The sequence below is a fragment of the Misgurnus anguillicaudatus genome, chromosome 22, assembly GCF_027580225.2.
Source record: "Misgurnus anguillicaudatus chromosome 22, ASM2758022v2, whole genome shotgun sequence".
NCBI classification, from domain to species: Eukaryota; Metazoa; Chordata; class Actinopteri; order Cypriniformes; family Cobitidae; genus Misgurnus; species Misgurnus anguillicaudatus.
In genome coordinates this window covers 46,549,704-46,664,460 of record NC_073358.2, presented here as the reverse complement: position 1 = coordinate 46,664,460, position 114,757 = coordinate 46,549,704, and the positions used below count along the sequence as shown (strand labels likewise).

The window sequence follows — 114,757 nt, the reverse complement described above, 5'->3', positions numbered from 1 at the left end:
TTTTTCTGTGCTTAAAAACTTCATTACAAAGATTTATTTATTGCATTTGGAATATTACACAGCTCGTTAAAATGTATGATTCTTTTCCTAACAATTTGTCAACACTAATAACACACGGAAACCTGGATACTGCAAATCATTTGACGGGAACATTTTAATATTAGGTAAAAAGTAATATAAATATTTATTTTAATAACATAGATGACATGATATTTACAATTGATTAAACCAAATAGCGTGTTTGTGACATTTGAATGTCTTGTCTTTTCTTAAAACCGAATATTAATGGGTTTTCCTCGCAGAAGGTCTGCATTCATTAAAAATAAGATAATCAAATATTTCAAATATTTAACCTTTTAAGCGTCACCCCACCCTATTGAGTTAAATCTACACTCTTGGAGCTTTCAAACAATATGCAGTTTGTCATGATTAGATAAGAATTCATATGCAAACATTGAAATAAATGTAGTCGTCCTGCTGGTGGGACAGTGACATTTAGCAGGAAATACATTTTTTGAGGCACACTATCTTCATAAATGAATCAATTCCTCTCCCTACATAATTTATTTTATAAAACACTATTCTGGAGGCTTAGACCTTTCCAACGATATATAGTTTGTATTGATAGATTAAAATTCACATCAACAATATTAATGCAAACTTAGGTGTCCCGTATTCGGGACGGCGACGCTTAACAGTTTAAAGGCGCAGTCCACCCAAAACATGGGACTTTGTATAGTAGGAATAAAAAGTATATGGTCAAATCAATGGGGACCATTTTGAAGTGAACTTTAATGTTCCTTACCTTACTTATGAGGTAAATAACGGTATAATAAGCAGGATAATGTATAGGCAGCTGGTTGTTATTGTGAAAAAAAATCCCCTTCAGTGTGAAACAATCAAACTGTCGGGGCTTATTTCTGCGATAACAATCAGATGCCTACGTATCTACGTAAGTAGTGTGAGGGACATTTTTTAACAGGGGGCTTAACTGAGTAGACTAAATTTATGACGAGATTAATCTGGTCTCAACTTGTCAATGATGTATTCAGAGCAGTTTTAGACAGTGCGTAATGTAAAACTCTGTGGGATTCTATATAGCTTTCGCGATCCTTTCCCCAGGTGTCAGAAATATTTTGAAGATGAAATTCTTGTGTAGCGATATGTCGGAGCTTGTGAAGAGCATCCATTTCATCATTTGTGTTTTGCAGTCATGCATTTCTTTTTTAGGAATGTCTAAGCATGATATCATAAACTATTTGTAATAAAAATACTTAAAAATAACCTGTAGTTGGTAAATCCCTATACTAGAAAATCTAGCTAAGACCAGCATAAGCTTCTTTAAAGTGGCACTAGCTGGTTTAAGCTGATCCTCCCAACCTGGCAAAGCTGGTGGGTCATCTGGTCTTCCAGCTTGCTACACCAGCTAAAACCAATTCAGATGTTCCAGATCGATTCGATTTCGATTCACAAGCTATCGATTCGATTTCGATGCTCGGTTAAATTTTCGATTCCGGTTCTCTGGTAGGTTTTTATACTCGATTCAACTCAATGAATATAGATTTAATACAAATACGGGGTTTTTTTTGCCCAGCCCTAGTCTTCAGAGACACGAGTAAGGTGGTTCCGCTAAGTGAAATATTGTGGTTATTAATAACTAAGACCAGCACAAGCTAGTAGCTGGTTTAAGCTGGTCCTCCCAGCCTGGCAAAGCTGGTGGGCAGCTGGTCTTCCAGCCTGACCAGCTTAAAAAGTGACCAAAACACAGCTAGACTAGCTTGCTGGTCTTAGCTGGATTTTACAGTAGGGTTATTGTGACATTTAAAACATGCTGTCCATTAAAATATGTATAGATTTTGATTGATTAAATTGTTATACTCTTAATCATGAACTTACAAGGTGACATATTTGTTCAAATATATGTATTATTATTTGTGAAGAGAACATATGAATTCAGCCACTGCGTCACATGAAGCAGATTTTTTGTTTGTTTCAGGAACTGAGGAGGCGGGAAAACACACGACCAAATTTGTGAACAGGCAAATATGAACAAATCAAATAACAAAATAGCATACTATTGCGAGTAAATTTTCAACAAACGTGTTAAAATCCGAATTTAACTAACGTACACTTAAATTACTTTTCTTATGACACTGCATCATCATCTTGATCCGGATTGTCTGTGTGCTCTTCTTTGTATAATAAAGCATCAAGGCAGATTAACCAGACTCTATCGGATTAATTGTGTATTTACCTCGGCTCGGACAGACGTTTTCTCAGTTTTACTTCTGTTCTGGAGATTGATCAAACGTGCTTTTCCATCACACTGCAGTGCGTTTTACTGCAACAGCGCTGCGCAGATCCCTTATCTTACGACATGAAAGTATCGCGAGAGAGTTTCGAGACCTAATTGCTCTCTCGCAGACCTTCACGTAGATCATTCTGCGTAGCGCTGCACGTATAGGCACGTGCCACCAACTGGGCAAAGCTGTGAATTACATTTACAAATTGGGAATTCCAAAATTTGGTAGTCTGTCAAAATGACGGATGATGGCTTTCAGATTTTTCCGTCACTTGCTAAAAATATTCTGGCAAAAGGACGCGACCTGATTTGTACCCTGTTATCATAGGGCAGGATGACACAATTTATATGTTAAGTAAGAATAGTACTACGTGAAATCTATTTTTTATATGTTAAAAATAAGACGAATAAATGGGCAGACAGATATGTGTACATTATGCAATTGATTATGCTTTTTATTATTCAACCCAACCTTCACGTTGCGAAACTGGGCTACTCGTACACTTTACTTTACTATACGGTTGGCTGATTTTTTCCTTCATTTTCTAAGGAAAACTATTTGTCAAGGGTTATTGCACTAATACGCGTCATGACGTATGGCTTGTGCTGGGGTTTTAAAGCGCAGCTGAAGTATTGGACTTTCAAAAAGCGCGCAGAAGACAACCGGAGAAGGTACATGCATGCGCATGCTTACATCTCTACTCGTTGACGTTTTCAGATTTAATGCCTTACAATGTACTGCAGAATTTTGAGAAGGATTCGGTCGTCTTACATAGCATGCAATTTCCAGTTGCATAGTAATTCGTTTTGCACGCACGCATTTGTGTGCGCAGTCAACAGTGCAGTCTGTGTGTGTTTTATCTAAGTTTTTATGACGAACAACATCTTAAGCTGGTGTGTTTGGATCTGTCTTGGCTCTTTACTTTTTTAGATGTGCCGTCAGAGAGGAAGAAATCCCTACATACCTGCGTATCTGGAAACACAGGGCAAATATGTGCGTCTTCAAAGTACAAAAGATTCAGTGCAGATGGTGCTGGAGAACTGGCAGAGAGGCGACACTGATGAACCAAAAGGTAAAAACCTGCGCCGTTAATGCAATACTTAAATATTGAAATGCTTTCCATTTCAATTGTTAAATTATGATCACGGGTTGAGAGTATGATTATGATCGAGGCTAACGTCTCATGATGTAATGATGCGATTATAAGAATTAAAGTTTGATTGCACTCATTTATTTCAATCAATTTCAATTTATTTATCAATAAAAACGCTAACAATTATTCTTCCTTTTTTCTCTGCTCAGTCACTGTGTATGATTGTGTGTTGGATAGTCGGAAATGCATGGCTTTCTCCTTTGAGTTGGAGAATAAGAAATATTTTCCTGTTGTCACTGGTGATGAGATTAGCTTCGAGGTAATGCCATTGTTTTTCTTTGGATGGGCTATATCCACATAATATATATCATCTAAAAGTGAATTATAGGCATTTTTCATGAGTGTATTGTGGCTTTCTGTAGCAATCTGTAATATCTGAATTGTCAAAAGTTAGTGTCTTTAAAAAAAAGTATAATTTATTTCATTCAGCCTGAAATGATTTTTAATCAAAGACCAGCTAAAGCTTAGTGTTACCAGCTTAGTCTGCTGTTAGATTATTTTTATTTTGTATTGTCTGCAGTAACTTAAATCTTTCTCATATACACATTTTATTAAAGGAACAGTTAAAGCACAAGGAGAAAAGGTTCCTCTTTCAATGGGCTGAGAAAACAGGACAGTGTTTGGAGTCAGTAGCTGAACCCAACAAGTACCTGTCTGTTAAAGGCAGCAAAATTACCATCCAGTCATATCCGACAGAATTTACGATCCATTGCATGGAGAAAGGTACTTTTATGGAATTTTTCCATTTTGGTTTGTAAATTGAATTATTAAAGCACAATTGTAGTATATCCATAATTAGGGATGCACCGATATAATTTTTTTGGACCGATACTGATTTAAACAGACAACTTCTGGCCGATGCCGATACCGATTTTAAACACTTGTATACAATACTATACAGTTGGTCTATTAGCTAGTTTATTTCTCCATCAAATTATTTTTACTGAACATGGATTGGATCTAATTAACATTCAACTGACCAACATAATAAGAGAGGCACAAATTAAGCTAAAACAAATATAATAAGACAGCATGACAACCTTCAAAGGTGGTTTTTGCTATTCAGCATTAATTTTATTAACAAACTTTAATTAATTTTTTACATATAATCGATTTCTTTATGCAGTTAATTAATAAACAATCGGTATCGGCCTCTCTCGTGCTATTGCCGATATGCCGATGGTTTCAAATTTATCAAAAATCGGCCGATAAATATCGGCGGCCGATACATCGGTGCATCACTATCTATAATTAATGTCTCTCTTTTCATTAACCTGTTATCCTGAACTAAACTTAACTGAAATGTCATAACCAAACTAAAATAGATACAGTTCATGAAGCCTTTGCACTATGCATAAGTTTGGTCTCATTTGAAAGTAGACACTAGTAGGAAGTTTATTTGGAAGTCAAAATGAATTACTGCAATTACTACACTTAAATGCATTAATTATTGCAATCTTTAGTGTCAGTCATTTGAATGGATAGTTCAAAAACAAAATTGTTATTAGTATTTACATGCACTCATGTTGTTTGAAACTTCATGTCTTTCTTTGTTCTAGAGAATACTTGTTCTACAAGTGTTGTTTGGGGTACTATGGGAGTATATGGTGACTAAAGCAAACACCATCCACTCCCATTGTAACCTGAAAACCCTTCAAGCTTTCAAATAACTCAAAAGTGTTAAATAAATAACCCACTTGACTTGTGTGGTATATTTTAAGTGTCCTAAAGACATCAACTCCTCTACTTTCTAGTTGTGGATATCACTGTTGTTTCAGTTAAACATAATCTAAAAGTAAACATCGTACTGCTTAAACAACAGATTAGACACAGAGGATGTGCACTGAAAGAGAGACACAGTCAAGACAATTATATTTTAATTTGTTTTCACCTAACTCTTCTGTATGGCTTCAGGACATTTAAAATATTCAGCACAAATATTTTTGGTTTAACACCTGGGGGTCCTTTCGAAGCATAAAGAGGTGGTCACCATGCACCCCCATAGTAACCAGAAAACCCCAAATAACACTTTTGGGTTCTAAATAACAAAGACACTGGGGGATTAAACAATACGAGGGTGAGCAAATAATGACAAAGTTTTTGTTTTTGGGTGAACATCCTTTTAAGCACCATTTTAGTATTGTAATAGTGAATGGTGCAATTTGCATGCTGATTTGATACATGTAACAGCTCATGCCGTCTGTAATGAATGTATAAAATCAAATGAAAAGACTGCAGTCTGTGTTGGCAGTGTATTCACTAGGTTTTAAAAAAAAACTTTTTGGACTGATCTGTTTGAATCTTGCTTGATTACAGAATGCAGAAGGTTATGCATGACACCAATCAAAGCATATCCGAATACCAGAAACAGCGTGTGCATTTGTTGCAAAGGCAGATCAACTCGAAGGACAGTTGTGACGAAAATGATCTGCAAAAGTGAAAGCTCCCTTAAAAGTAAGATAAATCTGTGCTGTTTATATCTTATATTGAGTGCACACACAGATTGCATAATCACTTTATAGTTGCAAATATCAAGTATATATGACTTTAATAGGTCAGTGAATGAACAACTGGAAAAATGCACTTTAAAGGGAATCTCTCTCTTTTTCAGGGAAAACAAGATCATCCAGCAAGTACATTTCGGTTAAGAGACACAACTTAAAAGAAATGCCATTCTTTTTGGGCCAACCTGGATGTTAAGAAAGTCTGAATGCAAAATGATGTTAGAAGTATTTGATGATCTGTGGTTTTATGACATCATTAATATTGTATTACTTAAGTGAATCAGAAAGTATATGACCCAAGTTTAACCTGTTGACTAACAACACTGCATTGCCTGTATCACCTACTTTAGTCACTTTTTATGGAGCTATTTCACCTTTTGGAAATCCTTTTTTGATGAGGCTGTTGGTTGGTGCATTTCCAGTATTTCACAAACAACTATAATTGTGTAACATGAAATACATAGTTTGAAATCTGCTGATTGGATCATCTGGTCAAGTTCAAATACACACATTTTTGCTAGCTCATTTAACAAACTACAGTATATTTACATTAACACAACATGTAAATGCTTACCGTAATGCTTCTAACATCAGTTTTCATTGTTGTGTTTTCATACTCTATTGTTGTATAATAAACCTGTGTGAACCCCGATGTGAACCCTCGTCAGGAGAAAGAGCTGCGGCCTGAGATGCATTATTATTGTACAGAAGTTGTCATTTATGCATGTATTTATCTATTAATGTATTTAAAATATTCAATATTTTATTACACTTATTTATGTTTAAAAGAATAACACAATAAAAATGTTGTAGCCTTGTAATTCACATTTATTTTACTTATTTTCATACTTGATATATACATTTTACTAATACTACTGCCAGATCAGTTGTTTCTGGCTGAATTTATTTACCAGGTTCAAATTAAAATATGTGACACTAGGTCATAACATTTTTTTTATTGCGAGTTATACATATAATCTACAGCTTTCCATTGATATATGGTTTGTTATAGGACAATATTTGGCCGAGATACACCAATATCGGTTAGGGTTTGTAGGACGAACCCAAACGCAGAAAGCAGGTGGATATACACAACAGACTTTTATTATAACAAAACAGAAAACAAAAACTCACGAGAGGGCAAAACAACATTAACAAGATACTTATACAGTGGATAAAAACACTAAACCGGACAAGATCTTAACAACACTTAACAGTAAACAGGATAACGCTAAACAATGAACTAGACAAAACACTAAATATATATATATAACACTTGACTGGACTAGACTTGATTTGACAACGTACTCACAGGAACTTGGAACAATACACAAGCACGGGAAAATGAATACAAGAGGATTAAATAGTGGAGCAAATCAAGGGGGGAACAGGTGATATAAATCAAACAATAATGAGGAGAGGATGACAAGGGAGCGGGGGAAAAGTGACAAGACATGAGAAAAACATGGTCTAATACAATAATACTAAGACCACGCTTTCCCACATAAAACATTGTACTGTCAGAACCCTGCCATACTGGACTAAATATTGAAAGAAGACAAGGTTCCAGCAGGATCCTGACAGTACCCTCCCCTCAAAGAGAGACACAAGACAAGACATACTGCATACAGGACAAAAACCATGAAAACATTACAAAAATCAAGAGAGGCAGACAAGCAATAACAACGAAAGGGTTGGGGTGTGACAACAAAAACATCATACAAGGGTGGGGGGCCGGGAGAACAAAAAAGTTCACATGAGGAAGTCCAGGTAGGGTGGAGCTGGGTGGGCAAGGGGTCTTGGGTCCCGAGGGGGAGGTAGAGGGCTTGGAACGAGGAGTCTGGGCAGGCTTGGGGGTCTTGGTAGGTGAGACAGGTCCAGAAGGGGCCGACTGAGGCAGGGAGGACAGGAGGCACAATGGGGAACAAGGCAGGGTCTCTGGGCAGGAAAGGGGCAGACACAGAAGCCAAGACAGTGGGCGCTGCGTCCGGCTGCGCCGAGGGCAGCGGCAGCTGGGCTGGCTGCGTTGCCTTCCTTCTCCTCTTCTTATGAGGACATGCTGCAGAGAGTGGGGAAGGTGGCACGACCAACTCAGAGGAGGACCCCCCAGACTAAAACTCCCAGGAGATCCTCCTCTCTCGCTTCCCTCGAAGGGACATAGGTGGGAAGGAGCTCTCTGGGGCTGGAGGGGAACGTTCTGGGTCGCCGGGCACCAACACTCCCATGATACGTCCCTCCGGGATAGATGAGAGGGGCACAGGCTCGACGGCTCGAGTCCATAAACGAGAGGATCATACCAAATAGGGCCGACCCGGTTCACACTCCAGGACGAAACCCCGACCTCTCCTCGCCCGACGACGGTTCATATCTGCTGGGTTCCTTGTTGGCTTGTGTATCTGTTAGGGTTTGTAGGACGAACCCAAACGCAGACAGCAGGTAGATATACACAAAAGACTTTTATTATAACAAAACAGAAAACTAAAACCCACGAGGGGGCAAAACAACATAAACAAGATACTTATACAGTGGATAAAAACACTAAACAGTAGTGATGTTACCAGTGACACCGAAGCTCCGAGGCGTGTGTCAAAAAAATGAACCGATTTTCATTGAAGCTTTGTATCGAAGCTTGATTCGTTCTGGCAAAATCACATGACCAAGGACGTCCGAAGCTTCGTTGCACACACACCCACGTGACTGCTTCGTTATCTGACTCAAAGGTTTAAAATGGTTTGACGCGTGGCGCGCCCTCGTGGGTTGTATTGGAGTATTGCGTAAGACGGATTCGATTACTGTATAGCGAGTTTAGGAGAGCTTATTGTTGCGAGTTGTTAATGGAGCTTGTTACAAAAAGATCACGGTCTGAAATGTGGGAACACTTTAATTTGATTTCGCCCAATAAGGTGTATATATGATTTTGTTGCGAATCTTATAATTATAACTTAACTCTCACTCATCATTGGCCAATTATACAATTCAATGTCGTGTCGTAAATTTTGTCATGTATATATATTTATTTTTTAATAGTTATAAGATGAAAAATATAGGACATGCCAGAAAAGCCTTTTATGCACCACTTAATATCATGAGCTTTATTTAAATGGTTTACAGTGTAATTAAACTTACCCCCTTGTGATTTTCTAGTGATCATGAAGACCTTGATTAGCTTGCTCAGGTGTGTTTGATCAGGGTTGGAGCTAAACTCTGCAGTGCTCTGGCCCTCCAGGGTTTGGGGAACCCTGGTTTACACCTTTTACTTTTAAGACAAGGTCTATCATTAATCTGTTTTTACACATTTTCGTGCAAAGCTTGACAGTGCCAGATCCTCTGTCCAAGATGTAACCAACAGCCAAGGTAAAAGTCTACTTTTCATTTTATTCAATTGTTTTATTTTTTAATTATTAGAATGTACATTTGTATTACCAAAGTATTTGCAGCTGGGCTGCATGCAAATAGTACAAAAAGTTAAATTTAAACAAAGTACATTGTGCATTATTAAAAGTAAAATAGTATTTAATAAAAAACAAAATGAATAAAACAATAAGCTCTCTCGTTCTCTCTCTCTGTTGTAGGAAACAAAAAAGACAGGATTGATGAGGCTCTTGTGAACATGATTGTCCAAGATGTCCAAGAGACCATTGTGGAGGATGTTGGCTTCAGAAATTGTGTCAGCCTCTTGGATCCTTCATACATGCTCCCATCAAGGCAAACACTGAAGACAATGGTGGAGAAAAGGTTTACAGAGGAAAAAGAGAAGGCTAAACAAGACGTGCTTAGGGCTACAGCTGTTACCTTAACTTCGGATATGTGGACATCAATTCACATGGATTCTTACTTGCCATTTCATTGATGATAGAGATCAGCTTGCAATGGTGTTGCTGGGAGTAGGAAAATTTCCTGCTTCACATACAGCAGCAAACATTGCTGCAGTGAAGACATCTCTCATTGAGGAATGGGGGATTCAATCTAAAATTAGATGTCACTGATGCAGCTGCTAATATGATAGCATGTGCCAACAATTTACAGCTAAGGCATAGCATTTGCATAGCTCATGCTCTAAACCTTGTGGTTAAAAAAGCTATTGACTTCCCAGCAGAGGCGGACAGAGTACACACCTTCATTACTTGAGTAAGAGTACAGTTACCCTTAGCTAAATTTTACTCAAGTACAAGTAAAAGTACTGCAGTCAGATGTCTACTCAAGTAAAAGTAAAAAGTACTTGTTTTTAAAAGTACTTGAGTATCAAGAGTACATTTTTAAATTTTGCATTACTACTGCAACAGTGCACATTGAACCACGTGAGATGATTGACAGCTGTACAGCAAATGATAGAGCTCTGAGGTCAAATCTGACACGAATCAGGAAGAGGAGACACACATCTCACTCCGTTCGCTCTTTGAGCTCTTCAGATCGCATAATTCAGTGGAAAATGAATAGAAATCTTATTCTGTAAGACTAAATATTTTACTAACATGTGATAATTAATCATTATTTATCCAAATATGTGCACCATTGTACTAATAGCCCTGGCGGATTCTGTATATTTTATGTATTTGAATACAAATAAACCGGAGAAGACGAGAATAAATGTTTAATGATTTCTATTAAAAAAAACTAACGTTTCAGGTGAATTATTTTGCACTCCTGGCATAAATTAAGAAATTAATGTCACTGCAAATCAGTTTAATCACAAACAGTGGTCAAATGTCGTAGCTGGAGTCTTAAACCTGTCTTGTGATGCTGAGTTTGTCCAGATCAAGTAAGAGTGTGATGTTTTGAAGAGTAATGAATTTTGAACAACAATAATCCGGGATCACCAGTGACCCCCGCCGCTCTCAAGGGGTAGAATTTTTGTAAGCGGTGATGAAGTTTTGTTTTGGTAAACACAGCAAACACTTAAAGCGAAAACTATCATTAACTTGTTTAGAAAATTAAAATAGTCTGGCGAGGTGGAGCCACGGGTTGTCACATTCCCAGGATGGACCTGCTGTGTCTTCATCCATTGTTTCGTCCATGGTTTCTCCTCTTATCTAAATCTGACTATTGGGACTTTGGCGGAAAGCTGAAGGTGATAGCTGATAGGCTGTCCCAATCAGTGGCGCCTGCACAACCCAATCACGTTTGAGAAAAGGGTTTCTGAGATGTTTCTTTTTTCCTTTTTTTTTTTTAGAAGAAGTAACGGGTACTCACGGTTATGGATAGAAATGTAGTGGAGTAAAGAGTACAATATTTGCCTCTCAAATGTACTTGAGTAAAGTCATGAGTACTCCCCAAAAATAATACTCGAGTAAAGATCCCTCAAAATTGTACTTAAGTACTGTACTCAAGTAAATGTACTCCGTTACTGTCCGGCTCTGCTTCCCAGGGCTTCAAGACATCAGGAGCAAGCCAAGGAAGATTGTTGCTTATTTTAGATCCAGCACTGTTGCAAAGGAGCAACTTGCCAATTTCCAACAACAGATGGGCGAACCTGCTCATAAATTACAGTAAGAGGTAGACACACGCTGGAACAGCACATTTGACATGCTCTCCAGACTTTATGAACAGCGTGAACCAGTTGGTGCTGCACTGGTGTCCCTTAGGACAGATTTGGCTCCTCTATCCTCAGCAGAGTACCACACAATGTGGGAGTGCCTTGGTGTACTGTCTCCACTAAAGGATGCAACTGCAGAACTTTCTGCAGAAAAATCTGTGTCTGGCTCCAAGGTCATTCCCCTCATTCGCATGTTGAGGCATGCAATAGCTACAAAGCAGCAAGTGGTGACTGATGAGAAGGCAGCACAGCTCTGCAACAACCTCAACACACTTATGACTGAGAGGTTGGCTCATTATGAAACTCCTGGATCCAAGATTTAAAACCATTGGGTTTTGCAATCCATCCAATGCTCAGAATGCCATCAAAAGGCTTACAGCTGAGTGTGCAACAAAGGTAAGGGAAACAGCATCTGACCCCATACCAGAGCAAGGGGAATCCTCTACAGCAGCTGCAGACACTTCAGGTAGGACTCGAAGTCTATAATGGCCCCATTGTATTTTACTGTACATAACAAATCTTTTGAATTTTTCAACTTTTCAGGGACAGGACTGTGGGATCTTCTTGACCTACGGGTAATGGAAACAAGAAAGGTGAAGAGTGCAACTGCCAATGCCACCACTGAGGTTCAGCGCTACCTGAGTGAACCCAACATACCCGCTCTGAAAATCCACTTCAGTTTTGGCAACAGCACAAGCACATTTACCCCCCATTTATACATGCTGGCCCTGAGCTTTTTGTGTTCTCCTGCCTCTTCTGTGCCCTGTGAACGGGTATTTTCTTAAGCTGGCGAAGTGCTCAGCAAGAAAAGAAATAGGCTCAGCCCCAGCACTGTGGAGAAAATCCTGTTTCTAAATAAAAATCAATCCACATAAATTACACATAAATCACAATTAATTTCCCCAAGCTTCTACCAACATGCATTTTCATCCCACTATGTATGCAGTTCTTTAAGCAATATCACTCTCATTTTCATTTGTAATTTACACTTTAAGCATCACTAATTTAAGACCACTTACAATGTCCATTTCACGAACTCACACCTACAAATAAGACAGTAGGCTTGTTCGACTTCATGCGGCGCCGTAAGAACCTTCAGCCGGATGACGTCAAAGTACCGCGAGAGCGATTTGCGAACTCATACGGAGGAATCTCCTTTAAATCGCTCTCGCTGTACTTTGACGTCATCCGGCTGAAGGTTCTTACGGCGCCGCATGAAGTCGAACAAGCTTAGTGTGTCTATATAGTCATGCTGAACAGGTGAACACCTGATTGCTGATTGTTAATAAAACATAATTAAGCACAAAGCATCCATAAGCTGTGCCCATCTAGCCTACAGCACACAAGTCTGTAAGGCAGTTTTATTATTGTGTAAAAGGGTGTCTGCACTTATGTACCTTCAACATTCATGAGTGTGATTTTTTTCCTAAAAACATTAAAAATGTCACATTCACCATACACAAAAAGTTATCTTTATTAAATTTATGTTTGGGGTTACCATGCAAATGCAAAGAAACATGCCTTGGCCATGTATTTAAATATTGATTCATTTATTTATTAATTTTCCTTAATTTGTCAATTAATTCTTGCTTCTAAATTTAATACGTTGTTTGGTTGTGGAACATTCAATGATACAGCACTTTCACCAGCAGAGGTCCTCGTCGAGCTCTGATTTGTAAAGCTTCGAGTACTGAACCTTTTTTCGATACAATTGGGTTGAAAGCTTCACTTCGCCATCACTACTAAACAGGACAAGAACTTAACAACACTTAACAGTAAACAGGATAACACTAAACAATGAACTAGACAAAACACTAAAATATATACAACACTTGACTGGACTAGACTAGACTAGACTAGACTTGATTTGATTTGATTTTTAAACAACGTACTCACAGGAACTTGGAACAATAAACAAGCATGGGACAATGAATACAAGAGGATTAAATAGGGGAGCAAATCAATAATGAGGAGAGGATGACAAGGGAGCGGGGTAAAAGTGACGAGACACGGGAAAAACGTGGTCTAATACAATAATACTAAGACCACGCTTTCCCACATAAAACATTGTACTGTCAGAACCCTGCCATACTGGACTATATATTAAAACAAGACAAGGTTCCAGCAGGATCCTGACAGTATGAAAATCTGGAATCTGAGGGTACAACAAAAATCTAAATACTGAGAAAATTGCCTTTAAATTTGTCCAAATGAAGTCCTCAGTTTTTCTCAGTGATCACAGAAATAAAAGTTTTTATATATTTATGGTAAAAATATACATGATCTTACATAACAACCAAATCATTTTTGGCATAACAGAAAAATAAATCATTTTGGCCTCTGCAACGTATTTTTAGCTACCCGTGCTTGATAATGTTTTTGTGGTCCAATGTCACATGGGCTTTGGACATTCTGATTCGACTGTTATTGATTAAGGACCCTACTAAAATGTCCAACATAAACATCTGTGACTAAATTCCTTATTTATTTTGTATGCAAATGCAAGTGTGAAAAACTTGCATGGCAGATTTATTCTTTTCTCAATTTAATTTTTAAACCTTTGAGATTGTGTCCATGTGTGATGTAAAGAATAGAGGTTGTGGATGTGCATTTCGGGGGTTTTTCTTTATATAGCAAAACATACATGCCTGTTATTTTGCAATCTCTCTCTCTCTCTCTCTCTCTCTATATATATATATATATATATATATATATATATATATATATATATATATATAGAGAGAGAGAGAGAGAGAGAGAGAGAGAGAGAGAGAGAGAGAGAGAGAGAGAGAGAGAGAGAGAATATATATATATATAAAACAAGACATATATATATATATACACTGTCAAAAATAAAGGTACAAAGCTGTCACTGGGGCAGTAAAAAAGGTCCTAATATGTACCATTTAGGTACAAATATGTACCTTTTTGAAAGGGTACTGTCCCAGTGACAACTTTTGGACCTTTATTTCTGAGAGTGTATATATATATATATATATATAGAGAGAGAGAGAGAGAGAGAGAGAGAGAGAGAGAGAGAGAGAGAGAGAGAAAGAGAGCTTGATGCTGTCTCTCAAAATATGTGGGGTAATGAGTGTAAAGTTAGGTTAAAGTTTGAAGACATCATTAACACATATGATGATCCAGTAAGGCCAAACGCAGGATTTTGCTTCATGAGGTAAGGCAATGGCTATTTATTATTATCGGCGTGGCAGGTGGCACCTTGGAGGTTTTGGGGGAAAAATGTAATTTGGTTTTGCATTTTAAGTTTGATTCTGTAGGGACAGACCGACCCAGCCAACACTGGTGATATGTGGCCCCCACATGGGTCCCATCTAGGCAGCATGGATTACATTTGGGTATGGACTTCACATGGGCAATATATGTGGGTCCCATGTGGATTTCCCTTTGTGGGCCCCATATAGGTTTGCCCATGTGGGATAATAACGTGGGGCCCTCATGGCACCTATGTGGGTAAAATAATTTGATGCTGGTTGATTGTCACTTTTAAACAAAGAGCAAATAATATAACAGATATGATTTGATAAGTATAACATTTTTAAAATAAAAATGCATTATTATTGACATTTAATTGTCGCAAGAACACAGTTTCTACCGGAGCAGCAGGAGTCTAAAACATGTTACACTGGTACTTTATTTTTCAAGTTGTGTTTTTAGAAAATGTAATACTACGGTGCAAGTTCACGGACTGCACAGCGATAAATCAAAGCAAATGTGCAAGGACCTTTAATGAGTTTGGCTGTGGATGCTTTGGAAGTTCTTCATAAAACTGTTGAGCAAAAATTAATTGATGATCAGATTAAAGACCATCTCCAGAACAGTGATCAATATTTGAAGAGTTTGGTTCCAAAACGCAATAAATCCATTTTGACAAATTTCGGTAAAAACGTGTTTTCTATACCAAGAAAATGACAAGATGAAAACCACTATTTTCTGTTACAAACTTTCACATAGCATCTTTAGGTTATAAAAACATTAAAAAAATCAAATCCATAACTTAATTTTCAAAGAGTTATTATAAATGCAATAAATCCATGACAGTTTTTTTTCAAAATGCTAGAAATCTATTCAATCAATATATAAATGTGCATTCATCTTTGCCATTTTATATTCATTTAGTTGAACAGTGGTACACACTGATTAAAAAAATAAACATTAAAGGCATTAATAAAAACACTTTGTCATATTAAGAACACTGTCATTGCTGCGGTTATACTTGACGTCGTCGCTTAGCATTTTTCACAGCGATCTGCTGTAAAATGTTTTGGTCCTGCACGATTTTCGTTGACTTTGAGTAAAATAATGGAAAGTTTTTCATAAGATCCCCTGGGGTCAATGTGTTAGCATGATGCTGTCGGGAGAACAAGCAACCGTCTCCCGAGTGCCTCTCGCATAAATTATTAGATGTTGATGGCTTACGTTTCTTTCCCATCACAGAAAAACACCACAGGTTTATCAATGCAATTAACGTATTATTTTGTTTTGTTGTTGATCACGAAGTACAAAGTAGATGAGGAAAACTAGGACTCCATGTACTCAGCACGCCGCCATTGTTTGTTTACATTGCGTGAATGGTGCGCTGTAATTTCTGGAGCAGATTTATTGCCCTCTGTAGAAAAAAGGGAGTGGCGTTTATCGCATTTTGGGAAAAAAGGGAGAAAAGATGACAGAATAACACGGCGGATATTGGATTTTGCGTAAAATTAAGAATTTACTTTTAACTACTGACCTGATATAATACTGATTTTGGCAGTAACTCATTTTTTTCAAAAAATAACGTTTATCGCGTTTTGGAACCAAACTCTTCATTTGTGTTGTTTTTGAGTCTGAAGTATTTTAAGAGTTTGACTTCTTTCAATGCTTATTTTAAGTGTTATGTTGACATTGAAAGTGTTATGATTTTGATACATTGAACCTTTACAGCTTTTATTTGATTTCTCATATTGCACCTCCTTCATGTTTTGTAATGTAGATGAATGAACTGTTGAATATTTATGCTGAAAACTGATATTTACAGAACTGAAATTATGTTGCTTTTATCAGTTTAAAATTTTAAACAAATATATTATATTAAGTAAATTACAATTAAGCATTAAAAGTTTAATTGTTTCATAAGAAGGGACCAGTCCAGTACCCATTAAAAACCCATACTGGGCCCTAACGTGGGCTTCATGGGGGCATTATGGGCTCTATAAGTGTGTTGCCCAGCTGGGCCCCACATAAACCCGGCTCATTTTCTATATCAAATTCATGTGGGCTAACCCAGGTGGGGCCATAGTGAGACCCATTGACACATCCATATAGGGTCCACATAGGCCTCACCTTGCAATGTTGGCTGGGGCGTGTTTACGTCTTAAAGTAAGAGCACTCGTGAATTGTTTTTAAAGTGCAGCACAAAATGCGAAGATGCCTGAAAGAAAACTGCAATTTCTGAACTGGTCCACTATTGGGCGTTTAAATCGCAGCGCTGCAAAGGACTTTGTGTCACGATCGGTTTTAACAAAAGAGAGAACCCAAACGCAGACACAACTAAAATACAAAACTGGAGATTTATTAAACACAAAAACCCACGTGGGGGTAAAACAGATAAATAAACACGGATGATAAACACGAAACAGGAACAAAACACTGGAACCAAATAAACACAGGATCAGGAGTCAGAAACACGGATGACATGAAACTCTGACTGAAGACAATGAACGCGCACACGACAGACAACCAGAGGGCATTATAATACGGTAGGTGTGTTCGACATCGGCTGTGGCTGGATGTAACCGATCGGCGAGATTAGCCGCGTGCAGGCGGGGAGAAGCTGAAAACGGAGACGTGAAGTCGGACGCGCTGTGCTTCCCGTAGTTTGCAGCATTTACGTCAGGCATGGCTGATCACGTGCCGTTTGCTTGCTTTGTCGCATTAAACATGATTTGTAAGATGTAAACTACATAAAAAGTGAATCATGCTGTTTTGAATGTCCGTGTATGAGCATGAGTGGAACTGAAGAGGCTTACAGCATCTGTTTTTACAAGAATAAAGTTCAACATAAGCATATATTATTAAATACCAATGTTGTGGGGTCTACGTTTTTTTATCCATTTTATTTTGATGAAGATGACACAATATAACATCGCGACTACATGAAAAGAGCTTTAACTGTTATAAAAATACAGATTTGTGAGCATTTGTGGAACTGAGGGCGTGAAAATACACACGAAACACACGTGATTGTTGTCATGTGGTGAATCCGACCAATCTTGAAACAGCTGTGTCGTCATTACAGCCCGTGCAGCTCCTCTTCGGGAACTGCGCTGACTAACTCAGGCGGCTGATCTCGAACCGCTCTCGCGGTACTTAAAAACCATATGACACAGTCACGTGCCTGCAGCGCCAGCTTAAGTCGGACAGAAATACTAACCGGAATGCACTGCTTCAAGTCAGCCGCCGATCGGTCTGCGCAGCGCCGCATGAAGTCGAACACACCTAAAGACACGACATCAATGGGGAACAGGTGAACATAATTAATTACGTAAGACACGAGTACATAAGGGAGTAGGGTGAAAGTGACAAGACACTGGGAACACGTGACACAAATACATAATATGAAAACGCGTGTTCCCACACAGAACACAATGCTGCCGTGGTCTTGCCCTCTGAAATAAGACCTGAATCTACACCAAGGTCTGGCAAGACCGTGACAGCGACAAGACACTGGGAACACGTGGAAGCCACACATATAATATGACTCCACATGTCCCCCACACAGAACATAGTACTGTCATGGTCTTGCCAGATACACTCAGACCTGAGTCTAGTACAAAAGATCTGGCAAGCCCATGACATAATCAACAAATTCCTGCGGTTTTGCGGTTTATTGACAAGACAACGAGTTAAATAACATGCATGATATTTATCTTCAATACAAAACACGTGCAAATTACTTAAGAAACATGTAAAGTGAATATTTCCTTCCACATTTCTTCAATTTCAACAACAACTTGAACAATTAATATTATCAGTTAAAACATTTTTTTTAACGTATTGTGCGTGTCCACACGTGCCTACAGACATTTCGCCACTTTTCTATCCTTAACCCTTGTGCATCCTTGAGGACATTTCTGTCTTTTTCAGTTTGGTTTTTTTGATAACTTTGCCTGCGTTAATGCTAACTGCATAAAATTTGCCACAGGTGTGCATTTTTATTGGAATTTTAATATTTCACCTTCATTTCCTTTAAAAAATCTATTTTCTATAGGTACACAAAATACTTCCTCTCAGGACCTTTTGGACAAAAATGTCCCCATTGAAACCCATTAAAGCTGCAATTTTTAATCCCGGTGCCATTCAACTATAAAATGATGCAATCTTTGTTAACAGGCTTTCATTCTGTTGGCAAGGCTTCAAAATGTAAATTTTTGCTATTTTTTACCAGATGGTGCCATTTTTTTAGGTTTGGCATATAAAGCAAATTATCGCTTTATTGTTGTTTTCTGCTTATGCATATTATAGAGCCAATTAGATATATTATGAAGCTATAATTGTGTGGGTGTGTTGGTATGGATGTCAGAGTGTGGTTTGTATGTGTGTACTGAAAATGTTATGTGTGTGTGTGTGTACCTGGTAATTATCACGTTGTGGTGACCAATTGTCCCCACAAAGATAGGAATACCAGTATTTTTGTGACCTTGTGGGGACATTTTGAGGTTCCCATGAGAAAACAAGCTTATAAATCAAACAGAATGATGTTTGATATGAAGTAGTAGAAAGGTTTCTGTGATGGTTGGGGTTAGGGAATGGGGTAGGTTAGGGGAATATACAGTTTGTATGGTATAAAATGCATTACGTCTTTGAAATGTCCCCACAAAACATGGAAACCAGAATGTGCGCGCGCGTGCGTGCGTGCGTGCGTGCGTGCGTGTGTGTGTGTGTGTGTGTGTGTGTGTGTGTGTGTGTGTGCGTGCGTGTGTGTGCGTGTGCGTGTGCGTGTGTGCGTGTGTGAACAGTTTGAATGAAAAAAAAATATTGTACTGGAAATCACAAGACTACAACCGCTGCAAAGGAGGTGTCGTTTTTTACATAAAAAAACAAAAGTAGCATTGTGTAAAAAAACCATCAATTAAAGGGTTAAAATTCTGAAAATTAATGAATGTTTGGTCATTGTTATTAGAGATGATGTTGGTTAAAAAAAATGGCATCAGTGAAAGTGTAAAAAAATATTAATCTATAATATTTTTATGACACTTTTTGGACATGGACATTTTTGTCCCCTGTGAACCTATGTGTAACTTTTTTTAATTGATGCACAAGGGTTAATTTGTGAATAGCCTGTAAATGACGCAAATTATTGCTGCCCTGACGGTCTGGTAAAATAACCATTTGTATGAGAAATCATTTGTACTGCATATGTGTCTGTGCTTGAGTATGGGAAGCTGTACGGAGACGCGCGTGCGCTCAAGATGACGCGGTCCGTCTGTCTCGCGTGCTTGGCCAGACCGCCTCTGTCCTCGACCCAGAGAAAGAAGACGCAAAACAAAACTTTTTGAAATGCGTCCTGTTTTAGAAATGGCCACTGTTGTAGGCTAGATGAAAAAGAGACAATCTAACCTCTTTGGATATTAATTCTCGGACTGATCGCGTGCTCTTTATGTTGCGTGAAAATTTGATAATATATGAAACCTGATTCTGTTGTTGATCTGTTGCGGCGTTTGCACGTTCAAATTAGATAAAAATTTAACCCATGTTGAGAAAGAATAGTCCTACGTGAAATATATTTTACATGTTAAAAATAAGATGAATGAATGAGCAGACAGATGTGTAATAATGCAATCAAATATGTTTACTCAATCATCACATTGCGAAAGTGCTCGTACACTTGACTACACCTGGCTGATTTTTTCCTTCATTTTTAAAGGAAAGCTATTTGTCAAGAGTTATGCAATAATACGCGTCATGACGTATGGGTTGTACTGGGTTTTTAAAGCGCAGCTGAAATATTGGACTTTAAAAAAGCGCACAGAAGACAACCGGAGGTACATGCATGCGCATGCTTACATCTCTATTAGTTAAAGTTTGCAGATTTAATGCTTTACAGAATTTTGACAAGGATAAGGTCGTCCTGCATGGCATATTTCCTTGCATAGTAATCTATTTCGTTTAGCACGCGCGCATTTGTGTGCTCTGACCTCGCAAAAACGCAGTCTGTGCATGCGTTACTTAAGTTTTATCTTAAACTGGTGTGTTTGAATATGTCTTGGCTGCTTACCTTTTTAGATGTTTTGTCTGGAAAATAGAAAACCCGACGGAAGCGCGTCTTTGGAAACGCGTGGCAAATATGTTTGTCTTCAAAGCGAAGGAACTTCAGTGCAGATGGTGCTGGAGAACTGGCAGAGGGGCGACACTGATAAACCCAAAGGGAAAAACTTGCGCCGTTAATGCAATACTTTAAATATTTAAATTCTCTCCATTTCAATTGTTAATTATGATCACGGTTTGAGAGTATGATTATGATCAAGGCTAAAGTCTCATGAAGTCATGATGCGATTAAGAGAATTAAAGTTTGATTGCACTCATTTATTTCAATCTTCGACATGATCTTACTCAGCCAATGTTAAAGATATCAAGTTATATTTTCACTGAATTTACTTCTTTACATTATACAAGATGAGTTTATAAAGAAAACAGTAAATCACAAAAAAGTATTGTAGCTGGGCTTTCACAGATAGACAGACAGATTATTTATTATAGTTAACTGTAGTAAACTGAGGTATAGTTTTTACTATAGTGAGATTCAAAAGCACTAATATTTACTATTGTTTGCTTGAGTAAAGACTATAGAAAGGTCTCTAGAATGTATGAAATGTTATAATAATCTCTAATGTTTTTATTCAAAGTGATGATGATAAAGTTTTTCCCACTGAAATGTTTTTATCAATAAAAACACTAACAATTATTCTTCCTTTTTTCTCTGCTCAGTCACTGTGTATAATCGTGTGTTTGGTATTCGGAAATGCATGGCTTTCTCCTTTGAGTTGAAGAATAAGAAATATTTCCCCGTTGTCATTGGTGACAAGATTAGCTTCGAGGTAATGCCATTGTCTTTCTTTGGATGGGCTATATCCACATGATATATATATATATATATATATATAATCTAAAAGTGAATTATAGGCATTTTCCATGAGTGTATTGTGGCTTTCAATAGCAATTTCTAACAATAATATCTGAATTTTCAAAAGTTTGTGTCAAAGTTCTTTAAAAATTTGTTTTTATTTATTTATAATCCATTTCAATCAGCCTGAAATGGTTTTTAATCCAAGACCAGCTAAAATCAGAAAATTAGCTTAGTCTGCTGTTAGATATATATTTTTTTGTATTGTGTGCAATAGCTTAAATCTTTCTCATATACACATTTTATTGAAGGAAAAGTTAAAGTACGAGGAGAAAAGGTTCTTCTTTCAATGGGTTGAGAAAACAGGAGAATCGAAGCGTTTGGAGTCAGTAGCTGAACCCAACAAGTACCTGTCTGTTATAGACAACAAAGTTACCATCCAATCAAATCCGACATATTTTAGGATTCGTAGCAAGGATAAAGGTACTTTTATGGCATTGTCCAAATTTACTTTGTAAATTGAATTATTAAAACACAAAATAATATAGTATTTTATATATATATATATATATATATATATATATAATGTTAGCCTGAACTAAACTTGTTAGTTTATGTCATAGACAAACTAAAATAGATACAGTTCATGAAGCCTTTGCACTACACTTCAAAAAGTGCTGGGTTGTTTTTAACCCATGGTTGGATCCAGATCACACTGCTGGGTTAAAAATGACCCAACTGCTGCATTGTAACATAACTGTTGGGTTATTGTCAATCATCCATTAGTTGAAACAACTCAGAAGTTGGGTCGTTTTAACCCAGCAGTGTGTTCTGTTTGATAGTGACCCGACCCTGGAGTGTAAATGCATACGCCTCATTTGAAAGCAGACACTTGGAAGTTTATTTGGAAGTCAAATTTATTACAGTTAAATGCATTAACTACTGCAATCTTAAAATTGCAAGACAGTCATTTGAAGTGATAGTGTACCCCAAAATACAAATGTTGTAATTATTTACTTGCATTTGTTGCTAAGAAAGATCAACTAGAAGTACATGTAAGGCGAAAATGATCTGCAAAGATAAATCTGTGCTGTTTATGCCTTATATTGAGTGCACACACAGATTGCATAATCATTTTATAGTTGCAAATATCAAGTATATACTTTAAATATTAATTTTAAAAGATCTGTATTTAAAAAAAAATTACATTTAAAACAAACTAGTGGGCAATTTACATATGACTTTAATAGGTCAGTGGATGAACAACTGGAAAAATGCACTTTAAATGGAATCCCTCTCTCTTTCAGGGAAAACAAGATCATCCAGCAAGAGACGCAACTTGAATTGTACAAAAAAATGCCACCTGGATGTTAAGAAAGTCTGAATGCAAAATGATGTTAAAAGTATTTGACTATCTGTGGTTTTATGACATCATCAAAATTAAAGTGAATCAGAAAGTATATGACCCAAGTTTTACTTGTTGACAACACCAAGGACAGGAATATAAACCATATGAGATTTTACTGCATTGCCTGTATCACCTACTTTAGTCACTTTTTATGGAGCTATTTCACCTTTTGGAAATCCTTTTTTGATGAGGCTGTTGGTTGGTGCATTTCCAGTATTTCACAAACAACTATAATTGTGTAACATGAAATACATAATTGGAGATCTGCTGATCGGATTGTCTGGTCAAGTTCAAATATACACATTTTTGCTAGCTCATTTAACAAACTACAGTGTTGGAGAAAATGTCATTCTTATTACATTTTCGAATGTTTTATGTTACCATTTATCAATGTATAATCCTTGGTTTAGATTTATGAATATATAATCATTTGCTTAGAATCTTATTAATCTGACTAGCTACTTAAATACTGCCAAGGTAAAATAGTGCGTAAAATGTTATTTTGTTATCATGACCTTTGGTTACTGCATCATCAAGCTGCATCATCAAGCTACTATCTGTCAATCCTATTTTTCTAGCAAAATGTGTGATGTTGTTACAATTGTGAAAGTCTGTGAGGTTCGACCTTCGGAATGAACGGAGAGAACCAGTGATTTAAATATATTTATGGTAGGAAATTAACAAAATATCTTCTTGGAACATGATCTTACATAATAACCAAATCATTTTTGGCATAAAAGAAAAAGAAATCATTTTGACCCCTGCAATGTATTTTTGGCTACCCGTGCTTGAGAATGTTTTTGTGGTTCAATGTCACATATGGGCTTTGGACATTCTGATTCGATTGTTATTGATTAAGGACCCCATAACATAAACATCTGTGACCTTATTTCATTATTTATTTATTAAGTGTGAAAAAACTTGCATGGCAGATTTACTGATTTCTCAATTTAATTTTTAAACCTTTGAGATTGTGTGCATGTGTGATGCAAAGAATAGAGGTTATGGATGTGCATTTTGGGCTTTACTTTATATAGCAAAACATATATGGCAACACAACCCCTAAATATAGCGCTGCAGTACACAAAGTAGAAAATATCTGTTCATGAGTCACAGCCCTCTGATGCCCTCCAGTGTTCATCATCATCACCACCACCAGTGCATGTTAACCTGCTCTCTCAATCTAAGATAGGCTCAGCTAAACGACTTAAACTGATGATAAAGGCCTTGTTTTGTATGCATACATTGTATACTTTTACCCAAGCTTGTAGTTTTAAAAACCTTAGAAAAATAGCATCATGTGATCTGATAAAAAAAGGTGTTATTCAATTTTATATAATATTTTGGTCTGTTTGATGCATTGACATAATTTCCAATGAAGCAGTTAGCGTGGGAATGTTTAGTGGCATTTACACATTTGGCAGGTTTTTTTCAAAGCAACTTGCAGTGCATTTAATATGCATCCCTTTAATCATTTCGTATCTTGACTGAGGATTGAACCATGACCTTTATGTTGCTATTGCAATGGTCTACCATTCATTCATTTTGCATGTAAATGTAAAATTAATTATTGTTACAGAGCACAATAGTTTAAAGATAAAAAAATATTAAAAGCAAAAAAATTCACATTGAACAAACCCCATTTGGTTTGAAAGGGAATTTCAAAGTGTTTCAAAAAAGTAAAAAAAAATGCCAGTACTAAATTGCATTCAAATACCATAACAACCACACAACAGTGGTCGTGGATTTGTGCAAAAGTGTTTAACTGCTTTGTCTAAAATCTAAACAGTGCAATGTGAGTGGATGTCTCTCAGTATTTTGGATTAAGAGTGAATGCTCAGTAAAAACCTCTGAGTATCTGAATGGATGACAATTCAACTGACAGCTGCTTGTACATTCTCTCAACGCTGCGGTTGCTCAACGGGATGTCAGAGAATGAGAAATAATCCCATAAATCAGAAAAGCTCTGGCAGGCATACAGTAGCATTGCATAAGCTTGAACGGTCTGTTCTCCTACATGCCATTAGTGACAGAGTGAAGCTTAGCTCATATAAGTGAATGTGTGTTTGAGTCATACAGTGAGTGTATAATTTCAGACTAGGTCACCGGGTTTACATGCTGCTACAACTACAAAACTATAACTACCTATAACAGTATTGAGAGCCATTTAAGAATCTTAGTGGGCATCAATAGTGTTGTAGTCAAGACCACCTAAACCGAGACCAAGTCATGACCAAGACCAAGACAGGCCGAGACCGAGACAAGACCAAGAGTTTAAAGGGTCGAGACCAAGTCAAGACCAAGACAGGTCGAGACCAAGTCAAGACCAAGACTTTAAAGGGTCAAGACCAAGTCAAGACAAAGACAGGTCAAGACCAAGTCAAGACCAAGACCAGTGCAAGTCACTACCATCAGTTGTGGTCTTGACCGGTCTTGAAATAAAATTCCGAGTCCTCTATGTTTGAGACCGAGATGAGACAGAGTAAATATGCGGTCAATTCCAAGACGAGACCAAGACCTTTAAAAAGTGGTCTCGAGAACTACAACACTAATATACAATGAATCCATGCACAGAGAAAGCATAGGTTTCCTTCACTATATATTTCCATGTGCAGTAGATTCTCAAAAATTAAGGTATGAACGCTGTCACTGTGCCGGTACTCTTTCAAAAAGTACAACTTTGGACCTAAACAGTGTGTATTAGTACCAAATGTATACATACTATCTGTACTAAAATAATGGTACATATTTGGACCCTCTGAATGCCTTTATTAACCGCCTGGAGTCATGGGGAAAACGTCTGTGAAGGATGGATGCACTTTTTTGGGCTTGGTCCCTGTTTATACTGTTATAGAGCTTTGAAGAGCAAGGACATTTTTTAATATATATCTAATTGTTTTCATGTTTTCAAGGATTGTTTGAGGGCGAGTAGCTCCCATTAAACTCCCCATATCCTTGTGTAGGAGCAATAGTAGCAGTAATGTCTGCCCTATAGCAAGCACCACTAATAAGAGGCAATTTTAATGTTTCTTGAGCTGAACCATTTCCAGCTAAAGTCACCATAGAAATTGCAATTGCCTCAAGGCAAAAAAAAAAGAATATTTGACATGAACCAAACTGCGAATTTGCAAGCTTCTGTTGCGAATAATTTTATTCTCGCTATCTAGGGCATATTCCCATAAATGAATGAATGAAGAAATTGTAATGCAAAAGTCAAGAATCTCATTTAGTGCCAAGGTCCTTAGCATTGTTTCAGGTTGAGGATTAAATCCTATAAAAGGTCAGTAATTCACATTTTGTAAAGAATAAATATTTATTTGTGGCCCAAACTTAATTTTTAACAAAATTCTTAACAAAATAAAAAAAAGTTTCAAACCAGGAGGACATAAAGTTTTCAAACACTCATTTTCTCAGCAAAGAAATTCTATTTATTGTTCAAAGGGAGTTTGTGGAGAATTACAGCAGAACACACTTGACTGAACAGCTGCCTTATTCACATAACACAGTACAGACAAGAATGAGATCAAAACTCATACGGATATTAAAAAACAACCCACTATGGCTCCAGAGTGGTGTGTATGGCTAACTCATTTGGTTAAGAAGGCCTGTAAATATATCATCAAGAATCTGAAATCACTCCTTGTCAAATAAAAAAAATGTATAATAACCCTCTCACAACAATAAAACAAACACAGGGTGTCGCAAACGTTAACACACATTTTGAGAGATCTAAAGTTTACAGGCAGATTGCAATAAGACTGTTGAAGGAGGTCAGAAATGTAACACCTATAACAAAATAGGGAGACTACTGAAAAACAAAAAGTGTTATGATGCCATTTGGGCTGGTTAGAAACTGAGTTCATTGTCAAGTTCATTTTGTATCTTTAATAATTTTGTTATTTCTCTATTCTCTTCTAACCACAAGGACTATAGGAAATCTATGGAAAATCAGTAAGAAACATTTTCCTATGTAATTGCATCCGAGTTTTATTCATTTAAATAGCCTGTTCAGGAAGCATTTATAATTGATTCTATGTCTATATAAATATATTTCTGTATATATATATTTCTGTATATTGTTTTTAAAAATAAATCTATTTAAACCCAGCTGGGTATTGTTTTAAATTTGATCTTCTTCCCAGTTAAGTCATCAAAGCACTCCACATGCTCAATTTGAAATCTTTCAATTTGACAATCAGATATGAACCTAGGGATCAAATGTGGATGTACAATTAGACAATCTGGCATCAAACCCAGTATTAAATGGTAAATTTACCAATATATGAGCGAAGTTTCAGCTTCATTTGTGCTCACCCAATCTACTTTTCAACCAGCAACTTACATTCATCCCTATGTTCAATCAGAGTGATTTGCTTTATCCTGGCAAGAAACAGGAGAAAAACAAAATAAAAGTCACACCCCACATGAACCTCAATACTTGAGTGGTGGAGTACTGTTTCATAGCACCATTTTGACTGCATTTACATTGTTGCTTGAACTGTATTCTGTGTCCACAAGGTTAACTCCTACAACCTGCAAATTTTAAGCTTTTTAAACTTTGTTAAATCTACATACACACACAAATATATAGTTTTTTTTTTCAGAGAACACTTCCTGAATGAGCGAACTATGAGATTCTCTCTAGCCAAGGTCATTCAGATGATGCTGGTTGGCTCTCCTTCATAAACATCAAAAACACCTAGTTATCTATCATCATATTATTATGATACACTAACCCTAAATGTCTCGGGTGACTCATCTGTGAACATTCTCTTATAGTTAAATCGGAGAGGATTATTTTCTTGTAACAGTGAAACTTTAAAAATAACAAGATCTAGAGCATCCAATATCCATTTATCTAGCCAAACATCATTTAAACTGTTTTAAACGGGATTCTGTTACATATACATGACAGTGTTTCTCAGTCAAACATCTTTATTCGCCATAGTTTAAGCAATAAAGTTTCGTTTCATGCACGTAAATTCTTTCCTCTCTCTATCTGTCGCACGCTTCTCACATGTCGGGGTTGCCCGGGCAACGGAACACCCGTCCGGGTCATCAGTCGTCGTCAATGTCGTCCCCCTCCGACTCCTCTCCCCCTCTTCTCTCATACACCTTATCTCTGTGCCGATCCTGGATCTCTTTCATCTCCTCGGCGTAACGGCAAAAAGCTCCGCCGAACTTGCTCCACGCTTTGAAGGGTATCGTGATAGAGTTTCTGTAACTGGGCTTCACCTCGCTCACCCGCAGAAACACCCCGTACTTGTTGGAGCCAACGTCGAAGAAGAACCGCTTAGAGTCCACCTGGATCGACGTGCCCTCGGGAAGCTCGCCGTAACCCCCGGCGCAACCGCCCCCGACCAGCTCCTCGTCGTCTCCGCCGTAGTCATCGATCAACTTGGCCAAGGCGTCGCGGAACTCGATGAGACCCTGAGCAGGAAGGGCAATGGTTTGCCCGGATTGCATGCCACCCCCGGGCACGCCTCCCGCGCCGCCAAAACCACCGGGCCCGCGGTTGACGGTCTGACGGATCCGAAGGAATCGCCCCCGCTGGTTCTCCTTCAAATCGAGGTAGTATTTGCGGTTTTCCCTCACGAGGAATTCGCTCTTCAGGGCCCGTCTAGGCCCACCGTCCTCTCCACCCGACGACTGCGCGATTTGCTCCGGGGTGCTGGGCCCGAGCTGGGCGTAGTGCTCAATAAAATCCCCCAGGTAGTCCCGAAACTCCGCAGCAACTGACATGGAAAGTGTCAGGCGACTTTTGGAGCCCCCTGCGCCGACCTCAGCGATCTTGATGAACCTGCCCTTCGAGTTTTGCTTCACGTCCAAGTAGAAGCGTTTGTTTTGGATGTCGAGACGCTTGGACGCCAGCTCATGGGTCTCTTGATCCCTCTGGAAAGGCTGAAACCCGCCACCTCCAACCACTCCTCCGCTGCTGCCACCGCGCTCACTCCCACTATCCCCATCCGCCATCTTCACCATCACCCAGAGCTGCGTTATTTTTTCCCACCCGTATTTCGACAGGTCCCGCCTTCTGCACTTTAAACGTTGTATGATTGGGTCGTTTTGTTTGCGTCACGGCCTTGACGACGTTTTGCGATTGGTCGTTGGAAAAATCGTAATTTTTTAATTGGACCACTCATTGTCTGTTACGCGAGTAAACACAGAATCCGTACTCGCGTTGGATCACTTCTACTGTCTGTCAAAATTTAAACCCCGCCTTACTGTTTTGACAGTACCATGGTCGATTGGTGTAAAATGTTGTCGATAATGTACTTCAGAAACAACCACTTTTTTTTGCAGATAACACTTGACACGTACAGTACATAACGAGTCATACGTCAGTCCCTATTGTATTTCAACGTTTTTTACTGTTTCCAATCTACAAATACAAATAACTCTTAATTTCATTTTTACAAAAAGGTTTTAGTGTAAAAATGATATTTTGTTGACGTGTTTCTTTAAATATGTATAGCATAAAAATAAATAAGCAACGTTATATGTTTCGTTTATAAGCAGATGATTTATGCCCTCAATAAACTACAAGAATATGCATTTGAACTTTACTGTTACAATTACTATGATAGGAAAAAAAATCCAGCCAGCTGCATGAAGTAAATGTGCTACACCATCTTTTGTGATGAAAGATTATTTGACATTTTTAAGCATTTTGCTGTTTATACCTTTCGGTTGAGATTTGCATTATGTGACAATTCTGATGGGAACTGTATTATATTCTTAACTATGAAACATAAGCATTAAACGTAATTTTAAACAGGAATAATAAAAATAGTTATACTTTTTAAAATAGTGTATGATTTATATATGACATTATCTTTCATTTATCGATGAAAACAAATCCAACCCTTATGATTTTGCATTAATATATATATATATATATATATATATATATATTTTTGAAGTCTTGCTAATTACAATGAAAGTTTATTATTTAATTTCCACTTTTCTGTAAATCAAGAAATTTTAGTAGTTGTAAATGTGAAGTCCCGCCTACGTGTTATACGTCCAAACATCACTCATTGATGGGGGATGGGAGAAGAAACTGCAAACCGATATCCTATTGGTCCATGTAAAAATCGATCCAACAACGACCATTCTGATTGGTTAATTCTGTCGCTTGGTATGCCCCGATCTTTCCCTGCTAAAGGGGGTTTATTGTTCCTCCGAGTCAAGTGGCGATATAGATTTTAGCTGGACCTCCTTAGACCTCATTCAAAAATAATACGTTGCTGAAATGGTAAGTTATATCCTTAAAATTTTTCTTATAACTCTTTAATGTGAGTCAACGGTCCGGTCCGTTTGTTGCGTGGTTCATTTTTCGTCTCTTAATTTCATTGGTAGCTCAGAGCTAACATTGGCTGGATTTAGCGCTGCTAACCACCGCGTGTTTGTTTAGTTACTATTTCATGAACCACGACGCCAGCCGTTTCCCCTTTAGCAGAGTTGTGATATTCATCTAACTCTCTGATATTTTATAAAACGTTTGTTTGTATTTGTTGCAATGATTGTAAAAAATATGCTAGCAGGTTAGCTAAGCTGGCTAAACCGTACGTGGAAGCCGCAGTATGGAGCTCGCGCTGATCGGTTCATTTGAAGTTCATTCATTTTCTTTTTGTTTATAGATCACACTGTTTTGCGAATTGTATTATGTTCATTGTTGTCTGTTTATTTCGCAATTGCATTTTTTTTACACAAAGATGTGTGGATTTGTTGTGAATATTTGGCCAGTGGTCTAGTGATCACGTGATCGGGGCAGGGGGTTTTGGAGGGCTTTACTTCCAGACTTTTAATTGATCCGTTGACCATTAATTAGACGTTAGGTGGTTTTGCGTCAAGTTGATAGAAAATGTTTATACATAAAAAATGGTGGCAAGATTTACTATAAATCTCCTAATTTATTCTATCTCATTCATAGAGCTTTGTAGACTTGTTATAGTTAGTTTGCATATGAATAATCTATTAACTGTGTTAATGAGTTGCACATTTAGAAATTGTTGAAAATTTTTCTTACCGACAATACATTTATATTGTGATGTAAATATTATTTTTTATTTATTGCAAATGTCTCTGTGGATTTAAAGTGTAACTAAATATTTCATCATAAATGTATGCTGCCATTGATGCAAAACAGTTACTTGTTGCTTTCCATATGTCTGTTTACATGTATACAGTCTGAGTTTATGTATTGTCTTACAGGCAGGAGGTAAGGCAGGTAAGGATAGTGGCAAGGCTAAGGCAAAAGCAGTGTCTCGCTCCCAAAGGGCTGGACTTCAGGTAAGTTTTGGTATCTTATATCTTACTTCACTGGAAGTGCTGTTTTGAAATGGTTAAATTTCCCAAATATCCATTTGTTAGGTGTACTTGAGTAAAATGGGTGGAGAAGAATTTGTTGGTTCCCCGTTATTACCGACTGTGTTTTGGCATCAGACTCATAAAACTGGTTTTCTGCACATGCTTCAGATAATATTTAACAGAGCTTCTTTTTCTAAACTATTAATACATTTTGTTTCATTTGTTTTTTGATCTGGTGCATACATTGGGAAAGTATAAAAATATCTCTGGCTGTTTTTAGTTCCCGGTGGGTCGTATCCACAGGCACTTGAAGACCCGCACTACAAGCCATGGTCGTGTGGGTGCGACAGCAGCCGTCTACAGCGCAGCCATCCTTGAATATCTCACAGCTGAAGTACGTTTTTACATTTTCCTCACCTGTCAGGATCCTTGCTGTGAATGTAACCACAAATACGCCAGAAGCGATGAAACCAATGTGATTATATTGGGTTTTCTAGGTTTTGGAGTTGGCAGGAAATGCCTCAAAAGATCTAAAGGTGAAGCGTATCACTCCTCGTCATTTACAGTTGGCCATTCGTGGAGACGAGGAGTTGGACTCCCTCATCAAGGCAACCATTGCTGGTGGTGGTGTGTTGGAGTTTTAGATCTTATTATGATATATATTACTTATTACTATATAGTCTATGTGTTAAGCACAGGTTTGTTGTCGTCTTGCAGGTGTGATTCCTCACATCCATAAGTCTCTGATCGGTAAGAAGGGTCAGCAGAAGACTGTGTAGTTCCCATCGGAGTGACTATGGGGACATGGACTCAAGGACTTGCATTTGGAAAGCGTGACCAGATCGGCTTGTGTTCATCCATTCATCCATTCTCATTTTTTTTAAGTTAATATTAATGTTATACTAGCTAACCATGAGTGATTTGTTAGTTTTGTGTTAATGTTATATCGCCAAAACTAGAATGGCAAATAAATCCCCTCAACCCAAATGTCAGGTATTTTAGAGAGAGACAAGCAGGAAGTGTCTGAAATTTCCTGCCGTGACTGTGGAGTTGTTTCTTAAATTGGCCAGAGCTATGAAGCTGTTTTATACTGAAATGGAAATAAAACATTTTATACAAAACAAGATTAGCTTGTTCTCATTTTATTGTTTGTGTCTTCTCTCTCTTTTTTTTTTTTAAATAAAATGTGAATTAGTCAGCTAAATAATATTTGTGCCATTTATTATTGTAAGGTTGCAGTTTTTTCCCAACCCTGTTAACCAAAATTTTAAACATGTCCAAATGTATTTAATAGATTAAAGAGATTTAACAAATGGAGTCAACCTTTAAATTGTGTAAATATTGTGAAAATTAAGAGATATCCCACCGTACTGTATAAAATGATAAAGGCACAAAATATGTTTCTTTGTGGTAATAAAATTTGTCGATTTGGCTTTGTGTAGAGTGACATTTTAAGAATGTATGAATGTAATTAGCCTTTTAGGCAACACGTAAACATTTAAATAGTTAATATAAAGAGTCATTTATAATATAAATAGTTATATAAATGGTTACCAAACAATCATGATAAACCATTCGTTTGCTGAGTAATATAGTTTTTTGGTCTAACTGAACGCAGTTTCAGCAAAGTAACAGTTTGGCGCGTTTTTAATTTGCGTTTACGTGTGCGCGCATGCTGCTAATCCAGTCAGAATAATTAGGAGTGAAAACTATGCGTTTGATTGTAGTTTTTAAATGTTAAACGAACAGCAGATGTCGTGATGAGAAAAGTGACACCAATTAACAAGCTTTTTGATGATAAGGTAAGATGAGATCTGGTTGACAGTGTGAGTCTAAATAAATCCACTGCACGAAAACCGATCAATAGCTGCATAGGTGATTCAAAAGTTTAACACTACTTGGTCAGAAAAGACTATGGTGACGTTTTCTAACATTAGTTTAAAATGTTTGTTTTATTCTGACAAGGTTTTAAAGTACAGAAGTGCATTGCATTTAGGGCAGTTTCTTAACCAGAGGGCCAGGGCCCACTAGGGGGCCCTCATGACTTAAAATAAAACAAACAAGCATTAAAATATCTAAAAATCTAAGTATTTCCAGTTATGAGCAGATGTATAGAAGCTCAATTTCAACAAATATGATAATTTTGATTCCGTCAGCCAATACATTTTTATAATTACATTTAGGGTTAGCTTTAGCATAGTTTTTCCCCAAAACATCTTGTTGACAAAATCACAGTGATCCTTATTGGTATTAGTTAAGATGGAGCAGGTCTTAAATCACTTTGCCACCCCAAAGTGCATTATGAAACAGTAAAAGTGGTAGAATTCCCATTCACAGATAAACAGAACAATGTCTATGGAAAGCTAAAGTAATTTCTTTGTGATATACATTACTACATAAATTCATCCTACATAATGTAAAAAACATTCTGTGAAATTATAACCTTGATATCTATTGACTGAGTAAGACCATGACAAAGATTCAAATATAATTAAATTATTGTTTAAAATCAAATTTTGATGCTCCATAATCTGATAATAAAAGTCAGAACCTGCTTGTGGGCCTGTAAAAACTTTTCTGTTCTGGACTTAATATGTACTATACACAAAATAAAGGTGCCAAAATAGGTTATTTGTGGTGATGCCATAGACGTACTATTTTGGTTCCCCAAAGAACATTTCATGTCAAAGCTTCTTAAAAGACTAATTTCTTTCTTACCTTTTTATAATCTGTTGAATGCCTTATGTTAGGAGTTTTCAAATTTATGATAGCAGGGACCCCCAAATATGATGAACCTTCACCAAAGAACCCTTTCCTAAAATTCATATATCCATATTTTGTATAAAGGAACATTGAAACTGTGTTAGTTAGATAAATAATAATTGTGGTATAACTTAAATAATATTTATTTAAATATTCATAGAACTGGTGGATATCCAAGCTCTTAATTTTTTTATTTGATTTATCCATTTCTCCTCTTACTTCAGTAATTATTAGCATCACAAACATGAAAATATATTTATGAAAGATTATGGTCACAACCGGACAGTTTTAGGACTGATTAGCAATATAGAAAGCAGCAGTAACCCGGTGCACCTTGGCCCTCACTGTGGTTTGTCTGGTGGTTCTGAGCACGCCACATAGGTATTTGTGTGTTTGTTATTGTTCACTGTTCTTCTGTGTCATGCTGTAGTGGTTATGCAGTCAATGTATGTAGGTGTGTGTATGCACGAAAGTGTGCTAGTTCACACAGTTTTTATGTGGGAATTATTAGAGCTCTGAAATGCAGGATTTGGATAAGGATACATCTGCAATGCAGAAGCCTATATATAGCTGAGAGAGAGGTGGTGAGAGAGAGAGAGAGAGTCTAGAGGCAGCCTAATATGTTTGAAGTTGTCAAGATGTATAATTTTCATTATAAAATGATTTGATAAATTTTTATGTCCAGAGCTACAGCTATGCACTCTTAATCTTCTTTTCAAACAAAAGCAATTTTTATAATGTCAAGCTATGTAATTTTTGATGTGGCTTTATTACAGAAGAAAAGAAAGGACAAATATGCTATGAAAACTATTATTGTGGTCAGATGGCTTTCCAAAAACAAACATGCTTTGAAATATTTAACAAGATAAGCAAGAGGGTAGGGTAGTATTGTAAGTATCATTGGCTAGACGTCTTTTCTCTATGGAAAATATTCTTATTAGATATTTCATATTGCAAGTGTCTTATTAAAAATAAATTATAAAAGATAAAAATAGTCAATACCTCTGATGTTAAGAGATTTTAATCATGTTGTGCACCGCTGTGTTCTGCACATACAGTGGTTTGTGTTAGGATTACTTTAGCTTTAAAAACATATTTATTTTTCATTACTTTGCATTTAAAAGCATAATGATAAGATAATAATCACTCTTCATGTTTTTGTAATCAGAGGGAAAGTACTGCTCAAAGTAAGATAAATATTTCAGCAGATTTTTAACAAGGATAAGCTGATCATATTTGGTCTAATGTGTGCATAAGTGATTATTTAGGAGGAAGCAGATGTGATTGATTCCTGGTTATGGCTTCATTTTGAACTTGCTCTGGATTTACTTTGCCAAAAAGGGGAGATGTGCTACCACCAATATTAATGTTTGATATCTGCTTTAACACTTCAGGACATGCAGTAATGAAACTATAAATTTCAGTGAAGCCAAGGTTTTCTTTTTAGCAAGTAAACATATTGAAACTCTGATGATGTTTGCATTAAACATGTAATGAGTGTAACAAAATGGCCTGGTTCTGCATTTTTTAAATTCAATAAGATCATTTTATTTATTTATTTTATGTCAATCTTAAAAGCGTCCAGGCTTGTTAAAATATCACATAGAAATATTTTGTTTTGTTTTTTATGTATCTGGTCATACATTTTGAAGTCTTTTGCATTTGTGAAAGAGTTTATATGTGACATATAGCAATTGAGATTAACTTAGACGAACAACATAAGATTCTGCATAGCCTGTGAATGGTGTGCATTGCAAGGAAACAAAGATCTCACAGTGTGATACGTTTGGTTGATAAATGTCTTTATTTGGCTTTAGGATAATATCAGCTACACAGATAAAATGTTAGCACTCTTGAACCATCAGTGAAGAGAGACGCAGAAAATGTGAGAACTCTTTTAAGCAGTCACGATTAAGGCAAATACGTACATTTTTACACACATCAAGCAAATCTATCCCACCCCTCATATTGTCAAGCTTCAAGTGAAACAAGCCATGCAAACTCCTCTTGATTCATTCATTTCATGCTTTGGAACCAACAGAACAAATTATGGATGACTGCTGCATTATTACATCTGTTTGTCACATTTATTTTAAATTTCACTCTCTTTCCATATTGCTATATTGGATAAGTTCACATCAAGTCTGAGGCCAACATGTTACCTTTCCAAAATACCTTAAAATCTTCACATTTAGTAGCAAACTGACTGTTAATGTCACTCTCAATACAGTCTATTGTTAGTCACTTTAAGCATTTTTACATTTTCAAAAAAGTTTTTATGTATAGCTAGATAACTAATTAGGGTTTAATGAGAGTCCAGTGTCTTATTTAAAGGGATAGTTCACCCCAAAATAAAAATTCTTCATTTACTCACCCTCGTGTTGTTACAAACCTATATTAAAGGAGTAGTCCACTTCAAAGACGGGGCCCACCGACCCACCATAGTATTATTTTCCTACTATACAAAGTCAATGGACCCCATCTCCAAAGCGGACCACTCCTTCAATTTCTGTGTTCTGCTGAACACAAAAGAAAGATATTTTGAGCAATGTTTGTAAACAAACCGTTTTTGAGCACCATTGACTTCCATAGTAATATTATGTAAGTCAATGGTGCTTCTGTTTCCTGCTTCATTACAAATATCTTCCTTTGTATTCAGCAAAAAAATTATTCAGGTTTGTAACAACATGAGGGTGAGCAAATGATGACAGAATTTATATTTTTAGATGAACTATCCCTTTAACAAACAACACATATGTTGCCATATATTGACTTAAGTAATTTAGTTAATTAAAATAATGTGATAATGAAGTATGACAATCATTTTAGGTTTGGAGACAGAAGATTAAGTCAGTAATAGTGGTTTCACATCAAAATTGGGTTTAAAGTGCCATATGGCCAAATCAAAAGGTTTTAGATGAGTTAAAAACAATTCATGACAGAAACACTTAACAAAAACACTTAAGATTACTAAACACTACATGAATATTGCAAAGCTACTGGACCTGGATATCATCATGTGCCCAGACTTCAATAAGGGGAGCATTATTTTAAAATGGTCAAATCATAATGGTATTTCTTTGTAATCTGACTAATCCATTCATGCAAAAAAATCCTAATACTTTCTAATTCCTCTAGCTAATTTTACATGTTTATAAGGTATACATGATATTAGTAAGGTAAGTATTTATGAAGCGCTGATTGTTGTTGGTTTATTAGGATTGTTTATTATCACATTTTAGAAGCATTTCGGGTGTCAATCCAAATGTTTTTTTCACAGCTTTCAATAAATAGTATTCGTAAAATGCTACTTTGCCACCTATCATTATTCAGTATAGCAGGCCTGCATTGTGTAAGGTCATTGGCGGTTATTCAGCAGTTTGCATGGATTCTCGTGTCATGCGTGTTGCTTTTTGAAGGGCTATATTGTGGCGCTAACAGCCCTTCGCTTTAGCTGTAGGTGTGATTTTCTGTGACCCTTCTGTCCTATCTATGGCCTGCCTGTCACCTGCAGCAAAGGAAGAGAGCCTGACCCGTCACTACCAGCTGCTCGCAGCCAAAATTAGCATTTGCAGACAAACACACACGTACACGTATACAAATAAACTCAAGAAAGACCCAAAACACTGAATGTACAGAGGCTTTCTAATCTAAATATAGGACAAGACATATACAAAGAGAAGTTGGCAAACATGAAGAGGGGCCCCGTCATGAATAAATCAATCAAGAGGAGGTCTTTGGAGGGGAAAGAGGGATTATTAGCAGCAAGTGTCTCTAAAGCGTCAGACTTTCTAAATGCTTAATCGCCAAAGTTTGATTCCACACTATACTGAAGCACAATGCGCTCCCCTCTCCCAAAGCTAAACCAAAAATAAATTGGTGACCTCACGCCGCGAAGTTTGCCGTGCTGTGCAATTCAGGAAAACGGGAACAACAAATAGATGAACTTTAAAATGGATAGAGGATAGATGGACAGTCGGAAACTGTAACATGACATCATGCGAAGCGTTAAAGCGTTTCATAGTTTGGCTCCAACTCTAATCGAACACACCTGCTTGTAAATTTCAAGTAACCCCCAAGACCTTGATAAGCTGGTTATGGTGTGTTTTTATAGGGTTGGACAGTGCAGTCGTCTTTCCCTTACACGTGACTCAATGAACAGCACTGAGATGCGCTAACATGCTCACTGGAAAAATAGGAGACATAAGTGTCCCTGTGCTTGGCTAGTGACGTACATTCAGGGCTTACGTGAAGCTATACAGTATTGTGATATTTACTTCTTTCAAATTCCAAACTCACTTTTGTTTGAATCAAATAGCACCAAGAGATTGGAACCAGCTAACTTGGTCCGTTTTGTACTTGATACCTGCGCATTTGGCATCACTTTTCTTTGTGTTCTCCTGCACTAAAGATAATAATGGCACATGAACACAAGGAAATTGTATAGAATGAACTTTGTTTTATTTTTTAAGACAGGCTGTCGTCATTTATTTTTGTACCGTCCTTACTGACCAATTGCTTTCCTGCAGAGTAGACTGTCTACCGCTGTCTGGTGATGCTCAGCATGACGCCATAGCAACTGCAATCATCAGCATCAAGTGAAATGAAAGTGAGAATGAAGGGATGTTTGTTTGGTGATAATGTGTTCATAAGTGTGTGCGTGCGTGTTTGTGGCAAAAGGACAGAGAGGTCAAGATGAAACAGACGAATGTGTGACTTAAGTGCATGAAGTGAACGGAGTACACAGCTTTACTTGCTCTTGGCAGGAGCGGACTTTTCGCCTTTATCGTCCCCCTTCTCCCCCTTACTATCTCCCTTATTGCTGTCACTCTTGCTTTCACTCTTCTTCTCTGCTTCTTTTTCTTTCTTCTTCTCAGTTTCCTTTGGCTCCTTCTGATCTTTCTTTTCTTCTTTCTCTTTCTTTTTATCCTCCTTTTCTTTCTCTTCCTCCTGCTCCTCCTCCTCTTCTTCTTCTTCACCTCCTTCCTGTTCATCTGCTTCCTCCTCTGCTTCCTCTCCTGCTTCTTCCTCTGCCTCTTCCTCCTCTCCTTCCTCCTCCTCTTCTTCTGCAGGTTTTGCTCCGCCCTTCCTGTAGGTGCTCATGACGTAAGTGCGGCTGGACGGATAAGAGAAGGCGGACTGCATCATGGCTCCGCCCACAGTGCTTAGACGACATTCTTCACCCTCAAGTAGCTTCCTGTGAGGAAAAACCAAAAAGAATCTGGTTAAACTCAAGCCTGTCTCCAACTAAATAATTGTGAAATAAAAATGATTCTGACCTGTAGGCTGCGATCTCAATGTCCAGTGCCATCTTGACATTCAGCAGGTCTTGGTATTCACGCAGGTGGCGAGACATCTCTCCTTTAGTGCTACGCAAAGCAGATTCCAGCTGCTGAATGGTGTCCTGCAGTAAAGCATTTTGCATTTACTAAAAACATCATTATGAATACAATTTTATGTCATTAAACTAGTACCAATAGCAGTGAAGCACTCTTTCACTAATCTCAGAGTATTGCAGATCCGCCGTTTGCTCAGACTCAGATCAATTTTAACTTCGATGTTACCAATCAATTAACGTGATGTATGGCAAAAAACATGAGTGGACAAGAATAAAAAAAGAGCAATTCGCGAGTCATGCCACCCCAGATAACTTACTGTGCCACGGCTTGGTGCCAAAGGTTTAATTACATTTTTTAGCAAAAAATAATAATAATATGGTCACATTTGCACATGGTCACTTTTGGGGACATAGTAGCCTACCTATTCCAATTGGTCTGGTGCTTTAACATGTGATTGATTTGATTTGTTGTCATTACCTCAAGATGCGCTTACCCTACTATGCGCAAACTAGGCAGCGTTTGATGCTTATCAAAGTTAATAGTTAAACTAATCAAAAATAGTTTTAGCAACTATCAGACTGGGCAACACAAACTGATATTAAACAAGACTACACTGTATGTATTACTTCTTTAATACATCCTCCAGCTCCACGGATGGACGAGTTGAGCAGCTGAATTCGTACGAAGTGATTTGTACAAAAATACTATAAACATATAAAAAACCAATAACGAAACCCCACCCCTAATCCCAACGTCACAGGGGCAAAAGCAAATCGTACAAAAACGTACGAATGTGGTTGTACGAAATAATACGAATTTATGGTCGGTCACATAGACTTTTAATTCCACAGATTGACGAGTTGACCAGCTATGAATTCTTACAAAGTGATTTTTACAAAAACACTATTATATATTTAAAAAATAAATAAATAACGAACCCCCACCCCTAACCCCAGCGTCACAGCTGGGCAAAAGCAAATCGTACAAACGCCCTGTCCCAAATGGCACACTCCGGACTTGTGGTCCTCCTCAGAGTCCACACTTTGATGACATCACGTAGTCCAGACTTTAGGGACCCTTGATGCGAGTCCACGTGGGTGCACCGGAGTCGTATTTTGGGACAGACTCGAGCATCACACCGGAAATAGGTAGAGAAGTTGCCCGTCAGTGTGAATTCCTCCCTTCCGTCGTCTGATTGGTCTGATTGCCCTTTCGCAAGGACTTCTGGGTTGGCAAAGTGCGCGAAGCCTGCTGCAGTGCGGGCTTCGCTGAAGACCGCATCAAGGGGGCAAAGGAGGCGCTGATGAGCACACTTCAAAGCGTAAAAATGACAGATGGGACACCCTACGGACTCGTGGACTAAGCGAGAACGTGCAATTTAAGGCCACGAGACTGAAAGTCCACATGAAGTGCGCCATTTGGGACAGGGCCAAAAACGTATTTGGTCGTACGAAATAATACGAATTTATGGGCGTTCACATAGACGTTTAGTTCCATTTACTTCCGTTCATACGTATGCGATAGACCGGAAACGCAAGCTCGTTATTTAGCTGCCTACAAAGTTCTGATGAACTCTCTGACCTGCGAATTCGTGTCACCACATTTAATCAAAAACCTTGTTTTGGAGGAAGAAGATAGACTCAAACCAAATGTTCGTACAATTCCAGTTTTATATTGTTTATATATAAAATGCATGCATATAAAAGCACTCACCTGCAGCTCGCCTATCTCGTTGCTGTGGCGGTCCTCCATCTCGGCCAGCTGCCTCTCTAAAGACTCGTTGTGCGCCTTCAAGGACTCGATCTCCAGGGTGCGGGACTGGAGCTGTCGGCGGTAGTCGGACAGCTCATCCTTGGTCTGCTTCAGGGCATCATTGTTGCGCGCCGCCGCTTCTGTCACGGTGACGAACTTGGAGCGGTACCACTCCTCGGCCTGCAACTGGTTCCGAGAGGACAGAGATTCGTACTGGGCACGGATGTCCTTTAGAGCCACCGCGAGGTCTGGTTTACTGACGTCCATCTCAACAGAGACCTGTGAAGGTGCAACACGGTTTAATACTTGAACATATTTCATATTTGCTGATCTACTCAATGCGCAATTGTTGTGCAAATGCAAGTGCAGTAACTTTTCTTTCTGGTGCTGTTTATTATGCATGGTAAAATAAAGAAGTGTTTGTCCATATGAATAAGATAAGTGGAATGAAGTTTCAATTCAGATTAATCTATATATGATATTTGAGTGTGGCCATAAATAGTATTTGTGTGTAAGACAGTCTGGTATTGATCTGGTGGACAAACCTTAATTTTGTGGTCTTTTAATTAGGCTATTGATTTAATAAATAATTAACATCTATTAAATTGTCAGTTACACTTAATAGAAGTGTATGAATAAAATATTTTGGTGTCACTTTATTGGCATATTTAAATGCCTAGAAGATATTTTATTATTTTAAATGTCCAAGTGGCATATTTGTTATTTAAATATACTGATAATAAACTGCCCCTTACTTTTGTAAGTACACAGTCAATAAACTGCTATTCATTAAAGGGGCCATATCATGAAAATCTGACTTTTTCCATGTTTAAGTGCTATACTTGGTCCCTCAGTGCTTCTATCAACCTAAAAAATGTGAACCCAGTAACTTAGTTTTGGTAAACCAATCTCTGCAAGTTAGTATGTGAAAAAAATAGGTCTTTGAAATTTGGTTCCCCTTGTGATGTCACAAGGGGATAATTCCGCCCCTTAATATGCACTATCCAACCGCGGCACTGTTATTTAGTGCAGAGATCAGCTAATTTGCATTTTAAGGACACACCCAAAGATTTTACATTTTTGCTCACACCTACAAAGTGGCAAATTTAACAAATGATCTAGATATTTTGAGCTAAAACTTCACATATACTCAAGGGGCACCAAAGATTTATTTGACATCTAAAAAAAGTCTTATGAAATGTCCCCTTTAAATAGTAATGTTATTGAAAATGCAGTTTATAACTAATATATGAAGTACTACTAACGTTGGCCATTACTGTTTAATGTCTTTGAGCCTTGAGGCTGTAGAACTGAGGACAGACTCAGGGGTTTAATTTAAGAGGAAAGATGACGCTGCTTTTTCGCCTGGACCACCTGATCGTATATGCATGGAGATGCAGCAACAATTCATCAGCCACCACCACATTAACACCCAGAGAACAGTAAACCATAAGTGATGAGCATCAGCTTACATTAGTTATCAACTTCAGTGATTCCCATCAATTTAGGATACACAACCTTCTTTAAACAATTTCTATTAACATACTATGAAAATTCATTTATTGCAATCATATTAAAGTTTCAATTAAAGTTTTTGTGAAGTGCTATCAAGAAATATATGGAGGGAAGATTTCTGATGAGTTGGAGAGTCTGGGTGTAGTGGGATCCTCTAAATGATGCAAAAATCACAAAATAATTTATTGCAGGAGCTGAAAGTATATCAATGTTATCAAGGGGCCCTAAAGTGTGGTTTAGTGTGGGTGGGGGCAGTGAAAAAATCCAATACTTGTTAAACAATTACTTATCAATTACTTTTACAAGTGATTCATTGATTTTATCAGTATTTATAAAGTGGGACTGCTGCTGAAAATGATGTCACTTCTATCCAGGCTCCCTAAAGAGTCCTTTAAAATGTTTTCTAGAAGTATCCTGAGCTGAATGGCTTACAAGATGCTATTTCAAGGACGATACGATGCCACACCCAAAATCCTGCGGTACCGGATCACTGTTACGCGTACTTTAAATATCCCAAATCTCTTTCATCTGTCTCTATTATATCTCTTTCTCGCGAAAGTTGATACATTGTTGTCCGGTTAAATACATCACGATATATTATTGTTGTAAAAAGACCAAGCAAGATAGCCCAGTGGGTCAGGTATGGAGTTTTAAAAGCACTGATTTGGATTTGGACTGAGTTATCGTGGCGCAGTGCGGGTGCTGCTCGCGGAGTTATTACAGGCGCGTGCGTCTGGGGCTGCAGTGCTGTAAATTCACGCGCACCGCCCAGAATGACTATGCACTGTCATGACATGCACGTCTGCCTTGTGAATAATTAATTAAACACGTAGCATGACTATATATTAATTATGCCAGTCTCGTCTTTGTCATTATATTTTTATAACAGGCTAATTTTTTTGCAAAAAAAGTGAAACTGCGCAATTTTTACTTAAACCTGCTTTTCTTAACTTATGTTAAAATGACTTTACATCCATATCAGCTTTGAGTTGTTTCAAGCCATGGTTGAGTCAAATATGGAAATTTCTAGGTTAATTTAACCCAATAACAGTTGGGTTTGTTTATATTTACCCAACCTTGCATGCGTTAAAACAACATAAACTTTATTATTAAAGAAGCAAATTTGGTGACATATTTACGTTTATGCATTTGGCAGATGCGAACCCATAACCTTTGCGCTGCTAACTCAAAGCTCTACCCATTGAGCTAGAAACCCAACTCATCTAACTTTGTACCTGCGTGGCCTGAATCGACGCTTGCAGTTCCTGCAGCTCCTCCTCGTGCACTTTCCTGAGGAACGCGATCTCATCCAGCAGGGACTCGACTTTCTTCTCCAGCTCGAGACGGGACAGGGTGGCGTCATCCACGTCCTTGCGGTAACCCTTCAGGCTGTTCTCGGCCTCCTCCCGGAGCCGGGTCTCCTCGTCCAGCTTCTCCCTGAGACGCTCCAGCGCATCGTTCATCTGCACGCAGTCCAGGTGCATCTGGTTCTTCTCGTGCGTCAAGTCCTCGACGCGAGCGCGCAGCTCGCGGACCTCCTGCTCGTAGAGGTCGTGCAGACGCGACGGCTCGTTGTGGCGCTGGCGCAGCAGGGCGACCTCAGCCTCCAAAACTTTGTTGTGCTGCTCGAGGTTGTGCACCTTCTCGATGAACGTCACGAAGCGGTCGTTGAGGCCTTGCAGCTGCTCCTTCTCGTTGGTGCGGATGATCTTCAACTCGTTGGTGATGGCCGTGGTCTGCGTCAGATCCAGGTTCTCCGGGGTGTATTGGAAACCCCCGCGGCCGGATGCGAGTTTCGTGCGGTAACTTGAGGATGTCACCACGGATGGTGGAGAGGCGTAGGTCCGTGGATGCTGGGATCCGGAGCGGTACCCATGCACCGTCACCCGGGACGGGCTGCTGGTGCTGCCCACGGTGACGCGCCGGGGCGCATCTCCAAAAATCTTCCTGTACGAGCTGCTCGAGTACATGTCGCCGGAGTAGCTCATGCTGAAATGTTTCCTTTAAACAACACGGACTGTGTGAGTGAAGTGTGTGGATGTTGGAAAGAAAGAGAGACAGACGAAGACAGAAATAGAGAGAGAGAGAGACAGGGGTGAAACGCGAGTGCCAGTCCGGTTGTCACTGAAGCATCTTTTATACGCGGTGAGCATCAGCATCATCTGACGCAGGGGCGGTGGTGGAGAGGGGGAACCTGCAACCCTGAGCAAAAAGACAAAGTCCCAAGAGAGAGCTCATTCATTCTCCTTCGTGCCCTGTCCTGTGCTTTTCTGACCACTCATCCTTTATCTTTTTCATGGGACATAAGATGATATAGAAATTGATTAAAGGTCATACAATGTGAAAACTGGCACGTTTATATAATATTTAGTAACTATGGATACTTCAGATTTGTTTGATAGATAGATAGATAGATAGATAGATAGATAGATAGATAGATAGATAGATAGATAGATAGATAGATAGATAGATAGATAGATAGATCGATGACAAAGCAGCTAAATATAACCATACAATACAAAAATAAAAATATTTATGCTATATTATTATATAATATTATATTTACATATATATAAAACGTTGTTCTCAAGACATTAATTTGTAAATGCATAACAAAAAAACAACACTTTTCCTTAATGTTAACATTATTGCATACTATTTTTTGATATAAACAGCAGACAGATACTTTAAAATTGTGTCAATCACAACAGATTTGTGACTAAACCAATCATATGTTTTGTCTGTTTAATGCATAGAGTTACCGCATGTTTGCATGTCTGCATGGGATTGAAGCATGTTGCAGTAAGAGGGAGTGTCTAAGTCTGGGTGTGTGTGTTGTAATGCGGATGGCAGCCTGTACCTCTGCAGCGTCTGCAGACTGAGGTCTTGTTCGAATGACCCTCCTTGATGCAGAACCCTGTGTGGGCTCCAAACCAAAACCATGCCTTGGCAGTTTGTAATCATCCTGTATACACATGTTTTTCACACAATCACAAACGCCTACAAATAAGTAATGCTTAATGGGAAAAAATACATACAAGCTGTGTGAAAGCTAGTGCTTTTATTAAAGCTGTGTCCCATGCATGTTTTTCTGATGAGTCATCAGTATTGGTCTTCATGGAAAGGTGTGCTGGGGTTTGTATTTTGAATGCAGGACTGTCGCATCATCCTTGGGTCGAGGCCAGGGACAGGAGCCACACCTCAGTATGGGCTTTAGCATGATCACACCAGTAAACCCCTGGAGAGATACTGCAGGCCTCATTGCATTTAATCAGCATTTTGTCAGACCTGAGGCAGAGGATTATAAAGACCTGAGACTTAGCTTTTTCTCAGTTTGAGGCAGACGGGGATGAAGACCACTGCAGTGAAGCAGATATTGGCACAATGTGGAATGAAAACAGGCAAGACAGAGAGGAGAGACCGAATTAAGGAGAAGATTCATGGCTGGACCTGTGGGCAGTGTGATGCTCAGGGTAGGTTAGAAATAGTTCGATAGATGCTGAAAGAGACTGGTAGATGCAGACAGGCAGGTATGGAGACAGACAGAGAAAAAAAACAGACAATATTTTCCCTTTGTTTGCTTCACTTTTATTTATTTACTAAATGGTCTACTGAACGTAATTTTAACTTGCAATAATCAGCAATAAATCTTTGTTGAGTCATGACTGTTATTAGATATGGATAGACGGATGGGCAGACAGATAGACAGATTTGTTTGTTATTTATTAGTTTGTCTTTTATATTGATAGATATATAGACATACAGACAGATTTGTTTGTCTTTTAAATAAATAGACAGACAGACAAACTGACCGATTTGTCTTGTATTTATTTGTTTATCTTTTATATAGACAGCAAAGATCTGGCCATCCATCCATATTTAAATACCGTCATGACTCAGCAAAGATTTGTCTCTGTCTGTCTGAGTCATGATTGTATTTAGATATGGAAGGATGGGCAGACATACAGACAGATTTTTTGTCTTTTATTTATTTGTCTTTTATTTATTTATTTGTCTTTTATATAGTCAGACATACAGACAGCGAGACATGTTTGTCTTTATTTATTTGTTATATTTAGATAGATAGATAGATAGATAGATAGACAGACAGACAGACAGACAGACAGACAATCTAAAGATCAAAAACAAACAAATAAATAAAAAACAAACATGTCTGTCTGCCTGTCTGTCTTTCTCTGCGACAGACAGAAAGACAGAGAGAGAGAGAGAGAGAGATTTGTTTGTCTTTTTATTCATTAGATAGACAGACAGACAGACAAACATACAGATAGACAGAGAAAGAGAGAGATTTGTTTGTCTTTTTTATTTATTAGATGATAGATAGATAGATAGATAGATAGATAGATAGATAGATAGATAGATAGATAGATAGATAGACAGACAGACAGACAGACAGACAGACAGACAGACAGACAGACAGACAGACAGACAGACAGACGTGTTTTTATCTTTTATTTATTACTTTATTTTAATTTTCTGTCTGTAATATGTTTGTCTTTTATTTATTTGTCTTTTATATAGACAGACATACAGACAGATTTGATTGTCATTTATTTGTTTAGCTTTTAGACAGACAGACAGATATGTGTTTTTTATCCTTTATTAATTTATTTAATTTTTTTGGAAACTGTCTGTTTCTATACTAGTAATTTGTAATTTTAATGTTTTAGCAATATTGAAAAATAAACAATCATGCTTATAAATCATTGACTCTTGACTGAATATTTGAAATGAATATTTTTCAACTTCCGTGTGTCAGCCACAAGAGGGCGCTATAGTTCAATGAGAGTGGACCGTACTTTGTTTTGCTAGATGGACAGACAGATTGGTTTTTTATATATTTGTTTATTATTGAAATTATTGACTCTTGACTGTTGATAAAAATTTAAATTTCATAACTTTCCTGTTTCAGCCACTAGAGGGCGTTATAGTTTAACGAGAGTGGATCTTACTTGGTTCTACTAGACAAACAAACAGAAAGACAGATTGATCTTTTATATATTTGTTTATTTTTAGACAGTACAAATAATTTTAATGCTTTAACAATATAAAAAACAATCATGCCAATAAATTATTGACTCTTGACTGTTGGTAAAAATAAAAAAATCTTAACTTCCGTGTGTCAGCCACTAGAGGGCGTTAGATTTGTCTTTTATATATTTGTTTATTTTTTAGACAGACATATTTGTACAAGTAATTTTAATGCTTTAACAATATTAAAAAATAAACAATCATGCCAATAAATTATTGACTCTTGACAAAAATTAAAATTTCACAACTTTCCTGTTTCAGCCACTAGAGGGCGTTATAGTTTAACAAGAGTGGATCTTACTTGGTTTTATTAGACAAAGAAACAGAAAGACAGATTGGTCTTTTATATATTTGTTTATTTTTTTTAGACAGACACATTTGTACAAGTAATTTTAAAATAAACAATCATGCCAATAAATTATTGACTCTTGACTGTAGGTAAAAATAAAAAATTATCAACTTCCTGTGTCAGCCACTAGGGTGCGTTAGAGTTCAATGAGAGTGGACATTACATGGTTTTGCTAGACAGACATACAAAAAGACAGATTTGTCTTTTATATATATTTGTTTATTGTTTTAGACATACAGACATGTTTGTACTAGTAATTTTAATGCTTCAACAATATTGAAAAATAAACAATCATGCCAATAAATCATTGACTCTTGACTGTTGGTAAAAATGTAAAATTTCACATCTTCCTTGTTTCAGCCACGAGAGGGCGTTATAGTTCAATGAGAGTGGACCTCACTTGGTTTTGCTAACTACTGTAGCTACATTGCGGATTGTTAGTAAATAATATTGTCACTGTCGGTGACAGGACGGTTTTAAAATGTCTATTTATTGTGCAACTGTACATTTGATAATTTAGTTAGACAATTTATATTGTTATTATTAATATAATTACCCGTCCATTACTATTTCTGCAGGATTAACCTTACTTAGTGGTGATTTTTATGTTATGTTTAAGCACAAACTGTCTGAAATTAAAATCATTGTATAATTCTGGTGATTTGGTAATGCTTGTAATTTTGTACAATTGTAAAAATGATATTTTTAAACAAAATTTCAATATTGTTATATTTTTGTAATTGCTGAGTGAAAGGTGAAATAAACACAGTGTAAATATGAATCTAAACATTAAGGGTATTTTTCATAAATCTCAGGTCAGGGAAATTTTTCACATTTAACACATTGGAACAAATTTTGTAATTAAAATTTATGTTGGCCAGAATAAAAGTACATTTGTGTCATACTATAACAAAAAATGACCGTTAATCCCATACAAGCTGAGCCAACATGTGTTAAATTAACTTTATCTTTATGCCTTTCTAATGATGGTGCACATGTTCAAAAATAGTTAAAACTATATACTTAAGCAGGAATTAAAAGTTAACCTACTCTGAGAAATATTTATTTGGGAAGAACGCATGTGACAACTAGCCCACCGGGACTCCTTGATATAAGAAACCCTGTCCCACTGGGTACAAACACCAAAACAAACAGACCTCACCCAAAATGTTTTAGTCTGTTACAGTCGTCAACATTATTTATGTGTAAAAAAATCTCCTCCCTTCACACACGCACACTTGCACGTTGTGCACATGATGACTATTCTCAAACTCTTAATTGTTTGACCTAAAATAGAGACATTACATCCAGGAAGGGAGTAAATCCTCTGAAGTTTAAAATATTGGAATACAAACACCCTTTATAAATAGGGTGGGCAGGAAAGGAAATCTAGTTGCTGGCATCTGTGACCACATAACCCATTACAACTCCTCTGTTTCTCTCTCTCTTACGTAAAACACATATATTTTGGACATTTCCACAGATCCTGTGATGTAAATGGCTGTCAGCTCAGCTCATCGGGGTCTGTGTGTTCACATGTGCACAGGGTGGATCTCTTGTTTGTTGCCAATAGCATTTCTACCTCTCTCTCCCCCTCAGTTCTGCTCCCATGAGATCACAGCCCACATTCAGTCTCTCTGCTCTCCATCTGTTAGCTCACAGGCCTGTGGCAGCATCACTGTGTTATTTCCTGTTTGACTGTGAAGGAAGGAGGCTTACTGCCCACTTTTACTCACCACACTACAGTTCACGATCTGCTATCACTGACTGCTTTATATTAAATAATATAAAGCACATCCACCATTGAAGTAATCCAGATGACAGTGTGTTAACATTTGTGACCCTGCCTCTGAAAACCAAGCTAAAGTCTCTCATTTTTTCTAAATAAAATCATCCTACATAATGTAAAGAACATATGAAAATATAATTTTGAAATGTCCTGAAATCAATGACTGAAATCAAACCTTTATGATATTTTTATTAATAATCTGAGACAATTTACTACGATTGATGCTTCAGTACTATAGGTGCGTTCACGCCACATCGTAATTACCGTAATTACAAGATTACAGTGTGTAAAGCAAAGCGTTCACGTCGTCGTACAGTTCGTAATTAGTTTTTTTTTTTTTTTTATAATTACAGTTTGTGGACTGGGAGTTTTCTGAACGCTACGACATCACGCAGCGCTGCAAGAACAGACATGCGGATGACGTCAAAGTACCGCGAACGCGAAATCATCTGGAGAAGTCGACTCGCTCTCACGGTACTATGACGTCATCCGTTTGTCAGTTCTAGCGACGCCGCATGATGTTTGTTACCTGACGCACTTTCTGTTTCCTGCGATATTTAACAGAAGCATTCAAATGTAATTGAATGTAGTAATTATGTATCTTACTGTTGCCAACAAAATCCTTTCAGGCGTTTTAAGAGCACCTATTGTCCGATTCACATTTTTACAATTCCTTTGGTGTGCAAGTTAACGATATGCAAAAGGTACATACCCCAAAGTAAACAATGACGTGAGTTATCGTCTCCAATGTAAATCTCTTTTCTTGGACTACAACAAACACACAGATTGTAGGCAATAGTTTACTCCCTGGGATTGGCCAAATGTAATTGCTATCTGGGATTGCATTGTGAAGGAATCTTTCAAACATGGTAAGGAGCGTCACATTTCCGTCTAACGTCAGAGGTATTCAGGCCAATCACAACCTACAGATTAGCTGGCCAATCAGAGACACAGCGCTTTTCAAATCGATGAGTTTTGTACAAAATTCGTGTGTTTCAGGAAGAGAGGGAAATCTGGAGCTACAAAAATGTACGGTATGTGGAAAAAAAATGTTTTTTGAACCATAATCCATAATACGCAAAATAACGTTGTTTTTTAACAATGAAATACGTCCACTTTAAAGCAACACTTTGTAGTTTACCATGTAGAATTGACTTATGGCTCCCCCATGTGGTTAAAAAGTGCAATTGTCTATTACTAGTGCCTGGTAACAGACACTCTTCTGCAGGCAGGGGATGGGCGGGCTGCGTGTTCCTACCCGACCATGAAACCAAGGCTTGATTTACACTGCAAACCTTGATGCCCAATTGCGATTTGTTGTCTGTATCCAATTTTTTGACAACCCACTTATATTAGCTTTTAAAGGCGCCTCCGATATCAGCATTTACACTAAACAATTGACAAAACAATTTGATCTGACCAAACTTAAACCACAAAGGAAGTAAAATGTCGCGAAATGCAATGGATTAACTTCCACATATAAATGAGGCCTAAAACCGATCGGAGAATATTGTAATCTATGCGCTTTTTTCCTGCTTACACATTTGTGGATTATATCCCATCTGCGATAAGAGGAAAAAAAACACAAAATTGAGTAAATGCTCAGGTTGCAGCAGCAGTAGCAGATTTTAGATAAATAATAATTTTAGAAACATTATTTAAAGATTTAAAAAACTTCAAAGTGTTGTTTTAAATAGATCTTTAAATGTCCGGTCTCTCCAATATGTTAGATATGAGCTCCAACCTCAATCAAACACACACCTGCCAAATTTCAATCCTGAAGACCCCAACTAGCTAGTTAAGGTTTGCTTGATTGAAATTGGAGATAAACCCTCCAGTGATCCTTCAGGAGCAGAATGGGACAACTGTGAAAATGAAAGCTTGAATGTCAGTTATTTAAGTGTGTGTATTCAGGACATTGTGTGTCGTCGCGTGTATGCGGTAGGTCACTGCTGGCTGACTGCTGGATAAGCTGTGGGATTTGTCTAATCTGACAGCCGAGCGAGGGGTCAAATAGACTCTGACCCTCACACACAAACACACACTTTCATCCAGATACGGCAACACTGATGCTAAATTTTAGTCGCAAACTATTGACCCACAAATTGCTACCAATTTCGTGTAATTAGACACTCAGACATATCTGCAAAGAACTACTGTAAAAGTAATGCAGAACAGTCATATCCATTAAAAATTATATAAAATTCTGCTTATCGGGACTATAAGATATGCTTATTTTAGAGAATGTGCTTTGAATAGGTAAATTTTACCTTATGTTTTCTGCTGAGTGTTTTTTGACCCTGGACCACAAAATCTGTAACAAGTTGCACTAGTATATTTGTAGCAAAATTATAGATTTTTAATGCCACAAAATATATCCGAGATTTATTTATCATTAGTAAAATGTTTCGGTAAAGACTTCATTTGGACAATTTTAATATTGGTCAATACTTTCCAGATTTTCCAGTAGTTGCATCACAGCGAAATATAATTCACATATAATTATTTATGCCACGGGGCTGTTGAATGCTTAAATCTGATTGGTTGAGAAATGTTCCACAGGTATGCGTTATTTTTCGATTAATTCACACCTAGCCTGTCAAATGTCTTAAAATTACCCCCAGAGCAATGTGTGTTGGAACTATTAAATAGGAAAATAATTGACTCCGGTTCTTGGAAATTATTTAAAAATAATGCGCACACGCTTCATTACCAGTCCACATTGGTTGTGAATTATTTTTAAGTTTGTAATTCTCCTTATAAATCTGACAACACAAGACAAAAGACAAAATACACATTAAGCATTAGTAACAGTAGTGCCATACGCAATTTTGCTTCAGGTGAGTTCATCTCATTTTAAGGATAATAATACAAATATTTTACTGAGATGTTTTATAGGAACACCAAAATATTTCATTTCAGGATTTCAGCAGTCCTTTTACAATTTACAAATTGTCATGAACAATATTTAGGATATTTAGTAACAAACTAAGTTGTGGTAAAATAAATAAGCAAGGATAAAGCGTAATTTAAAAATAATGTTATTTTTCATGCTCAGTGAATAGAGATCACTTTAGTGACCTTTAAGCTTTATAGAGCTTTGCTGCCATAATCCAACTAGACCCCATCCCTCATTCTTCTTCATCTGCTCCATTGCTTTCTTTTTTATCCCATCAACACATACCCTTCCCCCTAACATCCATCCATACACCCTTTTCATTTCATCTCGTCCTTTCTCTCATTTTTCAGCAAGAAAAATACAAAATATGCACGTTTAGACCACAACTTCTCATCTTGCACCAGCCGTGTGGCACGCCAGCGCAACCTTACGTAATGCGTAAGCACGTCGAAAGGTCACGCATATGACTTATGTGAAACTACCGCACAAGTGTTTACAAGTGTAAAGAAAGTGGACCGGTCCAATATTGTTGTATGTGGAATGATACTACTTAATGTCTTTGTGGCAATTTATTGTTTAAAATGGTCCGCAAGTGTGCGTTTCACATATGTAACGCATGATTTCGACGTGCTCACGCAATACGTAAGGTCATGCTGGTGTGTCACAAGGCTGCCGCAAGGCGAGAAGTTGGGGTTTAAAAGTGCAAATATTTAATTTTTCTTGCTGAAAATGATGATTGTTTTGCTAGATAAGACCCTTATGCCTCGTTTGGGATCGTTTATAGCCCTTTAAATAGCTGCATTGACTGTGAACTGTTGAGGTCCAATAAAGTCTATTAAATTGAGAAAAATCCAGGAATGTTTTCCTCAAAAAATGTAATTTCTTTTCGACTGAACAAAGAAAGACATCAATATTTAGGATGACAAGGGGGTGAGTAAATTATCTGGATTTTTTTAAGAAAGCGGAGTAATCCTTTAATTCTGAAGATTACATTTTCTGAAAGTTAATGACCATTAATATTAAACATTAAACCAGTGATTAAACAAATTTTTTTACATTCCCTACATTTTCTATACACAGAGCATAAATTCATTGCATTTTCCTGTTTTCTTTTGATTGACACGATATATCGGCCTTGACTACTGGGCGGTAGTGTAAAAAATTGCTTTTATCGACTGAGACAGATGAGGGATTCTCGCGAAATTAGACTGATTAGGTGTCATGAAACATTTTGATAAAAAAAGTAAATGCAAAGTAAGAGTATCAAAATAAGAAGCATACAGTTACAAACATCTCTTCATGTACTATTTTGCACATGATTTCAAATGACATCATACAAACCAATTTTGTTGTTGGGGAAGATTTTCATTACCGCAACATGTCCATGACTGGATTTGGGTTCTTTGACATGGAAATATTTATAATAAAAAAATCTAAAAAAATAAAAAGCTTCAGTGCATGTTATACTATAAACATTTACAGTAAATAAACATGTGGTATTTGGTGATCGTTGGTAAATGTAGAGACAATAATAAGGAATATAAATGTGTCCAAGACCAATTTTCTCCTCCTCCGCAACAATTTTCAATCATTGTTTAAGCCCTCAAGGAACTAACATTTTAAAAAAATTGTTGGAAGAGACATACTTGACTGTGACACTCAAGATGGCTACCAGGCAAGCAGTTCTTATTTTTTTCTCCAGATAAAAGTTAAATTTTGTTTGTCATAGTACCTAGACAACTTTTTAGTTCTCATTACCGAAACATGATTTTGTAAATGAATATATTCAATGTAATATCATGTTGCGGTAATGATAATTTTTGATAATGATAATCTAAAAAAGTAAATAATTCTATAAGAAATATTTTTTTAATCTTCTAAAAATAATGGTTATAGTAAGTTCAGGCCTTAATCTTATATGTGCAAAAAAAAAAAAATTGGCTTCAAGGCCTTTTTAAAAATTCTGATGCTGGACACCTTCTAAATCTGTATTTTGTGAGAATCACCCTGACTATTGGACGATATATATAAGTGCATCTCTTATCACAAGGTATACATTTTAATCAGTATGTGTATCCCCTGAGTTCAAACCCATGACCATTTGCGCTGCTAATGCAATGCTCTTCCACTAAGCTATAGAGGAAAACAACGTTGTAAGTCATTTTAACATTGTAAAATTGACACCGTTCAGCTTTATCATTTAACATGGTCCTCCCTATTTTTAAGTTTTAAGGCAAATACAAACACACACGTTCTACATTTTAATGTTTTTTATTTTAAGTTCATTCCTTTTAACCACATTTAGCAGTCAACATCAAAGTAGCCCAATTCTTAAAAAGTAACAGCATAGAAATGTCCATTTCTGATTGGATGTAAAACAGACATAAACCTCTTTCATTGACTGTAGCTTACAAGAGGCAGTACGTGTTAAAGGATGAGCGTGTGCGTGTATGTGTGTCTGTGTATATTTGTAAAGGTGTGAAACACCTGAGACGCAGTCACAATCAATGGGAATGACTGGCGATGGGCTCTTCTCATGTGGACCACGTCTGCCATCCGTTTCTGACGACATCTATGGTGTCCATACATTTGTATGTCTTAAGGCTCTAGCCGTTTCGTACGCAACGTACGGTGTGTAACCCTTATATACAAATCAAAGTAGTACATCTACCCCCCTCCCGTGGTGACATCATTGACCGTGATAAGCGCAGCACCGGGACACGGTACGAGGTGCCGTCAAAGCAGGAATTCACATCGGTGTGTGGCAGCACCAGAGTTTTTTCACGTGACGTTCGTAAACGCCATGTCCCGTCACCGGTGTTCACAGAAGATAATTAACGAAAACCCAAAAGCGGAGGGGACTTCGGTTGGCTTGGGCCGTGAGAAACTTCAAGACACCAATTTGGAACAAGACACAATCTCTAGTAGGAAGTTAACTTTTTTAAAACACTTGTAACAAATAAAAACAAGACAAAAGCATATCAATACAAAATGCATACATCCCTAAATTCCCCCCACCCCGAGAAAAAAAAAGATAAAAGATAATCGAGCCCTTTCTCTCTGTCTGTGGACAGTGACGTTACAAGCGAACGTATACTTATTATATATACACACACCCCTTCTTCAAAATACACGGTGCTTTCATTGCTACGACACAAAATTTATACTTTTATACATTTTATATATTTATACCTACCCATCAGCAGCATTCCATATGTTAAAAATGAACAATCGTTTATTTTTGTTCCTTTTATAAAGATTTTTGGTGCATCCGTTCCATAAAAATGATATATATTGTAAAATATGAGTTGATCTTGGCTTGTAATGCAATAGTGAAGGACTTTCACTACATTCAAACATGTATCCTTCACATAAATCTCTACACAACCCACACCATTTCACTCACTAGCGTTATAGGAAAACAAATAGTTGCCTGTTCTCCCTAAACCAGACTTCATTCCCATAACCACTTATCACCATTTCAATACCACCAACACGCTAACATATACGTCCTATTCATTTTAATGCAGTTTTATCAACTTTTTATGCTTTTTTTGTAAACATTTTCATTTTTGTGCAGAAAAAATAAGAGAATGAAAGATTTTTGGCTCTGCGAGCACCGAGTCATTGTAAAATATCAGAATATATGTTTGTATGTATTTAATATATATATATACTGTAGTGCAAATTAACTACACATTGAAACTAACAAGAGGGAAAACAAAAGCAACTAAAGCAATCACTACTTAAATATATATTCTCATATATATATATATAGTCTATTTTAAAACATATATGTAGATCAAATATAAATACTTTGTCAATATACGTACATATAGGGGATATCTCTCTTTTTTCTGCTTTTAACTATATACATATAATGACTACATATGAACTAGCTGGGTGCAGGAGTAAAACTGCAATGCAGTGATGTAGCCACCATGAAAACATACACACGCAAGCACGCACGTGCACACACACACGCCTGATGGCACATAAGCAGAAAGGATTCATTGCTCAAATGTAACCTGAAGCCTCAGGCCTTTCTATCATTGTCCGCAGCGCACGCAACGCAATAACGCTAACCATGCTGCTCTGCTTATCATGGAATGTGCTTTTACAATCGCCCTTGTACTTCTTAAACAGTCGAGACAAATAAATGACGCTAAAATGTTATGGATGAATCCCACACACACACAAAAACGCCACTGTCCTTAGAGAGAGAGAGGAAGAGGTACCTGAGATCCAGATTTTACCCCCCTTTTCATAAAACCCACCTACAAAGCCTTCAAAAAAACCTCATGCACCAAATTGTTCTTCACAACGTATCACCGCCGGTAGTAATAGAAATTTCAAGGTGGCAGCTTTGGGGGCATTAAAAGCGTACGCTTACAAAAAGTCAACGAAAAAGAGATTTCAAACCCCACGACGGCTTCCTTTCACTCGGGATGTCAAAAACTGACTGATCCACCAGTTAGTCCAGTTGAGGGGTGTATTGCTACCGCCCTGATGATTTTGCACAGCATGAATATTACGAGTGCTCGCCGGGTAAAAAAAAACAACACACGACAACGACACATCAGTGATTACTCCCAGCACAGTGATGGGGGGTGCGGGCGGGTATTAGACAGTGCAGGTAGATATTTTTAAGACTAGCTAACACACTACGCCTGATACATCACTACAGTAGCTGCAGTCCCGTGGAAGAGACGTTTGAAACGAAACAACGATACAGTACATCTTTTGACACAAAGCGATCCTTGCCTTTATGGTTAAAGTAGCCGTTACGCTCCGTTCTTGCAGCTTTCCCGAATCCCGTCCGTGTTTATTTTGCGGGACAGGGCAAAACCGGCTTCGGATGAGCGTGGAAAGGCCACTCTCTTACTACGCCGATATCTAAGTGCAAAATACCATGCTCTGGTAGGTTAGCTAACTGGTCAGGTGACCCAGCCCTGTGTCTTCTAGACGATTCATTCTGATTGAAGGAACGATAAAAGCCGTCAAGGACGGCCTCGGATGCGATTGTCCCAGAGTGAGACGGTGAGTAGGCAGTGGGTGTGGTATGGTACACATTCTTCATCTGGCTATAAGGTCTTTAAGGGTCTCTGTAGGGTCTTTCGAGGAGGGAATGTCCTGGAAAAGATAAGGAGGGCACATCTGATGAAGCTAAGGCGGCAGGCGATAACGTTCTGCCTCCTCCATTGCTGATTGGTCGGTGAAAACCGATGGTGCGAGGGGATCGGCGATAGGCTCACACTGCATACGTGAGGTCTGTTTGGTGGACGCCATGGCCAAATTTCAATACTTTCTCCATGCGATCTCCTTTGGACTCGCACACACACAACAGACTGGATTTGTCAGAGCAAGTCGAGAAAGGCCGTTTCGGTCACAAAGGAGACTACACTGTTTGAGTATTGGAGCAGGACGTGGCAGGAGATGATCGGAGGTACAGGTTGAGGTGGTAGGTAGGTGACGAGTGGCGGAGGACCGTGGTGATCTGTGCTCTTAAAGACTGCAGCCCAGCATCGGGCTCTTCTCCTGAGAGTTGGCGAGGTGAAGTAGACTGGCACTGGAGTAGCCTTCGTCGCTGCAGCTACTGCGCAAGCTTCCCCGCTCGTCCGAGTCGCTTACGCTGCTGGTGCTCCACTCCAGATCTCCCAGAAGATAGTCCGTACCCTCCACGTCAACGTCTGCCTCTTCTGTAAAGCAAACGGATGAAACAATTAATGTGACGACTTCATCTTTTTGTATAAAACCACAATGAATTGTACACTGAATGCATGCATAATGACTTTAAGGATTAGTCCATTTTCTAAAAAAAAATCCAGATAATTTACTTATCACCATGTCATCCAAAATGTTGATGTCTTTCTTTGTTCAGTCGAGAAGAAATTATGTTTTTTGAGGAAAACATTCCAGGATTTATAATTTTAATGGACTTTAATGAACCCCAATACTTAACAGTTTTAATGCAGTTTAAAATTGCAATTTTAAAAGACTCTAAACAATCTCAAACGAGGCATAAGGGTCTTATCTAGCGAAATGATTGTCATTTTTGGCAAGAAAAATAAAAAATATGCACTTTTAGACCATAACTTGTCTTTTTCCTCCGTCTGTGTGACGTACCAGCGCGACCTCACGTAATTGCGTAATGACAAGGTCACATGTTACATATATAAAACGCACATTTGCAGACCATTTTAAACAATAAACTGACACAAAGACATTAATTACTATCATTCGACATACAACAACGTCTGAACGGTCCTCTTTCTCCACACTTGTAAACACTGGGGCGTAGTTTCCCATTCGTCATCCGTGACCCTCTTGACGTGATGACAAGAATGTGCATATTTTTTATTTTTCTTGCCAAAAATGACAATGGTTTCGCTAGATAAGACCCTTATGCCTCGTTTAGAGTTCTTTAAAACTGCTATTTTAAACTGCATTAAAACTGTTAAGTGTTGTGGTCAATTAAAGTCCATTAAAATGAGAAAAATCCTGGAATGTTTTCCTCAAAAAACATAATTTCTTCTCGACTGAACAAAGAACATTTTTTTGGATGACATGGTGGTAAATAAATTATCTGGATTTTTTTTTTAAGAAAATTGACTAATCCTTTAACGTAAAAAAATGGATGAAATCCAAATTTGACATTCAATCATGTTAACAAAGACATCTGCGTCTACACTGCAAGCAAGCGGTGTGACAAGACAAACTAGGTCGCTCCATATATAATCAATAGAAGTGTCAACATCATACTCACAGTCAGCTTTGCTAATTATAAAGGAAGCGATCCTGTATCTCACAGTATTTTCTAACTAGTAATGTTCTGATCCGCTAAAGCATTAGTTCCATAAACTAGCTCTATTTATACACATAAAAGTAATGTTACAGGAAAAAGTAAATTTATTAACATATAAAATATGCAATTGTAATGTATAAAATATGTTAAAATAAAATAAACAACTGGCCAGGCCAGGAAAGCACTGCAATTTTATCTTAAAAATGTTAAATCTGCTCACATGCTTTTATTAATGCTTGTAAACTTGCGACCTATAATTTGCTTAAGAACTTGTTTTCAATCGATCATGGTTACATTTTCCTGTGCGCTTTCAAGTGCGCTACGTTTAGTCAAGCCGTCCTATTATCTCCATGGCAACATTCCAATTTAGGTGTTAAAGCATTCATCATACACTTCAAGCATAATGCATGCTGCAATCTGTCTACATGCCATCTGTTTATGGGACAGGCCACAACACACACGCAATAAAAAACCAACTCCTGAAAACATTACTAGTGCGAATTCTGGGAAATTCGTAATTTACACCAAGAAAACTTCTGACTAATATTGCGTTTGGTGTGACAACGCAACAGACCCCCAACCCACCAGTAATTCTAGGTAAAACTGTTACCACGAAGAAAACTTTCCGCAAAAGCCCTGAAAATCTTGGAATGAGAAAAGTTTCTTTGTAAAACAAAAAAGGTTATTTGATGATAGAAGCAGCTAGTTCGCTCAATGGATCTCAATGATCTATTTGAAGTCACAATAGCATGGCGGCATTAAATTAAATATAGCCAGACGATGTAACAAAATAAAAACAAGATGAAAAGTGTGTGCAGGTCTAACCAACCATTTGTAATAATCGCGATTAATCTTTTGATGAAAAGATTAATCGCTATTATTACATATGCGGTTATTATACGCGATTAGAGTCACATCTTATTTCATATAACCAGATGACAAGACAGCAGGAAACTATGGGAGTTGGAAAGAGATTTAAAGCACCACGGCTCTTGTAGCCAAGTGGTTAGTGTATGTGCCTTGGAGCGCATGCATCGACCACCTGGCTACAATTCTGATGTTCCTCTGCTACCGATATTGTCCATAACAGTGCGTATTTACCTTGGTCAGAGTCAGATTTGTCTGAAGAGATGGTGGAGCCCATGCTGTCCATGCGTACACGCTCCACTCCCAGCTGCTCCAGACGTCTGCGCAGGTGTCTTTGTTCTCTCTGCAGCTGGTCTAAAGTGTGCTGGGCCTTTCGCTCGCTCTCCTCAAGCCTCTGCACACAAGTGTTCAAAAGGTTTTTATAAAAGGATAGTTAAGCTCTAAAATCTGATTGGACGAGTGATGTCTAAAGCCATATATAAAGCGAAAATATATAAGCACACGTGACACAGTTAAGCTAAAATGATTACTTTCAATATCACTATCAATAAAAGTCGAAACACACCAATGATCTCATGGTTAAAAATATTTCGTTTTTGTTAAAGGGCTTCACCTACACCGAAAACTGTTAAAAGCATGAGGCTAGCAGGTTATAGATCCAAGGGAGTGAAAACAAGTATAGCTTGAATGCACTGTAAGTCGCTTTGGATAAAATCGACTGCCAAATGCATAAATGTAAATTTGTAACAGCTTGACAGCCCCCACATTTTAAAGCACTGTGCAATGCACCAACATAAACTGAAAGACTTTTCAAACTGCAAGTTACATCTATTATTACAATTACGTTTTAATGTAGTAACAGTTATTTTATATGTTTATATTGAATAATCTGTTAAATTCATATTGATAATCTCCAAACAATTTATGAGGGGAATTTATTAGTGTTTTTAAAATTGCTTGGGTTACATTTGTGACGCTGAACCATAAAACCAGTCATACGGGTCTAAAACTTGAATAAATAAGCTTTCCTTTGATGTATGGTTTGTTAGGATAGGAAAATATTTGTCCGGGATACAACTATTTGAAAATCTGGAATCTAAGGGTGCAAAAATATCAACATTTGGACAACTTTAAAGGCAATTTTCTCAATATTAAGTCCTTAGCATCTGCATCCACTCACAAAAATAAAGTTTTGATATATTTACGATAGGAAATTTCCAAAATATCTATATGGAACATGATCTTTACTTAATATCCTAATGATATATGGCATAAAAGAAAAATCTATTATTTTGACCCATACAATGAATTGTGGCTGTTGATACAAATTTCCACATGGCTCCAAGGGGTTAATAAAGGTCTTCTGCAGGTAATTGATGCGATTTTGCAAGAAAAATATCCAGAATTTAAAATAATCTGTAATAACTAGCTTCCGGTAATGCCACCATCGTGGACTCACACTATTCACGTCAGGTTTAGCGTAGTGATCGGTGTTTGCCATGTGTACGTTGCGCAGTGACTCTACTCAATCACACGAGTCCAAGATGCCGTCATTACCGGAAGATAGTTATTATACTTTATAAAGTTTAAAACATGGATATTTATCTTGGCAATATTGGCAAGGGTTTTTCCCTCCTAGGACTTTTTTTATTTCCCCGGCTAAAAAGTCTTCTTGGGCTTAACTTAGCACCCTCTTCTACACGTTACATTAGTAATACGCTCGCTTATAATGTTGATTCATAGCCGCAGCAAATTTAGCTGCTTATGCTATCGTGTATTATGTTGTGCTATATGTCGATTTTCTGTGCTTTTCACTGCTACTATTAATGTAAAGCTGCTTTGAAACAATTACCAATTGTGAAAAGCGCTATATAAATAAAATTGAATTGAATTGATTACCCGCAAACGACCTTAATTAACCCCTTGGAGCCATGTGGATTACTTCTGTAAAGGATAGATGCACTTTTTTGGGCTTCAAAGTCAGAAGTTGTTCCCTGATTCCTGTTTTCTCCCATTATAAGCTTGGAAAAGCAAGGACATTTACTAAAATAATTCCAAATGTGTTCGTCTGAAAGATGATGGACTTTTGTGTCTCAGATTGCTTGAAGCTGTGTTAATCCAGTGGTCATTTGATATTTGGCTGGAGTATTGCTGGTTTTGTGGTCCAGGGTAACATTTACATTATGTATTTGGCAGATGCTTTTATCCAAAGCGACTTTAATATATACTTTTTTATAAAAATGTGTATTCCTTGAGAATCAAACCCACAATCTTTGGCACTGCAAATGTAGCGTAATGCTCTACCAATTGAGCAAAAATCATTTTCATAAGTTAAAGAATTAAAAAAAAAAAAAATTCACATTTTTAAGCATTCTATAATTTACTCACACTCACAGTCTGTAAACTACCAAACTAACACCTAAAGAGAATTCTGACCCACGAAAACCAGTTTAACCGTAGTTAAGGAGGTTATAATCATTCTGATTAATGTTATGTTTATCAACACTTCTTGAAAGACTTTTGCTCACCAACGCACTTGTGTTGTTGTGATAAAAGTGATTTAAAAAAATTGCTGTAATGCAGAGCCTCTTGTTAATTATTGCTGTAATATTGCACCGATGCAGTCGGTCTTCCAAGAATTTCTTCATGGTTTCATGCCAACACAATTAACTACCGTAGGCACATATGCACATACACACATACCTTAATGTGTTCCTTTGCCCTCATAAGTAGACTGAGGGTTGTGTGCCTGCTTGAGTCTGGTCCTAAGGGCACGAGGGATTTCAAGCGTTCCAGACACAGTCGTAAATGTGCCCTCCTGGTTTAAGTAACACGAGGACAGAAAGATACAGAGCGTGTCAAAACCAACACTGCACGGTATTTTCCATAAGCAGGTTTCATAGAAACAACATAGATCATCACACTAAGAGGACAATGACAACAATCTGAACATTTTATACAATATATTACAGCACTGCCTAGTTTTGTTTTGTCAAAATTGTGCATACACTCTCAGAAAAGTGTTACAACGTTTTAAAACGGGTCCTAATAGGGATGCATAGCGATTAATCGTGATTAATCTATAGCATTAATAAAAGCATTTGTTTACATCATATGTGTGTGTGAACTGTGTATTATAACTTTGTAAAGATATAGATAAATACACACACATGCATGTATATATTTAAGAAATGTTTACGTGTGTATATACACATTTGTATATATTTATATATAATTTATATTATATATAAATATAAATACTTTATATATTATATACATTTTGTTAAAATTATACATGCATGTGTATATATTAATATATACATAATTATTCACAGTTCACACACATATATGATGTAAACAAAAACGTTTATTCTGCTATAGATTAATCGCGATTAATCTATAGCAGAGTAAAAGTTTTTGTTTACATCATATATGTGTGTGAACTGTATATAATAACTTTGTATAAATAAACATTTATTTAATATATACATGCATGTGTGTGTATTTGTGTGTGTATATACACATTTATTTATGTTTAATTTATATTATATATAAATTCTTTATATATAAATATATATTTTGTTAAAATTATACATGCATGTGTGCATGTATGCATCTCTAGGTCCTAATATGTACCATTTTGGTACAGATATACCTTTGAGGTACCAAAATGCACCTTTAGGTACAAAAGTCTACTTTTTGCCCCAGTGACAACTTTTAGACCTTTCTGTACATTTTTTCTGAGAGTGTATATATGATTAGTGACCAGGAAATTGTGCAAAATCGTACGCATTTCTTTATCATTTGTGACCTAGTTTGTGAAAACCCAGCTCAAGTCATTTTTTGTGATTTACTGTTTTCTACATAAACTCACCCTACATAAAGTAAAGAAAATTTTGTGAAAATATAACCTTGATATCTTGAATATTGAACGAGTAAGATCACATCAAATAATAGTGTTAAAAATGCTATGGTAAATTTTCTGACATTCAAAAAGATCAAAGATCAAGATTAACTTTCTCTATCTACCGTGTACGTGAGTCGCCAGGATTCACAGCTGCTGGGGTGTGGTGAAAATAGGTGCCAGCAACCACATGACCTGTTATGCAACCTGCCAGAAACTGCAGACTACTGTACGGCTGTGTTTGTATAGAGACGTGGATCCCAACCTAGCTATTTTACCTTCCAGACACTGCGTGTGAGCGTCTATGTGTTAGCATTAAAAGAAAACCAGCTTTGTGCCTGTTTGCTCTGGGCAGCACAGCACAGTTTAAAAGCACTACGGTAAGCTTCAAACTGATAACGAAAGCATGTGAAAACAAAATGGTGTCTTGTTGGCCACATGGAAATGTTAAATCATGCAAATTAAAAAATAATACACCGCTTCCTTAGAAACCAGATTTACATGACTTACAAAATAGCATAATAGACACAGTATTTCCTTTGACTAAATGTCTGATAGTCGAAGAAAGGTATATACAGTTTTATTTAGTGCTGGGCAAAGATTAATCGTGATTAATCGCATAAAAAAATAAATGTGATTTTTTTTGCATAATATATGTGTGTGTAATTATTATGTATATATAAATTAGAGCCCGACCGATATATCGGCAGGCCGATATTATCGGCAGATATTAGGCATTTTCCAAACTATCGGTATCGGCATTCATAATGGCCGATAAATGAATATTTAAAAAAAAAACAACGGACGAAACAGCCTTCATTAGATTTCCTCACTGTTGGTGTTTTTGACAGAGCGCTCTGAACCAGTAGCTGCTGGTGGGGTCCAGATTTAGGCGTCTGCCTGAGTCAATTTTATTTTGCTGTTGTTGTTATTTATCAGAACTTAACAGAATTTGTCTCCAGTCCTATTCAAAGTTATATTTATGAATCAAGTCTTTTAAAACAGGTAACTTTGATTTGGTTGTTGTTGTTTTTGTGTTCAAAGGCCTTTACGTTTCATATCTTAAGTCTGTATTTTTATACATTTTATTTAACAGAACTTTAATATATTTTGATGTTCCTCTGTTCTGTTGTGACAATAAAAGAAACAAGTTTCTTTTTAAAATGCATTATCATATTATTTTAGTTAAAACTTATAAATAACTACAAATAACTAATGTTAGGGAAATCTGTTAATGTTTTGTTGCGCGTTTCTGAAAGAAAAAAATCGGCCGATATATCGGAATATCGGATTTTAAAACCAACAAACATCGGTATCGGCCTTCAAAATCTTTTATCGGTCAGGCTCTAATATAATACACACACATTCATGTATATATAAATATATAAAAATTATATATAAATATTTTTTTTGAAAATGAATATATGTATGTGTGTGTGGTTAAATAAACATAATAATTACACACAGCACACACACATATATTATGCAAAAAAATCACTTTTATTATGTATGCGATTAATCGTGATTAATCTTTGTCCAGCACTTTCCTTTCATGTAAAGCTGCTTGGATACAATGCGACATTGCAAAAAGTGCTATATAAATATTAAAATAATTAAACTAATGCAAAACACAAATGCAAAACACCTGTTCACCTCGCTACTACATACATCACCATGCATCCCTCATAGACGCCAACTATTAACATATTGCTTTACATGCCCAGCACTAGTCACCATGACTTCTAAATATTCACAACAGCATAACCTTAAGTACCTCATTGATTGAAGTATAAAGCTTCAAGCATTTAGCTTTCATTCAGGTATTTATGCTACGCACATATCGTCACATCTGTCTTAAAGGTTGCTTTTGCAGCTCAAGGCCACATGAGCCATTGAATCAAGCAGACAAGTTAATGAGCGAGTTAAACAAGAGCTCGGACGCGTTTGTTTGCAAGGACTGCAATATGCTCGACTGCTAAAGGATGGGTTGTGTGTACACCTGCCTCTTCAGCACACACGCACACATAAACACTCACTACTGAACACACCCAGACAAAGGATCATGTTTGCCGCACTTCATACTGCGTGTGGTTGTCTGGTCAAAAGGGCAGGAATACTATTACATAACTTGATAATCTGCCACCGATGCCATGACATTGCCTGGTGTTTGTTAAACAAATACAGACTGCATGCTCTGCCCGACATTTACACACGCCTTGTCGCTGCGTGGATCAGGGCCGATAGCACGAAAGCGCATAAGGTTTCGTTTCTCTTATCTGTTTTTTCCACTCCTCTCCGGACCAGGTTATTCCCTCACTGGGGTCATTTTATGAGGTGTCTTAAGAAGACCACTAAGGCTGCACAACTAATCTATAAATCTATAATAACCAATAAAGAAATTGATTTTTTTGCTGTGCACAGACAAGCTCTTTAATTTGGTGAAAGATGTATATATTTACATTTTGCTGTCATGTTTTTCGAATGCAGGCACATTTTTTATTAAAACAGCGAGCGATTAAATAACTGTGATTTTGTATGTTAATGAAATGAAGTGCAACACTGTAAACAGGGTTCCCCCAGATTCACAAACTTTCAAGGATTTCAAGGACCTGTGGGAACCCTGTGTAAAGAAGAAGCCCAATAATGTGGATCAATCTAGGTTTCAAATTAACCAAAGTTAAAATTTAAAAACCAATATATACAGTATGTGACCCTGTCCTTGAAATCCAGGCTAAAGTCTCAATCTAATTTTGAGATTTAAAATGACCTTACTCAGTCTATATTAAAGATATCAAGGTTATATTTTTACTGAATCATATAGGATGATTTTATATAGAAAACAGTAAATGCTCCGTAAGACACTGTGCATCTGATCTTAAACAGGACATTTGGACACCTGCAGGTCACCCATTCCTTATTCAAGCCATATGACTTTTGCAGTAAATCGTCATCCTCTCCTGGCCTTTGACCTCTGACCTCGAAGTAATTGTCTTAACCCTACTGGAGCAGTGTACGCGTAAATGCACCCAGGGCGGCCTTCGTCTCCGATTACAGTTCTGAAACCTGTCCCCCAAAACAAATAGGCCACAAGCATGCGAGGTCCATCTTGAGAACAAACACGCCATCTCGCAGGCAAATGCGAGCGTGTTTCTGTTTGAGCTGGTGTGTGTGCTATTGTGACTCGTGTTGACAGAATGTTGCTTACAGCTGTTGTTTGTGTATTCATTTAGAGGCTGTTAAGCTATAAAGCCACCCTTTCAATCTGCCTATAGGGCATAGTGTGCATTACATATGGCCCATAATGGGTGAGGGTAGAAAATTTATAGCATGTGTGACCTGAGGGTTACTGGGCCGAGTGTAACAGTTTTACACGATACAGGTGTGTGAAATTTTACATGATACTGATACACCCCAGTAGTAGGTTCAATATGGGGCATTTTAGGTAAGGGTTAACTTTAACACCAACTACAAGTAAGTTGAAAGAAACGCTTAGCACCTGCTTTTTACCAATAATTGATTTGTTTTATAAAATTGATACTATTTTTTTTAGGATTATTCTTTAGTACAATTAATTAGTAAGGGATAATGTATGGGTAGCCGGTTGTTATCACAGAAATAAACCCTGACAGTGTAATCAAGACCCGACGCAATGCGGCTAGTTACCTCACAAGTAGGGTAAGGAACATTAAATGAAGAGATTCGTTGTAAAACGAGATAACCACCGTTTTTTTAATTGTTCAGAAATCTCGTTTTTTGGTTGTGCATTTCAATTAATTTCAATGCAACTGCAGTTGGTTTGTTTTGATTTAAACCTTCATAACTTAAAAAATACAGCTAAGTAGCACCATAATAACATGATAACATAATAATAAACATGTTTTGACAAAAATGTTAAAAAATGGATTTATCTCGTTTTGCAACGAAACTCTTCAAATATTGATTTGAAATATTTGCTCATTTCTAACGAATGCAGACCTTCCCCAAGGAAAACCAGTTTACTTATGCAAATGTCACAAACACCCTATTTTGTTTAATTATTTGTAAATATAGTGTCATATATGTTATTAAAAGACATATTTTTATTATTAGTTTTTAAACTGCACCTTTTAAAATAATGTCCAGCATCTGAGTTTTACGTGTGGTATTAGTTTTGAACGGTTGTTATCTGGGAATAACAAACCTGCAAATGTCGCCACTGGCTAATCAGAATTAAGCATTCCAGTCAGCTGCATAATAAAACTTATTTTATATATATATAAACTTATTTTACATACTGTATCCACCTTATTTTTGAACGCTGAAGTAAGTGATGTAACATATTTCCTTTTTTATGCGAGAGAGACTTCCATTTCAATATCTGGCCGATAGAAAACAGTGTCGTGGGAACACGCACAAAACATGATTTTATGCTAAATATTATTATATCACTTCTTACTCACAAGAGGGGCAGGTAATTTAGAAAATTATTTGCTTTTTCATTTAAAACAAAAGAATGCGCAAACACATTAGGAGCTTCGTTGTATATATTATGTACTGTAAGCACTTTTGTAATAATATATAATTGCAGAACAAATAAACCAGCTAAATCAACATAATATTAGTTGTTTTTGAACAATTATTGTATATATCGCTTACTGGCAGTTTCTATGAAAGGTTTTACTGGAAGGGTGCGTGGATACAGATCATGGGTGCGCATGCACCACATCAACATTCAGCTCTGGTGTTTGGATTATGGTCAAAACTAATGTTTTGTAGAGATTTACTGTGTTTGTATCAGCCATTATGGCAATCTCTAACTGCAGAACTTATGCCGGTCTTCCTGGATTTCATAATAAACATTAACTCCCCAGTCAATGCGGCAAACTCGCGTCACTCGCAATACGACTACCATTAGCTTTAGTGGCTCACTGGAAGTTTTACACAAAAGAGCTCAAAGATGGCGCCGCCAACATTTACGTCAAGCGAGTTTCTATGGGTATGATTGGGAGTTCTATTACATACGGTCAACACTGTAACTCTACCTTGGTAACAGAGTTTGACAATGGGTTTCCTGGACAGGGCTTAAAGGAAAACACCAATGTTTTTCAATATTTTACTATGTTTTTACCTCAACTTAGATGAATTAATACATACCCATCTTGTTTTCATGCGTGCACTTTTAGTCTTTGTACAGCGCTTCTTGAATGTGTTAGCATTTAGCCTAGCCCCATTCATTCCTATGGTTCCAAACAAAAGTTTTATTTTGTGCCACCACACAGGGGTGCCGTAAGGGGGGGAAGTTAGGACGATTCTAAGGGCCCATGAACTTTTGAGAGCCCCAGCCAAGGACTGTGCCGCACACGCAACCCCCTTAAGCTGAGCCCTCTTAGCTCCGCCCCGTCTTTACTCTGCATTAGCGCCGTCTTCAATCCACGGTCTCACAATGCGCGTGAACTTTAGAAGAGAAGGTGTGTGTATTTACTGCTATTTGCTAGAACATCTGCATTATGTGCGCTTCCTTACTATAAATGATGTTTATATAATGTGACGCTGGAGCAATACAATGCAGTTTTCTTTCCACTGTAAAGTCTTCGCTGTTTACCCCAGTTTAAATAAACACAAGGGGATTTACGTTCCCTGTTTTGTGTTATGATTCTAACGCGAAGTCAGCCCTTATAAGCTGTTTTAATCAACGTAGCCCGTATAAGCTAATTAACATAAACTAGAAATGCGATCGGTTACACACTCCAATGTTTTGTAACACAATACGCCAAAGAATTTTTATGTAGTCGTGAATCGAGTTGATTGTGATAAAACAGAAATGCAACGAAGGCTAAACTGGTCTAGTTACGTATATTAAAGCTTCTCACCTTGCAACAGGTTTAATAAATCAATGGCGTAAACTGCTATAGTTGTCATTCATTTCATTTTAGAGTCCCGTTGATTAAAAAACAGTCTGAAGAATCATTTAATAACAGTATAGCTGTTTTCTTAAGTTCATGGTTTCAATGATTGTCGTTATTTTTGCACTGTAAAAAATACTTTGCTGCCTTAAAATTTTTTGTTGAATCAACTAGGATTTACAAGTCATTTCAACTTACTATTATTTATATTGACTAGAGATGAGTTGTTATAGCTACAGGTGAGTTGTTATAACTTATAAAATTAAGTTGTGACAACTCATCTCTGTTGACATGACTTGTAGATCTGAGTTGATTTAACAAAAAATTTTAAGGCAGCAAAGTATTTTTTACAGTGTGCTTTACTGAAGCTGCTAGTGTGTGAAACTTGTTCTTTACCTTGTAAATAATGCTAATAATTATAATTGGTCAAGCATTGTTGACCCAGTCTTATTTGAGGCAGATGTATAGAAAAGATGCATTGTTGTTGTTCGCCATTTTTAAATGTTATGTCATTGGTGTGTGTAACAGCTCAAGTATACAGTATGTCACTGAGACTGCCTGTGAAAATCAGACTAAAGTCTCAAATCTTATTGTGAGATAAAAAGCATCACAGATTGAATTCAAGCATTAATTTAACTATGATTTTAATCGCTGACATGACATTACTCAGTCAATATTAAAGATATCAAGTTTATATTTTCACAAAATGTTCTTTACATTATATAGAATGATTTTATGTGGAAAACAGTAAATCACAAAGAAATACTTCAGCTGGGTTTTCACAGACATGGTCACATTTATCTTTAATCTTTAAGAATGTTGCATTTTCTCTGAATATTTGATTAATGTACTATATTTTTCAATTAAATTTACATTGCACAATAAATTATCTTAGCTGCAGACATTTTAGGTATCTATAAATACTGATAATTGTGGTCGAAACAATAGCAAAATAAATAGTTCTGTATTATTAAATTACAGACAAAGATTTTGAATAGCTACAGTAGGTTGGATTGTGTATGTTTGGTGCGAAATGGGTATGGTGGGGGCCTGACCCCCTATTTTTTCATAGGGCCCAAAATTGCTAGCGGTGCCCCTGCCACCACACTTACTCGTGTAACTACTCATGTAACAGTCTTTAAATAAGGAAAACATGGAAGTGTTTGGTGGCTTCTAAATTCATCCCTGTTTGGAGCCATAGGAATGAATGGGGCTGGGCTAAATGCTAGCACATTCACAATGCGATGTACAAAGATTAAAAGTGCACGCATTGAAAAAAAGATAATTTTTAGGTAAGAAAAAGATAAAAGTTGAGGTAAGAACATAGTAAAATATTGAAAAACTGTGGTGTTTTCCTTTAAATCTATAACATGATATACGTTATACATCTTAACATATATCAGTGCCATTGTTTTGTCTCGAAATGCACACCAGTATTGTTTTTTGTAAGGTATGTTTGTAAAAGGCCTAGTCCTGGATTAATCTAAACCTTGTACCAAATGATTAAACACTAAAAAGAAGCAGAAAAAACCAATGACTTTGTACACAATATATACCTGCAATTATGTAATTATCCATGTTCTACCATTAGGCCATGGCACTAACAATACTTGCCTTCCTATTTTTTTAACTAGAGAAGTTATTTAAATCATGACAACACAGCTGTACTGGTCTCAGATCAATCGCCCTTCAAATGTTCAGAATCTGCATAACAAATGCACTTCCACTTGAGTTGCTTTATGAATATCAGCCCTGGACACCATTTTGAGTAAGCGTGCAACAAAAGAATAAACACGGGGAGGCTGTCCGTCCTTCTTTAGCTGAATTATCCTAACAGGAGATGAAAGCCACTCTTTAGAAAAGAACAGCGGATCGGTTGTGTCCTCAGAGCTCTGCACGAGTTCAGTCTGATGTATGCAGGAAAACACGTTTTACTAAGCATGTCTGGAGTTAGACGTGGAGACTACAGTATAGCTGCGTGCATTGTTAGGTGTTTAAAAGTCAAAGTCCAGACGCCCTGGTTTTGCTCACTGCTTAGCTTTACAACATGTATTATTCAATGTTTTCGGCAAGCTGAGCTCAGAGCGCTCCATGTGTGTGTTACCACAGAGCACTGGGGGACGGAGATTGTGAGCAAAATACATTAGTGAGATCTTTCACATTCAAAGTCTGAGGTCGTCTATTTATTGAGGATTTCTTTCTAGGTCAAAACTGAATGGACACATGAGCTCATTGACTGACCTTAATACTCATCTCTCAGTCTTATCTGGGTGCTAACGGATGCACATGATAAGCGAAGACTCCAAAATACTTAAATGAGGCATTCAGTCACATTTCCTGGTCACTTAGCTTTCAATTACTGAAATGTAATCTTAATCTCATCATTGAGGATGCAATGAGGTATAACCCTGCGAGTTTAGAGATAAAAGCTAATGAAAGCGACAGTGACGTGAATGGGTTTATGGACATACCTGTTCTTCTCCATTTCATTGTGTGTAGACCTGTAAAGACAAAACCAAAGAAATGTTATTAAACACTGGCTTTGTTAGTCACCATTACTATTGTTCAGATTATGCACTTTAGTGAAGTGACGTGTAGTATTTGTTTCCAAAGCATTATGAGTTTGGCCTGTCAGATGACATACAGATGATACAAATTTACATTTTAGGAGGTACTTTAACCTTATCTATTCCAGATGTCTTGCAACTACCCAAAATGGCTTAGTATCCACCTAGTAACTGGATAGCAAAACACTCGGATCATCTTATCTAAAAATATCACAGGGATTTGGGGTGGGATTTCTTTTTGCAACCACTAAAACACACCAGCTAGTTCAAGTGCTAAAATACAATTCTGGACAGACAAGCAGCAATAAGCTTAAATTTAGTTATAATTGTTCGTTTTGCAAGTCTGTTCAAGGAATAGTTCACCCAAACACGAAAATATTGTAATTTCTCCTAATTTATGGGATGTTTTTCGAGTGAACACAAACGGTTCATTTTATACAAAAATATCATAATGTATTTAAATGTTGTCATGTGCAAAATGGCAGCATGTCGATCATGTTGAATCTTATTGCTTTTGCCTGTCCTTTGATGAAACATGCATATGACAACTAGTCTTGAGAAAATTTTCAATGTACGTTATATTTACACAGACATTTCCATTGATACACAACATATGCTGAAACTATGAATCGCTTTCTCTGACAAACGTAAAGTTTGTGTATATTTAAGTCACATACATTCGGGATGGCATGAGGGTGAGTCAATTATGAGATAATTTTCATATTTTAATAAACTCAGGAAATGATGTTATGCATAAACCAACAGGCGACAACTTTCCTTGTTCTGAGGTTTGGAAATTTTGGAAAGTGCTCATTGCTGATTTGAATGTTCAGTACAAAGACAAAATGTCCTGTATGTGGTGTACAGGATGCAACTCTGAAATAGCAGAGGGTTTAGGGCCCCCGGGCTTCTTTAAAAGATGTAGGAATTGCCAAAATGCAAATTGAGGCTTGCCAAATTACCCTGTCCCCTTTCTCTGTCGCTACGCTCGCAAAATACATAGAGGCCCTTGGCCCCAGTTAGCAACAGTAACTAGAAACACAAGCCTGAGACACAAGACAGTGGTGGGGGGTTGAGGCTTCACACATCATGTGAATGAAAGCTCATTTCAGACCGACAACTGCTAGATCAATAGAGGAGTTGAAAGCAGACGAGGACCTGAGAAATGATAAGTGCTCAACAGAGAGGGAGTTCGTGTCGCCTTAAAGAAATTAACATTTGGAAGAGATCAGATAGATTATTGATAAGAATGACGTGATATGGGCAGCACGGTTGCCGCGAGAAAATGTGCTATTCGCCTTAAACGCGTCTTCACCCAAGATGAAAATATCAAGCGAAAAATTTGCATGACATGATTACTTGCATGATCCCGCGAGTAATCTAGAGCGAGTAACGAGTTTGGTGTGTACGTAGCATAACTGTGCGTTCACACTGCCACCAGCGAAAGCGTCAAAGTGGCCGGAAGTTGTTTATTTTCAATGAGAGCCGGCGGCGAGCTTTGGCGAGCAGTGGCACGTCTTCGACAGTGTGAGTGTTGAGGAAAGTTAAAATCAGCTCAACTTTATGGTAATGAGCTATGATGCGGTTTGTCGACAACCAAGCAGAAGGCGAAAACCCATAGAAGTCTTTCGCTTCCAGAGAATGGATTCGGGTGCCAAAGCGTCCACTACTTTTTTTCTATAGCATTGTTGGCAGGGCAGCCAGAGCATTTTTTGACGCTCTCGCCGGCGGTGGTGTGAACATATAGAAAGAGCATTCTTGTAGCTCAATTGGTACAGCATTATACAGGCGTTGCAAAAATAGTAGGTTCGATGCCCAGACAGCACACATACTGATAAAATGTAAGCGCTTTCGATAAAAGTGGTTGCCAAGTGAGTTAATGTAAATGTAAAAAGCAATGTGGGGTTAAGACCTTGCTCTGGGGAATTATAATGATAGGATCAAACCAATAACCTCCCAGTTATCAGCTTGAGCGTTAACCACTATGCCATAAAGCTCAACTTAAAGACACACTAAAACGCTCTGATCAGTATTTTTGGAACGCTGCTTGTCTAATCAGACTAAATGTTGTATAAAACGTATATAGACATGCATTTGCATAAACACATACACACCCTTTAGCTCTAAAATGTACATGTCTAACAAAAGATTACAATAGCACTGAAGCATGGGGAATATCGTGCACCTCACTGGCACTTAAAAAGTAAGCTCAGAAGGCACGCATCTAATTTTACATTTACGTTAGATAAGCCCGTCTGACATGATTTCTTGTAAATGAGAACTTATTTTAACAAACTGGTATTTCTGAATGGCCGGATTTGAAGCGAAAGTATTTTATGTACATATAATGTGTGCCTAGCGCATCTGGTTAATATCTTTATATCATTTTTGATTGAGGTGGCGTTTAGCTGCTTTTGCATCTGAGCACCTCCTTTATTCCTCTAGCAGATGTTTTTATCCATAGCGACTAACAAACTAACAAGTCTCGCCTCTTTCACGTTCATCCATCCTGACCTCATGAACTCATCGGCTCTAAAAATAAACCTAACCTTAGTGAACAGGATATCTTCCCATGCCAGTGTCTCTCCAATCACCCCTTTCAACCTGGCTGTCAGGACCGAAAGCAGACGTCAAGCTTAAAAACAACTTGTATCAAACATACATTTTCTCATTATTTACCTAAGAGCAGACATGTGAGACTGGTGAAAATTGAGACGGTCTATTGAATTTGCTGTAGTTCTTTGATCACTAAAAATAGCCTGAAAAGACGCATAATGCACAGCACCTGTATTTATGACTGTTTTATGCCTCACCATCCCATTTTCAGTATAGACTAATTAAATATGGCCGACTAACTGTTCAAGCAGGCCATGGTATGACATCTTGGTTGGATAAAATTATGGAACAAGGTTTCTAACATGTTTTATATTAGTGCGGCACGTAAAGAGATCAGCCGAACTGTTTGGCTGGGAGTTGGGTGCAGAGGATCGACAGATAGTGACACAACAGCGAAAGTCCGGCTAGTGTGCCTTTGACGCTCCTGTATGTGCCAAGCCACCTGTTCTAAAACATAACAGGGCAAATGGAAAAACATATTTGGTGCCCCACAGGAAACGAACTCGAAGTTCGGTCAGATTTGCTGTACGTACATCCTGTTCACACTATGAAGGTTTGTGTTGTGTTGTGCCCACGCCTTTCGAACTGTGTAGTGGGCTCGGCGAACGTAGGAAGAAAATACAAAAGGCACAAAAGCACTGCTGCGTACATTTATAAGCGAGGAACCCACGTCTGCTGTTATGTGCATTAGCCCACATACCGTCTGATCATAAGTGAGAGGTGGGAGGAGCCATGCCATATAAATAATGGGGGTGTTGGAGCTGTGCTGGTTGCATGGATGAAGATGAAAAAGAGGAGGAGGGGCAAGAGGAAGGCACTAGCCCACTACTTTCTCTCTCACGTATACACATAAGGGACACGCGCTGCCACCCTTCCCCCACAATCCATCAGGAAACGCAAGTATGGAAAGCAGGTTTGCAGGGAGATACACTAGATAGGAGACCCACCTGACCTACATATAATAAAGGTTACGTAAAGCGTGCATACTTAGAAGTGTTATTTACAAAGTATATCCCTAGATATTTTTAAGACATGTGTCATTATATGAACCCTCAAAGCTCCCGTTCAGTCTCGAATACGATATGAATAGACATGGGGAAGCCGTCTACTGAGTCAATTGTAGAGACGTGTGGAGATTATTCAGTGCAGATACATCAGCGGCATACTAGAGCAAAGCGTTTCATCCATGATGCATTAGCAGCAGTGCTAAGTTTGTAAATGTGCGTTGTTTGCATGTTCTCAAGTGAATTCTCAATGAACTATACATCACAAATTATCTCCGTAGTGTGTTTGCTAAGAAAATTACATTACGCAATGCATGTGCGGAAACTTCCTGATTAAAAGATATTTTGTCAAATTTTTAGAAGGGATGCACAAATATATCGGCCTATAATCGTCACGGGAAAACGGAGAACTCCTACTGTGTGATTATTTTTAATTGGATGACAAGACAAAAGCAAATACAAAAGCAGATAAAAGCAAAACTATCGGTATCTATCGTTTATCGAGAGATGTCAACCTAAGTAATCGTATATCACATCAACATAAAAAATGTGTATCTGTGCATCCCTAATCTTTAGTAATGTGTGTAGAATATGTGCCAAGTACAAAACATACTGTAGGAGAAACATTGAGTGCGTTTACATGCACAGTTTTACGCCGATTATGCTTAATATACTGATAACGTGTCATGTAAACGCGTAAAATGGTTTTCTTTTATCGGGGAAAGTCCATAAACGGCGTAAGCAAAAACCGATCGGCACAGGTAGTTTTTTGCTCATTACCCCGATTTCGCGTGGCATGTCAACACCTTAACCGGCTTTCTCACGGTTTTGTCCATGTGCGCATGTCTCCGCGTGTGAAAGATAAACGTCATACGCGGAAGTAAGCGCAAAGTAACGCATAAAAGTCTCTGCTCTACTAAAGCAGTTGGCAGAGAATCTGCGAAAATAAAAACTGATGTTATATTTACAGGTTCTGGAGACACGAAAAGAGATAAAACAATATAGCTTAAGACAGATATGCCGTCGGCTTTTTGATCAACAATTATGTACTATAGGCGTTGACATCACTGCCTGCGAGAAACCTGACAAATCTTCAGATCCCATGTATAAACGCCGTTGTCTGCATAGCCGGTTTATTGATTTGCATGTAAATGCATAAAAACATTTTTTTATAATAAGCAGATTTTTAAAAGTAATCCGCTTATTCTGTGCATTTAAACGTACTCATTGAGTACAGTATTACATTGTGCCAAGTATGTATATCAATTAAGCTTCACTACAGCTAGACTGCGTGTTAATCCTCCCAAAAAATGGGTTTATCCATTTAGTGATAGCTATAAACGACCCACGCAAGCAACTCACTGGTAACCTTACTGACTAGCACAGGCTATACTGTTAATAAACTAGGCATGGGTTGGTATGACATTTTGGCGGTATGATAACCATGGTTTCAACACTAAAATGTGAATACAAACAACATTTCAAGTGGACATAATACATTTAATTTTTAAGCAGCATACAACATGTATGCCAGGTAAAAATAAAGGCTTTAAATTATAATATTTTTATATATATTTTGTAGTATATAATTATATATTATATATATATAATAAAATGTAAACATAAAAAATAACATAATGATTAAATTAATTTTGCGTAACCACAAAAAATCGAAGTGGTTTTGAAACTTTGATTCTTTAAAATCTCGCTATACCTTGAAACGGGTAACCGGCTCATGCAAAGCTTTCAAAGTGGACACAACATGGCTCCTTATTACACAAGGAGATGTCAACAAGTCCAAATTTGGTTTGGGCAGTTGTGCTCTGAAGTTGCACGCCTAGAGGCCATTACAGGAAAGAAAAGCTCCTATACCTGCATGATTTCTTTTTTCAACAAATAGCTGTATATAAATAGCCACAGGCCTAGTGCTACCCTTGTTAGCCCTTAATATCTTGCTGTGTATCCGGTTACAAGCCATAGATTAGAACTGTAGCATATTATTAGCATTTCTACTGTACCACAGCAGAAAAACACAATAATTACATTTGGACTCAACGGCGTATTGCTAAAATGGTTCATCTCTGATTCAGATCCCTGGCTGATGTGTTCACGAGGAGCCCTATAACTGTGAATCAGTGTCATATGCAACTTTGCGTGCTGTCATTCAGCTACAGTTTAACAGGCACCTCCCATTTTTACAAGAATAAACTTTAGCTACATTTAACTATTGCATAATCTTTTCAGACCAGTAGGATTAAAATAGCATATGTACTGTACTGGGTTACTTTTCCCAATTCAAATATATATATTGATGTAAAAAAGCAAAATAGAAAACAAAGTCACTGAATGATTCAACCAATCATTATATATATATCTTTAAATCGTTTACTGTGTGCCTCTTTTTTTGAATTTTATGCGCTAAAATCTGCCAAATTCCTTATAAAATTATTGAATGTGTTAAACATAGCTTATAGATCCAGACTCTTATTGATAGATAAAATCCAAAGTAATATATAAATGTGGGATGAGATACATTTTGTGAATGACTCAGGGTTCCAATTCAGCAGAAATCTGTGATGCTTTTTGTGGATGAGGTTTGGTGACTAACATTAACCCAGAATGTAATCTTTAAAACCAATATGGGGCAACTAATTCCATCCACAGGAAGGAAACCGATCGTTTCAGGCTTACTAATCAGATGTGGTGATGAAATCTGAAGTGTCGACTAGTGAGCGAGTAAATGGTGACTGTGGGACATGGGCGGTGAGAGTCACGGAGAGAAGAAACCGAACGTCTCACTACATGTCAAATGTGGGACGGCGTGTCCCAACTGCATCTGCACGACTCACGAGGATGAATCTGTGAGTATTTCTTTCTGTCACGCAGACATTAGTTAAAGACTCGAGACACATTCAGGTCTGCCGATTTAGATATCACTGACGGGACAACACGTCAAGTGATGTGTGAATCATGAATATGAACAAAATGTTCCCGGTAAGGCGTTTGGGAATATGGAAAACAAAAAAACACAACGCTGATGCTTCGGCATGTAAAGCAGGTAAACACATTGCCCAATCACAGCGTGGTGACAGTAAATACAGTAGAAAACAAGATCCCTGTTAGGGAAGTCAAGGATTTACTGTTGAAGTAATTGATGTAAGTACCTGCTACTGCAATTTTTCTTGCTTTTGAGTTTTCGTTTCGAGCCATCCCTATCTTTGCTGCTGGTGAACGGTAACATTGAGGCGTAGCCATGCTCCGCTTCTGCAAAATCAAACACAGACATACAGAAGCTCATTAGCCAACATAGCACTAAAATAAATCAAAGCATTGATTGCAGTTGGTATTGACCATTTATGCATTGGGGGTTAACCAAATAATAAATATCACGCCAAAGAAGCAATTTATTAAAAAAATGTCTAACACTTGGGACAATGATGTCATCTGAACTGGAGTAAACCCAATAGCCAGCCGAACCACAACACATACAGGGAGGGGGGGTTGCACCAGGAAACCCTCCACAATAAACCAACAGCAGCGCTTGAAAAATGGATTTCAATGTCACATATGAATAAAAATATGTCGGCAAGCAGCATTAAAACAAACCTATGATACACAAACAGTGAATTTTATCCCCAGAGAGCCTTAACAACACATTAGATTCCCCTGTAAAATCCAAACGTATGGTGACTGGCCAGAACACAGACTCAGACGACTGAAGTGGCCACTTCTGCATGCTTTGATCTTCCCCAAATGTCATAACAAGAGAAAAAAGCATGCATTTGCGTCAAATAATCAGGCATTTCCTGGTTAAAGCCCAATTTTATTTATTTCTAACAGACGAGCGCCATAGCAACAGTCTTGGTACTCATTTGCATGTAAACGTGTATCGTTAAATCCCAATACGTGCGTTACTTTACCTCTTTCTCGTCGATCGAGATATTCAGCTGCTTCGATCAACATCTGCAGTTTTTCGATAGCCGTCATTTTCCGCGATTAAAGCCGATAAAATGACAATCCGGGTCAGAAACGGGAAGGACAAAAACAAGCACAAACACCAGCAGCCAGTCGTTTCTTCACGGTCTTTCCTCTTTTTAGGAAAATACAAAAAAAATCCAGCCAGACGAATAAATATAAAATCTGATAATATAAGGCAGCGAGGGAAATGTTTAGATGTGAGGGCTGGTTTATGTGTGTGAGAAAAAAGATGATGTACGAAAAAACAAACACGAATGTTACAACGTTGGTTTCAAGAAAGCTGTGTGATAAAAACGGAATAAAAATGTCCCTCAGCTGCCTGAATTTAACCAAGTTAACTTGTCCTGCTCATATTAGACGAGACATCGGACATCAAATGTTAAAAATATGAGAACCTAAGCAATACGACCGTGAAAAAAACATACACAGAAAAACCTCCAGGTTTGCAAAATCAGGGCAACCTTTCCTGGAAGCATATAAGTGGTGACAGTCAGAAGTCTAAATACTTTTATAGATGAGCTGTCAAACAGATAAGAGCTCACTATACTTGGTCAATTTTTAGACTCTGATACTGACAGCATAATCTCTTAACTAGAGAGCAGTGTGCGTCGTTGAGCCTGGAAAAATCAGACAAAAATACTTAAGACAGCTCGGTCAGGTCTGATGGTTGTCAGATTTGACCAAAAAGTTGAGTTTGAGCAGCTGGTGGTGTTATTTTGGTTATTGTATCTTGAGCTTTTTCTGCTGCTGCTGTGCTGGTTGCGTTTGGAAAACAAACCTCGGTTTGTCAACCTCGATTCCTTTTTAGTAATATGTTATTAAAAACGTGAAATTTCGATATGCCTTGTCAGCGAGGTGGTAAGCAATACTTTGTCGTGTAATAAAAAAGGAAAAATAGGAAAAACCGTTGATTGGTCGTTGGAAAAAAACGCGATGAAAATAGGCTTTAAAAATAGAGATTGGACGGCCTCAAAGTCCAAACAATCGCTGGTTTCGGTATTTTAAGCGTGACAAACTGTCTGGCTACTTGTCAAACAGCTCGAGGTGCACGCAATGTGTGCAAATGAGGAAAATTCAACAAAAACAGGACAAAAAAACACGCAGCTTCCAAAACCATAACGTCGCTGTGTCAGGCAGATGAGATGTTTGCTAGTTGCTGTCATGTTACTGTACGCCTGTCAGAGATCCTGAGGGAAGCTGCGATTTGATTGGAGGAACGGTACAGGAAGCACGTCTCTGATTGGATGCGTCTGCTGTCAATCTATCAGGCCGTTTACGGAGCGGGCCAATGGCGGAGGGACGTTTTCAAGCGTGAATATATGACTGCTGTAATGCGATTCCGCAAGATAATGGTGCAACTAAGCATTACTGTAGCGCCATTTTGGAGCGAGGGTTCAACCTGTGTCGTAGAATTTCTGGCATTTGCTCCTGAGCAAAAATGGATTATTATGCAAATCGTGTATTGTTGTTATGCGGTGATTGGTTGGAGCGTCACATCATTGTCGCCTTTGATTGGGCGCCTTTAAGACGTTCCGGAACTCCCAACAGCCACACCCCCCACGTACATGCGGATTGATAACATGACTGCACATGATTTGTATTTTTTAACAATGCAATTTTATTTGGTAATTTTTTTCATTTCATTTTAGTGGCGTTAAATAGATATATTCATAATTATGCAGGGGCTCTAGTTAAAACATATCCTGGACAGTTTTAATTGTTATAAATGATCCAATACCAAATGAAGCAAAATGACTGAAGAATAATAAAAATACAGCACTTTTAATGTACAAAAACAAACCAAAACATCCATCAACTGTTCTGAATTTATTTACTACTGCACGTTTTCACAAAATTATTTTGACAGCAAACAACTTAGTATTCTTTAAAAATAGCTATGAAGTTTATTCACTGCAAACTAAATTAACACACATTACAGCCATTGACTGAAAAAAAAATCAAACAGATGAAAAACTGTTGGCACATGTATTTACATAAACTGAGGCATAAAATAAACATATGTTTTGCTGTACTATAGTAAAAGTTGTTAAATCGTGCCTCCTGACTTCCCACGATCAAGCGATGAAATCCAAAGGTCTGTTGAAACCACCTTTCCTGTTCATGTATTGCCTGCAAGAGAAATATGATTACATCATTGATCGTCTTCCTGCACCAAAACATTACATCACTGTCTACCAATGAGAATGTTCGTCACTTGGCTGTGCAGTACCTGCAGAGGTGATTGGCCACATATTTAACTGTTGCTGGGATATTAACTGTGCAAATTGCGTCTCAAAACGCATGACAATTGTGCATGTAAAAATCTTTATATGAAAAATAAAGCCAGGAATCAGCTCATAAACTGAGTACAGGATGCTTAACATCAAATTATTTGGGGAAATTTACATATGAAGCATGTATAAACTGTAAGGATTCTTTTAAACAAAACAATCCTACAATAAGCACAGACCTGTATTTTCTCTTTTGAGACACGTTGACTGCAAACGCACCGATAGAACCCTCTTTCTTCTTGCCCTGTTGAACAAAGATAGTGACAAGAACCACTATTAGAGCATTATGTTGTTACAGACTACTGTGCATTAAAATATTAGTGAATACAAGAAGGACAGAACAGGATATTTATGATCTTTTCTCGATCTTTAAACCCATATTAATTTGTTTTAGGAGTAATATTTTGGGCATACGCTTTATCTAGCTGTGCCACCTTGTGGTTTGTTGGAGGGTCAGCTTGGTTGAACAGCATGTACTTTTTTGCAACATTATAATTGAAGCATATGAATGTTGTATTGCTTAAAATGCATGACTACAAAATATTACAAAACTTAATATCCTGTGTGTATGTGCTGCTCTATATTGTTTTAAGAAAGCACCGACACTATTCATAAAAAGAAATCTCACCTTTGTGCTGTCAAAGGATCCAAAGCCCATCATTTTCATCATCTCTATTTCCTCCTCTGTTTTCCCTTGCATGTCCTCAGCTGCACAAGCAAACAGATGATATGGCTCATAAATTCAAAAGCTTTATATGTGGTTATAAAATCAAAGAAGAATCTGAAACTATTCCCCATTACTCATGACACCATATTCATAACTAGGGATGCACCGATATATCGGCAGATAGAAGCAATTTTTACCACTTAAGTGATCCTATTTTTCAAACTTTAGTTGGTGTGTAAGGTTGCTATTAGAACATAAATAATGCCTGCAAAATGATAAAGCTCAAAGTTCAATGCCAAGCGATATATTTTCTTTAACAGAAATTGCTTTTTAAGTACTACAAAGAATACGTCAGTCGCCAGCTAAGCTCAAACGCCTCTGCTAAGCTAAGCTGCTGTCGAATCACAACACACTAAACCAGCTACACAATCAGAACTCGTTACGTATTTCTGAAGGGGGGACTTCATAGAACAAGGAAGACCTCAGCCTGTTTTTAGGACAGCAAACAGCAGTAACATGAACACATGTTATATTGCTCGCTGTAAACACAATCAAAGCTTCGAAAACGCAGGAAAAACAGAACCTTTAAAAACAGCCAATGATCAGGACAGATTATATCTTGGCAATAAGATTTTTGACTCATAATGTGTGATTATTTTGAATTGGGTGACATGACAACAGAATTGAAATTTGTACTCGCTGCGCTTTTAGGATTTCTCAACATAATAATTTGAAACAAGGTGCAAAACTATCGGTATCAATAGATGTCATTCTAAGTAATCGAATATGTGGCACAGAAATCTTGTATCAATGCATACCTATTTATAGTGTGATGCACTTTTTAACTGGGATGTTAAGGCTGAAGGCCATTTATCCAATAAAAATGTGCAAATCTATCATCATCACCGATAGTGATATTAAATTTGGATGCTTATGTCCCCGATAACCGATATGGTGAACCGATTTTTATTATACTTGTTTATAACTTTGTTATACTTCTGTTTTTGACACAAGTACTACAAAACTACTGAACTGAACAAACCCTTATAATAAAAACAACAATCACTGCCTCTTTGCATACAAAGTAATACATACAGGGGTCTGAAAAAGTAAAGAATAATTCGCTGGATAATATTAATTTACTGAATAATATCACTGAATTGTCAGCAAAGTAACAAACAAAACAGATTATATATATCAATGCATTCTTAACTGGTGTTTTAGGTCAGAAAAATTAATATTTTGTTGTTATAGCTTAAAAATGGCTGGTAACAAAGCGGTATTTATCTATGCATTTTACTGTACCAAACTGTGATAGCTCACGGGGTAATAATTAATTAATTAATATCCACAGACATTTACTTAGATGTATTAGCGAAATAATGTTTATCTAGTAAATGTTAAATATAAGTCAGGGTAAATCTTGTTAAAAGTTAGCTACATGCGGTAGCTGTGCTTCACCCTTCAACACGGTGAGTGAACATGAACGTAATTTTATGAGGCTAATGATGAGCATAAATAACAGAAAAAAAAATTTAATTCAGCGTTTCTATTTCCCACAAGCATTCATTTATGGCTGATCATGTAATGCTACGTCATTATTTAGACAGGATTTGATGGATTGGTCTAAGTGACTCTGTGAGTTTGTCTCTATTTCTTAGCCAAGCTGCATATTATAACACATCTCATCTGTGCATTAATGGCTGTTATGTTAAATAAAGTTAATTAATAAAGCAAAGTATACTCAAAGTCCTTTTGCATCACTCCGCCAACATGTTGATGTGCATGATGTTGTCGTCTCCTCTCATAAGACGCTGAAATGAAATGTCAGTCTAGCGCACAATTCTCAAAACACCCACAAGATGATGGCGTTTATCGTCAATTCGGTATTACAAAACTGATAATCGGAAAATGCTTAAATACCGGGAAACAGATATTTTGGTTGATCTGTCATTACCTTTACTACATTAACCAATATAAAATTTCTACAACAACTACTGATATTAATTTATTGCCTAAATAGCCATTTGATTTTTGCTCAAGATCACGAAGCAGAAAGTCTTAGTTTGAATCTTTTCAGACTTTAAAGCACATTTTGTAAAGGACTTTTTTGTAGGGTGACAAGATTAACATAAAGACCTGATATCTGATGGGCTTTTGCAGGTTTCTCCTTAACGTCTTTCCTCTCATCATCTCTTCTGTCTTTCTGTCGTGCTGGAGACAGGGAAGAGGAGCGGTGTCGTCGTGGAGATCTGCAAAAACAAAACAGGCGCAAAGCTGGAGAGAAGGTTATCAACAACTAGATCACAAGCACTAATCTTTAACTATATTAATGGTAACACTTTACAAAAGGGTTGTATTTGTTAATACTAAAGGCCTTAGCAAACATGAACTGACAATGCACAATAGGGTTTTAGATTATGTGTTATATGAAGTTTATTTAACTAAGTTCGGGAGGAGTATGGTCATGTGATCCAACCAATCAGCACGAAGAGGTCCCTTTAAATAGCTGTACTTCACCTCTGTCCCATGACAGTTTTTGCAGCATCCCTCCTCCAACCCCATCACCTCACTCTCAGCTAATTTCTATCCCAGACGGGAATACTCTCGGTTAGGGCAAAAATTGCGAGCTCTGAGCAGTTTCCTTAGACAGCACACCAAATATGCTTTATTTCATTCCCTATCGATTATATGTTAATGCGAACTTGTGAAAACATGTTAAAATTGCCACTTTGTAGGTGTGAGCAAAAATGTGCAGTTTTTGCATTGTCCCTTTAAATGCAAATGAGTTGATCTCTGCACTGGCGTGGTTGGATAGTGCAGATTAAGGGGCGGTATTATTATAAAAAAATCCCCTTCTGACATCACAAGGGGTGCCAAATTTCAATGGCTTATTTTTTCACATGCTTGCGAAAGAAGAGAGAATGGTTTACCAAAACTAAGTTAAAAATGTCAGATTTCATGATATGTCCCCTTTAAGCAATGTTAACAGTTCCAACTTCTCATTTGAATAATATATCAGTAAATGCTGAAAATAACATGAACTAATTAATAAATGCTGAAGAAGTATTGCTTATTGTTAGTTCATGTTAGCTAATGCATTTACTAATGTTAAGAAATACAACCTTATTGTAACGTTAACCAAGTTGTTTTCAATTAAATGTTTCAACCCCGTTTTCATACTGTTGAGGGCCGTTCACATTATAACGTTGACTATATTAGTGTCCACACCACTGGAAGATAATGATATCAATAACTTTGTGTTAATTCGCCCGCAATTTTTTTTTCTTAATTCGCTCGCAAATCTGTCATTATCTAATATGGTATATTTGCTTGTAATTGTTTACATCTCATTGAATGTGTAAATATGCTGTTCTTGTCGCATTTACACAGCGGGTATAACCAGCAGATGTCCTCAACATGCTGCGTTTTGCAACTCTAAACAGTGAATCTAGTAGTTTGTGTAATCTAATATCTTACCTTTTGGCATGGTCAATGTAGTAGAATAAAAAGCATTACGTAGTCAATTTCACAGCAACTGCGTCAGCGCTGGATACCTAAGGTAATTTTATGTTATAGACCTCAGCAATGAGCTTCTCCACAGTGTTTTAGCAATGCTGACAACGTGGGAACGTGCGTCGGAATTCTGTGTCAAAAATCTGTTTCAGCCTGCATGGTACTGTTGCAACGTGTGTAAGGCATCGTTCTAAAAACCATGGGTACTATAGGTCTGATGCCCATTCCAACTAAAACATTAATTGTTCATTATTTAATTTGAAAAAAAAAAATTCTACCTTCATTTCAAATGTCATGCAAATATCTGATAAAATGAGAAAGTTACAAGCAAAAACATGTGAATAATAAGCATTTTCGGTCAAATACCTTATTGAAATCCATGTATAACTTTTTCCTCTGATAACTAATATTAAAAATAACATAACTCAATCCGCAATGGATTTTTACAATCCAGGTCTCTTTGTAAAGTGAATTGTCTGCTATGTCTAAGGGCTAAGGGTGTTGTCATCATACCTAATAGTTGTGGTGTGAACTCCACTATTCTCTTATACAACGATTTCTAAAAATTAGGGATGCACCGATAGGATTTTTTGGGCCAATACCGATACCGATTTAAACAGACAACTTCTGGCCGATACCGATGCCGATACCGATATTAAACACGTGTATACAATACTATACAGTTGGTCTATTAGCTAGTTTATTTCTGCATCAAATTATTTTTACTGAACATGGATTGGATCTAATTAACATTCAACTGACCAACATAATAAGAGAGGCACAAATTAAGCTAAAACAAATATAATAAGACAGCATGACAACCTTCAAAGGTCGTTTTAGCTATTCAGCATTTATTTTATTAACAACATTAACTCATTTTTTACATATAATGGATTTCTTTATGCAGTTAATTAATAAACAATCGGTATCGGCCTTTCTCGTGCTATTGCCGATATGCCGATGGTTTCAAATTCATCAAATATCGGCCGATTAATATCGGCGGCCGATACATCGGTGCATCACTACTAAAAATATATATTTTATAGTTATCGTTATAACATGAATGGCCCTTAAATGACACCCAAATATTAACATTATTCCACGTGTTATATCATTTCCAATGGTTTATGCCAACGAGCTCACCTGGATCTGCGCCTTAGGGGGGAGCGCGACCTCCGTCTGTCTCGGTCTCGTGATCGAGACCTGTCGCGCTCCCTGCGCCTAGTGCGTTCGCGATCTCGAGAGGTTGAGCGTGAACGGCGCCTCTCTGCAAAGCCATAATAAACAAGTTGTGTAATATACAGTCGTGCTCAAAATTATTCATACCCTTCTTTGTATATGAACAAAGGCGGCTGTGAAAATAAATCTGCATCGTTAATACTTTTGATCTTTTATTCAAAAAAATCTACAAAAAATCCAACCCTCCATTGGAGAATAATAATTTTAAATAGGGGAAAATCTCATTATGAGAGAAACACTTCTCTCCAATACACACTGCTCAGAACCAATCATAACCCTTCATTCATTACCCCTCTCAAACTCCCCAAGAGAACAGCTCTGAGTCTTCACCTATAATGCCTGATGAGTTTGGAGAACACCTGACAAGAAATCAGAGATCATTCCTTCATTCACAATCTCTCCAGATCCTTCAGATTCCAGCTCCATGTTGGTGCTTCTCTTCAGTTCATCATATTCATTATTCTTTAGGGTTCAGGTCAGGGGACTGGGATTGTCATGGCAGAAGCTTCATTTTGTGCTCAGTGACACATTTTTGTGTTAGTTTTGATGTTTGTTTTGGATCATTGCCCTGAAGGAAGATCCAACCATGATCCATTATATGATTTCTAACAGGGACAGTCAGGTTCTGTTTTTTTATCTGTTGGTATTTCATAGAATCCATGATGCCATTTATCTGATCAAGATGTCCAGGAACTCCAGCAGAAAAATAGGCCCACAGCATTAAAGATACAGCAGTATGTTTCATTGTACACTACACATGGGGTCCATTTTACCCCTGTGTGCACCAAAGTAATGTTGAGTGTTTGCTGATAAAAAGGAGGTTGCAAAAAGTATTAAATAAAAGGGTATGATTACCTGTGAACAGTGTGCATTAAGAGAAAAACATCTCTCCCACAATAAGACTTCCCCCCATTTAAAATTATTATTCTCCAATTAAAGGTTGGGTTTTTGTAGATTTGTTACATAAAAGATCAAAAGTATTAACGGGTATAATTTATTTTAAGCACGACTGTATATATAAACATATATCATAGATTTCATGACATTTTGCAGTAGTCGTCTCAATTATCATCAGGAACATACTGTTGGACCATATAGGCATAATCATATGACATACAGTATACTTCGTTTTAATATGCTTACATGCATTATGGGATTACACAAGCTACAAACTTACAGGAAGAGTTTGATAAGTAAAAGATCATTTGAACGATCTGTAACGTTATGGTTGTTTTGACGGTAGTAAACATTAAGCCGAAAACACTTGACGATTCCTTTATTAAAGGGAAATATTAATTCCTACCTCTCCGCGGTGGTGTTCTGCTCCTGCTCCTCACCATTGTTCAACTAGTATATATTAGACTATTTTCTTTCAAACAAAACTACCACGAAATACGACCTACGCAGAAATTTCCAGAAACAAACGTCTGCTAGTCGCCATCAACTGTGCACCGCTGAAATAACTCCGTCGAAACAAGCATTCAAATGTTTTGTTCCTACCACGCATTACGTTCCCATTATAAAATATAATTTTTAATTAAATTATTAAATATTTAAAATTAAAATAAAACGCATTCTGGATACAAAAATGAATTTGTGTAAATGCTTTACTGCATTATTAGTGAATAAACAAATATTTAGGGCATATTTCCTGACCGAGTCTTCTGCGAGTGCACGTGACGTCATCAAGAGCTGAGAATGGCTAAGCAGATTTATTTAATAAAAAAAAGATTTATTTAATAAAATTTTTGGAAAAATTTAAGTAAACACCTTGATTCTTCCAAATCCTTCCAGTTAAAAGAAATAATTTGCTACTATAAAGGTACATCTAATATTCCAATTAATTACATTGTTAATTTTTTTATTTTATTTGGAAAATATTTTATTCACAAACAAAAATTCTCTAAATCGCAGCTTAACTTTCCACATTTCCTAATCGAAATTAAAACTATTCTAAAATCCCTTAAAATTGTTAAAAACAAGAAAAATGAAAGATTTTTTAAATATTATTATGACTTTTTCTGTATTACCACTGATTCATAATGTTTTCCTATGTGAACCTGTTATTTTTTTAGATTTTTTATTTATTTATTTGATTTTTATTTTTTTATTGTACTAATTTATCTTTCTGTTATCGTATTTTATTTGTGAAACTTTATTTGTATGTTTTCATTCCTGTAGAGGTTTTTGTGTATTCTGTCTGTTTTGTGTATTGTTAAATGTTTTGAAGCACTAATAAAAAAACAAACAAAAAAAAGATTTATTTAATAAAGGCAAGAAAGACCCATGAAGCTTTTTGTTACTTTAGATTGTTGTAACTTACCATTGGCATTTTTTTCTTTCTTTTACTTATTTAATTACTTCTTTAATTACTTAAAATTTTATGTTTATTTGGTTTCCACTTGTTGCAAGTTGTATATTTATCTATAACTCCTTGTATAATTTTTGAATTTCTGAAATAAAATTAAAGAAATAAAGATTTATTTAATAAAAACATAAAAAAAACTGATTTATTTTTTTAGAAATACACACATCCTTTATCTCACAGTTACACATGGCATTAAAACTCACACCAAAATATTGACTAAATACAGCTTTACATGGAAGTGATTTTTTTATTGAGTGGTACATCCCATCCTAGCATTATACATTCTAATATTGACATGGAATCAAGTTTATAAACCAGCTAATATACACACAAAAGCATTTCAATAACATACAGATCATAAAAATAAATAGGCCTACAACTGCAAAGAAGTTTCCAGCATACATACAAAACAAAGACCATAAATAACAACATAAAATCAATTCGTGCATTTAAAGTTGGACGTTCTTTGCAGCAACAAGCCACTATCTTGCTTATTTTGGGCTTTATTGTTTTATTTTATCCCTGCTATTATAACAATGTAAGGTGTTAGATGATAATGCCAGATTTTAGTCAACTTGGACACGGTTGTCACATGTAGTTTAATGTGTTTGATGATGATAATGACAACAATCAGAATCGATAGACATGAACAATCAATGTTTACTTAATGCCACATTCTTTTTTCTCTATGCATTCGCTAAGTGCAATTTCATTTCAAAGCAAGGGCGGGGTCACAAGAGCAGGTCGTGTAATTTGCAAAGAGAGAACGTGTTTCAAACCTATAATCAAAAACTCGTGTATGTGATGATCAATAAGTGGATACACAGTGAATAGATGTGAATGTGTGTTTTGTTTGGAAGGGTGAATCTGTGTTTAACTCTCTTGCCTGAGAGTCTACAAACACTCGAGTGCTCTATGTTTTGGAGCGTGTTGTGAAAATATCAGTGAAGAACAGTTCAGGTTTCCACTTTCTCTTTCTGTTTCTTGCTTTTCTTTAAGAAACACGGGGCTTTGAACTTCTTTTTTTTCTTCGAGGGAGATTTGGAAGGCGAGCCCTCTGGGGTGTTGCCTGCAGGTTTGTTGGGCAGGACAGTGGGCGGTTCTGAGGGCGTGGTTTCTGAAGTGTCAGTGGTCGTCAGGGCATTCATTTCTTTTTCAAGCTCCTCCAGTGGTTTCTTCTCATCGCCTTTATCGTTCTGCACAATGTCTGTGGTTTGTTCATCTGTATATAAATGAAATTTAAGAAAAAAGTATAACAAAGCAAAAAGGAAAAAACAGGTCAACGATTAATTTTTTATATTTCAAATGTTTTATCCATGGCACAGAAGCAGCTGCTATGACATGAGAGTTTTGGCCAACATGCCTATCCAAGTTGTGTGCAATGTTTTAATTTCCATATACTCACTAGTGAGACAAGATCTGAGTACCAAACGTTTGTCCTACAAATCATAATAGGACAGAAACACAAAAAGCACAAAGATGTGAAGACAGATGGAGGTCACAGTACAGAGTTGAAAATGTCACACATAAAGAAACATGAACTTTCAAATTAAAAACACTGACACAGACTTGAATACAGACATCCCATGTTACATCACCCTTGCATCTAAAGGAACAAAATGAAAAATGATGTCATTCTTTACTATTTTTTTTTTAATCACATCTTTTCCATACAACAAGAGCTCATAGACCAGATCCGTAAAGCACCCCCCACCAAAAACAAACAAACCCCACCATAAATGTATTTCTTACTTTACAATTGCCTATATATGTAGCCAAGAACTTTAATGACAGATGTGGTTGATATAAACTGTTAAAATTACAGTACTTTACATTTCTGGGTCAGATAATAAGATTACATTTATAGGTATAGGATTTAATTATCTGTACTGATCAGTGTGAGCTCATGTAAAGGGAAAAGCTTTCTGAATAACAAATCATTCGTATTAGTTTTGTTAGTAACAGGGGTTGTCAACCAGTAGTTGATGATGCAGCACATGGATCAGCATGTGGGACCATAGCAGGTGTTTCTGCAGTGTGATGTTCACATGCACAGGTCTTAGATACGGCACCACAGGGTCTCACCTGATGGTGGGGTCTTATTGGGGGATGTAGTCCCCGTGTCATTCACCACTTCCTCTAAACCTTTTATGTAACATTAGGGAAAGGGGAGGAGAGAGAACAGGTGAAAACCAGGAAGGGAAAATAGAAAGATTGGGAGATAGAGGGGTTGTGTACCACAGTGTCAGAATTAAATTTTTTGTCCTATAAAATTATTTCTTTAATAATTAGATATTTTAATCTTACCACATGAAAACCATAAATATATAAAATGTTAGGAGTATTTTAAACTTATTTTTAAATTAACCATGGTTAATTTCTGACTCTGACGTACAGTGAAAAAGAGTTGTGAAGGAGCTCTTGATATTTAGTGTTTGTGTTGAAAGGTTTTTAGGCTCAGACAGGATATAAAGAAGAAGGATAAGACAGGACAGTAAAACTTAAAGTTTCTACGGGAAAAATACTGAAATTCAATGAAACTTTATTGCCAGTCACACTTCAAAGTATTAAATACATGCATGCTAAATTTGGGTAGTCGACTTACAAAGTAATTAAATTTAATTTTTTGTGTTTTTAAACAAATTTTAGCATTTTGAATGTACTTAACTAATTTCATAATTTAAAAAGTACAAAAATATTCCACATAGTCTCTTACACAATATGAAATCATAAAAATGTCTTTATAAATGCATGTATTATAATTATACAAATTTTAGACAAATGCATAGGAAAGTATAGCACGTCATACATCAACTACCCATTTACCCACCGAATTAAAAACTGTATTTCTTTCAAACTGTTCACACTTAAAGGCTTAGAAAAATGGTGTTTTCAATTGTCCTGTCAATTTCTGCACAAGGCACATTGGCGCTTATTGAGTTCACTTCTCTAATCCAGTGCAGAAATCAATAAAATGTCAATGCTTGGGCCAGAAGTGAGACTACACTACCTACGCATGTCATGTTAAGACACTGTCAGTTCATACCGTCCTGCTCTCCGTGTTGTTTGCGCTGCACCTCCTTGCGGTACTCCTCCAGCGCCTGATCCGTCAGCTCATTAAAGGGATTCGGAGGCTCGGGTTCAGGTGTGGCTGGGGGTTTGGGCTCCTCCTTCTCTGGAGACTGAAAACACACAATTAATTTTTGCACGGTCCAGAGCTTATCCTTGCACAAACACACTGGGTAGGTGTAGTGACTAGAGTATATGAGCAGAGCGGCGTGATTTTGCCTTTTTTTTTTGAAAGTCAGAGCGTTGTGGGTTTTTTCTTACTCCACTAAATCATAGCTCAACTGCCCATAATGCAACCATGGGAAGCAAATGAGGGAGCAAGGAGCAGAACCCGAAGCGGAACTGGAGCGAATTATGAAATGTTTTAAGTGCGAAGAGGAAATTCTTGCCGCTCCACTCACATACTCTGGTACTGACTAAACTCCGCTTTGTAGTCTTACCGGTGGACTGTTGTCTGTAATGACGCTAGCTAACACTTGAGACTGTGGTCCCGCTGTTTTCATGTCTTGACGATTTTGCTCCCTTATCTGAAAGAGAAACATCATTCTCAACTTCCACAAGCACTCATATTCTGCATAAACCACTTACAGAGGATCCTGGCTGATGTTATGCATAAACATTTGATGCAAAAGCCTCTAAACGCCACTGCCGTCAAAAATTAGATAATCATATTAACTGAATTCATCATCAAATACTTTTGCTTAAATCCTGAAATACCGCTTAGCTGGCAGATACAATTAAGAGTCTGATAAAAAAATGCAAATTTACAAGTAAACATATCAGACGCACTCTTCATTTACTGTTGGACGTGTTGGTAATAAATGTTTTATGCATTGTATTAAAAATAATTTTGCCATAAGCCTGCTTTTACAGCCTTATTTTTCTGCATATCTGAAAAAACAACATGTTGCCACACTTCTGGCGTCATCGAGACTTCAGCTCACAGTTGGCGAGATGTAGTGTGAAGATATTTTTGGGAAAAATCTGTTGGTCGTTAAATTGTATTGCTTAATTATAGAAACTAAATGTACTCTATCTGCTGTTATTTTAACTGATATTTGGCATACGCACAACCGGCGCAACGTCATAGAATGTCTCTGAACAGGTTTACGCCCACTTTTGGGGGAAATCAGACTGGGCCTTCCATTGGCTTCCATTCAAAATAGCGGAACAAAGCAACCTTCGTACACAGCCGGCAGGCGTAAATAACTTATGAAATCACTCAGATTAAACATGTCGAGTATTTATTTGTCCATCCTGCCTGCCATAGAGCCCGAAAGATACATTAACACATTTAATCTGGTCAATATAAAAACATGTCTCTTTCATTCTCCCAGCATCAAATTTGTGTAACAACGCTCCCGAGTCCCTATTGGCCAGAGGTGTCTTACCCGGACATTTAATCGTACCTCAATGAGTCAACAGGGAAGCAAGTGAATGATTTTACTTCGTATTTGAAAGTTACTTAGTATTTATTGTCTTTATATTTAGAGTAATGAGTGCACTTTTCCGTCGAGTCATACAACTAACTGGCTTGGCGATATTTCCAGCAATCACTGGATGGCGTTGTTACACAAATTTGACGCTGTGAGAATGAAAGGGACATGTTTTTATATTGACCAAATTAAATGTGTTAATGTATCTTTCGGGCTCTATGGCAGGCAGGGTGGACAGATAAATACTCGACATGTTTAATCTGAGTGATTTCATAAGTTATTTAGGCCTGCCGGCTGTGTAAAAACGTTGCTTTGTTCCGCTATTTTGAATGGAAGCCAATGGAAGGGCTGCTTTTTTATCCCCCAAAAAGGGGCGGTGACGAAATTTACAGTCAAGTTCCCGGATGTGCCGGTAGTCCGTATAGTAACCTATGCACAAAACTGTACCTTTTCTGTCACTGGGGTGGTACCCTAAGGACCTGGGGTGGTACCCTAAGGCGGCTGGTGACTTCTCTTCAGAGGGGCACGAAATCAAAATATGTGTTTGAACTGTCATGTGTGTTGCTCGTCATGCTAAAATATGTGTTCAGCCCATCATGTAAACTTATGTGCATCACATGTCATGTCTAAATATGTGTCTGCTGCGGACGCGTCAAAAGGGTTATGATAAAAGAGACATTCACAAAATACTCGCAAGACACTAATTTAACACTAAACTCTTATTACACATGAGATTAAGCAAGTATCTGGCAAATGTGAGCATCTCTTTTCTCATAAACTCCTTCGAAGGGTCTGCAGCAGACACATATTTTGAGTTTACATGACAGGCCGAACACATATTTTGACGTTAAGAGCCACACAAATGACATGACTGAATACAGTACATGTTGTGACGAGCCTCGCATTGTGCACCCTCGAAAAAAGTCACTGGCTGTACCCTTAACATTTAACTGGTACACAATAAGTCCTTAACTCTTTCCCCGCCATTGACAAGTTATCTCGTCAATTAAGAGAAAACATTTGCATGAAAAACCGTGTCCCTATAGGTTTTATGTTCATCTGTATACCACGATTAGATGGCGCACTTACCCAAAAAAACTTAAGCAAAAAAATAATTTACTATAATTTTACACTCTGTGTATGTTTTCATAATCGTTCTGAATCTAATCTCGAACAAAATTCCTTCACAAAAATTCAACTATTTCAGCTTTTTGCTAAACTTTTTTTTTTAAGAAAAATACCCAAATTTAAGAGTTTATAAGCAGAGAAAAAATATAGATAGGATGAAACTTTTCCCCCCCGTTTTGTTTGTTTGTTTGTTTATTGTTTGTTTGAAAGCAGAGAGTCTGTTGTTTTATTTGCTATATTTGTATGTTTATACAAAAAAAAGGCATTTTGCGAAACTTTTGTGAAAATGTTTGCGGGCAATTTTTCAATAAAGGCTGCCGGGGAACGAGTTAAAGGTCTACAATATGTCCTAAGAGTATATTGAAATATATCACCCAAAAAGATCAACCCAGTAACTTAGTTTTGGTAAACCATTCTCTATTAGCACATTAAAAAATAGGTTGTTGAAATTTGGCTCTCCTTATGATGTCATAAGGAGCTCTTATTTTAATAATACCACCCCTTAATCTGCACTATCCAACCACAGCACTGCCATTTAGTGCAGAGAAAAGCACAATTGAGTTTTAATTGCAACAAACTACCATCATTGTGATCAGTGTTTGAATTTCATCAGCTCATTTGCATTTAAAGGGACACACCCAAAATGGCACATTTTTGCACACACCTACAAAGTGGCAATTTTAACATGCTATAATCAATTATAGAGCTAAAACTTTACATATGTGCTCTGGGGACTCAAAATATTTATTTGACATCTTAAAAAAGTCTTGTGCCATGGCCCCTTTAATGTGTTGTATACCCAGGTACCTTTGAATACATGATTTATTATATATTTTAACTCCACTGTTACTCTATAAACAACAGGACAAGCATTAAAGAGAGAAAGCTCACTGTACCTTATTTCTAGTCTCAAGCACCTCTTTCGGATTTGTGAATAGGGGGACAAACTGGTTTGGATTTTCTATCTTGATTCCTTTTCCACTTCCCTGGGTCATTTCTTCTGCCTTTAACCACTTCAAAAATGAAACCAGTACAGGAGAAATTCAGTGTCTAGATAATAACATATAAAATATCTTACAGATAAAGTCAGTTTGGAAAATTGAACACAGGTGAACACCTGCCAGCAGAGGGCAGTGCGAGCACTGCAGTGAGTTTTATGACAATGAAATATCTCCCCTGCATTGCAGAGAGAGAGTAAGGCAGTGGGTGGAACATGTTGAAGGGGAGAGAGAGAGAGAGAGAGAGAGAGAGAGAGAGAGAGAGAGAGAGAGAGAGAGAGAGAGAGAGAGAGAGAGAGCTGTGTCCGAAATCGCATGCTGTCTTGGGTAGGTATTTTATTTAAACACACAATCAACATGAAATGACACCTAATGTGTTAAAATAACACAAAATGTGTTAAATAGGAATAGGAAAAATCAACACATATTTCTTAGAGTGTATACTAAATAAAACATAACTATGTTCTATATAGTATGAATGTGTGTATCAATGAAATCCAGACACATTCGCCATGTTGTCAATGTCACGTGATCTACCAGCGTCAGTTGCATCACGTCATTACAAATCCTCTCCTATGTATGGCCTCACGGGATAGTGTCTATCGAATGCTTCAAAATCTATCCGGAAATAGTAGGTAATCCGGGTACTTTTTGCCTACTCTTTCAGGAGTAGCCTACTTTATGCTAGTGTACTTTAAAACATGCTTTAAACTTACAGTACCTTACTTCTGCCATTACGCATCAATTACTTTATGACATCATTCTGCACTTCAGCATCTCTGTGACGCTATTGGCTATTTTAAATAGGGGAGGAAGCACTCTATGTCCTGTCTTAACCTCTGTTTCAGTTGAAATAACATCAATGCATCAAACAAAGCTGGGTGATTGACTTGTGAGGTGTCATGAAACATTTTGATTAAAAAAAGTAAATGCAAAGTAAGAGTATCAAAACAAGAAGCATACAGTTACAAACATCTCTTCATGTACTATTTTGCACATGACTAAAAATGACATCATATAAACCAATTTTGTGGTTTTTTTCAACATTTAAGGGGGAAATTTTCATTACCGCAACGTGTCCATGACTGGATTTTGGTTCTTTGACCTGGAAATATTTATATTTAAAAAAATCTACAAAATAAAAAGCTTCAGTGCATGTTATACTATAAACATTTACAGTAAAGAAACATGTGGTATTTGGTGATCATTGTAAATGAAGAGACAATAATAAGGAATATAAATGTGTCCAAGAAAAAATTTCTCATCCTCCGGAACAATTTTCAATCATTGTTTAAGCCCTCAAGGAACTAACATTATCAAAAAAAAATTTGTTGGAAGGGACATAATTGACTGTGACACTCAAGATGGCTACCAGGTAAGCAGTTCTTATATTTTCTCTCCAGATAAAAGTTGAAATTTTGTTAGTCATAGTACCTAGACAACTTTTTAGTTCTCATTACCGAAACATGAGTTTGTAAATGCATATATTTAATGTAATATCATGTTACGGTAATGATAAGTTTTGATAATGATAATCTAAAAATTTTAAATAATTCTATAGGAAATATTTTTAAATCCTCTAAAAAAATGGTTATAGTAAGTTCAGACCTTACTCTTATATGTGCAAAAAATAGGCTTCAAGGGCTTTTAAAAAAATCTGATGCTGGACACCTTCTAGTCTGGATTTTGTGAGAATCACCCAGCTGTGCATTCCAAAAAAACTTTAAGGATGCTTAAAGGCAGCTATTGATGGATTTAAATGCTTCTTACCGTAGCCCTATGTCCTGGGCTGGCCTGCTCCTGGTTAACTTTCTGATAGATATTTGGGGTGTTAAGCCATCTGGTCTTCTGCTGTTGCCGCTGGGCGTGGGGTTGGAAACGCGGGTGTGGATAAACGCCATCTTCATGGAAGGAAAAAGATGTGACAGTAGCAGGAACCTCCACCTCTCTTCTGGTTTTCGAGCGTTCCAGTAGAACTGGGAAACGGTAGGGATATCCTGTACGGTAACCCTAGAGAGCGTTTAGGGAAACAGTTACATTGGGCTAATATTAAACATCACACAGTACAGTTACAGTTATGTTTTAATGGTTTAAATAGTATGCAATGTCTAGACTAACCAGATTGTCCAACGTCCTCATTAATGCTTCAAATTCATGTTCTCCAAGCCTGCTTTTGTGCAACGGGCCGAAGGTGGATCCGGCCCAGCCCACAGTACCAGTAGCAACAGGCTTGTGAACGCTGCGGTCCAGCATGATTAGGTTCTGCTCCCCTCCGGCACTGCACAGTGCTGCCACCTGCCAGAACATCAGAGTATTGCCTCAACTTAGATGAATTAATACATACATATCTTTTTTTAATGCGTGCCCTTTTATTCTTTGTACAGCACGTCTTGAATGTGTTAGCATTTAGCCTAGCCCCATTCATTCCTATGGCTCCAAACAAATTTTTTATTTTGTGCCACCATACTTACTCGTGTAACTATACGGTCTTTAAATAGGGAAACATGGAAGTTTTTGGTGGCTTCAAAATTCACTGTTTGGAGCCATAGGAATGAATGGGGCTAGGCTAAATGCTAACACATTCACGAGGCGCTGTACAAAGATTAAGTGCACGCATTGAAAGAAGATAGGTATTTATTAATTTGTCTAAGTTGAGGTAAGAACATAGTAAAATATTGAGGAAGGGGGTGTTTTCCTTTAACAAAATGCTTGACCAATAACACTTTAAATTAAATTGTATTGTTCAATTCAGTGAGTGGCATCCAGTTTTGAAATACAAATCATTATTCTTCATTGTTAATCTAATTCTGTGTGCAAATGAATTGGCATGCACTTTTAGAAGAATCATCAGAGTGCATTGCATTGTGGGAATTCACATCTGCCAAATGCATAAAGTGTAAAATGTATGGTTTGATCTTATGCCACCTGTATTTGACAGGCATTCTGAATGTGGTAAATTGTGTAAAAGGCCTCTTCCACTGATTCCCCCAGGGCCACGATCCCATGGTTCCTCAAAACCAACACCTGTATAACACATTGGAGTCAGACAGAGCTCTCACGGTGGCCATATGCAGAATGAAAACATTTCAACACCTTTTTTTAAACAAACATCACCCATAACGTAGTCAAATTTGCCAAAGTTTTGTGACATAATGACCTAAAATATTCTATATTCTTTTTTATATAACCTTGCATGTTGGCCCCAGGCTCTTCTGGAGCTCCACCCGGTCGTCTTCTTCCTCCATCACTCCATTATAGTCATAATAAGCAACATCACCCACCAGCAGAGCTTCATGGGATAGTGGTAGAAGGCCACACTTCATGGCTGATACCTTTGAAGGTTAAATGTGATGTGTTTTAGTGCTGTCAAACGATTAATCGTGATTAATCAGATATAAAATAAAAGTTTGTGTTTGCATAATATGTATATATAAAAACACACACATGCATGTATACATTTACGAAAATTGATATTTATTCATACATTTTTTATTTATATATAATATAAAATATATAAAAATATAAATTAATATACGTACATGTGTAAATGTTTCTTAAATAAATACATTAATGTGTGTATTTTTATATACATAATAATTACACACTGGACCCACACATATATTATGCAAACATAAACATTTTTTTGTATGCGATTAATCGTTTGACAGTCCTAGTTATAATAACACGTAGTGCGTTAAAATCTTGAAATCAAGAATGAGAGAATGCAGCAAGAATTTAATTGTTAAAGAAATAATAAAAAATCAATTATATCATTTAATTTCTAGTATTTATTTTGCTTTTTAAAGAGTAAGGATAAGTACTACATATTTAATTGAAAAACTGTACAGACTTAAAAAAACAAAACAATTTATTAGCTAATATGTATTATCTGAGAGAGAGCGAGAGAGAGAGAGAGAGAGAGAGAGACGTACAGCAGCGGTTTCTGGAGTATGAAGGTGTAGCAGGCATCGGACGTCTGGTCGTGCGGAGTAGATGGCAGAATGCAGGCTGAATGCAGATACATCCACTCCCAGTGTAGTGCTGCCTCTCTCGACCACCTCACCAAGAATATTCACCTTTACCTGCACATTATACAGAGAACACATGCTTAAAGCTTTTCACACATGCCAAACATCTTTAAATGAGCACTTAAATACATAAGTAAGAAGTGAACAGTTGGATCAACCTAAAAAAATTACTTCAAAGTAACACCTATAATTTTAAAAAAAAGTATTTTTCACTTAAACATATAAGTTGAGGAATCACATTAACAATTAAAGTCATTTTTTTAAGCTGATCCAACGTTTCACTTTTTCCCAGTGCATTAGTGTTATGGCTTTTAGTAAACACTTTGAAGTTATCTCTAAAGGCATTTTAAAGGCATTTTCTAAACGTTAACCAAATAAACCTGTAGCGGACATACATTTTTCTCTTCTGAGAAAATGGAGCAAAAATATTGACGTTCGTATCTTGTTTCTATAAGAAACGGCAATACAGTAGTATATAAGTAGAACGATTTTTATGGGGTTTTTAAATAAACTTTTGATTAAATGTCATTCTTTAGGACAATCTGAATAAAGTTGATTGTGTTATATTATGTATAGAGGACTAATCCTGCAAAATTATAAAAAAATAAATAAGTGTACAAAGACATATATAAAACAAATATAAATAATACAAAAACAAAAATGCAGAGAAATATAAAAACATATAAATAAATAAATGTACAAGAAATATATAATATAAATAAAAAATAAACACAAAACAAATATGCAGAGAAATATAAAAATATAATTAAATAAATAAATAAATGTACAAAGAAATATATAAAACAAATATAAATAAATAAATACAAAAACAAATATGCAGAGAAATATCAAAAAATATAAATAAATAAATAAATGTACAAAGAAATATATAAAACAAATCTAAATAAATACAAAAAGAAATCTAAATAAATAAATAAATACAAAAACAAATATGCAAAGAACTATAAAAATATAAATAAATAAATGTACAAACAAATATATAAAACAAATATAAATAAATAAATATAAAAATGCAGAGAAATATAAAAAACAAACATAAATGAATATTGCTACTTTTATTTCTATATTTTTGTATTATAATAATTTTTTCACACATTTATTTATTGATGTATTTATTTATACATTTTAATGTATTCTTTCATAAATTTCCACATTTATGTATTTATTTATGATTTTATATATTTTTACATTTAATTATAATTTTGCAGGATCAGTCCTCCATATCATTCATGTTTTTTTTTCGAATAGTCTTACGTTTCTGTATGATTTACTTTGTACGAATTTCATACGAATTACCTTGTAAAATATGTGCAAATTATCGTGCATATCAGGTTAAATAAATCCTTTAAAGCACAATATGTGTCCAGTAAAATCCTGTATACAATAAAACATTTCATTGTCATGTGTTTTTATTTGAACGTGTTTGCACAAGACACAAAAAGTGCATGTAAAGTGTGCAGACAGTTTGTAAAATCTCACCAGACTGGAGGCAGCCACCTCCCCGTAAGCGAGACCGTTCGGCATCACCAGGAAATGTTCCTGCTCTTTACTAACACGTATCTGCAGAGAACAAGAGAAAGTGAGAGAGAGAAGCTAAGTAGTCATTCACCAGATGCTTTTATCCAAAGTGAATTACGGTACGTTTATTACTGCAACAAACCCCAGAAGCGAGTTGAAGTAGGATTTAGCAAGATTACAACTAATAACCTTCTGGTTACCAACCGTGAGCTTTGACCACATAGCCATCAAACACTTTAAGAAGCATATTGAAACTGAAATGTATCAATCTATCCAAATGTGGCATACAGCACAGGTGTACAAAAAGTCATGAGTTCAATCCCAGATACACACATAGGCTTACTGATGGATAAAAAGCCTACTATGCAAAGGCATTTAAATTGCACTCCCAGACAGCTGTCGTCTGCTGTCTGGGACTCTACAAGAAAAACACAATTTCATCATGGCCATGTGGTACACAAGTTAACAGCTTAAACAGATATTTTGTACAGGCATTTTGTAAATTAACCAAATCATGTTTGGGAAGGACACAGTGAACACAATTTTTTACCAGAAAGCATCCAAACACAAAGATTGAAGGTTTTTACTTATTGTAAGACGTGTGTTGGCAATCTGAGCCCAGCCGTATAGATCCAGCAGACGATGTACACTAGCTAGCTTACAGCGCATCAATCTCTCGCCCTTCACCATAGAGCCCGGTTCCCATCCTTGCAGATCATTAATGGGGGTCACCGTGGTAATGGCTACACGGGCATTCGTAAGAGCAACACAAAAACAGAACAAGATAATGTGTGTTAGTCATGAATGACTCTACATAAAGATACAAAGTTGGTTTGATTCAACATAATCACATGTGATTAAATATAATTTACTTTTATACGTGGCAAATATAAAAGATAAAGTGAATTTAAAAGCATATCAGAGAAATTGTTTCTAAACACATTACAACTGTTAGAAATATAATACTGAAATGCATTACGAACTGAAGTTTTTCCACATTTCTGTGTTCAGGATTATTATTTGGGCGGGGCTAAAATGGTTGCCCCGCCCCTAACACAATCAAGAGCATCCATTTATCTTTTGACAGCCTTAACTAAAATACAAAAAATCTGTCGTACAGCAAAAGATTTTATAAAAACTAGGCCCAATACCATATTTATGGACAATCAACCTATTGCAAACAGGAGGGGGTAAAGATAATTTATAATTCACCCCTTATGGGATATATGGACGCTCCTGATTGTATTAGGGGCTACCATTTTAGCCACACCCCTAACACAATCAGGAGCATCCATTCAGGTTCTTTACGCAGACTTTAAAGTGAACTATGGTGTAAAGGCATCTATTTTATAGAAATAATATGATAGAAAAATGTCTGAAAATACTAAAATTAAGGCTGTCAAAAGATTAATCGCATACAAAATAAAAGTTTGTTTTGCAAAATATATGTGTGTGCACTGTGTGTAGTTATTTTATATATATAAATACACACATACATGTAAACATTTAAGAAAAATGTTATGTATGTATATATTTTTAAATTTATATAATATAAAATATATCAAAATCCAAATAAATAAATAATTATATTCATGTAAAAGTTTCTTACATACATGCCTGTGTGTATTTATATATACAAAATAATAACACATAGTGCACACACATATATTATGCAAAAGAAAATTTTTTGTATGCGATTAATCGAGATTTATCGCAATTAATCTTTTGACAGCCTTAACTAAAATACAACAAAATCTGTCGTACAGCAAAAGATTTTATAAAAACTACGCCCAATACCATTTTTACCCTATTGCAAACAGGAGTGGGTAAAGATAATTTATAATTCACCCCTTATGGGATATAGGAATGCTCCTGATTGTGTTAGGGGCGGGGCTACCATTTAAGCCACGCCCCTAACACAATCAGGAGCATCCATTCAGGTTCTTTACGCAGACTTTAAAGTGAACTATGGTGTAAAGGCATCTATTTTATAGAAATAATATGATAGAAAAATGTCTGAAAATACTAAAATTAAGGCTGTCAAAAGATTAATCGCGATTAATCGCATACAAAATAAATGTTTGTTTTGCATAATATATGTGTGTGCACTGTGTGTAGTTATTTTATATATATAAATACACACATACATGTAAACATTTAAGAAAAATGTTATGTATGTATATATTTTTTTAATCTATATATAATATAAAATATATCAAAATCCAAATAAATAAATATATACATGTAAACGTTTCTTACATACATGCCTGTGTGTATTTATATATACAAAATAATAACACACAGTGCACAAACATATATTATGCAAAAACAAACTTTAATTTTGTATGCGATTAATCGCAATTAATCTTTTGACAGCCCTAATAAAATACAACAAAATCGTACACTAAAGGTTTTTTATAAAAACTACGTCCAATAGCATTATTATGGACAATCACAAACAGGAGTGGGTAAAAATAATTTATAATTCACCCCTCATGGGATTAAAAGCATATGTTTAAGCATCAGGTAAACAGTATAATAGCTGAGAAACAGCATCATCATTGGGTATTACATACTAGATTGGGTGACTTGCAGGGCGGCGGGCGATCCATGAGTGGCCATGTAGTCAGCGATCTGTCGAAGAGCCCACAGACTGGACGAGCTTCCTTCCTTCTTCATCTGTTCCTGAATCAACACATCCAGCTCCTCTCTAAAAGACTTTAACACATTTACACACAAAGTTAGGTTTATATGTTAACATTTTATGATTATTATACACACATATTAAGCCTTATTTACAGTAAGATATTGTAGGTTAGATAAGGTAACTTTTTATTTAATACTGTAACTTTTCACTGTTTACTACTGAAAAGACCAGTTCATAGTCTCTATAACTCCATGTGTTACTAGATTTGCACAATTCCATTTTCTTAAAAGAAAAATCCAGATCATTTACTCACCACCATGTCATCCCAATTATGTTTTTTGAGGAAAACATTGCAGGATTTTTCTCATTTTAATGGACTTTAATAGACACCAACAATTAATACTTAACTCAACACGTAACAGTTTTTTTCAACGTAGTATCAAAGGACTATAAACGATCCCAAAAGAGGCATAAGGGTCTTATCTAGCGAAACGATTGATACTAATTAATGTCTTTGTGTCAGTTTATTGTTTAAAATTGTCCGCAAATGTGCGTTTTATATATGTAACACGTGAACTCTCTACGTCACTACGCATTTACGTTAGGTCGCGCTGGACCGGACCTAAACGAAAAGTTGTGGTTTAAAAGTGCATATTATTTATTTTTCTTATCAAAAATGACAATCGTTTCGCCCTTATGCCTCGTTTGGGATCGTTTAGTCCTTTGAAACTCAGTTGAAAAAAACTGTTAAGTGTTGAGTTAAGTGTTAAGTGTTGGTGTCTATTAAAGTCCATTAAAATGAGAAAAACCTGCAATGTTTTCCTCAAAAAACATAATTTCTTCTCGACTGAACAAAGAAAGACATCAACATTTTGGATGACATAGTGGTGAGTAAATTATCTGGATTTTTCTTTTAAGAAAATGGACTATTCCTTTAAGAACATTCAACATTTATTGTTGTCACTGTGTGGGTTGTGCTGTCAAAGTCAAAGTACAACACATCTACAAACAAAGTCTTAATAAGTCAATAATGTTAAGTGTAATATAACATTTTATATAATGTTATAATTATTTTAGTAATACCTTACAGAACTTTAACACAGCGTTAGAGATTCAAAACAAATGTTTGCAGAATATCAGTATGCAAGTGTCATAATAATTAAACCAAAATGAAAAAAAGCTTTATAAATAGTTTTATAGCATAACACGCTACACTACTTTAATTGTAAACTGTTTTATGTTTCTATTTACACCACCGTTTTTCAATATTTTACTATGTTCTATACCTCAACTTAGATGAATGAATAAATACCTATCTTTTTTCAATGGGTGCACTTTTAATCTTTGTACAGCGCCTCGTGAATGTGTTAGCATTTAGCCTAGCCCCATTTATTCCTATGGCTCCAAACAGGGATGAATTTAGAAGCCACCAAACACTTTCATGGTTTCCCTATTTAAAGACATGAGTAGTTACACAGGTAAGTATGGTGGCACACAATAAAACTTTTGTTTGGAGCCATAGGAATGAATGGGGCTAGGCTAAATGCTAACACATTCAAAAAGCGCTTACAAAGATTGAAAGTGCACTCATTGAAAAAAGATAGGCATGTATTAATTCATCTAAGTAAAGGTAAGAACATAGTAAAATATTGAAAACTGTGGTGTTTTCCTTTAACAGCTGAATGGAACACTCACACAAACAGACATATGCTGCAGAATAATACATAATAAAACAAAAAAATTTAAACATACAAATCAAGTGGCTAAAGCTCAGCTACAGGTTCCAAAAGCATCCACAAGAGTGCAGGAATGAATCGATCGTCCCCACTGACCTCCTCGTTTGTGTCAATCAAAATATTACTCCATTCTGAGCGCGTTTTTTGTTTTGCACCACCACCTAAACTTACGCCACTATCTCTGTTTTTGCTCTCTCTCTCTCTCTCTCTCTCTCTCTCTCTCCAGCTGTCAGTGGTGATTCAGGGCAGATTATATCTGAGCTGTTCAGATAATCATATCTTTGGAAACCTTATGAGGGGGCAGGAGACAGAGGACATAAGGATTGGCCCGGGACATTAAAGGGGAAACAGAACATATAAAGGGGCAAACAAGCAAAAGCGGATCTTCTGATGATGAGAGATATGCAATTGTCAAAATCTTTTTAAAACCATATAGTAGCCACTTCAGGGCACAACAGCAGGATTTCCAAAGTAAAAATGGAGAGGTCCATCAATGCAGTCACTGCCACAAAAACATCCACTCATAATGCATTGCAACTGATGCTGAACGCATCACATTAACTTGATTACCTAACCATAATCAAGTCATTCCCTCTACACTACGTATGTATTCTAATATTTAACTCAAAATATACTGTTTTCTTATTTATAGTCAATGACTTTAAATCTGTAATGTCAGTTTTGATTCATTTCTATCATTTGCAATGCTTCTCGGATAGGTTTGATGTCTAGTAAAAACTTTTAAACTTCACTTTTGTTAGTTTTTTTCCTCTAGTTATATGTTATAATAAATCTCAAAACAAATAAATAGGCATCATTTACTACGAAACCGTACGACTCGTCACTCACAGGGCTTTGGAGGAGACTGGAAACGCGTTTCTTGAGGGTGCTGGATGGCGTCGACTGCTGGGGAGACTGGACCATGTCCGCTTCCAAACACTCCCCGTCTACGGGGCTGTGCTGTACCGGGGTCCCTTTAGGGGTCGGGGAGGTACTCATCTTTTTTCTCCCAGTGTGATAGATTATAGGAAAGACAGATGAAAGAGAGCAAAAAGAAAGGATAGGCCAAGCTGAATCAGGTGAGATGGCTAGATGGGGTGGAAACACAAAAGATAAGATAAGATTAATTAGTTACGGAATACCTAGATGTTATTGAAACATATTGACATTGTAAGAATGAGCATACAGTATACAGTAGTCACGTTCAAACATGAAAAGTACACACATTGACAGTCCTGCATACACTAGATAAGCAATACTGCTCACCACACCCAGAGCAATGTGATGAGTTGGACTAACTGTCACATACTTTTAAACACTCAGTACAAGTGCCCTTAATAGTATCATATAGTGCACTGCAATTACAGAGTATACTAAAGCACATACGTCCATTAGTAAAAGTGATTGATTGTTCAACAAATGAATCAATACATACCATTTAGGTACAGATATATATATACATTTGGTATAAATAAGAGGTACTAATATGCACTTTTTGGTAATAATATGCATGTACTAATATAAACTTTTAAGGTGCAAAGCTGTGCATTTTGCCCAAGTGACTGCTAGGGACCATTTTTTGACCATTTTATTTGATAGTGTAATGTGCAGTTGGCTACAAGTACACAATTCATTGGCAGACTTCCCAACTGTGTCAGATATTCAACCTTAAAATGATCATACACTGTAAAAAGCCTGTTGGTTTAACTTAATAAAATTATGACACCTATTTTCACACAATTGAATTAATTTATCTGAACATAAGCCGAGGATTGTAAAAGTAAAATTGAGAAAATGTTATTTAAGGCCCCGTTTACACATAAATGGTTATTTTGAACAACTGAGACATTTCCCTTCGTTTGCGCCCTTTGTTTACACACAAACTAATAATTCGTCTCTGAAACTGATTCGTTTTAAAAACTCCGGGCAGAGAGATTTTGAAAATCTTTGTTTGCACGTTTGTATGTAAACTCAGACAAACTGATGTTTAGGCAGCCAATGTCACAGTATGCACCAGAGCTCGCACCTACGTCAAAAGTGCGATCTTGTTCAAAAGAGGAACAGGAAGTGATTTGTTGTTGCTATTTTCGGGATTCTCAATGGCTTACGTGGGCTTGATTGAGCTTCTCGTTACACCGCCACCTACAGGTTTGGGATGCTCTTGACGGCATATATACACGGGTACGTGTAAATGAACAGTCTTTTTGAAAACGATGTTATTTTTGAAACTGGAGATGTTGAAATGTCCGTTTCGGAAAATAGCCGCCCATGTGTAAACATAGCCCAAGTAAACTGAGCAAGCAGTTAATCGTCTTAACTAAAGAAAAGATTAAGTAATGTGAAAGAGTTACCCATTAATGTCAGTATTATGCATTAAAATTTTGTTTAAACAAAAAAACCTGAAACAAATGTGTAGCATTAAACTAAACTGCTTAAGCAAAACCTTTAAAAACATGAGTGTAGAATAATTAGAAGAATAATTTTCTTATATGCAGAAATAAACAAACTAACAAAAAAATAAAACTTTATCTCAACGCTATCTCACGAAAATTCATACATATTTTATAAGTTGGCTAACTTGTATTAATTCATATGATCACATTCGTAAGTTTTGAGTACGATTTGCCTTGACCCCTGTGACGTTGGGGTTAGTTGCGGGGTTAGGTTTCATTGCTGTTGTTTTTTCATGTGAATCGTACGATTTTGCATGATTAACTTTGTATGAATTGATATGAATTAGCCAACTCGTAAAATATGTATGATTTCTCGTGAGATCAGGCTGGAAATACAATTGCATGAAAGGGTCCAAAATTTTGTGAAACTGTCCAATATTATAGGGACACTCCACTTCATTTTCCAGCTCCTACATGATTTTTACCATTTTTAAAACCAATCAGCTGATCTCCGGGTCTGGCGCTAGCACTTTTAGCATAGCTAAGCATAATCCATTGAATCTGATTAGACCATTAGCATCACGCTAAAATATAACCAAAGAGTTTCACATTTTTTCCTAATTAAAACTTGACTCTTCTGTAGTTAAATCGTGTACTAAGACTGACGGAAAATTAAAAGTTGCGATTTTCTAGGCAGATATGACTAGGAACTATAGTGACTTTGCTGACGTTACATGGCTGCAGCAGGCGTAGTGATATTACGCACTGCCCGAAAATAGCCCGCTTGGTTACTTTCAATGGCAGGGGACTATTTTCAGGCAGTGTGTAATATTGCAGCCATGTTACATCAGCAAAGTCACCGTATTATTACGCCAGAATGAAAGGTTAGTTCTAACCATATCTGTTTAGAAAATCGCAATTTTTAATTTCCATCGGTCTTAGTACACGATGTAACTACAGAAGAGTAAAGTTTAAATTTTTTTAAACTCTTTGGTTATTTTTTAGCGTGATGCTAATGGTCTAATCAGATTCAATGGATTGTGCTAAGCTATGCTAAAAGTGTTAGTGCCAGACCCGAAGATCAGCTGAATGGATTCCAAACGGTAAGAATCAAATGTTTAACTCTAGGGGAGCTGGAAAATGAGCACATTTTCAAAAAAAGTGGAGTGTCCCTTTAAGCGCTATCTAGTCAACATTTGAAGTGGATCAAAACCTTTCATAAATGTTGACTTAAATCCAATACCCAATACGCGTTCTTGTCTTTGGTGACAACTTTGATGAACTTTTTTGAACCGCTTCAAATGTTGACAAGTGTAATTTGTACGAAGTGTAAAGTAGACAACAGTTCCTCGAGCCATTGTCTCTTAAGTATTTAAGTTAACCTACTACATTCTGTTTGTGTCATAGAGGAAATATCCATATGAAATATGATCTTAAATGCACCCGATAAGTCTATGAGTTCATGCACTAGCAGTCACAGCATCCTTGTGTTTAGTTGTCTAGCAGGGGCTCAGGTGCTCTGGAAGCCCCACTCAGATGGCGTCTCCCCAGGGAGGCTTCATAATGACTGGGGAGACTCTGGATCTAGACACCAAACTGGCGCCGCCCTGTGCAGTTCCTTGGATATGTTTCAAACACAGCTTACTACTCTAGTGAATCCAATGAATCCAATCAAGTCCAATGGCTATTACAGAGATCCACTCCTCGTACCATGCCTGTCTGTAATCTCAAAGATGTCAAAGTCTTGTATTTTACTAAAGCAAGTTTTTAATATTGTTCTGGGAAGAGAAGAGATACAAAATGATGTTGCAAAAAACACACATGCATGCATCTGTCATTTATTGATCTTTCTGAAACAATGCTTTCCTGACCGGATGAAGGCTTTCTAGCCCACTAAGAGATCCTGATGCTTTTAAGATGCAGGAAAAGAGGGAGAGAGAAGCATGAAAGGAATGCATAATGGTTAAAAGTAACGCTTGATTGATTTTAAATGGGTTTTTTAATTAAGTTAATGTGTGGCTGTGGATGCATAATGACCTATGCAAAAATCTCACATACAATATGTTTACAAAACGTACATACGGTAACACCAATCGATAAACTGCATATTATGCACTTTTAAACTTCTTTACAAATCCAGTCCTGCTTGGGATAAAAATCTGAATGTATGCCAGGCTATTATAGCTAGATGCCAAAAAACAATGCATTTGCACTTGGACAAGTGATGGGAGGGGCGTGTCATCCCCCACTTTATAAAATTTGATTCTGACCCTAATGCCAAACTAAACACATAAGCCAAAAGTGTCAGCATTTTTCAGTCTTAAAAGATGCGAGACACCCAAAACTATGAGCATAAATGATACACAAAGCAAGATTACTATTTTTAATAACTTTAAAAATATTTCTTTTTAGATGTCATAATTGCATTTTTTTTAAGTTATATTATATATTAATTTATGAATTTACTACACATAATAAACTATACCAGATCTCACAGAAACACAAAATTAAATAAAAACATTTGTGACAACCCTGTTTTACCACTAAACTCAGAAAATGTAAATGAGAACAGGAGCTGATGACTCAATTAAAAATGGTCAGGTTATTATCTGGTCATTATTTGGATTGCTGAGGACAGGGCTGTGCCGCCCTTTCTCGTTATGGCTCATTTTCCGGGGGGAAAATGTGCATGTGCCACGCCCACTTCTCGTACAGATAAACAACAAACAAGACTAATGTGAGAAGGGTAGAAGGAGAAGATTTATTTGGTAAATGTTAAAACGATAACGATATTAAGGAATTTTATTCTCTTTAATCGACGTAGTGTTATTATAAAGTTTTGTGGCTCAGCCACAGACACTGTCCACGCGGCACGGCCTGTACTCGGCTGCCTAGCAACACCGCGCGCACCGCTGCATCAGCACCAGCCGCGCAGCGGGGCTCAGCCTCCAGGCATCAGTAAATACAAGTGTACATTAGACTCAAACAACAGATGCATCTGAAAGTTGGAAGTGTCGTGTAAAAATGTAGGCTATACCGCACAGGCACAAACATGAAAATAAGGCCTCGGGGCCTCCAATTAGTTTAACAAAACAAGAACACAAAGCATCAATTGTATTCCTGGGTAAAGGAATGCATTCAGTTTTGATTTTCCTCTAACGCAACAATATGTTTTCTTATACACTGTTCGTGCAATTAAAACGGTAGTAATAATGCACCGTGTGGTAAATACATGCAATGGCAGTGCACATTCTTATAACCAGCAGTCACAATTAATATGGATGCGATGAGTACAAAATTCCTTCATTTACCAGCACGAGACGGTAAATACGAGCTTTAATCTCTCCATTCACAAAACACTTGAAACTCAACAATAAATATACCAAGATGTGCTCACCTTACAACATCTCCTCTTTGTCCTTTATCCGCGCAGTCACAATGTAACACTGCAACGCAATGTAGTCTATCCAAAACACCAAGCAGGCGCACCACGCAATCGACGCTCAATCTCGCTTTCCAGTATGAACAGTATTGTTTTGGGTCTGTGTTTTCTTAGACCTTCGCATTCCCTCGGTTTGACGTTTATTGCGGGCAAGACCAGCCCACGACCACGCCTGCCAGCATCAGGACCTCCGCGCTTTACTGGCTACATTCAGCTCTTGTTGAGATTTTTTTTAAATGCACCGTGTTTGTTCTCTAGCAGTGTTGTAAAGCACTAGTAAGCATCTATAAAACGACAACGTAACGTCTAGCACTAGCAAACGCTGAAAACAGTGAGATGACGGATGATTTATTCTGGATGTCTTTGCTTACAGAATGATGCAGATGCGGATTACTTAAACGTTGCAATAGCTCCATCTTCTGGTGTATTTCATGTACTGCAAGGCGCAACTGCGCAACCTCGTCTTACCCAAAATTTGGGACCACAATGCATTTCAAAATAATGCTAATAATAAATAATAACAATAGTAATAATATAAAATATAAAAATATTAATATAAATATAATAGTATATAAAATATACTATATAATATAATATCATATAATATACTATAGTATAAAATATACTATAATATAAAATAATATCAAGTATACTATAATATAAAATAATATCAAGTACACTATAATATAAAATAACATTATATAAAATATACTATAAAATAATATAAAATATATTATAATATAAAATAAACTATAATATAAAAATATAATATGAAATAACAATATAAAATAAAATATACTGTAAAATAATATAAAATATACTATAATATAAAATACTATAAAATAATATAAAATATATTATAATATAAAATAATATAAAATATACTATAATATAAAATACTATAAAATAATATAAATTATATTATAATATAAAATAATATACTATAATATAATATAAAATAACAAAGTATACTATAATATAAAATAACAATATAAAATAAAATATACTATAAAATAATATAAAATATACTATAATATAAAATAATATAAAATACACTATAATATAAAATAATATAAAATATTAATAATATAAAATATTATATATTAATAATATAAAATATACTATATAATATAATATCATATAATATACTATAGTATAAAATATACTATAATATAAAATAATATCAAGTATACTATAATATAAAATAATATCAAGTACACTATAATATTAAATAACATTATATAAAATATACTATAAAATAATATAAAATATATTATAATATAAAATAAACTATAATATAAAAATATAATATGAAATAACAATATAAAATAAAATATACTATAAAATAATATAAAATATACTATAATATAAAATACTATAAAATAATATAAAATATATTATAATATAAAATAATATAAAATATACTATAATATAAAATACTATAAAATAATATAAATTATATTATAATATAAAATAATATACTATAATATAATATAAAATAACAAAGTATACTATAATATAAAATAACAATATAAAATAAAATATACTATAAAATAATATAAAATATACTATAATATAAAATAATATAAAATACACTATAATATAAAATAATATAAAATATACTATAATATAAAATAATATAAAATATACTGTAATATAAAATAATATCAAGTATACTATAATATAAAATAACATAAAGTATACTATAATATAAAATAACATAATATAAAATAAAATATACTATAAAATAATATAATATAAAATATACTATAATATAAAATATAATGTAAAATATACTATAATATAAAATAATATAATGTAATATATACTATAATATAAAAT

At 36.5% G+C, this 114,757-nt stretch overlaps 8 protein-coding genes across 19 annotated transcripts; 3 read left to right on the top strand and 5 right to left on the bottom strand.

Annotated features, from left to right (window-relative positions):
* The first annotated feature begins 2,844 nt into the window (after positions 1–2,844).
* Positions 2,845–6,299, top strand: LOC129439734 (uncharacterized). The gene is made up of 6 exons (XM_073860369.1): positions 2,845–2,974; positions 3,234–3,375; positions 3,606–3,715; positions 4,014–4,179; positions 5,773–5,910; positions 6,068–6,299. Exons 2-6 carry the CDS (start codon positions 3,234–3,236, stop codon positions 6,154–6,156), a joined length of 645 nt encoding a protein of 214 aa, XP_073716470.1. The 5' UTR covers positions 2,845–2,974; the 3' UTR covers positions 6,157–6,299.
* A 13,736-nt stretch (positions 6,300–20,035) lies between these two features.
* Positions 20,036–23,791, top strand: LOC141358885 (uncharacterized). Its single transcript, XM_073860760.1, has 5 exons — positions 20,036–20,537; positions 20,779–20,920; positions 21,481–21,590; positions 21,928–22,099; positions 22,924–23,791. The coding sequence occupies exons 2-5, from the start codon at positions 20,779–20,781 to the stop codon at positions 22,998–23,000; spliced, it is 501 nt and encodes a 166-aa protein (XP_073716861.1). The 5' UTR covers positions 20,036–20,537; the 3' UTR covers positions 23,001–23,791.
* A 2,638-nt stretch (positions 23,792–26,429) lies between these two features.
* Positions 26,430–29,055, bottom strand: purba (purine-rich element binding protein Ba). Its single transcript, XM_055198498.2, has one exon. It carries the CDS (start codon positions 29,004–29,006, stop codon positions 28,083–28,085), a length of 924 nt encoding a protein of 307 aa, XP_055054473.1. The 5' UTR covers positions 29,007–29,055; the 3' UTR covers positions 26,430–28,082.
* Positions 29,056–30,122: 1,067 nt separating this feature from the next.
* h2az2a (H2A.Z variant histone 2a) lies at positions 30,123–32,461 on the top strand. The gene is made up of 5 exons (XM_055198502.2): positions 30,123–30,282; positions 31,242–31,319; positions 31,618–31,731; positions 31,835–31,964; positions 32,055–32,461. The coding sequence occupies exons 1-5, from the start codon at positions 30,280–30,282 to the stop codon at positions 32,114–32,116; spliced, it is 387 nt and encodes a 128-aa protein (XP_055054477.1). The 5' UTR covers positions 30,123–30,279; the 3' UTR covers positions 32,117–32,461.
* A 3,420-nt stretch (positions 32,462–35,881) lies between these two features.
* neff1 (neuronal intermediate filament family member 1) lies at positions 35,882–44,826 on the bottom strand. Its single transcript, XM_055198496.2, has 4 exons — positions 43,942–44,826; positions 41,153–41,470; positions 39,380–39,504; positions 35,882–39,297 (listed from the first exon to the last, which is right to left on the bottom strand). The coding sequence occupies exons 1-4, from the start codon at positions 44,692–44,694 to the stop codon at positions 38,850–38,852; spliced, it is 1,644 nt and encodes a 547-aa protein (XP_055054471.1). The 5' UTR covers positions 44,695–44,826; the 3' UTR covers positions 35,882–38,849.
* A 10,221-nt stretch (positions 44,827–55,047) lies between these two features.
* mxd1 (MAX dimerization protein 1) lies at positions 55,048–81,605 on the bottom strand. The gene is made up of 6 exons (XM_055198500.2): positions 80,361–81,605; positions 79,605–79,704; positions 72,725–72,754; positions 63,171–63,285; positions 60,702–60,861; positions 55,048–58,494 (listed from the first exon to the last, which is right to left on the bottom strand). The coding sequence occupies exons 1-6, from the start codon at positions 80,425–80,427 to the stop codon at positions 58,301–58,303; spliced, it is 666 nt and encodes a 221-aa protein (XP_055054475.1). The 5' UTR covers positions 80,428–81,605; the 3' UTR covers positions 55,048–58,300.
* Positions 81,606–82,174: 569 nt separating this feature from the next.
* snrnp27 (small nuclear ribonucleoprotein 27 (U4/U6.U5)) lies at positions 82,175–89,606 on the bottom strand. Its single transcript, XM_055198501.2, has 6 exons — positions 89,435–89,606; positions 88,036–88,159; positions 85,516–85,628; positions 83,338–83,417; positions 82,889–82,953; positions 82,175–82,548 (listed from the first exon to the last, which is right to left on the bottom strand). Exons 1-6 carry the CDS (start codon positions 89,469–89,471, stop codon positions 82,494–82,496), a joined length of 474 nt encoding a protein of 157 aa, XP_055054476.1. The 5' UTR covers positions 89,472–89,606; the 3' UTR covers positions 82,175–82,493.
* A 1,120-nt stretch (positions 89,607–90,726) lies between these two features.
* Positions 90,727–113,308, bottom strand: add2 (adducin 2 (beta)). Of its 12 annotated transcripts, none has more exons than XR_008642891.2 (17): positions 108,267–108,323; positions 107,930–108,168; positions 105,274–105,415; positions 103,289–103,440; positions 102,659–102,739; positions 101,063–101,212; positions 100,319–100,462; positions 100,056–100,154; positions 99,249–99,425; positions 98,901–99,140; positions 97,029–97,145; positions 94,009–94,095; positions 93,546–93,681; positions 92,585–92,644; positions 92,069–92,105; positions 91,905–91,938; positions 91,644–91,721 (listed from the first exon to the last, which is right to left on the bottom strand). XR_008642891.2 is itself a non-coding variant. In XM_055198507.2 (16 exons), coding segments are annotated over exons 1-16 (1,914 nt in total). In that variant the 5' UTR covers positions 108,322–108,323; the 3' UTR covers positions 91,581–91,720. The 12 variants fall into 12 exon arrangements, 8 of the variants coding, with proteins under 8 accessions (XP_055054481.2, XP_055054479.2, XP_055054478.2 ...); XR_008642892.2 differs by having other exon boundaries at positions 91,646–91,721; positions 92,063–92,105; XM_055198507.2 differs by lacking the exon at positions 92,069–92,105 and having other exon boundaries at positions 91,581–91,721.
* Between the last annotated feature and the right edge of the window lie 1,449 nt (positions 113,309–114,757).

Coding starts and splice junctions, on each gene's coding strand:
- LOC129439734 (XM_073860369.1), top strand. CDS start 3,234: ATGTGCCGTCAGAGAGGAAGAAATCCCTACATACCTGCGTATCTGGAA. Junction 4,180..5,772: donor GATCCATTGCATGGAGAAAG/GTACTTTTATGG, acceptor GCTTGATTACAG/AATGCAGAAGGTTATGCATG. Junction 5,911..6,067: donor AAGTGAAAGCTCCCTTAAAA/GTAAGATAAATC, acceptor TCTCTTTTTCAG/GGAAAACAAGATCATCCAGC.
- LOC141358885 (XM_073860760.1), top strand. CDS start 20,779: ATGTTTTGTCTGGAAAATAGAAAACCCGACGGAAGCGCGTCTTTGGAA. Junction 20,921..21,480: donor CGACACTGATAAACCCAAAG/GGAAAAACTTGC, acceptor TTCTCTGCTCAG/TCACTGTGTATAATCGTGTG. Junction 21,591..21,927: donor GTGACAAGATTAGCTTCGAG/GTAATGCCATTG, acceptor ATTTTATTGAAG/GAAAAGTTAAAGTACGAGGA.
- purba (XM_055198498.2), bottom strand. CDS start 29,006: ATGGTGAAGATGGCGGATGGGGATAGTGGGAGTGAGCGCGGTGGCAGC.
- h2az2a (XM_055198502.2), top strand. Junction 31,320..31,617: donor CCCAAAGGGCTGGACTTCAG/GTAAGTTTTGGT, acceptor GGCTGTTTTTAG/TTCCCGGTGGGTCGTATCCA. Junction 31,965..32,054: donor GGCAACCATTGCTGGTGGTG/GTGTGTTGGAGT, acceptor GTCGTCTTGCAG/GTGTGATTCCTCACATCCAT.
- neff1 (XM_055198496.2), bottom strand. CDS start 44,694: ATGAGCTACTCCGGCGACATGTACTCGAGCAGCTCGTACAGGAAGATT. Junction 41,471..43,941: donor CGTCGATTCAGGCCACGCAG/GTACAAAGTTAG, acceptor GCACCTTCACAG/GTCTCTGTTGAGATGGACGT. Junction 39,298..39,379: donor ATTGAGATCGCAGCCTACAG/GTCAGAATCATT, acceptor TTTTCCTCACAG/GAAGCTACTTGAGGGTGAAG.
- mxd1 (XM_055198500.2), bottom strand. CDS start 80,427: ATGACGGCTATCGAAAAACTGCAGATGTTGATCGAAGCAGCTGAATAT. Junction 63,286..72,724: donor AATGAAATGGAGAAGAACAG/GTATGTCCATAA, acceptor TACTTAAACCAG/GAGGGCACATTTACGACTGT. Junction 60,862..63,170: donor GGGCAAAGGAACACATTAAG/GTATGTGTGTAT, acceptor ACTTGTGTGCAG/AGGCTTGAGGAGAGCGAGCG.
- snrnp27 (XM_055198501.2), bottom strand. CDS start 89,471: ATGGTGAGGAGCAGGAGCAGAACACCACCGCGGAGAG. Junction 85,629..88,035: donor CCCCTAAGGCGCAGATCCAG/GTGAGCTCGTTG, acceptor TTGTTTTTGCAG/ATCTCCACGACGACACCGCT. Junction 83,418..85,515: donor AAAAGCCCATCAGATATCAG/GTCTTTATGTTA, acceptor TTGCTTGTGCAG/CTGAGGACATGCAAGGGAAA.
- add2 (XM_055198503.2), bottom strand. CDS start 108,321: ATGCAGGACTGTCAATGTGTGTACTTTTCATGTTTGAACGTGACTACT. Junction 93,682..94,008: donor TTACAGACAACAGTCCACCG/GTAAGACTACAA, acceptor GTGTGTTTTCAG/TCTCCAGAGAAGGAGGAGCC. Junction 91,722..92,584: donor CAATAAGACCCCACCATCAG/GTGAGACCCTGT, acceptor ATTTATATACAG/ATGAACAAACCACAGACATT.